This window comes from Lutra lutra, chromosome 6, assembly GCF_902655055.1.
Source record: "Lutra lutra chromosome 6, mLutLut1.2, whole genome shotgun sequence".
NCBI classification, from domain to species: Eukaryota; Metazoa; Chordata; class Mammalia; order Carnivora; family Mustelidae; genus Lutra; species Lutra lutra.
In genome coordinates this window covers 69,729,915-69,874,093 of record NC_062283.1, presented here as the reverse complement: position 1 = coordinate 69,874,093, position 144,179 = coordinate 69,729,915, and the positions used below count along the sequence as shown (strand labels likewise).

The 144,179-nt window shown below is 37.9% G+C and overlaps 1 protein-coding gene across 1 annotated transcript; it reads right to left on the bottom strand.

The window, feature by feature from the left end:
- Positions 1-33,838: 33,838 nt before the first annotated feature.
- RFX6 (regulatory factor X6) lies at positions 33,839-92,175 on the bottom strand. The gene is made up of 19 exons (XM_047734168.1): positions 91,935-92,175; positions 91,470-91,626; positions 88,586-88,709; positions 86,718-86,779; positions 74,563-74,640; positions 73,181-73,208; positions 55,802-55,909; positions 52,147-52,224; positions 51,930-52,043; positions 50,376-50,425; positions 47,689-47,848; positions 46,451-46,595; positions 44,930-45,039; positions 43,843-43,960; positions 41,722-41,844; positions 40,847-41,053; positions 39,166-39,678; positions 38,115-38,327; positions 33,839-34,789 (listed from the first exon to the last, which is right to left on the bottom strand). Exons 1-19 carry the CDS (start codon positions 92,155-92,157, stop codon positions 34,614-34,616), a joined length of 2,787 nt encoding a protein of 928 aa, XP_047590124.1. The 5' UTR covers positions 92,158-92,175; the 3' UTR covers positions 33,839-34,613.
- Between the last annotated feature and the right edge of the window lie 52,004 nt (positions 92,176-144,179).

Sequence of the window (144,179 nt, the reverse complement as noted above, 5' to 3'; positions counted from 1 at the left end):
TATGGTATTAATGTCTCCACATGGAGCAGCAACTCAAAAGAGTTTAGGCAGCCCTCCTCTCCACCATTGGTCAGCCTCTTCAGGAGAAATGTCACTGAGACAAAGTTCAATCCAGAATCCTTTTACTTCAAACTTGAGACGAGATCAACCAACTGGTACCTGCAGAAACCAAAAGATATTTTCACATTCTTCAGTTATTCCCCCACAGAATCTCAAAGTGTTTACACCTCTGTTTTCTCAAGAGAGGGGGGCAGGTTTCACAGCAACCCTGTGGGCTGTGATTCCTCCAGGACCCATGGGGGGTAGTGAGAGTGCAGTGAGGACACCGTGGTCCCCACACCTGGAACATAGCCCAGTGGAGAAGTACTATGGTCAGGATTTCCATTACACATTCTCTCTGCTCTTGGATTCAATGAAGCACAAGCCAGCAGAAAGAACTTGAGCTCACCTCTTTCAGAGGTGAACATAGCTCTGTTCTTTCCTCCCAGTGACTTTTTGATCCTCTGTCCAAACTCAGTTTCCTTTGCTGTGTCCTAGCCAACCCTGTGAGCTTCCGTGTGATTACTCTCTCCTCTTGGGGACCATAACAGTTTTTTATTGCTACCCCTTAGAAGTTGAAATTACTGTCCTGCCAATGCTGTTATAATTTCCTTACCATGTGGAGACATTATTCCTATCCAGACTCAGCCTCAGCCCAACTTCTGAGATTTCTAAGAGGAGGTACGCCCTCTGACTTCTTCTGAGACACTTTTCTACCCTAAGTCTGGCTTTTTAGTTATTTTGTCAGTGTCCTCTCAGGTTTATGCTTCAATAACAATCCTGAGTTCCTGCTCGCAGCTCAGACCAGTGTGTGGCTTCTAATGAGGTACACTGGGTTAGGACCAGGTTTTCCTGTTGACACCATGGCTCCTGTTCAGTTTTACAGGTAGTGCAAGGCAGTGGACAGAACACCCCATGGAAAGCCCTGCGTCTACAGTTGTAGCCCCAGTTCTGTTGCTGATACTGACAAGGGGACCTTCTTAGGCCCCATTTCTCATCTGTCAATGAGGAGAACTTGAGCAGGCCGAGGTCAAGGGTTCTCCTCCCTCAGCACATGCAAAAATCATCCCAGCAGTTGGTAAAAATTGCAAATTTACCAGATCCAGATCGCCATGTTTTTAAGTAAGCACAAAAAAATCAGGTTAAAAATTGGCCATTGAACTTCACCTTGATAAATACTGGATCTGTAAGATTATATCTGTGGCTGTATTGGCACTCTCACCCTCTGGTCCAAGTTCAAGTACTCTCAGGTTCCCCATCTGAGCACCTCAATGTTTCTGCGCACCCCCCCCGCCCCCGCCACCCACCACCATGTTCCTTCCACCTAGGGAAAATTTTTCCAGACGCTTTCTGAAATGTGATTACCCTTTCAGTTCTGGTGATTTTCTTAGCTGACCTAAGTCAAGAATTATATTAAGAAGGTCAGCTTAATAATTATATTAAGAATTAGGGCACCTGGGTGGTTCAGTGGTTAAGCCTCTGCCTTCAGCTCAGGTCATGATCTCAGGGTCCTGGGATTGAGCCCCACATCGGGCTCTCTGCTCTGCAGGGAGCCTGCTTCCTCCTCTCTCTCTCTCACTCTCTCTCTGCCTGCCTCTCCGCCCACTTGTGATCTCTCTCTGTCAAATAAATAATAAAATCTTAAAAAAAAGAATTATATTAAGAAGGTAAATTATATTAATTTACAGGTGGGGATGGCTACTCCACAGTAATTAGTGCTTGACAGAGTATATTTTCCACATATTTTTTGTTAAATGAATTGCCAATTTAATGAATTGAACCACGATGAGAGGGAGAGCTGGTTTAAAAAAAAAAGAAGAAGGAAAAAAATTTAATCAGTGTTGATCTCTATCTAGGGATATTTTGGAAATTAAAATTAAATAAAGATCTTCAGACATAGGGTAGAAGACAATTTGAAGTTGAGGATTCTCTCATGGTCCCTACCAAGAAGTAGGAAATCAGAGCACCTGAGTCTACCCTGGGTATCTGGGACATTTTTGGCAGGTTTCTGCATGGCCACTTCCTCTTCCTCACTTGTTGGATCACAGAAGTGTTCACACATGGTTTTCTGTACAAGTTCCTCTGTTCTTGCAATAAACATAGCCCTTGTCCTGATTGTTATTCTCCACAAATCCCTTTATGAGCTCCAGGCTCAGAATCCCTTGATGGCTCTTGTTCTTGTGATGAATTCTGAGCTCCTCCATGTGGTACACAAGACCCTTCAACATCTAGTTTTCTGCCCATCTCTCTAGATTATGTCTTGTTCCACACCCTTCCCACACATAATGATGTCCCAGTATTCCAGCTATCTGGAATGAATGGCAAGAATTGTAATTCTCTAACTGGTTTTCTTTTCTCCCATTGCCAGCAATGTCCTTCACCCTTTGTCTAATAAACTCCCAATTAATCTGAAAGACAAGGTTAGGCACCTCCACCACAATAGGACCAGGAGGTGCCTAACCTGTTCCCTCAAAGATGTCCATGCCCTAAATCCTGGTACCTGTGAATATGTAACTTTGCAGATATAATTTACATTACAGACTGTATAATAGGGGTATTAACCAGCAATGTGCCCCCAGGAAGGGGGCACATTGTAATCACAAGGACACTTAAAAGCAGATAACTTCCTCTGACTGGAGGCAGAAGAGAGACGCAGCGGAGGGGGAGTTGCGGGGACTCCAAGTATGTGAGAGACTTGAGCCCCCAATATTGCAGGCAGGCTACAGGAAAGCCTGAGAAGAAATGGGAGTACTGTCTAGAAACAAAGACCAGATCCTGGTTGCCATCCAGCAAAAAAGGGCTGGCTTCAGTCTGATAACCACAAGAAACTGAATTTGGCAAACAATCAGATTGAATTTAAAAGTGATTTATCCCCAAAGCTTCCAGAAAGAAACACTGCCCTGCTGACACCTTGATTTTGGCCTGTGAGACTCTAAGATGAGAACCAGCTGAGCCCAGGGGGACTTTCGAGCTACAGAACTGGGAGATAATAAAAGGATATTGTTTTAAGACATTAAATTTGAGAGTGCCTAGGTGGCTCAGTTGGTTAAGCAACTGCCTTCAGCTCAGGTCATGATCCTGGAGTCCTAGGATCGAGTCCCACATCGGGCTCTCTACTTGGCAGGGGGTCTGCTGTCCCTCTGAGCTCTCCACTCTCACACTCTGTCTCTCAAATAAATACAAATGTTAAAAAAAGACATTAAATTTGAGGTAATCTGTGATGGCAGCAACAAAAACATAATAAATTCTCTTGTAGAAAGTCTTTCCCCAAATCTTCTATAACCACCCAAGTCTATGTTACATGTCTCACCTAGATTTCCGTGGTTTCCATCTATTCCTCATCAAGAACTTAACCCACTCTGCTGCATTTTTCTGTTTACTTGGTTGTCTCTTCCATTACATTTTTGAGTGGCCTGAAAATAGGGGCCATATTTTTCAGATTTTTATCATTAGCACATATACAATGGCTGCTCAATGAGTGTTTGCCAAGTGAATAAATAAAGTAGGTGTTCAATTCATTCAATAGATATTTATTGAACACCTACTATGGGCCACGGATTATTCTAAATCTAATCAATTCTAGATTATTATAAAAAGAACAAACAAGAAAAAAAATCAAAGAAGGGTTAGAAGAGGCAAACAATAAATGTGAAAATGAAGAAATGAATAATTCCTGATAGTGATCATTTCTAAGAAGAATATAAAATAAAATAATGGGATAGAGTTATACGGTGGGAGACAGGCTACCTTAGCTAGAATGTGAAGTTCTCTCTTAGGGGACATTGTTCTGAGGCATGAGTGACAAAGAAGCAGCATGTGATGATACGATACTTTGACACCGGTATGAAGATTGTGGGGAAAGGGTGGGAGCTAGAAGATCACTCCATCCAAGCAAGAGCTGGAGGAGGCTTGGGCTAGCATTGTAGCCATGACGATGGAGAGAAGAGGTCAGACAGGAAGTATGTTTTGTAGGTAGAAGTGACTGGTCTTCCTGATGGATTAAATGAGGATATGAAGATTGAAAGGTTCAAAAGATGACCTCTGTATTTTTGGCTTAATCAACCAGGGGTGGGGAGTAGGGACCGGGAGACTAACCAGATTTGGGAAGGAATGTAAAAGAATCAAGAATTTTCCACTGGACATGTTCGAGAATGACAATTGGTCAACCTAGTGGAAATCTCAAAGACAAATGGATATATTAGTCCAGAATTCATTGGTGAGAATTAGCTTTGAGCTGAAGATATAAACATGGGATTAATGGCATATCTAGGGTGTTTAATGCCATCAGATAGGATGATATCATCTAGACAATGTTAGTCGAGAGGGCGGGAGTTAAGGACCAAGGTCTGGGATGTTCTAGCATTTAGAATAGAAGAAGGGGAGAAATATAGAAATAAGATGGAGAAATAGTAAAATGGAAGGAAAGAGAGAATGTGATGCCAAAAACCTAGAGGAAAAAAGTGCTTCACAAAGGAAAGTGATCAGTTGTATCATATACTGTACCATCAAGAATTCCTAAACATGAAAAATTAAAAAGAATCAGCCACAGAATTTGGCAAGAGATCAAAAATTATATTTTGATTTTAATGTAATAATGTTCTAATCCAGGTCTCCTCACTAGCCCCATTCAATCAATTCAATTCAATTCAATTCAATTCAATTCAATTCAATTCAGTTAAACGAACTTTAGTTTTTTTAAATACTGTGGTAGGTGGGGGGGGGAATATAAAGGTGACCAAAACAGAACTTTTCCTCAAAGAACTTAGAGATTAATTGAAGATATGGACTTATCAGAAGCTAACAGTGTGATATAAATCATGGTAATTAAGCAATTAATTCTGAAAACGAGGAACAGAGAATTGGGAAGTCTTTAGGGAGAAAAAACATTTTGGCTGAGTCTTAATTAGTAGTAGTATTTCAGCCAGCTGAAAGAAAGGAGAGGGTTTTGTTGTTATTTTATTTTATTTTTTTTTTGTTTTTGCTTGTTTGTTTTGTGTTTTCTAATTGACAAAATAGAGATAATGCAGATAAGGCATAAACGCTTCTAAGTTAAAGTGGTGACGTTGGGAATAGGAAGGAGGAAGAACAGGAGAGATGATGCCATCACGGGCTGTTATTTATATCCACATTTCAATGGGGCATCATCTTTCCCATTTTACAGAGAAGGAAACTGAAGCACAAATTATCCAAGAAAAACAGTCTGAAAATGGACACAGTAACTAAGTTGAATTGTCAAAGAATGTCAAAGACTTCAACATTACCACAACACACACCATCAATGCACATTAAGAATGGAAAGTAGATGCCTCTGATAATGATTGCAACTGGGAAACTCTTCCAACTACCTCAAACTGAGGTCCAAGACACATATTTGAGTCATATTATTGAGACTGATGTTCAACCATAGCATTCTACAGTAGCTAATGGATAATATTGAGGACCTACATAAGGAACAGGTAAAAGACTTTTTTTTTTTTTTTTGAGTTGCGAAGAACAACTTCAAGGCACATTACATATTTGTGGTGTGTGGAATTACAGAAGTAGTTGCACAAAACACTTGAACATGAGTGAGGATGGCCCAGAGTGGTCTCTTTTAAAACTCAAGTACCTCATTGACCGTCCATTCTGTAACCATGACTAGACTGAGGCCTTGAATCTCAAATGGCCATGCTGGGAGCAGAGGCACTTAATGGAGGAGCTAGAAAATGAAAGTCTGGTCTCTTATGTCCCTGGAGTCACCTCTGCAAAGGTAAATCTCTTTGGTAGAGAACAACATGGTAATATGGAAGGCGTTGAGATACCAGAACAGGAAGCCTGGTTCAGCCTCACAGGGGGCTTGTAGACCTTATTTTATAGAAGATTAGAGGTGAGTGGTCATGAGTCAGGCAAGTCAATGTTCCTTTCAGTAGAGAACTTTTTATGCTATTATTTGGACTCCATAAATCCGATGAGACTTCAGAACAAGCCCTTGTTCACATGCTTTACCAAATAAGAATAATCAGTTTAGGCTTAACATTCAGGGAAGATGGAGGCCTTTCCTGTTTTATTTAACTCTCTGTCTGTGATAAATCCAACACTGCACTTGAAGATAACCCATAGAAGTGATAGAGGAAGAAGCTGAAATTCTCCTATCTGACTAATGTGATTATACAGCGCTATCTCCTTCACCTCCATGTGCTATTTTAAAGACTTCCTCTTGTGCAGACAGTAACACAGCCAGCTTGAGATGCTAAGTGATATTTAACCCTTGGCATTTTCTTCTTGCCATTTGATTTTTGTGATAAGTAGGTCTTTTTTCTCTCGATGAGAACTGATTGACACTTATGTTCCCCCTAATGCAGTAGTAAAAGATTTAATAGAAGTGGAACATGGTTGCTACAGTATATTTTCAGGCACTAAAGTTCGAGCAAAATGGAATAAGGGCCAGGTGGCGGTATCTACAAACTGTGCTAATAGCTCCATCAACAGATGTTTAATGTACTTAGAGTTATTCTCCACATCCTACTGTTGCTAATACATTTCCTCCCATACCTCCTCTCAACACAAAAATTTTGAGAGGAAAGGAAACATTAATAACCCCAAAGTGTTTAATTTTAAAGGATATTTAAATCTAAATCCTGGTCATAAGGTGACCTATTTGACCCCTGGATGACTTATTGCAGGCTCCAATAATTATGTTGCCATCATTAGTGCAAGTTGTTAACCAAGGGAAAGCTTAAAAATGTATAGGTCTTCTCCTTTATTTACCCTTGGATTGCACACTGCTTTGAAGTTATTTTTTGATGGATCAGAAATCTAGAGGCGCTACACCATGATGTTTTAGCCTTGGGTGCAGGCGAGGCCAGCCAGCTGCCTCACCATGTACGAGGAGGGTGCTGGCCTTCTAGGGAGAACCCCTGCTTTCTGTCCAGCGTTTTCAGTTCTATGATCAGTCCATCAAGTCAGGAATCCAAGATGGAGGAGACAATTTAGAGAGTCACAAGTCAACTATTGGAGCATGCATTTACTTTTTTTACTACAGTGGGAAAAAAAGAATGAAGAGTGACTCCCACCTGGTGCAGTACCATCTGTGAATACCTTGGGAAGTTTTCTTATGTGATTTTCTGGGCTCCAGGTTGCTAGTTACAGATAATAAGGGCCTGGGAGTGGGGGGAGGTGATGAGCTAAAGGACAGAAGAGGTACTGTGAAAGGAAGATAAGCAGGCATGATAGTTTGGGAGCACATGGTGGTGGCCTTCTAAGAGCTTCTTAGAGCAATTTGAAGAGAATGTGGCAAGGGAGGGAGGAGACAAAAGTGGGCCAGTTCATAGGGGAGTCCTCTATCCAGGCAGCTGCGTGGACAGATCCTCGTCATCATGTACCCCCTCCTTGTTTCTCTGTTTTATCTCCTTTACTTCTTTTCCTCACCTGATCAGATTGTCAAGCTTTTCCATTTTTAGTATTTTTATATGGAGGAAGAGGCTTACACATAATGCATCAGGCTCATGAAAGTCATGGTGCAGCCATGGTTGACCATTCCCATTTGACAAATTTTAATCTGTTTATAATTTAAAGTATTCTCAAAGTGGGTTAGATATAATGTGTTTCATTGGTAAATGAGCATAAGAAGAGAAAAGGCATCTTAAAACAAAATCACAGCATGTGGGTTTTCTATAACGTTATATACGTTTCTATAACTTTTTAAGTTAGCTGTCAACAACAATGGAAAGAATAACTTCTTCTCTAAAATTAGACTGAAATGAAAGCACCAGAGGGTGGTTGAAAGAGCTTTTAGAAAGGAAACCAAGATGCAGTCTCTGGTTTGTTCCTGATGAGCTCTAAACAGTTATGAAAGTTTGGGAAGGTCTCCCAACCTGTGTGGTCATCAGTGCAATTCAATGACCATCACTGTCCTTTCTAAACTGGGAAATGTCTCCTGATCCTAATCATCAGGTTTTGTTTCTGCTTGAGGGAATGCCCACTAACAGCTCTGCTTATAACCAAGAACAAAAGGCAGGTTAAAGTAGAAGCAAAATTGAGTAACATGAATCCTTGTTCTAATGCAGATTAAAATTGTAGAAGGGCTCATTTTATGTGAGATTCTATTTCTACTTAATAACATTAGCAATTATAATTAAAAGTATTTTCAGTGTAGTGTAGACATGATGATTTGCCTCATTAAGGCATGAACTTGAGAAGAGAAGAGAAGAGGAGAGGAGAGAAGAGAAGAGAAGAGACATCTTAAAATGAAGCAACAGGATGTGGTCTTTCCATAATAATTGAGTTCCACAATATGAAAAATATCAATAGTTAGGCAGAAGAGCCTGTTCCCTTGAGAAGTAAGGGATGTGGTGACTCCGAGTAATGAATTTTTCTAATGAAGAAAGGCACAGAGTAGAAGTTGAAGACCAAACAGAGAGGAAGACATAGATATTAAAACAAAAATATTTGAAGATATTACAGTATGACTTAGTCAAACCATAAATGATAATTATAAAAACAATGATGTGAAATATAATGGGAAAGCATGATTGAGATATAAAAAAAGAATCTTTTCTAACACTTTTAATTCATGTCAATGAGACAGAATTCATAGGTTACATATTCTGTTTTTCCACTTACCTTTTTCTGATTATAATGTTCTTGAAAAATACAGAAAATATAAAGAAAAAAGCACCATAAACCCTATATCATAGTAATATTGTTTACATCTGGTGTATTTCTTTTCAGATATATAAGTTTAAAAATAAAATTTGGATCATACTTTATAAATGGTTTTATATACTTCTTTTCCTACTATTGACTTTCATGAATATTTCCCCACAAAATCAAATAGTATTTAAAAACCTGGTTTTAAATGGGCCTATAGCATTTGTTGTCTGGATGAAATCATTCCCCTATTGTTACAAAAAGGTCACTTTTGGGGGCACCTGGGTGGCTAGGTCAAGGTCACAGTCTCGGAGTTATGAGATCAAGCTCTGCATTAGGCACCATGCTCAGCATGGAGTCTATTTGAGATTCTCTCCCTCTCTCTCTGCCCCTCCTCCCTCCAGCTTGTGTGCTCCCCCTCTCTAAAATAAATCTTTAAAAAATAGAAGTCACTATTCATCATCACATGGTAATGGGCAGTTAGGAGCAATAGACTCAATGTTCACATAGTAGCATGCACAGATCTTAATTCTAAGTGGGAAAAAAAGTAGGAAACAAGTAAGATACATAACATAAAAATCATTCATTTAAGTAAAAACATGTGCATTCAAAACAATAGTTCACAGTGTACAAGATCAGAGCTCAGCACACATACTCATTCTGTAACACAGCCTCAGCAGCATTGACTAACGGTGAACATATTGTACCTGCTGTGACTTACAGTTCCATTCCTGGGCAAAGACCTGACAGAACTATGGATATATGTTCACCAAAAGATGAACCGGAAGGTTCTCAGCAACACTATCAGCAAGAGAAAAACCAGAACATACACAAATGTCAATAACAGAATGGAAATGAACAGCGAATAGTCACAACCTGGAATGTTATACAGCAGTAAGAATAAACAACCTTCACTTGCACACAAAAACATGAATGAATCTTAAAAACAACATCGAGTTGAAGAAGCCAGATATGCAGGAGAGCAAATGGTATAGTCCTGTTTCTAGAATGTACAAAGCAAGCAAAAGTAATCTCTCCTGCTCAGTCAGGAGAGTGGCTCCCCTTGGCCAACAGTGACTAGAAGGTGCCCAAGAAAGGCTTGTGGGGTGCCAGCCACATCTGCTCCTTGATCCTGGGGCTGATGGCACAGGTGTGTTCAGCCAAGCTGCACACTTCGGATAGACGGAACTATTTTTTATGATATTGCAGTACAGAACGTTTTTTTTAAGTTATACATTAAACACATTAGAGTGGTTGTCTATCAAGGAGGAAATGAAAAAATGAATGAATCAAATTTTTTTGAATCAACTTTAAATGTATGGCTTTCAAGAACCTATTGCTGAGGAATAACAAAGAATTTCTTAATTTAATTATGGGTTTTAGAAGAGTAGGTTGTTCACTTTTTGCTTCAGGGATTTTTAGAAAATGTATGGCAAAGGATGAAATGACATAAGCCACTAGATATAAGTCTTATTACTAAGAATTGGGGTAATTAAATCTTCATACTTCTCCAAAAGTGAAATGAAGTGTGGTAATTATGATTCAGAAAGCAACTTCCTTTGCCTTAATGTAATGTTTTTAAAATGATACCTTTTGAGTAATTTTCATTTTTAGAACATGGTATTTCTTTCTTTTTGCTTTTTCTTTTCTTCACATTTTAACCTCAACACCGACCTTTTCAAGTGTTGTTTAACATCATCACAGGCACTTCCTGCTGGAATGGGCGATTTTTCCTTCCAGAACAACCTAAACAGATTAGAAACCACAAAATGCTTCTGATTTTAATTCCCAGCAAAGACTTGTTAGAAGAGTTGTTTTAGGGGGCGCCTGGGTGGCTCAGTGGGTTAAGCCGCTGCCTTCGGCTCAGGTCATGATCTCAGGGTCCTGGGATCGAGTCCCGCATCGGGCTCTCTGCTTAGTGGGGAGCCTGTTTCCCTTTCTCTCTCTCTCTCTGCCTGCCTCTCGGTCTACTTGTGACCTCTCTCTGTCGAATAAATAAATAAAATCTTAAAAAAAAAGAGTTGTTTTAGGTTATCCTGGTGACATTTATTAAGATCAGAAGGTGCAGAGATAAGACCATCAGAAATGTTTATCTTATTTAACTATTTAGATCCTCCCACACCTGCTTAGTTCAGTGACCCTAACTATCCTATAACTGCCTATACTAAATGCTTAGTGGGTATGAGGCAAGAACATACCAGCTGAAGCAAAATGCATGTGGTTTTCTTTTACCTCTGTTTTTGTGGATGGTTCTAATTCCATTTCATGGATAAGATGAAAAAAAATTTCACTAATTGAGTCACTTATGATATGAGCCTATTGTTAGGCATGTAGGAAAGCTTTCACCAGGCACTCTAATTTTATTTTTCAGTAGTATAAATGTAATTGAAATGAAAATTTAATCTACAAGTAATTTTTTGTCTCCTCCAATTCTTTTTGTTTTGGAAAAAAGAGGCTAATTTTTATAAAGAAGTTCAGCTTAAGTTTTGGCCTCTGGTGTGACTTTTTTAAAAAGCAATTTTATAAAACATCTAGCAATTGAATCGTTTCTTAGTATGTCATTGCTTTTTCTTTGACAGTTTAATGTTGGACGTGAGACTTATGAACATATAATTTCAGAATGACGTCCTCTTTTTTTTTTTCTAATGACGTCCTTTTTTAATGAACTGCAAACTCATCCCTGCAGCAAACTCCTTCTCTGCATCCTTATTTTTTCTAATTGCTCATTTTCGCTAAAATTGCACACTGTGTCATAATATTGGGTTCCAGCAGACCTCCTCACAACTTGTGTATGTACATCTATCACATAGGGAAATAGGTGTGAATGTATAGAACTCTTCGTTCTTGAGGACATGCAAGGAGTAGGAACACAGAATCATGTGCTCTGTAGTTTACTGAAGCCTCATGGAAAACCCTACTGCAGTAGCTATGCAAAGTTCTGGTTAAACATTGTCCTAGCGTTTGCTCTGCTCCGTCTGTTGTTTTTACGCTAGACTCAGCTCAGGTTGGAGGCAGTATTGACTTTGTAATTAAACCATTTTACCTTCAGAATTTTGTAATCACTGCATTTAAAGCCATCTGTTGTGGTAAGAGGGTAAACTCTTTTTCCTTTCTACCTTGAAAGAAAAAAAAATCTACAGTTGACCTTTTTTTTTTTTTTTAACTTTCAGAGTCCTGATTTTAGGGCCTTAATCTGGTAACATATCCATGGCGGGGGGGGGAGGGGAGGAGGAAATTCTCTCTGAGTGATAGAAAAGGAAGCCTGTCATAGAACTCACAGGAAAGGGGTGCCTGGGTGGCTCAGTGGGTTAAAGCCTCTGCCTTCGGCTCAGGTCATGATCCCAGGGTCCTGGGATCAAGCCCCACATCGGGCTCTCTGCTCAGCAGGGAGCCCGCTTCCTCCTCTCTCCCTGCCTGACTCTCTGCCTCCTTGTGATCTCTCTCTGTCAAATAAATAAATAATTAAAAAAAAAAAAAAACTCACAGGAAATACAGAGAAAATCCTTGCTGTTCTTTTCCAAGAGTCTCTTGTTTCCTCTTGCACAGGCAGAGCTATTATTAATTTATTAGAGTGATATTAGTGATATTAGTGATATATTAGTGATATTAAAGACAGGTTTCGACACATTTTAAAGTGTTAGAAATTTTCCTTGCCAACTTGCCATGATATTGTCAAGATTCTAAAAGTGTGCCTTTTTTAAAAAAATATTTTATTTATCCATTTGAGACAGATACAGAGAGAGAGAGCATGAGCAGGGGGAGAGGCAGAGGAAGAGGGAGAAGCAGATTCCCTGTTGAGCATGGAACCTGAAGTGGGGCTCGATCCCAGAACCCGGAGATCATGACCCGAGCAGAAGGCAGACACTTAACCATCTGAGCCACCCAGGTGCCCCTAAGAGTGTGCCTTTGACGTGGGTAGCCTGGTTCTTATTGCAGTGAGTAAGGAGGGCTCATTACTCAAACAGAATGTTCAGAGAAGGGGAAAATACTTTTTACATAAGTGGCTTAGGAAATGTATTGGCTTTGTAGTGATAAAGAAGCTCTAGGCCTTGCCTTCTCTTCCCGGAAAGAAGAGGAAGAAGAGTGGCCTCTTCTTGCACCTCTGTTAAACCTTTTTTAAAGAGCCTGAAATGAATTCCATCCCTCATGCCCAAACGGTCCATACTGTCTGAAGTACCAGTAAATTGCACATTTTGCATTGAGGAAATGTAGCAAAAAGGGTTTGAAAGTACGAACTTTAGAGTCGGAACAGGACCCAAGTCATGGCCATATCACTTTTTAGTTTGTGGTTGTGGGGAAGTCAATTAACTTCCCTAACCTGAGGTCCTAGCATCTATAAAACAGTGAAAATAGAGGTATTTCTGACACAGGGTTTCTGTGGGGTCTTTATAAGATAATGTGGCCTAATGCCTTGCACAGTGCCAGAAATGTGGGAAGCACAGAGGAAATCTGTTTGTCTCAATCCATTACATTGCTTAATTGCATGTAGCTCATCAATCAAAATACTTGGAGATACGGTTTAATAGTGGACTCTTAAAGCAACTTTGTAGTTCTCTTTGGCTGACATCTTATTATGTACGTCCATCTAGGGAGAGAAGCAAAATAGAGAAGTAACTGCCAAGTATCATAAAACTCATTATTAGTTGAATCATTCTCCCCCCCTCCCCCAATAACTTGGAGACTGAGCAAAAAGTCCAATTCAGAGATTCCTCGTAAATGGCCTATGGCAAGCCAGCAATAGCTGACTATCCCTTGGGACTGGGGTGCGATCGGGGCGGGGGTGGAGGGTGGCGAGGAACAGTGCGCAGTGTCAATCCTAGGCAGAACAGTATTGTCTTAGAATGGAAATTTTAACTTCATGATGCCTGGATTTAACTCAATCCTGCTGCTTCCTAGATATTTGACTTTGGGGAGCCCACATAATGTCTCCAGTGTCTAGTTTCCTTATCTGTAAAATGGAGAGAACAGAAGTACCTACTTCGTAGGGCTGATGTGTGGAGTTACTAAGGTAATGGCTATAATCTGTTTAGCACCATGCCTGGCCCACAGCATACACTCAGTAGATTTATTTTTTATTGACTTTTATTATAAGAGAGCCATAATGAATATGTGATGACTGCCTATTGAACAACTGTTACCACCAATGTCATGAAGGTTCACGAATAGTTAAGAATATCCTATTTCTCTTACACATTTACTCATTCTCTGCCAAACTCAGAACTTTATTCTTTTATAGCATTATTGTGACCATATTAATAGAAGCTATTATTAAAACCATGCTTATGTCAGACAACCAATAGGTCAATGGTCCTTTTTACCCTGAAATGGAAGATGAGTAATTTACCTTTAGCAACACCCCAAAATTACTAGGCACATAAAAATTACTTAGAGTGTTCATTCAGTTGAGTGTATCAATAACATAGTTGACCCTTGAAACCACGGATGTGAAAAATGTTTATAGGATGGTTCTGATTACAAATGATATAAAATACAAGCGAAAACTTCATGAAAATATATCCTATCTGTGTTTAGAAAAATAAGAGATGCATAATTTTACTTGTCGTCTGTTATGATGAGCTTGTAACTATTCATAATATTCCAAAACAGTTCTGATACCTATAAAAAGCATTGTAAACTCATAATCCAGCAGCACATTACGATATGTAACTGTTCTAAATGGAAGAAAACTTTAGAAAATCTGTGAAAAAAAATAAAAATATGTAAGCTTCAAAAGAAACTAAAGCTAAGATAAGGAAAAGAATTTCTAAGAAATAGAAATTATTTCGGCAACTCCTGGGATTTCTAACTGCTTGAACATTCCATGGATTTAAAAAAACCTCTATCTCACATGCCACAATCAGTTCATAAAGCAATACCTTCTAGAACCCTGAACATCAAAGAATTTCTATCTTCCTTAAAAAGTCAGTCTGGTTTACAATCCCCGTGGAGTCGGGAATTTCTCCTGGTTGAGAGATAGGTGCTTTCATGAACCAGCTATAGCTTAGCAACAGATCAATGGTGCCCCCTTGGGCTGTGGACAAACTCCTTCCCTCTGAGCATGGAGGTTAGGGAGAGGTGGGATAGAAAACCTTGAAGTCTCTCTGGAGGGAAAACTGTGTGTCCAGCAGAAATCACAGCTGAAGGAGCAATTTGGCTCTGCTTGGTCAGTTACAAGTATTCCTTCAGGCATTTGTGTGAATATTATTAATAACATGCTATCATTAACCTTTGTCCAGTCCAAATACTTTTCTTATTCTTATCAGCACAGATAAAATGAGGTAAACCAGATGTGAGAGAAAGCTCGGGAACCCATCAGCTGTGCATCAGCCACCCGATTGTTCTTCCGTGGCTGTTCTCCTCTTGCCAGTCAACCAGTCACAAAGTCCACTGCTTTGATCTCAATCTGACTCTATTTGACAAAGCCCGTTGCCGATGCTCTTCGTGGAGACAGCAGATTACAGACAATGCCGTGTGAAAGAAAAGCTATCTTCTAGCCGTGGATACACTGACAGCTATCTATTTAATCTGGGATATGCTTGTTTCGAGGAGTCGGGGTAACGAGGCGGCCGTGGAATGGAAGGCATCTATTTAACCCAATGACAAAATCTCTCCGAGAAAGACCAAATTCCGCAGCAGCAACCAAGTAAAAATTGTTTAAGCCGTAAAATCATGGAGATTCATTTTCAAAAAGTGGCTAGAAACACTGGTGATTCCCTGCAGGCAGCCACTTATGCCCCACTTGGGCCCAGAACCATCCATTTTCAGCTATTGCACGTAAGCAACAGTAATAGAAGCAGATGATGGGGACTTAACTTGCAGGCATGGGGTACAACTCGTAAAAATACATTTTGCCCTTTGCTATCCCCATGACTTTGGAAAGGGATCTTGATTTCACTTTGGTCAGCAACTATGGAAGGAAGAATGTCATTTTAACAATTCAGTTCAAAGTAATCTTTACTGCAGTATGTAAGGCTTCAAGTTGTCAGAAAGTGCAAAGCCCTTTTCTCTGTAATTTGAAATTTATCAGAATTGAGCAAATGACTTTGTGGATGTCAAAAGAATGACCTTTGAGTTTGAGCCTCCTGTTGAGGTGAGCATGTTGCACACTGCTCAATTCCCTCCCTGCCTCATCAGCCCTAGAATGTCAGATAAAATGGCATTGTGTTCATGCTAGACTTCAAAATCTTAGTCATTTTTTTTTAAAGATTTTATTTATTTATTTGCCAGAGAGACAGAGAGAGAGCATGAGCGGCAGGCAGAGGGAGAGGGAGAAGCAAACTCCCCACTGAGCAGGGATGGAAATATGGAGCTCTATCCAAAGACCCTGGGATCATGACCTGAGCCAAAGGCAGATGTTTAACCCACTGAGCCACCCAGGTGCCCCCCAAAATATTAGTCTTTAATCTTTTAAAGTTAATGAATAAAACCGAAGCCCTTTCTCAGTTTCACTTCCCTTTAAAAATTGAAAGAAGATACACTTATCTTCAAGTCAAGCCATCTCATGCTCAGAGTGATGTCATTCTGGAGCTGACTTGATGCTTCTACCCCACTCTTATCATTCCAGCCACTCCTCTTGTCATTCACATTTGAGAACTTCTCACATTCTAAGCTTCCTATTTATTTACCTCCACTAAACACATTCTCCAAAAACTTTTACTTGTCTAAATGAAGCAGTTATTGTTTTAGTTCTGGTTTCAGCTGGAAGGCTACAAATAGTCTGCTCTATTTCAGTTTTCATCTTGCTTGCCTTGGGCAATTGCAACAATATCTTTAAATTTATTTTGTGCAAATTTGTCATCAACCAATCATTCCCCTTGACTTGGGGCCAATACAAAGAGATAATACAAAGAATTTCCTTGAGAACATGGCAAGTATTCAAGGTTGTTCTAATTAGATATTTGGTTCATCAGGCTCAAACAGGGCTGCTCAGAGGCAGAATTCTCAAGAAAACACACTTTAGTCTCAGGTCACTAATAAAATATTCAACATTGCTGGTATAGCCACTGTAACTACCCTTTATTTACCAACTCCTAAATCTTGATAGCGTACACATTACAATACAAAATGTTTTATATTTCTTCTAATTACAAACTAATCAACAAAATTTAATAATTGTAAGAAATTGTGAAACAGAAGGTCTCCTATAATTTCCTCTATCCTGGAAATTCATTAGCAACAAAATGAGGCCAAATTCCCTCCCCAACATTTTCTTATTATGGTTATACCTCCCTGCAAAATGTATGTTTTCAAGAAAAGTGTGATATTATGTAAACTAGTTTGTTATCCACTTTCCCACCCCCTATCACATGGAAATGTTTTCATGTTTCCATGTGTTTCAGAAGAGCACCAGGTTTTAAAACTCGTTTGGGGGTGAGTGGGGGAAGATCTCATTTTGTAAAGTGTTTGCTTTCAGAAATAGCTAATGTTGCTCCAAATATCTACTGAATGTGTTAAGCTCAAATGGACAGCAAGAAGGTATTGCTCAATGAACCTATTATCCTCCTTAAATGCTAGCACTTCCAAAGTCTCAAAGAATATGGAGGATTCTAAGCATGACTTCTCATTCTTACTGCAGGCGGGCAGACCGCTGAGGTAGCTCCATGGATCCCAGGAAATCCATACCCTACTAGGGATCCCTGTGAAGTCAGGAGCAGTAACTGTTCTCTGGCTTTTTCACCCCTTACCCTTTTCTTCTCTTTTTTCTATGCATATATTAGATGATGTTTCTAATTTGAATATGTTGCAAGAGATTATCACTTCCATGACAGCAAGAGTAAAGGATTTATTGGGAGCCACTTTCATCCCATTTTTCATGTTCTTTTTAAAAGTGAAGAATTTGAACGCATGAGAGGAGCTAGGACTCAGAGACAATATGCAAATTCATATAAGAGTATCTATCTTGTCTTGAGTCTTCTTTCTGTTTCTCTTTTTTTCTTCCTTTTCTTTCTCTCACTGTGGTAACCAGGGCATAAGGGCAGCTGGAACATGTGGCTTCTTATTTGATCAAGGGTAATGATCAACCAAGCCCAGAGGAAGGTAGGCCAGCTTTCCTAGCTCACCTGTGAAATAGAATCTCTTTACGTGGTCTCCAATTGTGAGTCCATCTGTGCCACCGTTAAGGAGGAAATAATGGACAGAAATAAAGGCCTTCCCTCAGCACAACAAGAATGAATATTTAAAGTTCATTTGAATATGCATATGGAAGGGCTGCCACTGGATGAATGGAAATGTGTCCTTTCCTCCTTTCTGTGAATCTAAAGAGCCTGCAGATGGGTTGCTTTTGTAGTTTGCTTGTTTATTTTCATTTTCTTCTCCTGCATCATCATTTTTGTCTTTGCATTTCTCTTTTTTTCTTTTTCAGATTTTAGGCAGAGGGCACAATTCTCAGGATTATACCAAGAAACATGAAAACAAGAAATTCTATATTCGCTAATCATAGTTTCCAGAACAAATGGTCTTCGTTTGTGAAGAAAGACAAAGTAAGGGAATTCATTCCTGGGCTTTCACAATATTTGCTACCCTAATATGTTTCTTCCAGCACCTGAGGAAAATTTATACGGTATCTTGGAGTTCGTATGAATCCTGACTTTTTTTCAAATACAAGTCATTCCAAATGATGTTAATAGGTTCGAGATTTCCCAAGTTTCTGATGGAACAGCTCATTAAACACCACTGGGCTTCCGGGCCATTCTGATGCTACAAGCTCCTTTCTTGTCCATGTCTGGTTCTAGATGCTATTTCTGGGGTGTAAGACAGATTTTAATTACTAGTGCTGCTCTCCATGAAGACAAGCACCAGAAAATAAAATGAAGTACCCTTGGTTATGGCCATTGGCTCTGGAGAACTCATGTTACACCTCAGCGCCATAGTGCTTGGTGCTCAAAAAGACTTGTTGAGGTAGGGGTGGGGCAGCAGGGTGATGGACACTGGGGAGGGTATGGGCTATGAAGAGTGCTGTGAAAAGTGTAAGCCTGATGATTCACAGACCTGTACCCCTGGGACAAATAATACATTATATGTTAATAAAAATAATTTTAAATTTTTAAAAAATAAAGGGAAAAGAGAAAAAAAAGATTTGTTGACTGACATACCAATTATTTCAGAAAAGGCTTCTAGAATTGCTAGTGGAAGGAATTGATAGTTGGCTGTGGGATGAGGGCAGTGAACAAAGAATTGTCTTGACAGCTATGAACTTCAGAAGGGAAAGATAGGGAAACACAAACAGGAGAGGGTCATTGTGGGAAAGTGAGATGATTAGGAATGAGAAGAAGATAGGACAAAGACACCAAGAAAAGTCACATGTTATCCTAAAAGATTGTTTTGATGTTACTATTTTCACACTATGACTATTTTGAATTTTATATGCATTCATGATATCAAAAAGACAAAGCATTAAATTTCCAGGTTAGAAGAACAACCACATTACAAGCACAGTAGGACACTTTCACTGCACTTCTAACCCTTACTCTGTCCTCCAGGTCACACATGGAGATGGAAGAGTGAGTCTGAGGGCTGAGCTGGGGGTCAGGAATGGCATAAGGATATCTACTGTGTGCTTTATAAAAAGCTAGAAGTTTAATATCCACCTCTAGATTAGCCTAAATATATCTATGGCATTTTATTCCTATATCAAAACTTCCTACTCCACTTAGGGACCAGGAGAATAATATATCTTTGTGTGTTCTCCATACATGTGTGTATAATGCATTGGCTTAAAACCTACTCTAATTCAATTCAAGAAGTCAGAGAATCCTATGAGATGTGCCCATTAACTTGGATTTTGCAGAAATCTCCACCTCATCATAAAGCTTTGTGGGTGTATTGCTTTGATAATTGATCTTGTCTTTTGGATGATGAAAACCAGATCATGTGGTCATTTTATTACCAATGTAGCAATTAAGAAAGAAGAACAGACTTGAGTAGAGAAGTCTTTCTGGCTAGATTCTGCTTTCACTCACCAATCACCAGGTCCATCCCATTTTTCTTCTGTCAGGATTTTACAGGAGAGCTTGGAAGAACAAGACTTACAAATGGATGGGTCCTGTTGCAGGTACTGACAATGTGTGTGAAGAGATAAGGAACAGCATGTGAATAGAGAATGTTATGGCAGGGTAGTGAGAAGACATATGACAATCAATGCATCCAAGTGATGCAGCTAAGCCCAGATGACAACATCTCTTCCACTATGTCACTCCTTAAAACCTCCACCTCTCCTATACCTTCAATGACTTCTACTATGCCAGTTACTTCCCTCTAATCCATATGCTTGCTTAAACTTTTTCCACTCAGAAAGAAAAAAAGCAAACTCTATAGGAAATTTTATAGAATGTTCCATACTCACTGTCTTCCTTTTCTCACTTCCCACTTATAACTCAGTCCAAACCCATACAAGCTGACTTTTGCTCAGAATCCTCCACTAGAACTGTCCTCAAACAGCACAGATATCCACCTTCCCAAACCCAATAGATATTTTCCAAACATTTTCTTATGGAGCACCTACACTACATTTGTTCCTGCTGACCATCACATATTCTTGAAATTCTCCCACTTTTTTGACCTCAGGTCACAGCTTTCCCCTATCTCTGCTCCCAGCTCTGACCATCAGTCTCCTTCATGAACATTCTCAGTATCTTCTCTTTAAACACAAGACATTTCTCTTGGCCCACTGTTCTGCCTAACCTATGATTCTCTCTGGGCAATAAGTTTGTCACTTACAGTTTTAATTAACACCTTACCTTAATGACCAATAAGTGCAAATTTCCAACCTTTGTCGTTCCCCCCAAGTTTTAGAGCAGAAACAGGCCCATCCAGGTATACCTCAAAAATATCTCAAAAAATAGAATTAATTTGCATAAAATGATTACATTTCTTGTGACCCTTCACCCATATATCTTTCACGGAAACCAACATGCTCCTACTTCCTAATCCCTTATTGGCATCACCACAGACCAAGTCTCAGATTAGCTCTTCTCTTTCCCATCACACTGTCCACCAGGTCCATCCCCCATGGCCAATTAATCAAGTCTGTCTTCTCTTGTTTTGAAACCTGTTGAATTCATCGCTAGAGTTGAGGCCTAAACCACCTTTTACGTGGAATGTTGTAGTATCTTCCTCACTGATTATACAGATTGTAGAAACCCAAAAAATTCCAAGCACAGCTTTTATATAGCACACAGGGCTTCGTCCTGTAAGTTATTTGTACTCCAATAGAAGAACAAGCACGTAGACCTGCCTCAGAAAAACCATTCCCAGCACGAGTTGGTCTCCTCAGCATAACTTAGAAAAGTTCTTGATTGTTGGATGCTACTGTTTGGACTGACCTTGGGTGGAAAACTGGATTTTATTCCTTCATGGGGATGTGAGGAAGATTTGTCCGAATCATTCCTTTTATCTAAGGGAATGTGTGATACATCTAGCCTTGAAAGCAGAAGGCAGATGAGTTGCTAGGCTATTGAGAGGTGTGTTTGCATGGATAAATACTTTCAAGGGAGGGAGCCATGTGTTTATAATCTCATCAATATTAACTGAACTTGAAAGAATGAATTGTGACATTGACATTGACAGGGGATCAAATCATGACCTCCACAGTGCCTGAATTTCACTCAGCATGGTTGCTCTATTTACCCTACTTCACTCTACTTGTGTTCTCCATTGGTCAATTCGTTCATCATCTCTCACCTAGACCACTGGCATATCCTCAGGGACACGCGAACATGGATATTCATGTGTCAGAAGGTCTTTTTTGACAATGAGACCAACAAGACTATTTTGTGATTGCTATTCTAGAGGAATCAAAAGAGTTTCTCTTTACCTTCAGGATAAATGTTAATGGAATTTGTTTAAAAAATGATTAGAGAAGACAATTTCAGTAGTACCAACAAGTTTTATTTAACACTTCATGAAATGACAGTTTCCATTCAGAGAACTGCAAAATGGGATGGAAAGCAGGGAGCTTTTATAGGATAAAGGAAAAAGAACAAGGAAGGAAGCAATAAAGGCCAGAGCCAGCCTGGTATTTAGGGATTGGCTGACAGGTTATACCACGTTATTTGTCAAGTGCGGCATTTACAGAAACACTTAGTGATCTAAGTTTCTGTTTGCTGACATGGCACCCTGGACAAGAGCAGCTCCATCTGGGCCTAGAAATTTATTTCAACAAATATATTACATAAGGTTTTTGTGAGGTTGAATGTTCATATCCAGTATCAATATGGAAATAATTCCCATTTAAGAATATTTAAATAATGTAGTCATTCCCTAAGAATTTTATTTTAAACACTTTCAGTGTGACATCCCTTTTTCCCACTCCCAAAGTAGGCAGGTAAAAATCACTGTGGGGATATATTCATAGTCTAAGCGTGCCAACTTTCAGACATGCTAAAAACTGACTGAGATGTCACAGAGGTTTTGTCTCCTGGACATCAGACATGCCAAAAGCACCTGGAAAATTTAGCTCATGGATGACTTTGTACATTTAAAACAAAAATCAAGTGTATGAATTTTCATGTTGGGATTCAGTGAAAATAATGCTAGATTAGAAAATATTCTACACTGTAGTATTTCCAATGAATCAGAAAATTACTTTTACTTTTCTTAAGTCTAGATTTTTTTTTTGTCTAAATTTTCATCTGTAGAAAATAGGTTAAGCAAATTAGAATATATCCATCTGAGGAAATTCTAACAGCTACTAAGAATCTTCTGGCAAAGGAAACTAAAGGACAGAAAAAAAGGTTCATCATCTACTACTAAGTGTAAACCGAGTATGCACAGAGAGATGCTCTTGGGTTGTATATGCATAGAGGCATGTGTATGTGTATAAAAATAGCGTTTATAGATTCTATTTGTAAGAGTGAGTTTATACGTGGATTTTCCCCGTTATTTGGCATTTCTGAACATCTTTTGCTTTTGGAATTAGGAAAAGCATTTAAATTTCTGCAAGGGAAAAACCTGCTCCCCATCTTATCTAACAAAACCATTTATTACTACCTAACTGCCTTCCCAGAGTTAGGAACACTGACTAATGAGACTTAAACTACCAAAAATATACAGTTTATATCACTCGCTGCTGCATTGCTGAACTAACATCTATGGGTAAAATTCTAATTTTTTAAATCTTTTTTAAGATTTTATTTATTTACTTATTAGTAAATAAATTTTTATTTTAGAGAGAGAGAGAGAGAGAGCGCACATAGGGGGTTGGGTCAGAGGGAGAAGCAGACTCTCTGCTGAGGAGGGAGCCCCCAGGACCCTGGGATCATGACCTGAATCAAAGGCTGACGCTTAACCAACTGAGCCTCCCAAGCACCCTAAAATTGTAATTTTTTAAACCGAATAGGTTCTCCCAATTTAGGGTTCACTTTTCTCCATTGTAATTTAAGAAATAATTATGAGATTTTTAAATCTATTAAAAAGTACAGCGAACCCTTGAACAACACGGGGATTAGAGGTAACAACACCTACCTCAATATAGTCAAAAATCCACATGTAAAAAAAGAAAGTAACCCACAAATAACTTTTGACTTCCTCCAAACTTAACCAGCCTACTATTGAAGAGTATACTGTTGACCTTACTGAGAACATAAACAGTCATTTAATACTATTTTGTATATGTATTATGGGGCCCCTGGGTGGCTCAGAGGGTTAAGCCTCTGCCTTCAGCTCAGGTCACAGTCTCAGGGTCCTGGGATCAAGCCCCTCATCAGGCTCTCTGCTCAGCAGGGAGCTTGCTTCCTCCTCCTCTCTCTCTCTCTCCGCTACCTCTCTGCCTACTTGTGATCTCTGTCAAATAAATAAATAAATAAAATCTTAAAAAAAAGACTATTTTGTATATGTATTAGATACCATATTCTTATAATAAAGTGAGCTGGAGAATAGGAAATACTAAGAAAATCATAAGGAAGAGAAAATACATATATAATATCATGCTGTATTTATAGGAAAAAGTCTGCACATATGTGACCTAGGTAGTTCAAACCTATGTTGTTCAAGGATTAACCATACACACCTCCCCACAACATATTTATATTTCTACCACATATGTATTTCCATAAACAAGAAATACTTTATGTTTTCTTAATTGATATAAATCTTGGATTTTACCTATTTTCTCAAACTTGCTTTTTCCACTCAACATGATTATGTAATGACTTATTCTTATTAATATGTGTAGATTTAATTCATTAATTTTGCCTAAAGTATAGTATTATGTTGCATGAATTTTTTTTTCTTATCCATCTATTGATGGTCATCTAAGTTCATTCTAATTTTTTTTCTCTGTTACAAATAATGTTAACACCCTACCATCTGTCTTGTTAAGCAAAAGTGCAAGCATTTATTTAGGATGTGTATGTGGAACCCATGACTTACAAAGGCATTTTCTAGGCAACCAGTCAATCAATCAGTGAGTTAATCAATATTTACTGAGGGCCTAGACTACTAAAAGAAGTAACTAGATCTTAGTTTTAGAATAGAATGTGTTTCAGCATTACGATTCAAAATAAAATCAAATCTAAACACAAAAATAATAGCATGACTCTCCTTTCCAAGGAATGTTTCAGATTGGTGACTATACCAGGGCAAGCCCAGTCTGGGTCAGTGTTCCTACTTTGTGCAGGTCTGGGACCTTGTGAGATGACAGTGATTGTTGATTCACCTGGGTCTGGCTTCATTTTGTTGTTTGGTACACAGCATCTCGAGCAATGGACCTAAAGGTGATTATTCGTTCTATATTCAAAAGTGTTCCTTAACATGCAATTTTAATCAACGCGTGTTTTCTGGAGAAATACATCAGTAAACCTAACAATCATCTCAGCCACCCCAGAATTTATAGTCAAGTTCAAAAGACAAAAAAATAGCATGTTATGTGTCATGCTGAAAAAATAGGTCTAGGATCTAAAGGGAGTTTATAGGAGGGACACTAACCTGGACTTTGGGGTTTCCAGGGAAACTTCTCAGACAATGCAACATCTATACCAGGAGGTTGAGTAGGAATCATCCCAACACAGGAGAAGCAGATGAAGAGGAAGAGAGTTTATTGTGTTTATTGAATTCCTGTGTATTAACTTGTTTTAAATCTCAACCTTGGCCTCAATTAAGCCTCTATCTGCCTATACATCATTGAGGTCTATCAAGGTCTATTTCCTCAACCTTTCAATATCATTTTGTCACACATTAGAAAGACCGAGGATGGAGCCAAAATTTTCCATTAAATGAGGTTGCCTTCAGTGTTGTTTGTGTCAAATGCTAATGTCCTAAAATATTTTAAACCCATTAAAGCTATTGATTTTTATAAGCATTTTTTCTCTATTGACCATTTATCATTCACATTCCTACACTTTCTACTCTGACCATAAAACATAAAGGAAATCCCTGTACCTACAGAGTGATTACTTTAGACATCTAAAAATCACATGAACCTTCCATCTGCAGACAAAGTTCCAAAGAGCATATGCATTATATTGATTAATATTAGGTCCAAGCAGGAAGAATGAAAAAGCCCTAGGCCCGTGCTAATGAGTTTGGGCCTTGTCCCGAGATCAAAGAAAAGCTGGAGAATGGTCTTGAGCAGTGCAGTATGGTCTGTTTAAGAGAGATCTGTCTGGAAGTGATGGAGAAATGGACTGAGTTGGGCTAATACCAGCATCCCAATAAGAGATGAGAGTTTGCTTTGGGACGTTGTCCATGAGTACAAGGAGGATGAGAACTCAGAAAGATAATCAGAAGGAACAAAGTGACCAGAAAAGGGGTCAAGGAGGGAAAGGTGAAGATAACTTCCTGATTTCTGGCTTCCAGAGCACTATAATGACAAGAGGGAAAACAGGGTGAGAACACAATCTGAGAATGAAGCGAATGGCTCCCACTCTGTGCATGCTGAGCCTTGGGTTCCTGCACAGCATCTTGGAGAAGACGCCCAGTACTCGACTGTTCAGCTTAGTGGCTTGGGAGAGTGCTTTTGGCTAAGCTAAAGGTTTTCCTGATAATAAAAATAAAAAGAACAGAAAACACCTTGTCCCCAGCCTTGCAGTTATGAAGACATTAGAAATGTCCAACACTTAACAATTTTTTATTATAAATGTAACCATGTATATTTTTTGAAATACTAATTTAATTGACTTTTAAGGGGGAATAAAAATTAATCAATGAAAAGTATTTTCTTCCTAATATAAATTTTCACAGAAAAAATCACGTATTTTTTTAAAGATTTTATTTATTTGAGAGAGAGAGAGTGAGAAAGAGAGAGAAGACGTGTGGGAGGAGGGGCAGAGGGACAAGTGGACTTCCTGCTGTACAGCAGAGCCTGAGCATGGAGCCTGACAGGGGGCTCGGTTAGGGGCTTGTCCCCAGGACCCTGAGATCATGACCTGAGCCAGTCAGATGCTCAACTGACTGAGCCACCAGGTGCCCCCAAATATCACATATTTTTATAGCTGTTTATTACAGTTCTGTGAAAACAAATCAGACTGAAATAAACATTGACAGCTCACTCCCAGAATTATTGATTAATCAAGGAAGAATTTACATCATTGTTTGAAACCGGTAAAATATGTATAGACACAAATTATTTTTAAATATTGCTTGTAATAATGTTTTCATATCTAACAATCAGACCATATTGTATCCTGTGAGAGTCACTTCTATGTAATCATATTGGGATAGTTAATGATTTACTACATTTTGCTTTTTTCCTTTACTTTTACATAATAGATTCTTATTTAATTACACCAGCTTAGGTTATCTTGATACACGACTTTAGCAATATAGCAGTCTACGTTACACATAAGGGCACACAAGAACAGTTGGCATTGCATTCAGTAACATTACTGATTTCACTGGGATTTGAAGGATAATGATAACTAAGAACAGTTACTGTTCGTTTAGCCTGTGCCATATGACAGAAACTATCTTGCCAAGTATTTTATAAGCAGTAGCTCAGTTAGCCCTCATAAAAACATTTTGTGGTAGATAGTATTATTAAACCCATTTTACAGATGAGAAAAATGAGGCTCAGGAAAGTTATTTGTCACATAACTCTTGTGGTTTCAAACACAGATTTGTCTGTTCCATGGAAAGCATTTTCCATGATTCTCTACAATTTTGTTTCTACTTTAAAATCATAGTTTATGTTAACCCTGTCTTCATGTTTTAATAAAAATTTGAAAAACCAGTTCAACTCTGCTGTGTAAGGCAAATAGGTGGTTCTTGGGGCAGTGTCTTTCCTAGAACTCAAGACTAGGATACTTCTTAGTCCTTACTGCACCCCTATCTCAATCTTTAATGGTCTTATCTTTTTAAATGCAGGGAACCCTGGGAAAAGCCATCCAAGCCACTTAGTATTGAAGTCTGTGATAAAGTCAAGCTATTCTCCCTGGTTTCCCCAAGTCACTTGTCCATTCTTCCCTTATATTCCTTGGGGAGAATTATTTGAGAGAACTGCTAATATGCCAAGGGGCTATCTTTCATCAAAGGATTAATGAACTCTCGGAGGGTTTTCTTTTCCTTTTTTTAAAGTTTTATATTTTATTTTATTAAGTTATTTGTTATTATTATTTTATTTTATTATTTGTTAAGAAAGAGAGATAGCATGCAAGACAGCCGCAGATAGAGGGAGAAGTAGGCTCCCTCAGCGGGGAGCCCAATGTGGGGCTCCATCCCAGGACCCTGGTATCATGACCTGAGCCGAAGGCAGATGCTTTATCAACAGTGCCACTCAGGTGTCCCACTTTGTCAGTTTGTCGTCCAAATGCCCCAACCCCTCCCCCAGGCAATTAAAAACTCAGCTTCCTGTGAAAATACATCTAGTACCATCTTCAGGCACACTTTCCAGCTGAAGTTTCTTTGGGTAGCAGAGTGTTGAAATGAATATCATAAATTGTAGAAGTATCTGGACAATGAGTAATAAGTGAAAAACAGTAATGTGTGGGTAGAGGGGATGGCAAATAGTACAAATATATAACTCCAAAAATTCAAAGGCAAGAAATCTTGCCATTTTGCAATATAAAATATGGAAACAATTTTATTTTCCACAGGGATCATGCGTAAAGCATTAATAAGCTAAAGCACACAAGCTAAATGACAAATCTTGATTAATAAACTGCCCACGAAGCTCATATTTGCCTCCGTGTGTTTAAAGATGCTTGAAGGCTGTAAACCATGACCCTCATTCTATTGATTGGTAAGAACACCACCCTTGTTTTTAACTAATAAAAACAATGGTTTCTCTTTACTTTAGAGCAGGTATCATATTGAGTAGTTAATTTTTCACTTTTGTAAACGCGTCCCTCACCCAATTCTCACTTAAAGACTCTATGACATCTATTTTAAGAGGTAAAGTCACCACATCACACTGAGAAATTTTGGTTTTGACCTGCTTTTCACCTTTAGTTCCCTTAAACTTTAGGGTCAAAATTAATCACATGGGCAATATAGAAAAATGCCATTTAAAAGCAATAAAATATTTTTTTTTCTTACCTGGTATTTAAATACATTTTTCAAGGGAGGAAGTCTGGGGTTGAATTTGTGGAAAACAAATAGAGAATTCTATTAAACCTAGTTTTATTGGCTGAAATACTCATTTTTGAAAAGAGGACCAAATTAAGACCTTCATGAAGAAAAGCAACACCTAACACTAATATCATGTTGATGTCAATTTTATCTCAATAAAAAAAGAAAATGATGATATTGATTTCCTTAATTATCTGTTGTCACAGAACACACAAAAGGGACTTAAAGGCTATTTTTAGTAGGAGGTTCTAGGAAAATAGTGGTGTTCATTGAAAATATTTTAGCATTTCAGAATTCATAAAAAATCTCATCTTGAAATTCTTACCAGACTTATCTAATATACTTTTATATATATTCACAGTTGTATTTCTTATGCTTCATCAATAAGTCATTAGGATCATCATTAAAATCTGAAAGCCTAGGGAGTATCCCTTTAGATTTATTCAGGATGCTCTTCCAAACTCTCTGGGGTCTGCTACATCTCTCTCTCTCTTTTTAAGGCTTTATTTATTTATTTGTGATAGGAAGAGAGTGAGCAAGAGAGCAGGAACAGGGGAAGAGAGGGAGAGGGAGAAGTAGGCACCCCACTGAGCAAGAAGCCCCATACAGAACTCGATCCCAGGACCCCAGGGTCCTGACCTGAGCTGAAGGCAGGCACTTAACAGATTGAGCCACCCAGGTGTCCTCTGCCACATCTTTTCATCTTTTACTTCCCCTCATAGGTTGCGTTCCTGTCCTGAACACTCATCCTGCCTGCTCAACACTTCCCCCACCACCACCTCCTCCCCAGCATCACCAGCTTCCCATTTACCCTTCCAGTCTCAATATGTCACTTGCAAAAAATTTCCCTGACCAGCTCTCCCCACCCCATCCCTGCCCTGAAAATATCTTCATGGGCTCAGCTCTCATTATTTCCCTGAGCAGCCTTTACTTCTTTTCACAATGTCAATAAATTGTTTCTTGGTTGTAACCAGTTGTGTAAATGCTTAGCTTAATGTCTGCCTTACCTCATAAAGTGTAAGGGAGGGGACCTTGTCCTTGTTATCAGTGTGATCATACTTGTTATTTGTTAAAATGTGGTATAAAACTGAGTATCTCTTGGAACCTTCAACATATTAACTCCTTGACAAAACTTAGCCGAGCCTAAGAAGATGACCGAGACATTTCATTAAAATATTCAAGCTATAAATAAATTTTAAGTCTTGACATTCAATGAAATATTTATAAATAATGAGACAAAGTTCTTAATAGGAATAGGAATCTAGAAGTATTCTATATTTGTATGTATGTCCGAAGCTTCCTGTGCTATTGAGTGGACAGAGAGAACTAGAACCTTCTAGTTATGACAGAATTTCTAGATATGACAAATAAAATGGTCAAATGGTTGAGTGGTCACTTTTATTCCCATAAACACCTGCATGAATATGATTTAAATTATAGACATTAGAAGAGAATTTGAGGAAAAAATCAGAGATCTCTCCAACTGGATTAGATTCTACAAAAAAAAGGGGAAAAAATCCCAAATATATTAATTTGCTTATTCTGGAAATAGACTATTTTTATGAGAAACATGTCTACCATATTATTATATGCCCAAGATCAATAAAAATTAACACTATTTATAAGATTTTGATATTAGAAAATTGAAAGCCCTTTTACCAGTCAGAACAGAGATAGGACCTTATTTTGTAATGAAATATCTCAAAATTAATGAATAGATTACTCATTGCAGCTACCAATCTTTCCCAGCCATTGCTAACACCTATAATCAAGAGTAACTGAAATTTATTTTCTTTTCATTTAATCTGTGTGCTTTTGGAACAGACAAGTTGTGTTCTCTGCCATTTACAAACTTGAGCATTTAATTTAGAATTCAATAATTGAATGAGATAGTAAAATAACCTTTTATATAAACTCATCATTTCTTATCTTTCTCAAAGTACAAAATGTGCTGTATGCCATAATCACTATTGTTTACTCTTCTGGAAGGTTTATGTTTAAATTTCTATAACTCACCTGCGATTATAAATCTGCCTTCAAAATATAGTATAACCAGTTTGCTACTCCAGGCCTCAGAAGAGCTCATAGCTGTTAATGGGAGACTTGTATAACAATTAATTTTGCTCGTTGTTATAAAGAAATCTGAGTGCCTATAATATCCCTTTTCAGGCAGTTCCAATATCATACTCATTTGTCTCCTGCTTTTTTTGAAAAGTTGAAACTTTGGTATGGGTTTCAGAATTCATTTATTTCAAAGAGTTTTCCCTTATTTCTTTCTTTTCTTTTTCTTTCCTTTCTTTTTTATTGGGAGGGGGGAGTGTGGATGGGTGGGTGGGGGAGAATGCACCACTTGAGCTCACTTTCAAGAATTGGCAGTATTTTTTGTCTTGTTTTTGTGGACTGCATTTGTATGAGCATAAATTCAGTGGTTGAAAAACATCACCAGTGAGCCTCTAATTTACTATTTATCAAGTTTTTCTGAAGAAGAGGAAACCCATAGTGCTGTGGACCTGTGGTGTAGGCAGAGCAGGTGTACACTGAATAGTTAAATGGAGATCCTGTCACTAAGGGCTCCAAGGGTAAATCTGGGAGGACAGAGGACAGACAAATAGGCATTGTGTCTCACTGCTCAGGATGGCACAGTGTCAACTCTGGAGTTCTAGAGATCTAGCTCTGGGTACCTGTCGTCTCAGTGTCCTGTTAGAGGGACCCACCCATAGCTGCCTGCTGGACCCTTCTCACAACCTGGTTTCTCTCTAGCTCTCCTTCTCTCTCTTTCTCCCTGCTTCTAGTCATATTCTACTGCTTGTTTGCTTCTCTAGGCTGTATGCATGAGGTTCATAGTCACAGTTCCTGGAGAAATCATATGACTGGGTTAGGTAGATACCATTTAATATAGAACACTACTACAGGGCAAAGTTTGAGGAACCTTTTCTCACAGCCTACTGGTCTACCTACAATGTTATTGGTTTTTTGAAGTGGGACAGTTCTTCATTGTGCAAATCTGTTCCATACATTGCAGGATACTCACATCCCAGGTCCTGACACTAAATGCCAGTGCACCTGCTCTCTTTAGACATCATGGCAATAAAAATATTCCCCTTCCCATTTCTAAAATGGGCTCTTGATCTGGGCGAACTTGAGGGTCTCATGGAATTTTCTCTTTCAAAGCAGAAACAAAGAGAAAGGTTTTATGTCACAACTGTAACTGGAATTTAGCTTAATTTTTTAAAAACTCATTTCTAAGCTGAAACCATACTTGGGAGCATATAACTGAGGAGAGCTCTAACTTTTACGAGTATAGTACTACCTAGAGAGAGGAAAATAAACTAGATCGCTCCTGACCTTTAATTCTATAGTAACAATATACCTGGGTTTTCATTTTTCTTCAAGCTATTATAAAATAGGCTCTTGGTACCTAAATTTTATTAATTTATTAATTATTTGAAACATTCATTTTTCATTATGCAATTTCTATTATAACTGCTATAACACAAGATTTGAAAGGTAGTACCCCAAGAATTGAATTTATAAACCTCTAACTTTTTTATTTCCAACCTTAATTTTGGACTTCCCATAAGCATGAGCTGAACAGGTCACTTCTTTATAACTGATACTCCACAACTTCTAAAAATTAATTGAAGAATCATTTATTTACTTTTAAAAACAGAAACAATGGGGTGCCTGGGTGGCTCAGTGGGTTGAGGCCTCTGCCTTCGGCTCGGGTCATGATCCCAGGATCCTGGGATCGAGTCCCATGTCAGGGTCTCTGCTCAGCGGGGAGCCCACTTCCCTTCCTCTCTCTGTCTGCCTCTCTGCCTACTTGTGATCTCTGTCTGTCAAATAAATAAATAAAAATCTTTAAAAAAAAAACCAGAAACACTAAAAAGTTAGGCAAGATTCTTTAACTATATTAAAATTAACCTAAAGAGTAGCCGACAATGCCTTGAGCATCCAAACTTTAGATTCATGAAAGAAACAATTCTCAAATTCTTCTAATTCATGCATGACTGGTACTGCTTCTCCAGCGGCATTTGGAAATATGGAAGATGTTGTTAATGGTCACAAGGCTGGGTGAGGAGACTGCTTTGGTATTTAGTGTTTGAGGGATGGAGATACTCAATCTTGTCCAGTATACAGAACAGTCCTGTAAAACAGAGAACTGTTCTGCCCTAAAGCCAATAGTGCCCACTCTGAGAAAATTATTATACATCTAATAGAAATAAACTCAAGTACCGCTGCATGGGGAAAATAGCAAGTTAGTCTTCCTGATGTCATAATTTAGCACCTTATCATCAGCCAGGAGCACACGAAGCCCAGAGACAATGTTCACATGTCTTCTGCACACTCTCTGCTCCAGATCATTTTTCATCATCTACAAAGAGGCTATCAATCTATAGTCAGCTATTTACACTGTAATGCTCTGCAAGTAGGGTTAAGGAAAACTTTAGAGCCACTACTAACATACTGCTTTTTAATCCCTTCTATCTAGTCAGTCGCCAGTCTTTGATTGTACTAAATGATGTTCATGCCTCTTTGGAATGATGCTTGGCCTTCTTTCTCCTGCTCCTTTCACTAGCTTCCATGTAGTCTCGGCGCTTCTCTGTGGGACATCTGGATGAGAGAAACAGCCTCCAAAATAGCCATTGGGCTAGTTCCTCTTCTTTCTGGTCTATTTCCCTTTCCAGCTGCTGCTGGCTGTTTCTTAAACATCGCTTTCTCCATACTGCTTTTTACTCAAAAATCTTCTGTGAGTTTCCATTTCCTATCATCTCAGCCTTCATCATTACATCAGAATTTAGTAAAGGTATTGGCAGAGGTGTTTTTTTTTTTACTGTCTTTGTATTTTAATTTTCATCATTTTCAATTTGCATTTTCCAGTGTGTCTCCACAAAACAGATGCTGAATATATATTTAATTACTATACAATGGAAATTTTGTTCTTAATTTTCAAGACTTCTGTCCAAACATTTCTTAAAGCTGTTTCGTTCTTTCCTTCAGTCCAAGCCCTTATTCATTTCACTCCCTTTTGTACTCTAACGATTTTACTACAGCAAATAATATAACATTTATGGCTATTTCTCATGATTTGTTACTGTTGCAAAATTTTTCTGCTCAATTAATTAGCTCATAAACTACACGCTACTAAGCACGCTACTGAGCAAAGGGCAGCAACACTCTGGCAAGTCCACAATTCATTGTTTATTGCTTGCTAAAAACAATTCCACAGTTTGTCTTCACCAAATTACATCATGATGTATAATGGGTATTTGGGGCTTACAAATCCTTTAAAAATGTACCCAGAGATCACAGTACAACCCAGTCCCTGACACAAATAATCTAAGGCCTGTCGTGAGAGTATAGGAAAAGGCTGTGAAGTTAACAGAGGTTTGCCATTACAGGCCATGATCTTACAACAGATTTCTCAGCTGAGACATATAATAAAGAAAAAGAAATAAAGCTAGATAGATGGTGTATCAAATTCTATTAACTCATATGGAATGAATTCCTCACTTCTGAATTTCCCTTTGTATTCAAATGACCCCTGAACACTCATTCACTCTCAGTTTCTAAGCCAAGTACTTGATGAAAGACTGCTTCCAAATCTGTAGAAGTTCAAATAGTTTCCTTATATTTATATGCATGGATATGATTTGTAAATATTCTTGAATTCTGATGTTTTGACCAACCAACTATAGTCTTAAATTTAATAGCCAAAGGAGCTTTGCCAGCAAATCCTAAGCATTCTTCAGAAACAGTAACAGCTCTGAGAGAGATCAAGCCTTTAAAAATATTTTCATACTTTATTTCTTTCATTTCTTCTTATCTCTCTTAAATAAAGAGGGAAAGCATTTATAATCTCCAGTCAGTTATATAGAATTGACATATTGCTATGTAACAGAAATCATCACTCTAATGCCCAGGATTGAAAGTCAAGCAACTTTGGTCTAGAATGAACTTAATTAAGTCTTGACCCTGTAAACATTTCCATAGGAGGTAGAACATACACATTTGACTTTTGGTCAAATAAGGGATAGTAAACAGTGATTCTGAGACCCTAATAAATTAAATTTATTTTAAGGCATTAAATATATTCCCCTTATAGACCAAAGATGAAAGAGCACATAGATTTTCAATAAATTAGGAAGCAAAATATTAAATCTTCATAGCTGAAATGTTTGCATCTTCAAAGCACTACTGGTTCCAATGATAATGTTTGAAACTATAATTAATAATGAGATCACATTTTAAACCATTTGTGTGCAAGGCAAAGTCTGCAAATATCTCCACTCATTAAGGAGTTCTCCACAGTTTTGTATCAGTGACTTGAAAAACAATGTCCTGTCACTGTATATTCCATTTTCTTTACCATGATGGCAATCTGAGTGAATAATATTTGAGCAGTAGAGATTTTTGGTTTCATTCCCCACCCAACATTGTTGGTTTTAAGTGCCTCCAGCTGCTGTTCCCATGAACACAGTATTGATGGGTGGTAAAGAAGACACCATTTCTCTACCATTCGTTCCATGGGAATCCAGGGTCTCTTGAGCTGGATACTGATTGGAAGTTCCATACATACACTGAGATGAGGAGGAAGGAATTGGTGTTTGCAAGCTGGATGCTGTAAGGGAAAATATAATCACCAATTGAATACTGACTACAAAACATTTTTGATATTGTTTCTTTGCAAGTGCCACTCACTCTAAGCATCTGTATTTATTTTTGCATTTATCACACATATCTATGATATCTTCCCAGAAATTGTTTTTTTCTTCTGCACAGTTCACAAAGGAAACTCAATTTCAAACTTAAATTGAGACAACCTTATCACCCAAATAGATCCCAAATCTACCTCCTCTTTCCATCCACACTTCTTCTATTGTTCAAACCACCATCTTCACCGATTTCTCACACCATACACAAAAATAGACTCAAAATTGATGAAAGACCTAATGTGAGAAAGGAATCCATCAAAATCCCAGAGAACAGAGGCAGCAACCTCTGTGACCTTGGAAGCAGTAACTTATTGCTAGACATGTCTCCAAAGACAAGGGAAACAAAAGCAAAAACGAACTATTGGGACTTTATCAAGATGAAAAACTTTTCAACAGCAAAGGAAACAGTCCACAAAGCTAAAAGACAATCTACAGAATGGGAGAAGATATTTGTAAATGTCTTATCAGATGAAGGGCTAATATCCAAAATCTATAAATAACTCATCAAACTCAACACCCAGATAATCCAGTCAAGAAATGGGCAGAAAGGGTCGCCTGGGTGGCTCAGTGAGTTAAAGCCTCTGCCTTCAGATCAGGTCATGGTCTCAGGGTCCTGGGATCGAGCCCTGAATCAGGCTCTCTGCTCAGCAGGGAGCCTGCTTCCTCCTTCTCTCTCTGCCTACCTCTCTGCTTACTTGTGATCTCTCTCTTTCTCTGTCAAATAAATAAATAAAATATTAATTTTTTTAAAGAAATGGGCAGAAGACATGAACAGACATTCCTCCAAAAAAGACATACAAATGGCCAACAGACACATGAAACAATGCTTAACATCGCTTGGCATCAGGGAAATACAAATCAAAGCCACAATGAGATACCACTTCACACCAGTCAGAATTAACTGCTAAAATTAACAACTTGGGAAAAAAATAGATGTTGACAAGGATGTGAAGAAAGAGGATCTTTCTTACACTGTTGGTGGAATGCAAGCTTGTACAGCCACTTTGGAAACAGAATGGAAGTTCCTCAAAAAGTTAAAAATAGGGCTACCCTATGACCCAGCAATTGCACTATTAGGTATTTATCCAAAGGATAAAAACATAGTGATTTGAAGGGGCACCTGCACCCCAATGTTAATAGCAGCATTGTCCACAATAACCAAAATATGGAAAGAGCCCAGATGTCCATTGACAGATGAATGAATAAAGAGTATGTGGTCTACCCATGACTCAGCAATTGCACTACTCGTCTCTGTCCGCTGATTTATTTTACTCTGCTGTTTTCATTCACTATGCTCAAAACACACTGGCCTTCTTTCTGCACACTGAATTTTCCTCATTCTCCTTCCGGAGACTATGCACTTATTACTTCTTCTGCCTAGAACTCCACCATCAGGTCTTCATGTCAATGCTTCCTCATTACTCAGCTTTCAACTCCAATGTCTCTGCTTCAGGATTCTTTTCCCAACTATGTTACCACAAGCAGTTTCTCCATAACTATTTGCCATTTTACCCTACTTAACTGACTTCAGAGTATCCATCATTATCTTTTTTAATGCATTTTTCTATGTATCTACTGTCTTATCTCTCCTTACTAGAATGTAAACTTCTTATAGAAAGAACTCCATCCCAATCACCGCTATAAACTCATGTCTATAATGAAGTTTGGTACATAGTAGTAGATTCTCAAGAATTTGACCAACTTGCTCCCTGACACTACATTTCCTTCATGTATGGTTGCTGGCTTCTCGTTGCTGTTTATCTCATTTTTCTAACTACCTGTTCTGTCCCTGAAAACCAGTCTTTATAACTAAGGAAACAGACAGTGGGTCCTAACTTCCCTTGCACTCCTTACCTCTTACTCTAGTCCCTCTTTTCACTCAGAAGCCCTCTTTGCTATTTACCTGTAAGCCATCTCTGACAACTAAAGCTTAGAATCCATCCTACACCCAAGCTATGTTCCAGCAAAGCTTCCACTATCTCTACGAGTAAACAGAACTAATAGTAACAATAGCAACACGGTACGTTTTAGTCTCATGGTGAGGAAACTTCCTGAAGTGGAATTTTCTGCTTCATTAGAGTAACCTAGAAGCAATGACCATCTGCAGATAGCATTAGATGAGCTGCTAAACTCTGCTCAGGGAGCATCTGTGATGGTCACGGAAAAGGAAGAAGTGCTTCCTATTGAGTTATTGGAAAAGCACACTGAAAGGAGAGAGATGGAATTTATCTCATCTTCCCTTATGCTTCAGTTGGGTGTCAATGCTCTTGACTTATGCTAGCTTGAAATCTATTCCACTGGAAGATTTCAACCATTGCATATAAGCATTAACACTCTGCCTCGATACTTACATGCAACTATACTTGTGCTATGGGAAACTAAATCTATCCATATATATATTTATATATATAATATATATATTATATATAAGTAAATATATATAAATATATTTATAAATATATATTATATATTTATATTATAACTAAATCTATCCATATATATATATATCCACATATATATTTTACCCCTTTTTTTCAACGCACTGATGTATGGAGTTCCTACTCTGTGGCAGACACTTGGCGGGTACTGCTGACGCATCTAGTATGTCACAGAGTTTTCACAGGGGGAGCAACCTGGTTGCAAGAAGATGCTAGGGGACTTCATTGCAAACACACAGTTTTGCTCATTTTTACTTAAACTGTATGTAGCAGAACAATAAAAATAACATTTTTTCTACAGAGCTGTCTAATCCCATTTTACGTTTAATTGAGAAAATGACAGTAACCTTTATCACAAATCACCACTGTTTTAAACCTGGAGTGGCTTTTGGGGTACTGCTGGTGATTATGGGGTCCAAAGACACCTCTTGGCACTGCCCTTGGGTCCAACAGTGAACAAGAGAGAGTGAGAAAAAGACATCATTCCTGCCCTTGTAAAACTTAAAGTCTTTCAAACTGCATCTGATGGATTAGATTTATTTTTTGCAAACATAAGAGGTGTCAGCTTTTGAAAGAATAACAGATTTAGCACTAGGTTGTGCAGTGACATATATACTGGGAACTGGGAAGACTGTTACTAATACAAAAATAAGACTTCAGATCCAAAGTGATAGGTCACCCGTGGGAACATGAGGGCCCGGTTCACCCCAACAGTCACCCTCCAAAGTAAAACTACATACCTGAGGTTCACAGCTTTTTAAAAATGTTTTCAGGAACTACTAAAATAATTTACCTACTACTGGAGTTCGACAGGCAATTGAAGGTGATGTGTCTGCATAAAATGAGCTGGTCTGCTTTCTACTACTGTCATCTAAAATGTTAAGTGGATCGTGGATGTCACTGTAGGGAGGCAGTGAGCGAACACTGCTGATGACGGAAACATGCTGATTCACCATTGATCCAAGTCTATGAGGCTCTGGGTAGTTTATGTTGCTTCCATAGTATCCTATAACAGAAAATGTCAAGAATGTACTCTTCACTTACTACAGAGAATATTCCAGGAAGGAAAAAAGGGACAAGATAATAGAATAGAACCCTAAAGATACCATGGTATTACATTCACATCTCCATTTACTAAAGAGTTGGATCCTTGCTTGTATATGGATATGGTTCACTATGCTGGTTTTTTTTTTAAAATACAAAGGAGTTATCCTATTGCTAATTTTCAGATATAAGACTACACCTCTTTCATATATTTTCCTCTTCTAAATTAACAGGATCTTCCTATAAACAAAGAAAGCACGACTAACCTCTCACAAAGACTACACTACTTGTCGAATACCAATTTTATCCACAGATTTAGGTTTCTGGAAGAAGGACTGGCCTACACTTAGAGAGGACACTGAGCCTTCTTTGGGGGCTGAGGAAGTCTACAGATCTTTCCAACTCCCTAAACTTTTAAGTGTTTCATCAGATTAACAGGGGCATTGTTTGGGTCCTAAGTTGTAAGATCTGCTGCTAATTCTCCAGAAGAAACATTATTCACTAGAAATATTTTCAAGGGACAAAACATTCTTCTCTTGGACTTATTAAGGGAGATCTCAAATAGTTTGACATAGTTCTTTTTCATCATTTGTGGCATTTAGAAGGGCAACTTTAAGAAACCACAGGAATTAGGGACATGTTTATATGTGGAAGAAATGAGCTCCACATGTCTAAAATTCCATGAGCTTTAGAAACTTCACATGGGATGACATGCTGCTCAGCAGATGTAGAGCTCAATGTCTGATTTTTGCCTTCTTGCCATCTCAAAACCCAGAAAGATTCTTTAAAAATTTCAATACCGTTAGGTGAACTAGGAGGCAATGTTGTTCCTTGACAGCTGGCAGCCCCTGTGTTGCCTAGGAAATTGAAGCTTCCTGTGTTTAAAAACTGCATATTGTGTGTATCTTGGCTGTGTGAGGATGGTCCATAGCTGGAAGGTGGTCGAGAATTATATGGAGACCCAGCATAGCTGCCACTGAAGAAGTCTCTAGAAAGCTGCTGTTCACTCCAGGCCATGCATCGACCATGCTCAGGACGATGAGGGTAGAGTGCTGATGGGGGGTGAGGCTGTGCCCTAAACACAGTCTGATAGTTAGAGTTGGTCCCATAAAAGTCATGGTTGGCTTGAGGGTGGGTAGAATAAATGGACTCTGGGAATGTTGAGCAGTGTGATGTGGCTGACAGGACGGGGCCCACACTTGGAGGTCTCCCCACCATTGGCCCCTGGTTAATGACACTTCCTCGGCTTGCCATGGCTGGAGAAATGGGTGGTGTCATCAGATGACCGGTACTCTGGGAAAGCTCCATTTGACCTAGAAACAAATTCACAGAGCATTCACCATGGCATATTAAAATAAATGGGCACACATCTTTAAAAATTATCCGAAAGATGTATTAATATATATATTTTTTCCAATTTGGTTCATTCCCACTCTCTAAAAATAACAGAACTGGGGAACACTAAAAACCTGGGTTTAAAAGATACCATCATAAACAATGAATTTTGGAACACTGAAAAAAAATAAAATAAAAGATACCATCACAATAAATAAATAAATAAATAACACCATTGCAATATATGTATATTTCACAACATGAAGACGTTTAGTGTTAGTAACTGTGGAAAAAAGTCCAGGATGGCTTCGTGCTTCCATGTGTACGAAGATAGTTACAGCTCAAGCTTGGGAAGGTCAAGGGATCTTCACATTTCTTCATAATTAAAAACCAAGCTGAATGCCAAATGGTTGATTTTTAGGGTAAAAGGAAAAGGCAGTAATGTCAAAACAACCACAGCTTCAAAGCAGACGATTCAAAACATCATGCAAACACTACTGACAACAATGAGTTATGAATGCCACCTACTCCTTGGGTGTCTGATTTTCCACTGGTGGAATTGGGCCCCTGAACTAAAAGGCCCTTCCAGGTTTAAAATTCTGTGTGTCCAATGAAGTTATACCTATGAATTTCAGAAAAGATGTCAGGCAAGAAACAGACTTAAAATAGTATCTAGTGATGAGTTCAAGCCAAGCCACTAAGCATTCAGATGTACACAAAGGGAGCTCTAGACCAAAGAGGAAAATTATTGTAATGGTTATCCTAAAATGGCCATATCTACTTTTTAGTGGAGGAGACATAAACTCAAAAATAAATAGGAAGACCATTTTTTTGACCTTCAAAGCATCTTCAAGATTTTATATATAACAAATCTAATTTTTTCTTCTACTAAATGAAAATAACTAATTATTTGTATTTCCAGCATAGCTAAGTGAGCACATCACAGTGTGGTATCTATGTTCATAATGGTATTGATAAAAGTGTGAATGACAAATGCTGAAAAAGTCACAAAAATATAAAGCTTTAAGAAAAGTTAAGACAAGCCTTTTTTTAATCCTTGGAATGGCTGGATGTTACCAAGTTTGAAGAAAACAAAGGAACAGCCTCATGAGAGATGGCGTACAGCTTGAGTGTCCCATAGTGTACCTGGGAGTGGCATGGTGTCTGTAGTCCCAGCAGGGAATGGAGGCAGAGCAGAGGGTAAGCCTCCAGGATGGCTGGATGACAGAGGAAGATAGGCTGTTTCTACATGGCTTTCATTCTTCACGGTGTCACTGGAAACAGTGCTCCCTTTATTCCGGTTGGCCAGAAAGCATGAACTTGGAGAAGCAGTGAAGGCAGCTTTACTTGCATCTGGAAAGATTTTTTTTAATGGAAAATCTAACATCATTCCCATATTCCTAATAAAGGAGCCCAAGAAAAGGGAACTGAAAAGGTTTTAGGGTTATGTCATAAATCTGGAAACTCCAGAGGTATCTTCCATGGGAACCAAGGCTGGCAGATCTTGGGTTGTGGCAGTGGTGCTGGGGTTTTGTGGTCATTGTAATCTGTACCTTTGTGACTGTGAGGTGTGTTCTGAGGGGACACTAAGGAATCCACTCTGGAGTGGACAGTCTTCAAAGTGCAAGTCATCACATCCCAAATAGACATGTTCTCTTCCTTCTCCAAATTCCTATAGAACTTATATCTATGCCATTTATAAGGTGGTATACCACAGGTGTTGTCTCAAATTACAGTTATTTTTTATTATAATCACCTCACCACCTTCATTTAAATTCTCACAAGAATATCCATTTTCTATCCTCCAGAACTTCCAGTAAAATCCCTTGACTACTCTATGTGTAAATAGTGGAGAGAAAAAAATAGTGTTTCAATTAGTGTTACCATCCTGTGTTAGTTGTGACATGCTTGGGAAAAGAAACCTCTGAGATGTTTACAGACCCACAACACATGTACTTATAAACTCTTGAATTTAGGTTTAAAGAAAGAAACATGCAAAGCAAGATATACTTTTAAATTACCTGAATTCTTCATATACTTGTCCAGTAAATTCTGTAACTCCTGCTCTTTGTCGTTATTGAACTGGGTTTCCATGGCAAGGAGAATGTATTCATCAAGAAGCATTCGGATCAAATGGAAAGAACCTTGTTTGTGGATGGAAATGGGGAGAGGGCAATGTCAGATGAAAAGAGGGAGAGAAGGAGAAGAAAAGAGAGAGAGAGAGAGGTCGAGTTATCTTTGTGACCATCTCACAACACTTTACAAGGAGCAACTGAAATCAACAAATACTTGTTGGACTTTAAATGACCTGCTAAGACTAACATGCTTAACTTGAGTCTCTAATCTTTCTGTGTACTGCCTGCCCAGCTTACTGTGTGTACTGTCCTGCCAGCTCTTTGGCCACTAATTACATCAAAGGAAAATACGGATGAAAGTGAGACATGCTTTATGCTTTAAGAGGGCACACACTGGAGGGTGATAAGCTTTAGCCTGGGGAGAATGAGCTCTACTCTGCTCTATTTCTGTTTACTTTGTACTAAATAATTAGACAATGACCACTAGGGTCTGAAAAAAAGTACCAAGTAAGATGTCTTTCTAGCCTGAAACAAAGTTCTCATTCGTTTGGACAAAAGCAAAAGAGTCATTTTCATTTGGAAGTTGTCCTGGAAAACGTTAAACTTCTTTGAACTATTCCACAGGCTTCCCAGCAAAAGGCTGGTTTCATCATAAAGTCATGCTTTAATGTTGTATATTTTAAGAAACCTTACATATAAGCAAGAGATTTCAAATAAAAGGCTCAAGACATTTTGTTCATCCCTCAGTGCAAGTTCACTGATTTTATCTAATTCCACTTAGAATTAAATAAAAACAACCTAGTTAATTATAACCTATTTATAATATGAAGATTTCTCAAAAAGCAACTACTCAATGCAGAAGTGCTGCCCACGAGCTAGCATTATGGCTGCAAAACTCCGAGTCCCAGAAATTTTAGGAAAACGAAGGTTTTCAGTTTTTGAAATAGCTAACTTGACTCAATTTGTTTCATAAGTCAAATTGATCAGGAAAGATGTTTCAGAAACATAGGAGAGCATGTCTTCTCAGCTGCTCTTTGATTCTTGGAGTGCACCTATGGGGTTCCTGGAAAAGATGAAAAGTTTGCCATACTGCAATGAGTAGTGTCTTTGGAAAATAATGTACTAATTATTGTTTACTTGCTTGTTTAACAACAAAAAGGTACTGATGGAATGTAATGATAATAGCTGCTATTCATTAAGTGTTCAACAGGTACTAGACTCTGCTTTTTTCATGAATATCATCTCACTAAAATGCCCATACAGCCCAATAAGAGGAATATTCATCCTCCCTTTTTTAAAGGGCTTCAAGTTCTTATTTAAAATCTAGTTAGTTAGGATACAGTGTAATATTGGTTTTCAGAGTAGAATTCAGTGATTCATCACTTACATAAAACACCTAATATTCAACACATAGTGCCCTCCATAGTACCCATCCCCCGTATAGCCCATCCTCACCCACCTCACTCCCCCCAGCAACCCTCAGTTGCTTTATAGTTAAGAACACTCCATAGTTAAGAGTCTCTTATGGTTTGCTTCACTCTCTCTCTTTGTTTTTCTTCTTTCCCCTATGTTCACCTGTTTTAGTTCTTAAATTCCACATATGAGTGAAATCATGATATTTGTCTTTCTCTGACTGACATTTCACTTAGCATAATACACTCTAGCTCCATCCACATTGTAGCAAATGGCAAAATTTCATTCTTTTTTTATGGCTGAGCAATATTCCATTGTATACAGACCACGTCTTCTCCACCCATGCATCAGTCAATAGACATTCAGCCTCTTTCCATAGTTTGGCTCTTGTTGGTAATGCTGCTATAAATATTCATCCCCTTTACAGTGAGCAGAGGCAGCTTGGGTTAAAAGCAAGCCAGAGAGAAGCAGTGTTAGGATTTAACTGCTCATGGTCTGACTCCACAAGCCAGGGTCGTTACTACCATTGTCTATTGGCTCAATAATCAGATCTGAGAAGTGACAGTGCCCCATGTTTAAAAACCAACAGGAACTATGACTGGAGAGTGAATGATGTGTTCAGGGAGGAAGAGCTTTATAAAGGACATGAGATACCAAAACTGGATGCATTGTTCAAGGTGAGGTTATGCATTACTCGAGCACCAAAAAAGCTCCACTTAAGCAGGAAGTCTTGAGCCCTCTTCTTTAATGATCTTCCATTTTGTTTGCTGGTCTACAAGTAAAGGAACAAAACGAAACTGTAAAATCTGCCATCTCGTTACTATATGCATCCTACGTAAAATCAAGAGGTTGAGAAGCTGTCTGACATATGGACAGATGGCATGACATGCAATTTATTTTATCAGATATAATGACCTGCCCAGGGATTTTAATGTTTGTCTGCCTTTGTTGTCATTTTTAAGGCTAATAGATCTTTATTCCATATGGTTTTTTTACCTAAAAGAATTGGACAACAAAATAAAATAATTCACAAGTTATTTTTGTGAATAAAAAATATTTTGTCTCATTTTCCTTTGACAGAACTTCAAAAAAGAACAGAAGGTGAAGTGTCAAAGAAAGGTTATATATTTCTGTGAATGATTAACTCTAACTTCTCTGCTCCTGAATGATAATCTGTTTTCTTCCAGGAGAGAAAAAAAAAAAAGTCCCTACTCTACAACTAGTTTCCTTGACAGGACATGGCTAACACCAACTAGTGATGAATCTATTTGCTCTTACTGCCTTGCTTCATGATGGATGACTTGCACGTTCTCAGAAAGAGTTGAAAAAACATAGAAAACACAAAATACTGTGCTCCCAGAATTAAAAAATGGAAACACTTCAAACCACACTTTCTGTCAGCATTTATGAAAATTTACTTTTTCGAAAAGGGCCAATTCTTCCCAGTGTTTGTCTTTCACTATTGATGTTACTCTGCTGTTAATTTTATGGACTGACAGTCCATAAAATGCCTTGTAGTCCTTTGTCAAGAAATGGTAAATAGAACTGAATCTATGCCTGACACTCTCAAATCTGGCCTGTTCCTAATTTTGATATTTGAGCCACCTTATTTGCAAGTCTTCAAATGCGATTCAAAGCATTTTTACACCCAATCACCCCTCCCCCATAATGCAAGAAATTACAGCCAGTTTAGCATTTACTACTAAAAATTCTGTTTTGTGAATCTGTCATTGAAATATACCTTAATAACTCTCTGCTCTACCACAGTATCCAACCATTCAATAAAAGCCTCCACAGTGGCATTCTTCTTAAGAAGATCTTTCAGTTCTTGGAACACTGTGATAGAGTCATCTACCATATTAAAAAAAAAAACACACAATATTATTCTATTTTGAACCCAAGAGAAAACCTGAAGCTAGAAATCATTAAGAATTCTATAGCATAAAAGGAAAAGACAGATGAAATTAAATATGTTAAAAGAATTATTTCATATCCTGAGAGTAAGTGACAAAAACATCCTTAGCTATTTACTCTTCAAAATTTGAATAATAATTTTAGGTCTCTTGGTACAAATTGGAATAAAAGCTTGTGTATTATATAAGTATGTATATACTAGGGAAGAGTAAGTTGTCATTTATAGCTGATTATTGATTCTGAATCCGAAGATTTCATTAAATGCAACAGCTTCATTGAAAACTGATGAATGAGCTAAGCTAAACTAGTTGATCTCCTGCTTTCTGACCTATCCTTTACTTTTAGTGAAAATTAAATTTTTCACTGTAAAACTGAGCTGCTTACATGAAGAATCTTTTATCTTGTAAAAGTTAAAGGGGCCATTTAGGACTATCATTTATTAAAGAGTTTGAAGCTTACTGAATCCCCAAGGGTAATATAATTTTTGCTAGGAAACAGAAAACAAAGCTGAAGTTGGACCACCCCAGAGAGCAGCCGATCATTTGTACAACAGCCTATTGGAGGCTGCACATGTCTTTTCAGAGAAAGACAAGGGGAAGGAGTGGTTTGCTATCCCTGGGAGACAGAGCCTAGTTGTCTAGTCACACATATTGCCTTTGTAAATTTTGTCGGATTGTCCAAAACTGGGCAGGGAATTTCTGCTTTGAAAAACAGTATTATGTTGAAATATCATTTTGATATGCATCATATACCATATGAGGCTAAGAGTGTAAAACACAGGGAAGTGTGTATGCATGTAATGTAGAACTGAAAGAAAACCGGGATGCCTGGGTTGCCCAGTGGGCTAAGCATCTGCCTTTGGCTCAAGTCATGATCCCAGAGTTCTGGGATCAAGTCCCACATCAGTCTCCCTGCTCAGTGTGGAGTCTGCTTCTCCCTCTGCCTGCCGCTCCCCCTGCTTGTACTTATTCTCTGTCTCTGAAAAATAAATAAATAAAATCTTAAATAAACGTAAACAAACAAACAAAAAATCTGGAAGAAAACTCACAGCACTCAAAAACATTTCCACTATTTCCAGGTTATTTCTTGGCAATGAGATTATGAGTGGCCTTTATTTTCCTTTTAATATTTTCTATATTTTCCAGGTTTTCCACAATCTGTACCTACAATTGTTTTCAAGTAGAGGACAATTTCTTTTAATTAAAAAAGTTTCTAAAAACCAAGTTTTCTCAGTTATTTTTTGGTCTAAGGGGATTCCCACTCCCACCTCCATCAAAGAGTTATCCAGCCCAATATGTCAATGGAACCAAAGCTGGGAGACCCAGCTCTAAACAGAGGGAAAACTTACATTCCGTGTAGATATCAGATTCAGTGTCTGTGCTGCCAGAAATGGTGAGAAGGGCCTGTGATCCAATACTATTCAAATCAACCTTTTCAATATCAGATACCATGGAATTCACGACATGCTGGTCAAAGAGAGCTGGTCTGGCAATCTGCGTGAAGAAAGTATAAAGACACTAAATCATATTATCGATGGTCTATCTAAAGGAAAGTTTTGGCTACTGGAGAAATAGTTCCTTGAGAAAAGAGTATCAGGAATGTTTTCTTATTTTAAAACTAAAAACAATAGCTGAGACTCGTGATCATCTCTGTTAAAGCTTTGAAAACTATTTTTGAAACTAGGAAATTATTTTTTTAGAAGATTTTATTTATTTATTTGACAGACAGAGATCACAAGTAGGCAGAGAGGCAGGCAGAGAGAGAGGAGGAAGCAGGCTCCCTGCTGAGCAGAGAGCCCGATGTGGGGCTCAACCCCAGGACCCTGGGATCATGACCTTAGCCGAAGGCAGAGGCTTTAATCCACTGAGCCACCCAGGTGCCCCTAGAAAATGAATTTTTTAATCCATGGTTACATAATAAGTATTTCACAGGGTTACATTTCTTATCTGGAACTATCACAACCAGGTCTTTTAAAATTTAGGGGACTAGAAACTTTGACAAAGCAAACAATTATCTGGGTGGAGGGGAAATACATTTTAACAATATACAAACAGTAATTTAAGAATTACTTTTTTCTCCCTATTTAAGAGACCCAAATTAGTTGGTAGCTTAACTTGTATTGTTTGTGGATTTCACAATATCAAATATCACATGGGCGCAGTCCCCACAACCTTAATTTTTATTAACTGGATTCATGTAGCAAATAACAGTTTTTCATTTTATACTGCATTCAGAAGTTTTGTGTCTTTTTTACTTTTTATTCTGAAATAATATTAAATTTATAAAAAAGCTGCAAAGGTAGTGCAGAATATTTCCATATACTCTCTATTCAGCTTCTTCTAATATTATCCTCTTACCTAAGCATTGTTTATTGCCCAAATCAGGAAATTAACACTGCTACAACACTGATAGTAATTCAAATTTCCATCCATTTTTCCACTAATGTCCTTCTTCTGTTCTAGCATACACTCTGGTATCTCATCTTGCATTTAACTGTTGCCTACTTGATCTCCAATCTCTGAAAATTTCTTACTCTGCTATCAGATAATTCATTTTTTTAAATTTGGTGACCAAATACCAGCATACCTGAGCAAGGTGTAAGAAAGATGTTTGTCGTTTCAGGGACGATACAAATCTTCGCACAATAGGTATCTTCTTATCGGTTAGAGCTTCTGGCAAGTTTTCCAAGGATGAAACAACCCACTGTTCCCAATTTTTAGCAAAATTCCTTATATCTGCTAATAAGCTACACACACACAAACACACACACACACACACACAAAAAAAGCCTATGTATTAAATGCTAAATTGTTCAAAATGCATTACATAAATGTAGTTTAATGGAGGTATACTGCTATTCTATGATTTCAAGAACATGACTTCAAACTCGGATAGATTAAGCCTAGGTCTGCCATTATCTCCTTGGTCAAAATAGTCAGTCTCCTCAAGCTCTGGTTTCATCTATTAAATAGGAATAAGATTAGTATTTTTGTCACAGGATTGTTATGAGGATTTTTATAAAATAATTCATGGAAATTTCTCTGGTCAAACCTTGTATGCAGAGGGTAATCAATAAATAATACCTTATTAACATTAGCTCACAGTTCAGTCATTTTCTATAAAATATTTCTGGGGAAATATAAGTATGCATCTTGATTTCAACAACTTCCTGAGAGACATCACAAAGGGATCATAGTGCCATTTCAAATATTTACTATTAGTTTCTAGTAACCGATTCTGATAGTCCAAATATAATTGTGAGATACATCATTGAAAATCTACTATAGGACCCTATTTAGAAAATTGCAAATGTTGGTTGTGCATATACACAAACATTTGTATATAAACACAAAAAGTTAAAAACCAGTAACCATCTATACACTATATCCCAATAAAGGAGAGCTAAATTTACATTTGGGATGGCACACATACTGGTAAGCAGTAACATCATACAGGAGAAAGAACAGAAGTGGAGTTCAAGAGCTCTCAATTAAAATCGTGGCTCTCCTTCTTATAAATTCATCGATTCTGGGCAAATAAATTAATTCCTTCTGCTGCCAGTTTCCTCATTTGGGAATATGGGATCATAATAGCTACCGGGGAATAGTCTGACAAGTTGTGTTTTTAAAAAAATCCAAGTGTTCAATGATAAGGAATAGGTTAAATTAAGTATAATATTTTTCAGGTGCTAGAAATCTATGCAACCATTTAAAAAGATAATGCTGATCTGTATTTGACATGAAAGATTTTCACAGCATACCACACTAGTATGTATACCATGGTTCCTTTCTTTAAAATGTGTCTATTTACAGATACTCTTAGAAAAAAGTCTACGAAATAATAACCTAATACATTAAGAATGTGGAGAGATTGTGAGAGCTTTTTAAATGCATTTGTGCATGTTTTTCATTTTCTACAAAGAACCAGTTGCATAGTTAAGAGATAAATACATAAATAATCATTTTCAGGTGGTTGGAGGAGTTAAGTGAAATAATTTAGGTAGTCTCAAATCGATGACGTGTTTAATAAACGCCAGCAATTATTTATTAGATCAGCTTCATGGCCGGATGTCTGCCATTAGGTGCAGCCATTCTGCTGTGACGTAGAAGTGTTGTTTTTGTTTTTTTTTTTTAAGATTTGATTTATTTATTCGAGAGAGAGAGATACTGAACATGAGCAGGGCAGAGTCGGAGCAGGGAGTCCAATGTGGGACTCGATCCCAGGACCCTGAGATCATGACCTGAACAGAAGGCAGATGCTTAACTGGCTGAGCCACCAGGTGCCTCTGGGACATAGAGAGGTTAAGAGTACTTAATTCAAAGCTCAGACTAGATGTTTAAAGGTTACACATTGATAATTAAAAGAAACTATTGATTAGAACAATACCAGCTACTATATAAATAAATAAAACTATCTAGAGGAAAAAGTAAATAAAAAATTTGTTTTATCAATCATCATGCATTTATTGAGAATCAACTATGTTCATCTGACATGTATTTGTGCTCCAAAATACTAAAATAAATTTCACTTTTTCATTAGACATTGTTTACAAAAAAAAATTTGACTTTTTATTTTCAAGTTTTTATTATTCACACATCAGAAAGATTTTATGAAAAAATTCAGGTGTCATTTCAATTTGAGATGTTTTTATTGACGTATAATTGACAACATTATATTAGTTTCATGTGTACAACATAGTGATTTGACATTTGTATACATGTGAACTGGTCACCACAATAGTCTAGTTACCATCTGTCATCAGGTGCCAGAGTGATGGGGGTCTTCAGGGGTGGGGGCAAAATGGGTGAAAGGGATCAAAAGGCACATGAAGACACATCTTCATTAAAAGAAGGTAGTAGTTCTGTTATGCTACCTTACGATTTTGTAATTAAGACCGAAGTTAATAATAAAGATAAAATAGTTATTTAATTTTTATCATTGTGGTTATTTTCCACCAGTTACCCCCACTTACATTCCTTTAGCCAGTTTCCATTGAAAAACTTTCTCACTATTTCAAGGTCAATGACACCTAAATATTTATTTTTCACTTGGGTATCACTCTATTAAAAGGATTTCAGGATGGTTCCATCAATTTTGTTCACTGAGGTTTCAATATAAGGATTGAGGCACATGTCCTAGCTACTACAAAGGGACAGGAACAGGCAAGTAATCTTGATAAACAAATGAATTTCTACTTAATGTTTTCCTTTAATATGATGGATAGGGTTAAACCCTACACTAAGAAATTACCATGTTTTATTGACTGAACCTACCTTTCAGGCATTTCTTGCATTGTTGCAGGAATGAGAACATCTGTAAGAACCTTAATCACAGCAAAAGAGAGTTAACATAAATCCTTACTTAGTATTTTCATAGAAAGACACTTATTTGTCAATTACTTTGTATTCCTAGTTTTCTAGAAAATGATATATTAACTCATTTCTGGAAGTTATATTTTCATCTCTGATATGAACGTGTGTGTGTGTGAGGTGTGTGTGTGTGAGAGAGAGAGAGAGAGAGAGAGAGAAAGGCAGGGTGGGGATCTAGAAACATTACAATACTAGGTTAAGTAAGTAACACCGTTATACTGGGTCCAGAAAGTTAATTATCAGAACAGAAAGGGTATTGAAAGGAAGGGCTAGACTAAGCCCTAAACATGGACAAGATGGATAGGACCTAAATTAGAACTCGTAGAAAGAAGAAGTTAGATAGAGATGACTGATCCCAGCTCAGGAAAAATTAGACTAAGGAAGTGGGGACCAAATAGGATACGGACAAAGCAGATCCACAGAGCTGGCTGATAAACTGAGTGGTCCAGCCTGACAAAGACGACCAAGAGGTCTAGAGGAAACGTATTTTAAAATTCGGGCAGACGCTAATCTATAAAGGCCTGTGTGTCCTAGCAGCAAAATGCACATGTATTCCATGTGTATGAGACAGTAATGTATATGCGCAGTAAGTTAGTTACCAATGAACTGACCTTGGTAATCATGTGCTGTTTTATAGACTGAAAGCTGACCCCTCCTTAGAGATGGAATGAAGGTGCTGCAGAAACTCGTTCTACTCTGCCTCCCTAGGAACCCCATGAGGAGGGAAACTTAGTACATTTAAAGGTCCTTAAACTTAGGACTTTTGTGTTGGATGAAAAAAAAAAAGACCATTTGGAAAGGAAAATAAAGAATATGCTTTAAGGATATTTCTTGGAGGTACTGAATGACAGTCCAAACAACTTTACCCAGGTTGAAATGCAGTTTTCTCCCTCAGCTTGGACCTTACTGTTGCTCTAACTAGGGGACACACTACCAGGGAATTAGTGTCTCCATCTTCCCAGATAAATGTTTGGCTAAAAGGCCAACCAGCTCATCTTGGTTCATGATGTCTTCATGACCCTTCTGCAGACTTTTATTTGGTCTGAGAACAGAAATCAATGCTAATACATTAAAGCTAGAGATTTCCAGTATTTTTAGGGTGTTAATCCCACAAGGGTGCTTCAATCTGCTTTTCCCCCAGAACACCAATAGTGAAAAAGCCATTATGCTATTCATTCTGAGAACACCTTAAACAGTTATTAAAAATTAACTAAGTTTTCATGTATTATTAGCAACTATAGGACATTTAGAATCATTCTTAAATGTAAACAGAAATTTTGTTTTCATGTAAATGTACATTAAAACACATACTTATTAAATATTGCTTTCTCATCAGAAAAAAAATATTGTATCTCCAGCCAGAAATAACAAATTTGTTGTAAATAAAATGGAAAAATGTAGACACAATGCTCATTAAAACATACACTGTTTGTGTTTAAGAAATCCTAAAGAGCTTACCTTATAAAGAATTGAGTCACAAACACAGAAAATGTCAATGATAACAGGGTTTTCAAGCAGGGGAAGAAGATGATCAGGCATTCCTTGCCAAAAGTGTAATAAGAAATGCTGGATCTAGTTATAAAGCAAAAAGTATATACATTAAAATTCTTTCTTAATGTGAACTCATAAAAAGCAGGACAATAATGATCAGCGAAGCATTCTTTGTCACCCTTACCTCTTCAAAGTTTCCATTAATTGCATTGTCCAGGATGCACTGGCAGTGAGTTTTATACATCATTATGAGGGTATCAACCTATTTCAAGGAAGACAATGCTTAACCAAAGAGTCCTTTCAACCCCACCTTCATTTGTTTATGCATTCATTGGTTCATTCATTTATTCAGCATGCATTTTTTTAAGCTCCTGTTATGTACCAGGCATTGTGCTCAATGTCGAGGAATCAAAACCAAAGGCATGGTTCTTATTTCCAGGAGCTTACAGCCTTGTGAAGGGAGAAAGGCAAGCAAACCAACACTTACAGCATAGCATAATGTGAACAATGAAAAGGGTGACTGTGCAGGGACCTGTGAGTCAAGGCAACCTTGTGTTTTTCTACCTAGTAAAAAGATTATCTTTGGTTGCAGGAATAAACATAAAATGGTGAAATATATCACCTCTTCATACAGTTGTAATAAGTAGGTGCTTGGGCAGTGTGGCCTAGTGGTTTCCAGTGTGGGTGGTGGGGTCAGCTAAAATTGAGTGCCCAGTTCCCCCGCCCTACTGTGCACAGGATGCTCTCTGAACTCTGAGTTTTTTGTCTTAAATAGGACAAATAATATATTACCCAGATTCAAAAAGATATGGTGCACATAGAGCAGTGCCTGGTACACAGTAAGATCTTACTAAATATTATCTGAAATTAGTAAGAGCAAATGACTCAAAAATGTACCCGAGAAAGATCTGAATGGTGAGTGTCTATTAGGAAGAGTCTCTGTTTCCATGTTACCACAGACATTTGGATAGCATAGCTAAAAGTTGTAAATATATTCTAAAATCCACAATGGGTTATTACTAAATAATACTTCAACAAACAAAGCTAAGCTTAGAAGTGTGCCCACGGACTACCTGGGTTTGAGTACCAGCTCTGATCTCTCACTCACTAGCTATAGGATGTCAAGGGAGCCACATAACATTTGTGTGTTCTAAATTCCTCATCTGGAAAACGGAGATGATAATAACAGTAAATTTCTACTAGGGCTGTTATGAGGACTAAACAAATTAACACAAACAAAGTGGTTGGAATAATTCATAACACATGTTGAGAGATTGACTGCTGGAGCTATTTTTATCCCAACATGGTGACGGTGACGGCAGTGTCTTACTCTAACCTGCTCTCCAGCCTTTATCCCTACAGCCTAGTGACAGCACACATCCCTGTGGTGTAGCTCAAGGCTCTATCACAGCGATGTGCAAATTGTTAATCTCCCTGCAAGGAGATTAACTGTATGATGACTACAGGATGCCTCTAGCAGAATATGTCACCATTGATGCAACTGAGACAAGCTCTATACTTTAGGCAATGATATTACATTTTTATATAGGTTGCCAAGACTCATGTTTAAAAGTAAGGATAAAGACAGTGAGGTTTGTCTCGAGAGAAGTTAGTGAGTATATGGTTGGGGGGGGGGCAACTGCCTCGAATGACACCATGATGAGGCAGAAAGTGGCCTCTCAGCTTCAGCCAACCCCCACCTCACTGGGATCAACTTCTCCCCGGGAAGTCCCATCCTTTCTGCTTCAAGAAAGCAGGGGCATAAAGTGCTTCACTTCAGTCCCACCCCTCTTGCTAGAAACTGACAAGTTACCTGGGGAACTTGGCTACTGGCTAAGAGGGTAAAAATGAGGGTCCAGCTGTCTTCAAGGGACAAAGAGAAGTGTTAGTCCCTGGTGCCATGATGAGGACCACTGGGAATGTCCTTGAAACCAGGGGTTCTTTAAGCATCCTGATACTTGAGTGAGAAATGATTTACCAGTTTTTTTAAGTTGACAGGAAGGAATTCCTTGGAGACTAGCAGAGAAACTGAAAGAAACTACTTGAAGATGTCCTCACTTCTCTTTTTTCTTTGTTCCTCTCCCCATCCCCATCTGTCTCATCAGGAATATTTACACAGCAAACATCTTCATGATATGTTTGCACGTAAGCAATTCTCTCCACACGGGGGATCCAACAATACCCTCCCCAAAGAACCATGTTCCCTGAAACGTCACTGATTTCCACAGGTTTCCCCACAGACAGCCATATGTTAGCATTTACTGAAGTCATAATATCAAATAACATCTATAAAAAAAGCAGGGGCATAAAGTGATAACCTTGAGAAAATGATGTGACAACCTTGAGAAACGTGATGGGAGAGAATGATACAAAGTAGACACACTTCAGGAGACTTGCTTGGAATCAGCATGTGAGAATTATCTTCAATATTTTGCCTGTTCTTAATAAGAAGAGTAGGTCATCAGAATGAACCCCGGAAGTTATTGTGCATCTCTACTTATCTGTCAATAGATCTTTTTATCAATACGTTATTTTATTGCCAGTTTCCACAGAAAGCCCACTACTAATGTAATCCAGTTGGACATTGGTTACTCATACTCCTCTTGAGGTGCTATCTTTGTACTTCAAGAATATGAACTGACTTAACATATATATATAAGATGTTTTCCTTAAGGGGCACCTGAGTGGCACAGTCGGTTAAATGTCTGACTTTTGGATTCTTCTCAGGTCATGATCTCAGGATTGTGAGATCAGCCCCAGGACTGGCCCCACCCCCGGATCGCCCCTCAGCGCAGAATCTGCTTAAGATTTTTTCTCCCTCACCCTCTGCCCCTCCCGCCCTGCTTGTGCACTTTCTCTCTCTATAAAATAAGTAAATAAATGTTTTTTAAAAAGATATTTTTCGGGCGCCTGGGTGGCTCAGTGGGTTAAGCCGCTGCCTTCGGCTCAGGTCATGATCTCAGGGTCCTGGGATCGAGTCCCGCATCGGGCTCTCTGCTCGGCGGAGAACCTGCTTCCTCCTCTCTCTCTCTCTCTGCCTGCCTCTCTGCCTACTTGTGATCTCTCTCTGTGAAATAAATAAATAAAATCTTAAGAAAAAAAGATATTTTTCTTAAGTACTAACGACAAATTAACTTGGGTTGAAAGAAGAATGCAAAAATCATTTGCCCTGGTTTAATACTAATAGCAGGAGCTGTTAGTCATTCAGTAGATACTTAGAAAATGACTTTAGAAGTCCAGAAATAGAGGAGGATTTATCCTTAGATTTTACTATTTAAGCACTGAAAAGTCACAGTGAGGATTATTTATGAACTGAATCCTATGAAACTGTTTCTTCCTTAACTTTCAAAAAAATTGGAAATATATAGGGAGCACAGAATTTTCTAATGGAAAGGAATCTTTGCCCACTTCTAGTATAGTGCTTGCATTCATCCAGGTATCTCCCCCTCAATGCTTGGAATAAATTCTGTCCCAGGGAAGTGTCTGATGACTGTTTACTGAAATGATATGAGGCTAATTAAAACATAAAGCTTATAATTAAAAATATTGTATGTGATATTTTCTTCCTTGATACTGAGTTTTAAATAAAAAATACATTTTAGTCTTTTGAGGTTTATTTTACCAACTTCTGATTACATATTTTCATGGAGATGGTAAATAATTAATTGGAAAGTGTTTAATCAATGTTAGTAAACATTTGTCCCTCCTATAAATCAGTCAATTATGTTTGATTATGCAGATTTCTGGCTGCTTCCTGCCAGTGCCATGAGATTCCCAGCAAATTGAGATATGGAGCCAACATATCAGAAAATCAATAGAGAAGTATCTTTAATTGATACCTTGTCTTTAGAAATGCATCCTTGGTACACAAGGTGTTGAGCACTAGGGAATTCTGGAAGAAGTGTTCCAGTTTTTGAACTTAGTGAATATTTACGAGTGAAGCCACCCTATAATAGGAAAAATGGAAAGACATAAATCATTATCAACTATTTGGATCCAAAATACAATTCTAATAAAATAGAAACCCATACAATTTCATTCTTCTTCATCCTGCAAACCACGACGACAGCTAAGGAGATTCTGATAAACTGTTTAGATCATTCAACTGAATAAACAAGACATGTCGGCAGAGTTATTGTTCCTAAACCATAAGTAATTTCATAGTCAGGATATTTTTCTTACTTTGGACTTTAGTTTTGAATATTTGTCAGTTTGCACAACTTTTAGAAATTTAATTTTTTTTTAATTTTTTTTATTTTTTCTGCATAACAGTATTCATTATTTTTGCACCACACCCAGTGCTCCACGCAATCCGTGCCCTCTCCAATACACACCACCTGGATCCCCTAACGTCCCACCCCCTGCCCCTTCAAAACCCTCAGATTGTTTTTCAGAGTCCATAGTCTCTCAGAAATTTAATTTTTTAAAAATATTTTATTTAGGGCGCCTGGGTGGCTCAGTGGGTTAAGCCACTGCCTTCGGCTCAGGTCATGATCTCAGGGTCCTGGGATCGAGGCCCGCATCGGGCTCTCTGCTCAGCAGGGAGCCTGCTTCCCTCTCTCTCTCTCTCTGCCTGCCTCTCCGTCTACTTGTGATCTCTCTCTGTCAAATAAATAAATAAAATCTTTTAAAAAATATTTTATTTATTTATTTGACAGAGATTACAGGTAGGCAGAGAGGCAGGCAGAAAGAGAGAGGAGGAAGCAGGCTCCCTGCTGAGCAGAGAGCCCGATGCGGGGCTCGATCCCAGGACCCTGGGATCATGACCTGAGCCGAAGGCAGAGGCTTTAACCCACTGAACCACCCAGGCGCCCCTAAAAATTTAATTTTAATTCACACTTGTTAATGGCATAAGTTTTGAAAGATCCACTTTTAGAACTATTGAAATTATGTTAGCTATAAGAGGATCAAGAATTGCCAAATCCATTATGGATTACCAAATCATTTGTGGACTAAGTAAATAAGATGATAAGAAGTTAATTTAAGTAGTCTCAGAAATAATTAGTGGTAGAATTGTGAGTGGACTCTAAGTCTTCTGATTCCCAAATTAGTACCCTGAACTTTCTCACCTCAACCTTCCCCTACCCATATTTAGATATGTGTTCTCCTTCCAAATCCCTTGAGGGGAAAGTACACCTCTGGTAGTTTTCAGAAAATTAGAAAAAGTGGCAAACGACAAATAATATGCAATGCTGCAAGGTTGACATAGTTACAAAAAATCCACACAGAAAGGGAGAATGCATATTTGTGACAGAACCAGAGCCTCAGTAAATCAGTCTCCCCAGGTCATAACTGATTGTTCTTGCCCCTCAAATAATGATTTAACAAACAGGTTTGTAATAAAAAATTTGGGCAAAGAATGAAATTGTGATTATGGTAAAGGAAGCAAGGTATTCCTGTAAGGGCAAATTTTCATTCTTTCTCATAGTTTTCCTATATTTTCTTCTGGAGTTTTTGTGTTTCTTCATTTGTCTTTGCCATATTGAAGAATTAATACTTACATAAGTTGGGTTCTTACCCTGTCTTATCATTCACAACCTTTGTAGACTTACAGACTTATGTGCTAAATCAGGAAGAAGTTAGGAAGACTTTTCAGTCTTTAACGCAGATATTTTAGATATTTTGATTTCTTATTGACTGATTTGATATAAACTTTCCAAAAATTGTATATTAAAAGTGCAGTGCTTTCAGATTAGGTTTTAGTTTTCATCCTTGTACCCTCTATTTTCAAGTATGGATAGAGAAGAATTATTCTGATTAAATAATTTTTAGGAAATTAATAAAGGGGGGCACCTGGGTGACTCAGTTGTTAAGCATCTTTCTTTGGCTCAGGTCATTATCCCAGGGTCCTGGGATCAAGCCCCACATTGGGATCCCTGCTCAGTGCGGAACCTGCTTCTGCTTCTCCCTCTCCCTCTTCCCTGGCTTGTGTTACCTCTCTCACTGTCTCTCTCTCTGTGTCAAATAAATAAATAACTCTTTAAAAAAATTTTTAAGTAAAAAATAAATTTAATAAATACTATATATATATAGTATATAATACTATATATAGTATATAACACTATATATATAGTATTAAATACTATATACATAGTATAAATATTATATATATAGTATATAAATACTATATACATGATTAACTATCATGAACTGATATATTAGCACAGTTAATCCCAATCTACTCTATTTAATCAGTCTTAATAATTCAAGATATGTACTCAAATTCTAATTTCAGGAAAGTTAACACTTGTTTCTTATATCTTTTCTCATGGGTGGAAAATCATGTTTATTTGTCCCAAGAAGTAATTTAGTGAAATTAGAAGAGAGAGAGAAACAGAAACCAAAAAAAATGTCAATACATAGTGTTGTATAAAAATCTAAGTTATGAATAAGAGAATAGTCTCATTTCCATTAGCAAATATAATTAATAATCAAAAAATTTTCCCCAAAGAGGGGGAAAAACAGGTTCAGAGATATTTAATAGGTGAGTTTTATCAAGCATTCAGGAAACAGATATTTTCAAACTTAGATTTTTTTAGACAGTGGAAAAGAAGAACCTTGTTCCAGTTCATTTGAAAACTTCTTTGCCAAAGGCAGACAAGGACAGAAAAAGAAAGAAAAAGGACAGGCCAGTCCTTTTTTATCATACTTGAAACAGTACCAAACAAAATATTAGCTAACCAAACCCAGAAGTCTATAAGAATGGTTATAACCAAGCTAGGCTTAAATTCACCACATTGACAGAAGAAAAGAAAGGGGAGTGGAGAATACCATTTATAATCATCTCAATTGATACAGAAAAAGCATTTGTTAAAAATGCAGCTACCATTCATTTCTCTCTCTCTCTCTGCCTATCTAAGCTAGAAAAATAAGAAATTTTCCTTAATCATTCAATAATCAAAATATTAAAAAAATCAAAATAATTATCAAAAATCCATAGCAAATATACTCAACAGTAAAATACTATAAATGTTCTTTTAAAAATCACAAATAAGATAAATTGCCTACTCTAGCATCTTTTGTTCAACACTGTACTAAAGTTAATGACCAGAGCAGTAAGGCCAAAAAAAGTAATGAAAGAGTAGATATTGAAAGGGAAGAAACAAAACTAGCATTATTTGCAACTGATGTGGTTGATTACATTAAAAACTAAAACAAACTGCACAAAAATTGTTACAATTAACAACAAATTTTTTAGCAACACTGCTGGATACAAGATAAATGAAAAAGTCAGCTGAATTTCTAAAACCAAGGAACAAACATTAAGAACCTGCAATAAAAACGACACTGTATAAAATAACAACAAATATTAGAAGATGCCTAGGAATAAGTCTAACAAAAGAAGTACAAAATGTCTTTAAGAAAATGATCAAACTGGGGCATCTGGGGTGGCTCAGTCAGGTGAGTGTCTAACTCTTGATTTCATCTTGGGTCATGATCTCAGGGTTGTGAGATCGAGCCCCATGTTGGGCTCCATGCTGAGCAGAGAGTCTGCTTGAGATTCTCTCTCTCCCTCTTCTTCTGTCCCTCCCCCCACACACCCTCACTCCCTCCCCAAGAAGAGAAGAAAAGAAACTTTATCAAAGGATATTAAATTATGAATAAGAAGGTTCAGTGTTGTGGAAATATCACAGATTGATCTATTTCTTCAATGCAATTCCAATCAAATCCCATCAGGGTTTTCTGTGAAAATTAATAAGCTGATTCTAAAATGTGTGTAGAAATGTAGAAATGCAAAAAACCAAGAATAGACACAACACTCATGATAAAGATGAACCAGCAAAAAGAAAACAGAAAAATTCACAAATTTGTGGAAATTAAATATACTCTTAAACAACCAACAGATCAAAGGAGAAATCACAAGGGAAAATAGAAAATACTTAGAGATGAATGAAAGTAGAAATATGACACATCAAAACTAGAGGATGGAGTAAAACTGGTGCTAGAGGGGAAATTTTTAGCTATAAATGCTTACATTAAAAAACAAGAAAGAAGAAGAAGAAAAACAAGAAAGAGGGGTGCCTGGGTGGCTCAGTAGACTAAGCCTCTGTCTTTGGCTCAGGTCATGGTCTCAGGGTCCTGAGATCAAGCCCCACATCGGGCTCTCTGCTCAGTGGGAGCCTGCTTCCCCCTCTCTCCCTGCCTGCCTCTGCCTATTTGTGATATCTGTCTGTCAAATCAATGAATAAAATCTTAAAAAAAAAATAAGAAAGATATCAAGTCATTTAGATTATAAATGAACAACTTAAGGAACTAGGAAAATAACAACCTAAACCAAAAGTGAGCAGAAGAAAGGAAATAATAAAGATCAGAACAGAGATAAATGAAATAGAGAATATACAAACAATAAAAAAAAATCAATGAAACTTAAGGTTAGTTCTTTAAGGTCAAAATTGACAAACTCATAGGTAAAGTGACTTCAAAAAAGAATAGAGAAGACTCAAATAACTAAAATAAAAAATAAAGAACTGATTCCACTAAGCAAGAACTGTAAGAATGTACATGAAAACTGTACATCAACAAGTTGGATAACCTAGATGAAATGGATTAATTCCTAGAAACACAAATTCTACCAAGGTGGAATCACAAAGAAAGAGAATATCTGGATCAGTCTATAACAAGTAAGGAGATTGAATCAGTAATCAAAAATCTGACAAAGAAAGGTTCTGATCCTAATGACTTAACTAGTAAATTATACCAAACATATAAAGAAATAGCATCAGTCTTTCTTGAAGTATTCCCAAAAACTGAGGAAGAGGGAACACTTTCTAACTCATTCTATGAGGCCAAAATTATCTTGATACCAAAGTCAAAGACACCATAAGAAAACCAAACAAAACAAAACAATAAATCTCATGAACATTCATGCGTAAATCCTCAACAAAATACTAAGTGAACTCAGCAACATATTTAAAAGATTATACACTATGACCAAGTGAGATTTATTCCTTGAATGCAAGGATGGTTTGACACATAAAAATCAATCTGTGTCATATGCCACCTTAACAGATTAAAGGGGAAAAAACACAGGATTATTTCCAATGATGAATTTGACAAGGTTTGACACACTTCTATAATAATAATTATCAAAACACTTGGAATACAAATAAAGTCCCTCAATGTAAAAAAAGCCATATGAAAAATCCACAACAAACATCATATTCAATGGTGAAAGACTGAAAATATTTCCTTTAATATCAGAAACAAGACAAGAATGCTCATTTTCAACACTTCTACTCAACGTAGTCCTGGAAGTCCTAGCCAGAACAGTTAGGTAAGAAAAAGAAATAAAATGCATCCAAATTAGAAAGAAGTAAGTAAAATTATTTGTTTGTAGATGAAACGATCTTATATGTAGGAAATCATAAGGATTCTACCAAAAAAACCCTATTAGAAATAATAAGTGAATTTAGCAAAGTAACAGGATCCAGTCAACATGAAAAATTCTGAAAAGAACTAAGAAAACAATTTTATTTATAATAGCATCAAAAAGAATGAAATGCATGGTAATTCACATAACAAAGAAGGTGAAAGACTTGTTAATGGAAATTAAAAAACAATGCTCAAAGAAATTAAAACATAAGTGGAAAGACATCTTATGTTCATAAATTGGAAAATTTATTGTTAAGATGTCAATAGTACCCAAAGCAACCCAAGGATTCAATGCAAAATCCCAATGACGGTTTTTTGTCAAAATAGAAAAACAGATCCTAAAATTCACATGGAATCCAGGAGATGCTAAATGTAAAAATAATCCCCCCAAAAAAGAACTAAGTTGGAGAATTAACACTTTCTGATTTCAAAATTTACTACAAAGCTACAATAATCAAAAGAAACTAGAGGTGACACAAAGACTGACATATAGATCAGTGAAACAAAATAGAACACCCAGAAATAAACCCTCACAAAAACTGCCAAATGATTTTTGACAAGGGTGCCAACAATATTCAATAAGGAAAGGACAGTCTTTTCAACAAATGGTGCTAGAAAAACTGGATATTTGCATGTAAAAGAATGGAGATAGGCCTTTACTTAATACCACGTAAAAAATTAACTCAAAATGAATCAAATACCTAAAATATCAGACCTAAACTATACAACTCTTAGAAGAAAAGACAGGGCAGGGTGCCTGGGTGACTCAGTTGGTTAAGCATCTGCCTTCTGCTCAGGTCATAATCTCAGGGTCCTGGAATCGAGTCCCACATTGGGCTCCTTGCTTGGCAGGGAGTCTGTTTCTCCCTCTTCCTCTGTCCCTTCCTCTGCTTGTACTCTCTCTCTCAAATAAATAAATAAAATATTTTTAAAAAGAAGGAAAGACAGGATAAAATCTTCATAACCTTAGATTTGGCAATGATTTCTTAGATATGACAACAAAAACAAAAATAGACAAATTGGACTTCACAAAAATGAAAAACTTCTGTGCATCAAAGAACACTGCAAATGGAGTAAAAAACAATCAATGCAATAGAAGAAGGTATTCTCCAATCATATATCTGATATGGGATTAATATGCAGGACATATAAAGAACTTGTAAAACTTAACAATAAAACAAACAACCCACTTCAAAAATGGACAAAAGACTTGAACTGACATTTCTTTAAAGAAGATATATGTTAATCAACAAGCTCATTTCATAATGATATTCAACATTACTAATCATTAGGGAAACTTAAATCAAAGCCACAGGATATACCACTTCACCTTCATTAGGATGACCAGTATTAAAACAAAACAAAACAAAACAAAACAAACAAATAACAACAAATATTGATGAGGACATGTATGATTATGTACTGTTGATAGGAATATAAAATGGTATAGTTGTGTAAAACAGTATGGTGATTCCTCAGAAAATTAAATAAGAAAATACTATATAATGTCGTCATTCTTCTTTTGGGTATATATCCAAAGTATTTGAAAGCAGGGTTTCAAAGAGACATTTGCACACCTATGTTCATAGCAGCATTATTCAATCCAAGTGTCCACTGACAGGTGAATAAATAAGCAAAATGTTGTATATACATGCAATGGAATATTATTCAGCCTTTAAAAAGAAGGAGATTCTGACATATGCTATATCATGAATGAACCTTGAGGACATGATGCTAAGTTAAATAAGTCAGTCACAAGAAGACAATCTATGTGATTCCACATATATGAGCTACCTAGAGTAGTTACAATCATAGAGACAGAATGTAGAATGGCAGTTTTCAGGGGCTGGGGGGAGGGGAAGGAGGGGTTATTGTTTAATGAGTTTAGAGTTTCAGTTTTGCAAGATTAAAAGAATTCTGGAGATAGATGGTGGTGATGATTGCACAGCAATATGAATGTATTAATACCACTGAACTGTGTACTTAAAAATGATTAAGAATTCAATTTTGCTATGTGTAGTTTACTACCACCACAACAAAAAAACCTCAAAAAAAGTGCAGATGAAATAAGGACTTAAGTGCTAAAAGCAACTTTCTACTTTTCAAAGAATATATAGGAAAATATTTTAGGATCTACAAATTTTTAAAAACAAGATACAAAAAAACACTAACCATAAAATTTAAAAATATCTTCATTGAAAGACACTATAGGATGTTGAGCCACGCCACCAACAGGGTGAAGTTATTTACAACACATAACCTATGGGATATTAGTAACTAGAATATAAAAAAACTCCTAAGAATCAAATTTTTAAAATAGAAAAATTATGTGATCTGAGCAAATATTTCATAGAAGAAAATTGGCCAATAAAAATCCCAAAAAATGTAAGCTTATATTTTTGATATAGTTATTAAAAATAATTTTCAAATGAAAATCACAGGTACCATTTTACATCCATCAGACTAGAAAGAACTAAAATATCATTCAAGGCCAAGTATCAGTGAGAATGCGGAACAAAAGGAATGCTCACACACAGTTGGACAGACATAAATTAATATAACCATTTTGGAAAACAACTTAATTGTAACCAGTAAATACACATTAAGCATATCCTAGAACCTAGAATTCCATTTCTGTACCTGTTTATAGAATGTTCATAGCAATATTGTTTTTCAGCCAAAAAAAAATTCCACCAACAATGGAATAAATAAATGCATTGTGATATTTTCCTATAGTGGAATATTATACAGCAGTACAAATAAAGGTATTAAAACTATATGTAGGGGCGCCTGGGTGGCTCAGTGGGTTAAAGCCTCTGCCTTCAGTTCAGGTCATGATCCCAGGGTCCTGGGATCGAGCCCCACATTGGGCTCTCTGGCTCAGCAGGGAGCCTGCTTCCCCCTCTCTCTGTCTCTGCCTGCCTCTCTGCCTACTTGTGATCTCTGTCTGTCAAACAAATAAATAAAATCTTAAAAAAAAAAAAATTATATGTACATCAACATCAATGAATCACAAAATTTAATGCTGAATGAAACCAGAAAGTCACCGAAAAATGAATCTATTCTATGTGGGACAAATAAATACACGCAATAATAAACTGAGCAATGATAAATAATACATAGAACTATCCACCACTTTAAAGTGTACAGTTCAGTGGGGGCGCCTGGGTGGCTCAGTGGGTTGAAGCCTCTGCCTTCCGCTCTGGTCATGATCTCAGGGTCCTGGGATCGAGCCCCGCATCGGGCTCTCTGCTCAGCAAGGAGCCTGCTTCCTCCCTCTCTTTCTCTGCCTGCCTCTCTGCCTACTTGTGATCTCTGTCTGTCAAATAAATAAATAAAATCTTTAAAAAAAAAGTGTACAGTTCAGTGTATTAAGGACATTCATATTGTTGTATAACCATAACCACATTGTTTAGATATATATTCGTAACTGATCAAATTTGAGGAAAAATAAAGGAGTGATTAGCACCAAATTGTGGAGAACAGTAACTTTTTGTAGGTAGGGAGGGGAAAGTGATTGGAGTAGGAGCACACAGAGGACTTCTTTCTGTTAGTCTATGCGGTAGGTCTTGAGTTTTTATCTTATGGTTATTTTTAAAATGTGTGTGTGTGTGTGTGTGTGTGTGTGTGTGTGTGTGTGATGAACAAAAAAATTCTCAATAAAAAAATGTTTGCATGCTAAGGAAACACATATTAAAGAACAAAGTATATTATATGTCTTTTATATAAATATCTATTTAAAACTCTCATCTAGATAAATAGTAGTTTTGTGTCCTAGCAGCTAGCAACATGTGGAACATCAACAGGAGGCAAAAGTGCCCAAGAAAAATTTTAAAAATTAAATATGTTGGGTTAGCAATGGTGTGCAAAGTTGGCATAAATCAAATAATAATATGCTGTCTAGAACAAAAAGAAAGGGACAATTGACAAGCAGGGAAAAAAAGTAAAACATGATCATTTTAATCACACTAATATGTTTGCTATTTTAATTGCACTACAATTGGTGCCAGGTCATAGGCCGGGGTGTGTGTTGGGTGGGGGAGAGTTCCCCTCATCTGATGACTTCAGTACTCTTGGGTAAACTATTAAAAATCTTATGTCCCAAAGAAAACAAGAAGAAACCTACAGAAAAGAAACAATATGATTAGAAGGCAAGAGGGTCTGATTTATGAGGAAAGATTAAAGGCTTTAAGCAGCACAGTTTGGCTAAGTGATGACTAAAAGAGAGCATGATAACACTCCGCAAATATTTGCAAAGCATATACCAAGGAGGGAGGATTTGTTATTTATCTCGGTGCAAAGTTGTTAAACTGGCCATGAATGGTCGATGTTAAGGAGAAGGAAATTCAGGCTATCAGGGAAACTTCCTGGTTGAAAGGTACGAAGTCAAGAGGCTGACTCCCTAAGAAATAATGGCAACTTCACTACTGGAGCTTAGTTAAAACAAAATTTGGCTCATGCTAGAGATTCACAGGAAAAGAAAGGCTTCCTTTGATCAGGACAAAGTATTGAGACTAGGTTTTCTTAGTGTTATTCCCGAGGATTAAACGATTCTGAAACATTCTCTAAGACATTCCTGAAATTTGAACCACTACATTTATGAGTAAAAATTTAAAATAATCGAAATTCATATCACTAACTGATAATTACTCTTACCATCCTCTTCTTGTCCTTTTGTTTTACTTTTCTTGTTTTTCCATTTGTTTGCTTTTATATCATGAACTATTTAAAACTTTAAAAAGATACAGATAAAATGTAATAAATAGCCATGTATTAACCAACCTGATTGAGACATTACACATATGAAATATGAAAGCGTCCTCTGTAGCCTTCCCTAATCTTATTCCCTTCCTTCCCCACAAGAAATAATGTTCTTTCTTTAGTTCACACCGCTCCCATTTAAACCTCTAAAACTTAATCTCATATGTAAATACTTTAAAGTAATATATGCTATTGCTTTAAAACTGGTACCATACAGTATGTATCCTATACTCAATGAGTTTTCTCACTCAATTGTATGTTTCTGAGATGAATCTAATTTGATTCTTATAGCTTTAATGCATTCACTTCCAAAGCACTGTAGTATCACCTTGTATAGATATATTAAAATTTATTCTCTCACTATATCATAATGGACATTGATTTTCCAGCATTCTGGGATCACCAACCACACTCCAGTGTGCCTGTGTGTGCACAGTGTGAAGCTTTCTCCAGGAATGCAGTCATAAGTTGTGTGCACCTTTGTCTTTACTAGTGACTGTCCCTCGTATGGTTCCTTGGAGTTCCTTTGCTCCATACTTGTAACAATGCTTATTTTCAGACTTTTTAACTGCTGTTATTCCAATAATAGTGGAATGATTATTCATCATGGTTTTAATTTGCATTTTCCTGATTAAAATTTCCCTGATTGAGTTGAGCCCTTTTCATATGTTTATGGAGAGGAATGGTATTCAATATATTTGTTGGCCATATGTTATGAAACCTGGTCAGTTAGAAGGGGCGCCATGAACACCAATACATTTCTAATTATTTTTTTCATCTTGTGTGAATTGCACGTTCATATAGAATGCTATATTTCTATTGGGTTGTCTTTTTATCATGGAGTTGAATATTTTAGATATTCTAAAGCAGTGTTATCTGACAGAACTTTCTGTGATGATGAAATTGATCTATGCCTGCACTCTCCAATACCATATGTGGTTATTATGGACTTGAAATGTAGCTAATATGACAGAGAAGCTGAATATTTTATATAATTAATGTTACATGGGACTAGTAGCTACTATATTGCACAGCATAGTTATGAATATTAATCCTGTCACTCATCTATGACATATGGATATCCAATTTTATTTACATATTTGAAGCCATATATGCATATATTTGCTCTTGTGTCCTTTTTTCTTCCTATTTAACATTTTCCATGTCATTAAAAGAGACCCTAAATAAATGAAATAATATTCAGTCCCATAAAAGTCCTATAAATGATGTAACCATTTCTTTATTAGTAGTAATTTAGGGGCACACAGTTTTTTACAGTAGCCAATCACAATTTTTGCATGATATTTTATAAGCGTTTTCTGTTACTTCTTTATGTGAGATTCATGCAAAAGTGAAGCTGTGGGAGAAAGAGTATGAACACTTTAAAGACCTGATACAGACCTTGCAACTGTTTTCCAGGGTGTTTGTTCAGTGTTCACCAGAAGGATATGAAAGAGCTTATCTCACCAGACCATCTCCATTATAGTAATTCCTTAATATTTGACAATTATATAATTTAAAAAAATTTTTTTGCTTATTGGCAGTCCATCTTTTCATGCATTTATTAACCTTTCCTTCTTTATGTGTATTTTCTATTCACGTCTTTTACTCTGTTGTGTTGTCCTCATATTTTTCTATAAATTGATAGGATTTCCTTATTAGTAGAAGTATTATCCCATTGTCATATTTGCTAAAAATATTTTCTCCAGTCTTTGTTTTGACTACAAATTTTATATATGATGCTTTTGATACAGAGTAGTTTTTAATTTCTCCCTTCTTTATTTTTCCTTTGAAATTTCTTAAGTTGGTTTCATCTTAGAAAATGAAATCATTCAAAAATGAGGTAGATATAAATGTTCCCTTCTAAGTATTTTTTATATTCAATAATTTATATGAAATTCATACAAGGCAGGAGATATACTTTTTTTTCCAAAATAGTTCATTTTTCTAACTTTATATGAGGAAGGATTTTATTTATTTATTTGATACTACATCTTCCTCTGAAAAGGACGTAAGACAATTCACTGAAGAAAAATTTTTTTCTCCTTCATTGGTTGTAATGTCTCTTTGATTGTACAGTAAATTCTTATGTATACTAGGGTCTTTTTTCTAATCTTTGCTGTAGATTTGTTCCATCTACAGTTGAGTCCGTATCATAGTGTCATAATATTTTGATATCTCGCAGACAGGTCCCTTTTGACTATTCTTGTTTACCTTTCTCTTAACTATTACTTTCCGCATATTGTTCTAGGTCAAGTGTACAGTCATTTTAATCACTTCCAAAAATTAGCTACCCACTCAAAATTGTATTGGGGTATTATATGTCTAAATTAATTTAGGAAGAATTGGTACATTTATAATATCTAGCATAACTATCCAGGAATGGGATATGTGTTTTCACTTAAAATTTCCATTTAAAGTAAAAAGTTTCTGCACAGTGAAGGAAACAATCAACCAAACTAAAAGTTAATCTACTGAATAGGGGAAGATATTTGCAAATAACGTATCTGATAAAGGGTTAATATCCAAAATATATAAAGAACTGATACAACTGAATATCCAAAAATAAATAATCCAAATTAAAAATAACAGAAAACATGAAAAGTCATTTCTCCAAAGAAGACATACAGATGGCCAACAGACACATGCAAAGATGTTTGACATCAGGGAAATGCAAAGCAAAACTACAATGAGATATCTCCTCACACATGTCAGAGTGGCTAAAATCAACAAAACAAGAAACAACAAGTATTGGTGAGGATCTGTAGAGGAAAAAAAAAAAAGCCCTTGACCTGTTGGTAGCAATGCAAACTGGTGCTCCCACTAGAAAACGGTATAAAGGTTCCTCAAAAATTGAAAATGGAATTATCTTATTATCCGGGAATTGCACTACTGAGCATTTACCCCCAAAATACAAAAACACATGCAACTTTATTTACAATAGCCAAACTATAAAAACAGCCCGTGTCCATCAACAGATGAATAGATAAAGAAGATGTGATGTGTGTGTGTGTGTGTATACACACACACACAGATATACACATATACATAGATATATGTATATACATTATATATAAAATAGATTATTCAGCTATTAAAAAGAATCAAGTCTTGTCATTTACAACAGCATGAATAGAGCTAAAGACCATAATGCTGAGCGAAATAAGTCAGTCAGAGAAAGACAAATACCATATGATTTCACTCTTCTGTGGAATTTAAGAAATAAAACAAATGAGCAAAGGATCAAAAAGGAGAGAGAGAGAGACAAACCAAGAAACAGAATCTTAACTATAGAGAACAAATTGATGGTTACCAGCTGGGAGATAGGTGGGAGGATGAGGGAGCTAGGGGATAGGGATTAAAGAATATACTTACCATTATTTTAAAAAAATAGTTTTAAAAATAAATAAAAAAAATTATGCCTATTTTTTTTCAAATAGGTAATATGCTTCTCTTATTATGGTTGCTCCTAAATATTTTGCATTTCTTCTGGTTCCTGCAATTTAATTTTATAATGCCCTACATTTCTTGTTTTTCATAGAGATTGTTCCCACCTCTCTTAGTAGGGTATCTGTGAGAAAATTAAGTCCTATAGAAAAAGATTTGAATGACCCCTTTCAGAATTTTCCAAAGGATGGTATTTGGCCAGTACCATTCTATATGCCTAACTTGTTCCTTACATACCTACAGTCCTTACATACAACGAGTCCCGAGGGCTACAACTCTGTGGCATCCTGATTGAGAACTGGGACTTTCTTTAAGCTCTTCGAACTCTTCTTACCCCATGACTTTTACTCACTACAGATGACCTAACTGACTAATAATACCTCAGAGAGAAATATAAAACCACCAAACTACCTCAATTTCCTGCCACAAAATCTACAAATCTACTTGCAACTGAACTTAAATTTTTCCTCTTCCTGTTCTAACGAGAGCAGTGTTCCTTCCCTCTAGAGCCACTTCCTCCACTCTGAAGCTCTTCCCTGGGCTCTCAGCTTTCCCCCTCTCTTTTATATCTCCAGTCTCTACTCTTTACTGGATCTGTCTTATCAACATTAGAATGATAGTCTAATCATCTTTCAAAACTAAATTTCAAGTCCTCCTCCAACTACCACCCTCGACTTGGCTAAATCTTCTACATTCACTGACACTTCCCACTTATTTCACAAACCAATCAAACCCCAGCTTCCACTGAAGTTTTTTCCCAAAGTCATTAATTCTCTCCAGTTAACTAATATCATAGACCTTTTTCAGCCATTGTCTTGATGAGCTTTTAGCGCCATTTTATGGCAGTAACCATTCCCTTCTGTTGAAAGCGTTCTTTTCTCTTGCCTCTGTGCCACTAAATTCCCCCTTTTACTTTTCTTACCTCTTTGGGTTCTCCTCAATTATCTTACCAACCCTTATCTCTTTTTCCCTGCTTTTCACAACTCTTTTCTCATGGCCTCTTCCGTTATTATTTGGGTTTTTCCCTAGACACTTTTATCCATTACCATGGCTTCAAACCCCATCAAAGTAAATGTCTAGCTAAGTCCTCTGTTCCAGTCACATATATTCAGCTGCTCACTTCAAGTCTATACGGGATATTTCATAGGAACTTCAAATACGATGAGTCCCAAACTGAACCCATTATCTTTCTATTCTTTCTGCCTGCTTCTTTTCCCCTGTTTCCTAGCTAAAATCACCCACTTTTCTCCATCCCTGAGCTATTATCCTAGTCCAGATATTTTCATCCAGACTTATGCATATATCTATGACACGATGCTCCTCTTGTCTGCCTTCCCATACAGCCCTCGTTGACGTTTGGTAAGATCTGAGGCATTTTTGGTTGTCACAAGGGGGAGGGTGTCGAATTTGGTGAATAAAAACCAGAGACACTGTGATATGGCTAAACATCCTTCAGTGCACAGGACATCCCCCACAGCACAGAATTATGTCACCCAAAATGTCAGTAATACTAAGTCTGAGAAACATTAACCTATGCTGTTACCTCTATTCCATCCACCGTTCCTCTCCTCCCCAACTCCACTCCTCCAAACTGTCACTTATTCTCGGTTCTTTCCTTAAATGTCACTTCTTATGGGGAATGTCCTTAACCACTTTAACTAGGTTAACACCCATGATACCCTTTGTAATTATGTATAATTACTTTTTTTAAAGATTTTATTTATTTATTTGACAGACAGAGATCACAAGTAGGCAGAGAGGCAGGCAGAGAGAGAGGAGGAAGCAGGCTCCCTGCTGAGCAGAGAGCCTGATGCAGGGCTCCATCCCAGGACCCTGAGACCATGACCTGAGCCAAAGGCAGAGGCTTAACCCACTGAGACACCCAGGGGCCCCACGTATAATTACTTTTAAAGACATGTTTTCCTGCTACACTGGAAAAGAGCAAATCTGTCCATTCACTATTTGCCCCCTAGTACCTGTAACTCCATATACCTATACATTAATATCTTGCCCATAAGTTTTTAAAAATAGAACTTTATTCAGAATATTTTAAAAAGCAAATAGAACTGTTGTAAATTAGCAATGCTAACACCTATTTTCCCTACCTCACAGTTATCAGTGTTCAAATGAGCTGAAGTACATGTAGGTTTATACTGAAAGTCTCACGTCCTGAGCAAACTATGATGGTTGATCACCTCAGGTACAAAATAATTTTTTAAAATTTTGACTTTGTTAAACAAATATTCTATTATCATTTTTAAAAGTATTTGGGGCAGTTCTGAGTCTTTAGGATGCCCTCGTGTTCATTTCTATAATCATCACAATAACGATACTCTATTATTATTTCAGGTGTCTTTGGAAATATAGGCTGTGTAGCCTAATGAAAGTGTTATATTTTAAATTTATTAACAAAATCTATATCTGAATTTGTAGTGGATTCCTCTGAGGAGGAAACAATACACCCGAGAAGCACTTTTTCCTTTATTCTGTAAAGTGAGCTTTGCCGTACACATGTTGTAACAGCTGATGGCTCACTGGCACCAGCAGCCTCATCAAAGTGGTAGAAAGAACACCTGAGAGAAATTACTTAAATTCCCTATTGACATAAACTTCAGTCAACTGAAGTGTATTTCTAAGTCAATATTTTTGCACTTTCACAATTGTTTATCTAATAAAGAGCTATTATTTCATTGATAAAAAGGGCAATCTAGAGGATTTTATTATGTAATTAGCCATTAACTGTATTAAAAGCATTGGTGGGAAGAAATTGGTCATTTCAAAGGGTTGGGGGTTTTATATTATTTCTTAAGGTAATATGCTTGCATCATTTCACCAAACTAATGGGGTTACAATTTACCTCAGGTCCAGATTTACCACACAACACATTGTCATGTGCCCTTAGTTCTGTGGCACCTCTTTTTAATGATTAGATAACTTGAGGATAATGAAGGCCTTATCGTGTGCCTAATTAGCCATGCAGTCCCTAATGGTAGTCTAACTCATTTAGATAAAAGCAGTTTGCTGATCTGTTCCTTGGCTGGGGGAGGGAGAGGGAGGGGAGTCTAGGGAGAAAGTGTCTGAGTGTGTGCGTGCTAGAGACACGTACCCTTTCTCCCTGGCTCCCACACCATCTCCACATTGTAAAAGAGATCAGCAAACTGCCTACACACACACACACACACACACACACACACACACACACACACACGAGGTTCAAACAAACCACAGCATAAAATTTGGGCTTCTTGATAACTATTAAAGGTTTTGTCTAAATGGGTATATTCCGAATACCAATTCCTTCCATATCCCCAGTTTTAGTCTTTCTGTTTATATTTAATAGAAATTTCTTAGATCAGGAATGGTCTTTTTTTGCAATCGCTTAAGTATCTGATATTAGGCAAGAATAATTGAAAAATTACCCTTCCTAGGCTAACTGGAAATTGTTCAGTAGGTCCATGTAAAGAAACATCAATTGCCCCAAATTGAACTTAGCTCTGTCTGAAGTTCTCAATCATTCAACAGGCTCCTCGGAAACTAACATTTTTTGGTATATTTGCCAGCAAGGATGGTTAGCACTTATTGTTCAGTTTGCAGTATATGTTATGGCAGACACAAATAGAAATGAAAATAATTCTTACCTCATTCTTCAGCTTGCTTCCAGAAAACCTTAAAAATCAGTATATCGTCCATTAGTTAAAATAGAAATATAAAATTACAACAATCAAAGAAATGCAGAGGGCCCACTAAAGTGGTGACTTCGATCATGATTAGTGAAATAAACCTAGAGAAATCAGTTTGATTTTCAAAGAGACCCACACATTCTTCTCAACTTATTTAAAAAATAAACTATTAAGGGAAAGTAAAATGAAGAATATTTAAGGAAATCAGATAAGATCTGAGGCAAGCAAAGCACACTTGACACGAAATATTCATTTTTGTCCAGGCTATACGTTCATTTTCCAGTAAATATAGCCAGTAAGCCACCATTATGTTCTTTACCACATCTGAATTCATCTTGGTATGACTTAGGTGACCCAAATGATTTTTTTATACAAGTTACTTTATTTTTCAAATTAATTTATTCCTTTGCAAGCTAAGAGCAGATTACCATAAGTCAACATCAGATGCAGATTTAATTATTCAGAGCTCCAATATTTAAAAAATAATAATTGTATAGTATCACTGGTTTTGTTGGATGTCACCCCACTTATTCATGACCTCCTTTTGATAACTAAGGATAGATTAGAGAAGTGTGTTCTTTATATTCATTTGTGTTTTTTCTTTCATACAGATTCAACAGGTCAGTAGCTTTAACTCACTTAAGGTAAGCTGGTATTCAAAGAATGTATTATTAGAGATGACTTATAATAAACTTTTCATCTCTGTAAGGTGTTGATCGAGCACATAGATTTTTATTTTATTTTATTTTTAGTGGGCTCCACACCCAGTGTGGGGCTTGAACTCAGGATCCTGAGATTGAGTCAAACGCCCTATCGAGTGAACCAGCCTGGCAACCCAACCACACAGATTTTTAAAACAGTTTATCCCTTGGGGGAAAAATACATTTTTCTGCCTATATTTTATAGAAACCAGCCTGAAAACAAACCTAGTCTTATGAGTAAATACTAATTTTTTTAAAGATTTTATTTATTTATTTGACAGAGAGAAATCACAAGTAGGCAGAGAGGCAGGCAGAGGGAGAGGACGAAGCAGGCTCCCTGCTGAGCAGAAAGCCCGATGCGGGGCTCGAACCCAGGACCTGGGATCATGACCTGAGCCGAAGGCAGCGGCTTAACCCACTGAGCCACCCAGGCGCCCCAGTAAATACTAATTTAAGGGCAATTCTGCTTCCTTGATTTCTCCTTTTCATCTCTCTGGGAGATTTTGTTCACTATTAATTTCTCATTAATGATGCTTTAAAGAAAACATTTCAATAAACAAAATGAGAGTCTTATTCAATTGCTATTATGCATCGGTAAAGAAATGCGGAGAACTTGTCTTGAAAAAAGTAGAACTCTACCTTGTCAGGCCCTTTCCAGAATAAACGGAGTGGTAATATGCACTGGTCTCTTTGATGCCAATCCCATAATAATGATACCTAGAGCAAGGACAGGAACCGGCTCTGTGTTAATGAAAGCATTTTTTGAAGGGGAAAAGGAAACTAAAGTATAGTTGAGGGAAAGCACAAGTAAGAACTGCAACCCCTTGATCACTTCCTTTCCTGATTTTTTTTCAAATAGCACCTTAATGTGCTAAATCCCCTTGATGGTCATTAGTCCTACTTATGGTCATATTTCTGGCTCTGGGATTAAAAAAGGAGATGTCTATAGCCAATCCCCTATGGACCCCTAAAATATTGGGTTTCAAAAACCAAAACATTTGTCAATGTAGACATTTAAATGTAGTCACCTAAATTTGTAAATGTCAGCACAGGCTCCAAGTATACCAAGTATCTATCTGCAAACTGCTATTCAATTTGAACATAGTCAGTTGAACAAGAAAATGATAGGTTTCCTTTTTAGTGTATTTAATGGATGGAGAAAATAGTATGACATTGCATGGAGAAAGACATCAATGTCATGTACAGAGATATGTATGGAGCACATGATCTTCCAAGTTATTTTCCTCATGAGGAATGAGAAGTCCAATTCCTTGTCATTTTCACTTCAAACTTTTGAGCAACAATGAGGGCAAAACTATGTCATGAGTCAATGGAAACATGAAACATGGAAAGTAACAGTGTTACAAATAATTTGTTATAGATGTGTCTCTGGATACTGAGCCACAGGCAAGTGGAATTTCATCAATTCTCAAGTTGCAGCTCATTCTTCTCAACTGCAGAATTCTGACTGATGATATACCCAAGTACAAACACTGCAACTATTATACAAAAGCTCATCAAATAGTGGGGATTGAGGAAGTGTGGCCAAGACCAGCTAACTTCCACCTCCCCTCTCCTTCCCCTCCCCTAACCCATGCAGCAGCAGCACCTGCTTCCTTATCTATTGTTTCCATTTGCATTCATCTAAAACCAGGCAAGGAATGAAATAAATGTGAGTAAGGGGGTTTCCACAGGACTTCAGTGTGACCATATTTAAAATTTTATTACTTAGCATCACCACCTGGGCTTGAAGGGGCCAGAAAGGGGCCCCTTTTCTGATCTAAAAAAAAAAAAAAAAAAAAAAAAAGACTTGGCAGAGCAAATTCACCCCTAAACATTTTCAAGGCCCAGCACAAGAGTACAAATGAAAGCCCAATACCATATTTTTAAGTATTTAAATATAAGTCAAGCTAACAAACCACTCAATAAAATACCCCGTTCTTCTATCTTGACAATATACCTCCATGATGATCTGGTAGGTGGATTTGAATTTAGAACTCTTCATGTGTGAACATGGTGGTGGGAGAAGAGCCAGCCTCAACCCTTCTCTTCCCAGGCCCTGCTCTTCTGTTCACTGTGAGGAACCTCTTGTGAACACACAGCCTCCATGTCCAAGACCAATCCAATCCTCCAACTACCACCACCAAAGAGCTACTACCTGTAGTCACCTCTCAGATCTATGTATAGTGGTGGAGCACAGCACTCTTCTCAGGATGGGCGGGGGAAGAGTCCCACATAGGAGGGAGAAGGCAGGCCTGGGGCTGTTTGGACAGAGAATTCTGGGGCCCCAGGGACCTGCAATGTGGGCTAGAAAGAGAATGTGGTCTTGCAGTGGACATATTTACTCAAGCTATGGACTCCTAGTCTCCTGAGAAAAAGAACAGTGGGAGGAGGGCCAGCGGAGAGCCTTTTAGACTGTGAGGTCCAGAGATGGCTTCTCTCCCAATAAGTTCTAAGGGCAAAGAAGTCACTTTTAATGACCCTACACTACTTGAGATGGAGAAGAAAGAATTTTTAAATATGAAAACAAAAATTACATTTATTATAATAAACATATTTGAGAAATGGTAGGAGGGATGATCAAGGTAAATGGAGATATTATCTGATTGCTGTGAACTGGGAACAAGTTTTCAATACAAGGACAATAAGGAGTCTGTTAACCTGAGCAGAGGAGGTTTAAAATTGTTCCTGTTTTACAGTATTGAAAATAAGAAAATCTTATAGTAGATGAGGAAAAAAAGAACCCCTAAGGTATATTGGAACAAAGAGGGAGATGAAGGAAAGATGAGAGCGATGGAAACTCCAAAATATGGACCTGACTTAATTCTCCAATGAGAAATTAAAAGAAGGAAGTTTATTTAAGTCACAAAGACCTTACCCAAAACAGCTATATTAAGAGAAATAGATAAGGAGAAATACCTAAAAACCACAAAAAATGAGCAGATTTAGATGTTATTGGGCCAAGTATATTAGAATTAGTTAATGAACCTAAGAGTCTGAAATAAGTATTAATATTTTCTTGATTAAATTTTGGAACAAAGATAGCAGAGGGACTGTCTTTGTATTAGAAGAGATAAAGCAAGGGATGTTTGAGAAAGGGGGATCAATTATAATGGAAATATATTGTAATTTCATGTTCTCTGGCACAGTTCTCTATTTATTCTATAGATGTTAGAGTTTAAATAACTATATTTTAGCCACTTGCTAAAGTAATATATGGTAAGCATTGTTTTAAAAGTCGATCATTTTCTTTTATTAGAACTTTGATCTTCTTGTTTCTTATCTATGATCCTTTTTTCAACATGCACGTACTATCATACTATGGTAAGGTGGTTCTTCACAAAGATTTGAGAATAAATTACATTGCCCGGAGGTAGACAAAAAGCGTAGGACAAGTGGAAAGGATAAGCAGGAGTTGAACAAGTATTAGAAGACATACCGTGTCCTGACGACTATGCTAGATGTCAATACAATGACAAAACAGACATGGAAAATCAGGTCAGGAATGTGCTTCTCTACACCCTTGTTCATGGCATCCTGAGCCATACCATTTGCCAGTCATGGAACACTGACCACACTGACCAATACTGGGCATATTTTACTTCCATTTTTTAAAATCACCTTATGGTCACTTAAAAAAAAAAAAAAGCTGCAACATCCTTTAGGACTCGATAATACTGACTAATATGAATTTGTAATTTTTTTGTACTTATGACTTTTTAGAAAAGGGTATTCTCATGACACAATTCATTGGTTCCTTATTTTTCTAACAGGACTGTATTATTTTGCCCCCTCTTTTCCAGTCATTAGGGAAAAACATCTTTAAAAACAGAAGTATGGGGGCGCCTGGGTGGCTCAGTGGGTTAAGCCTCTGCCTTTGGTTCAGGTCATGAGCCCAGCGTCCTGGGATTGAGCCCCATATCGGGCTTCCTGCTTAGCGGGAAGCCTGCTTCTCCCTCTCCCACTCCGCCTGCTTGTATTTCCTCTCTCGCTGTCTCTGTCAAATAATTAAGTAAAATCTTAAAAAAAAAAAAAACAAAAACGGAAGTACGTAATGCTTCCAACTACATTCAGAGTCAAGATTTTATATCTTACCATACCCCTGCTCCAACCCCAGCAAAAGAAAATCCTTTTAAAATACTGTATTTTAAAGATTTCATTTGTTTTTGCTAGACAAAGAGAGAGACAGAGCAGGAGTAGAGGGGAGGGGCAGAGGGAAAAGCAGACTCTCCAGTGAGCAGGGAGCCCAACCTGGGACTTGATCCCAGGACCCTGGGATCATGACCTGAACTGAAGGCAGACGTTTAACTGACTGACTAACTGAGCCACCCAGGCACCCTAAAATGCTCTATTTTATTCACAGGCCAAATGTAAATGATACTATCAACCCAGACACAACTGAGCACCCTGTTTCAACTGGCTATGTTGCCTTCATACTTGGGAAGCAAAAGATAGACACACACACACATACATATAAGCAAAAGATATATAGATATATATACATATATATATATATATATAAAATTTTGTATTTCAATTTTGTTTGTAATTAGAAATCTTTAAGTGAAGATGTTTTGAATATGTTTGCACTCAGTGTAAACACTCCTAGCTCAGCATGCATCATATTAAGCAAGCATTGATATCTAACAGGAATCACCAAGACTTATAACACTGATCTGGATTTTTCATATTTGATAATCCATATGTAAACAAAGACCCTTTCTATAATGTAAGCTCCCTATAATAGAAATCAATAAACATTTGCTGAATAAATAAATAACATGAAAAAAGTTAGAAATAACAATGCATTATAAGGAAAACTTTACAAACAGGAATTTTTCAATTAAGGCCATGCATCTTGTATCAGATACTTAAATATATTAGCACAATTTTAAATTTGGTAGAGATCAAAGAATTTCTTGTCTAACATGGTATAAGAAATATACTAATTTCTTTAGCCTTTTTATAGGTTAAATATAAGAAATAGACTAACTCCTTTAACCCTACCATGAGCACTGTATAAACTATTATTGTCACAATTACTTGCTCTCCATAAATAATGTGTTTTCTCACCTCGGCACCCTTACTTGATTGAATTCTTCATTGGGAATGTCCTTTTTCCTTTCTGTCATGGTTTCTTAACTTACACCCCAAGGCATAGCTTCAATGCATGAAGCTTGCCTGGTTTCTCAGACAAATCTAATCTCTCTATCCTTTAAGCTCCTCTCCTCTCTTGGTCATTTATCCTATGTAGCTTTATACCTCATACAACTGGTGTGTTTCTACATGGCTTAGCTGTCCCACTAAACTATAAGGTTTAAAGGAAAGGAACTGGATCTTTTCCTTCATTGATATTCTCCTTAGAAATTACTGTATAGAAAAATCCTCGCTTATTGGAGGATGAATCAATGTCTCCTGCTAGAAATTTAGACACTTATAAAACACAGAGTCCCTTATAGCCAACAGTTTCAATAACGGCCTCATTGTACCATGTATTACTACATCACCAGTAAAATACTGGGGTCAAATAAGGATGGTATGGCTAAACAATATGTACAAGGGACATGATATCAGTGTATTTAAGCAGAAAGACTATGGCCAGGAATATAAATCTTAATATTTTGCAATGACCACTGTAATGCTTTAGCACTTTCATATCTAGTTTCTTCTGGAACCTATAAAATAAATAATCTTTCTCCCTTAACCTTCCTTTTAGTCTACTAGATACATGTTGTCACTTGAGTGATGATTTAATGTCTTTGAGAACAGAGAAGAGATAATAAATGAGCAGCTCTGTCTTCCTAACAGCTAAAGGTAAACCTCATAAAACCAGGGAGAGTAATTTCATGCAAAGCATACATGGATTTTTCATCTCAAGCCCAACATTTTACAACATAATTTTACTGTTAATATATTCCCCTAAAATAAATCTTGCTAGGAAATATTTGCCAGAAATATTCCAGTACAACAAAGACATATGGTTGGTGCATGTCAAATAAAAGGTAAGGGCTGCACAAGTGTGCGCTAGCAGGTTATTTTAATTTATATACCGCTACCCAATGCTGATTCTGTGGGTTACTCTGAATAAAAATTTCCAAACATTTCAGTTTTTTCTCTATATATGATTCTTATCCATTTTTGTTTAAAAAGATATGTGATAAATGTTTAAAAATCCTGGGTATGACTAGCTAATTTCTCTCAGAAAATTGTTTGCATAATACAAGGATCTTTGTGGGGCACCTGGATGGCTCAGTCAGTTAAGGGGCAGCCTTTGGCTCAAGTCATGATCCTGGGATCCTGCGCCCCTTGCTCAGGGGGAGCCTGCTTCTCCCCTGCAGGCCATTCCCCCTGCTTGGGCTTGCTCTCTGTCTTTCTCTCTCCTTCACTCTCCCTGTGTCAAATAAATAAAATCTTTTTTAAAAATGCAAAGATCTTTGTGATTATCTAATAAATTGTGTTCATTCATTTGTGTCAATTGCCCTTAGCCCTATTTCAAATGACAGATCTCATTTACATTTGAGCAATAAAGATTTATTAATTAGTTTTTAATGTCCGCATTTTTAGGTGAACGTGTTATAAAATATAAAAGATTTTTAATAGGACAAATGAAATTATTGCCACTCTTACTACTAAAGTATTTACATTGTGTCTAACACTTTTCTTCATTTGCTGATAAATTTCTACTTGCCCCTATAGTTCTTCTTTTCTAGTTCAGTCATTATATAGAATTCCTGAAACATATGTTTCCACTGAGCTAGTAGCCCCAATGTTAGTTTACACTACACAAATGATCACTGATAAGGAAATGATGGGATTAAGCTGTTCTGGGACTTGCAATAACTTACTATGATAAGAGCAGCTGCCGTATCAGTTTTATTAACCCACTAAATCACTACTAATAAATAAGATAATGGCTTTTGTCCATCATGTCTGAAAACCAAGATTCAACTGATCAAAGTCTACAAGAAATTAAAATGTAACTTCAAATCAAACAGTCTACTGTGTACATGAAATCTACATGGTGGTCTCCACTGTGTTCTCCCTTATTCTTCTGAGCTTTTCTGAGCAAGGGTGAGAAACGGGTCTTTTTTCTTCATCACTATGTCCCTGGGGCCTAGTCAGCACCGATAGTGAACAAAATGCTCATTAAATAAATGAATATTAATAGTGAAAATTTTTTGATCCCACTGTTTGCATCTTAAAAACTTTAGCACCATGCTTTATACACTGATAAAAATATGAATGGATTGATGATTGATATAATCCATTCATGACATGATAGGCAAAAATTACTTTTCATTAGCTACTCTTTAGTGCCTATGTGATTTTGTTTCAGTTACTTTTTCAAAACCCAGATTTCGAAAATACTGCACAGAAAAAAAAATAAGGTGTATATTTTGGCGTTGTTAGTAAATCAAAGAGAAAACAACAAAAAACTCAAAAAACTCAAAAGCAAAGTGAGTTTTTATCTTGGTATTGAGAATGTGTGGAGTCTGCCACTGGGGCTTCTTGGCAGGGAGGGGATGGTGACAGTGAAGGAAGGGACAGAGAGCAGAGCTTTGTCCCTGTAAACTCACTGACCTTGTCCCCAAGGTTCACTCAGGTGTTAACTTTTAAAGACCTTCTCTGCCCAACCCTCTCCCCCCATAACCAAAGGCATCAATGGCTTCTTATGTAGAATATGAAACAGGCCCCTGGAAACAATTATTCAATTTTTAATTGTTTCTAATTTTGACATTGCGTAATACCTGGTGATCTGTGGTATCTACCTAGTGATTCTGTCCATTTGGATTTTTTGTTTGTTTTTATTTTATTTCTATTTTTTTAAAAGATTTTATTTACTTATGACAGAGAGCAATATCAAGAGAGGGAACACCAGCACAGGAGAGCTGGAGAGGGAGAGCAGGGAGCCGATATGGGGCTCCATCCCAAGACCCTGGGATCATGACCTGAGCCCAAGGCAGATACCTAATGACTGAGCCACCCAGGTTCCCCAAGGTTTTTTGTTTGTTTTTAATGTATGTTTATATATTTTATCTCTTCCTTTGGTTCAGTAAATTTTTGCTTCATTTTATTTAAACTTTTTCATCTTTCACTTTCATGAGGGGAAGTAGCAGCACGTGCAGAAAGGTGGGGAGTGAGGACCAATCATTTTAATACCCAGTTATGTCAGAACTTAGAGAAACAGAACCTGAAAATAGATACAAAATTCACTCCTATTTTTTAGATCCTACTAATCAATCTCTTCCTCACAAAGATCAGTGTTTCCCCAACTATCAGATTTTATACAGGGAATAAAATTTGAAGAGGTTTGATGAACCCTAAAGGTATCCAATGACAGTTTTAGAAACAGAGATGCTATCTTTCGCCCAGAATACAGAAGAATCTTTTGAGTTAATCATGATCTAAAATAAATTCTGTTTGAAGGACTCAAATGAAATGACTGGACATAGTCTAGTTATTCTATGACATTTGGGCAAAAATTGAGAGCTTATGTTTTTAAATAACAATCATTAGGCAGTTATATATTATTATATTTTAATATATGATCCACAGAAGTCAAAATAAATCAATACTAAATTTATTTATTTTTAAAAATAATTCAATAAACATCTAGTGATAGTATAAACACCACTGCAATAAAATAAGTTTTGCAAAATAATGGTAAAATTTGGAGAAATTATAAATTCCTCTTTCTCCAAAATATTCTTACTTCTTCATTCATATTTCTGTGTTTCACCAATTCATATTTCTATAGACATAAAAATATGTTTTATATTTTTTATATTTTTATATATTTTTATATTTCTATAGACACAAAAATATTAAATTTTTGAGATATTAACTAGCCATTAGAAATGATGATTATAAAGATAATATACCAACATAGAGAAATGTTCAGGACAAAAATTAAAAGCAAAAAGCAAATGTGTGGTTGTGTCACACATTTGTTTTTATATAAAACATAAATATCTCTAAATAAATATAAAATAATTTAAAGTGCCTTATGATTAAGGCTTCAGAAAATATTAGCTGTTTAGGAGTGCCTGGGTGGCTCAGTCGGTTGAGCGAATGCCTTCTGCTCAGGTCAGGGTCCAGGTTCCCGGGGTCCTGGGGTTGGCCCTGTATAGGGCTTCCTGCTCACAGGGGAATTGGCATCCCCCTCTCCCCCTGCCCTATATTTATACTCTTTCTCTCTCTTTCTTTCAAACAAATAAATAAAATCTTTAAAAATGAATCTGAAAGATTCTGAAAGAATCAGAAGAATCTGATACATTAATAAGTTTTTAAAACAGATTAGGCAAAAAATGAAATTTATACCTCAAAAAATCAAAAATTCAATTAAATAATTATTTTCTTGATATGGCTGATATGAGGGGGGAAGTAGGATCTACTAGTTGACAAAGCACAAACTTTAGAGTCAGATAAACTTTGATTTAAATGCCAACATTGTTATTTTACAGCATGTGTGTGGCTTCGGGCAAGTCAATCATCTTTCAACTAGTCTTCTCATTTGTAAAATACAGTAATTCCATCTTGTATTGTCACTGTAAGGATCTGAGAGTGTGTGGTTGTGAGTGTGCTTGTGTGTGTGTGTGTGCAGTGCTCAATAAATAGTAGCTTTTAATTGCATTGCTGATTTTGGGATAATTTCATATTATCAAGGACAGTCAGGTTGAAAGCATATTCATTTCTCCATCCATTCCTATAATTTACTCATTTAATTCTCACAACAAACCTGTAAGATGGATACTGTATACCATTTTTACCGATGAAAAACTGAACAATTCATCTAGTGTCACACAGGGACTACATATGGGAGTAATAGAATTAAAGTTCAGAATTGCCCAACTCTAAACTTCATGCTCCTAACTCTAGGCAACTCTTAGAAATAAATGAAGATGGGAAAACTATCTGGCTAAGAATAATTACATCAAAACATTGCCAATTGCAAGATACACAAACTCTCCATCTCACTCTATCATTCAACATCCTCAGTTTCCCTATGAAAATGCCTTTCCCCAGGATATAAAAATACCATGAATATAATAAGCAAGTTATAAAAAGAAAATGGCATATCAGGAAGGTAGGAAAAAATTCAAATTATTAATGCTTCCCTCTTGGGCACATCTGCTCTTAGATGTCAGACAAATTGCCTGAAGTTACCACATGTTGTTACATAAACCTAAACGCTGGTGCCTCACAGTGTCACAATGGACACGGTTAATGATTCATCCCTAATCCTGAAGGCTCCTTCTGCAGAGAATTGGCTTTCTCTGCAGCCTGCCTGCCTGTCCTCCTGCAGACCCATGAAGAGGATTTCTCTGCATTGCTTTGGCTCTTTTCCTACTACCTACCTACATCAAACACTATCTGATCTTTCCTCCACCTATACAAGTCAGTAAGAGTCAAATTCATTAGAAATCAGCCAGTTAAACTGATGCAACTTTGAAAGACAAGTCCTGACTTGGTTAGAAGGGAAGAACTTACTTAGTGGTTTTCAATCTGGCATTTCATCCCTCCTTCTCAGACCACAGGTTGTTAACTTTAATAAGAATCAGTTAAATAAATATTCATCGATCATCTGTTATGTAGCCAACCACAGGAAGGATATGAAAGTGAATGAAACAAAGTCTCTATCCACAAAATAGTATCTTTTGAGGGGGAAGAGATAAGTTAATTTCACATTAAGATAGGTACTAATGAACTGCTCTGAGGGCACAGAGAGGGAGCCTACAGTTGAGGGAAATTGGAAGGGGAGATGAACCATGAGAGACTATGGACTTTGAAAAACAATCTGAGGGTTTTGAAGGGGCGGGGGGTGGGAGGTTGGGGGGAACCAGGTGGTGGGTATTATGGAGGGCATGTATGGCATGGAGCACTGGGTGTAGTGCATAAACAATGAATTCTGTTAATTCATTTAATTTTTGTTAATTCATTTAACTTATGAAAAGAAATTAAAAAATAAATTAATTAAAAAAAGAAATCAAGAGATAAGTAAAAATTCAAAAGAAGAGGGAGCTCATGAGGCATTCTTTTCAATGGGTAAGCTTTCAACATACCTGCAAGGGAAAGGGAATTTTCCATGGAGGAAGACAGCGTAAACAAACGAATGACATCTGAGGAAGAAGCAGAGGGTACTGGCTCTAATTTGATGGGAACACAGGTTCCATGCTGAGAAGTGAGAAGTAGGTGGTAAGGTAGGCAAATGGCTTGTAACTAAACCATAATGGACCTTGAATGTCAAGGTGAGAAAAATCTGCCATGAGCTACTAAAAGTTTCGGAGTATGACAGATGATGGAATGGAACTTTCAGAAGGTTGATTTGAAGAGTTGTATTGAGTGGACTGGAAAAACAGAGAGAAGGCCAGATTATGGAAGTGAGAATGGAGAGAGACCCGTTCAAGAGAATTATAAAGTGAGATTTATCCTTTCTGGCAAGTGACTAAGGCTGAGCTACCCACAGGGCGGCTCCTTGTCACACGTGAGTACTGACCCCCTGAAACGGGACTAATCTGAATGGAGATGCGCGCTGGGTATAAAATACAGCCTGGAGCTCAAACGCTTAGCAGAGAAAAAAAGAGCATAAAATATCTCAAATATTTTTCATTTTGATTATTTGGTGAAATGACGGCATTTCAGATATACTAGATTACATGAAACATTAAAATCAAATAAGATCTGTTCCTTTGTACTTCTTTCAATGTGGCTACTAGGAACGTTTGAAATAAATACGTGGCTGTGTTGTATTCCATCGGGCGATGCTGAACTAGGTGTTAGGACAGGAGAAGATGCTGCGTGAGCTAGCAAATGAATGACAGATGAAAGAGGAGTTACCAGTGTTGTGACAGGGAAACCCTGGGAGACACTTCATACACTGATTTACCTTGAGAGGGCTCTGTCAGCAGGTTCACACGCTAGATGGGTGCCACGGAAGATGACTAATGGTAAAAATGAGCCATGGAGTTTCTGTCCCGGTAAAGACAGGCACTAGGACACAGGCATGGGAACACTGGTAAGGAAAGTGAGCAGAGTTGCTCTTTCAAGGAACAGCAACGAGAAGCAAAATAACAGAGCAAGTGTGAAGAGTATAGCAGGTTTGAGATGATTTTATTTTTATTAATGGGAAGAGACCTGAATATGCTTGTAGGCAGAAGGAGAGGCAACACTGAAAACACAGAGGGCAGAGGCAATCATGGACGAATGAGAACCTAAAACTGGGGGTCCTACCGTGATGGCCACAAGAGAAAAGAAAAGCTGAAGGTATCAAGAGAGAGATCTTACTTTATGTTTCTATCTACATGAAGAGATGACCAAAGAAGTCATTTGTGCAGATCATTTGTCTTGAAGGGAAGAGAAGAGGATGTTAAGAAGTCATTACCTGGAAAAGAAACCCAGAGAAAGAACCTGAATCATACTTCAACCCCTGGCTTTGGCCTTGCCTTAGGGAGTGCTGTGGGTTCCATCTGACCACTTATTTAGCCATGGGCACTCTCCTTTCATGACACCGACGCCTTCAGTAGTGGCCTTAAGATTATGACAATGGTTCATTTACATTATTTCATCGGAAACAAGGATATATTACAATTTCCAGTATAAATTTTGTTTTTTAAACGTCATTCTAAAATCCACTTTTTTCTCTTCTTAGTTTTTACAATTGGTGAAAATCTGCTTCATCAAGAAGAGAATACCTGCTTCCACTCACTGATAAAGACAATCCTTAATTTTACATGTGTCAGTCCTCACGTACAGGTATCATATATCACTGATACATGCTCATCAGTGGGTCTTACTTTGAATGGCCTCTGGTTCCAAGTCGCCGAGTTGTCAAGAGGGGAAATTTCTGGCGAATTGTCTGAAAGGAAAGTCAATCACTTTAGTTTTTAGGAAGTATGTGGTTCTATTGCAAGCAACTTGTAACCAATTAATTGGAGAAAGTAAATGTTAAACTTTGAGTATATTTAGTCTGGAAGAAGTAACATCGTACATATACCATATTGATAAGCAATAATATATTATCAGAGGCAGGAAGATACTTTTCTGATGAGATTATTTCACTGCTCTTGTCTCAATTTCCAGGGTGAATCATGCCAGTATCTGATTTTGCTTAATGTGACTACCAAAGCAACTGTTACTTTATTTATGTACTTAAAGGAAAAATTTGAGTATCTTTATAATAATTTTATCCAGAGGTTTGCCACAATTATATCTCCATCTCCAACCCTGCCAGAACACAGGAAATGTTCTTTACCTTACCAGATCTCCACAACAGTGTTTTAAATGTTTTCTTCTTTATGTTCCTCTCTCTAAAATTTGCTAAAAATTGGCAATAGCAATTAAAAAATGAAATCTTTTCTATTGGAAACAGGAAATTGCAGGATATCCTAAGGGCTCCATGGCAAAGTTCTTATAAATGTTCACTTCTTGAGGACCGGTTTTCTGTGGTTCTAATCAGATTCTCAAGGTGCTCTATGACTCCCCAAACAGTTAAGAAGACCCCCATAAGTTGGACTCGTTAAACAGCTGTGCTAAAGTGGACATTAGAAATTGCCTTACACAACTTCCTCATTTTAGGCAGTGAGTGAACTGAGTTTCGAAAAGGTGAAGTGCTTTCAGAAGGTCTGACAACAAATTAGTCACTGTCTAGGCCAGAATCTAAATCATGAGATTACCATGCAGCATATCATCACATTGACTCCCATAAGCAGATAGGTTTTCATATTAAATTTATAAATTATTTTATTTTATTTTTATTATTTATTAATTATTATTATTAATTTATTTATTTATTATTTTATATTATTTTATTTTCAAAAACTGAGAAGCCAGACTATAGCATTCATTATTTCCTGGACAATGAGTCCCTCTACAGGTTAAAATTTGGATTTCAGTTTACATGAGATGCCATCTTTGAAGCTTAAGCTTCCTACAGTTTTTCTGCGCTATCCTCAGTTTCTTAAGACAGCCGAGCATGAGAAGAATCTCAAAGAACAAGGCTTTCCTAAGAGATTGATATTGTTTCCTGGTTCTCAAAATAAGACCAACATATATAAATAGAGTAATGCCAACTCTATAGATTCCCATCCTAACCATATAGGTTGGGCAGAAAGGAATGTGTTTAAATGAGCAATATTTAATCAATCTTCTCACAACATCTTGGAGTTTGGGGTATATTTGTACTCAGAGTGAAGTGGAGAATCAAGGGAACTCCTTATGAAAGAAAGTAAAAATCTATTAAAAACCCATATACTTGAACCAGCGAAACAAAAACCACAATCACCAATTGCATCCACAAGATACTTGTCACCTCTACTTAATTTCGCTTCTCAGTACAGGCCATTACCATACTTCTTAACACATTCCTCTTTGAAGGGAAATATCACTCCTCAAAAGGAGACGCCTTTAATGTCACATGAAGTCTTCTGATAACCAGGGTTCTAATATTCAAAGCATAAAGTAGTTCAAGGTAAAACCTATAGTAGGTAAAATCAAGATAAATCACATAGTAGTTTCAAATACACCCATAAGAAATTTCATTTATGCTCATGAGAGATATTTCTGAATGTTCTATATGAAAACTTGCTCAGATAAATATGTTTCTACACTGTCTACCTGACATAACTTTAGTTGTTAAGTAGTGTAGCCAGTATGTGTCATTTACCTTTCCAAAGGTGGCTGCACAGGCTGGCTCCAATTTCTCTTTCCTGCAGAAATCTAAATAGTGTGCATAAAGGATACACCGTGGAAGGCAGACTCCCTCACATACGATGTAATTCTCTTCAAGCCTAAAAAAAAGAAAAGGCAAAAAATTGGGTCCAACCTTTCCTTTATTTCTCCTTTCCTTTCCCCTTTTGCATTAGTCTAATGACTGCTTTGAATACAAGCTCTATATAAATGAGTTCATGAGTGGGTCCAGGTAGATTTGTTTTATTCTGGATATTATTAAAAGTCAGATCACAAGAACTAATGTTAGAGGAGCAACAGCCCTAGTGAACACCTGTTAGTGCAGTTAAAATACCGTGGTGAACATAATACCACTCCTCCCTGGTCTATATCCCAAAGAACAAGTCCTACTTCTATGGAAATCCTCCCTATTCATTATGGTTTGCCCTGGGAGGTAAAAACGGGAATGGTGAAATTGAAGGTGACTTTTTTTTAAGAGGATGTTCTAAAAGGCCGCCAGGTTTTAGGCCAGCAAATATCTACAATCTGACTTTCACTCACAAAGTAGTTCTGAACCGTAAATGGTTAGGGAAGCATGATGATACATTTATTTGCAAAATACTTCAGAACTTCAGAATAAACTCACATCACTTAAGTCTGAAATGGTACTGATCTACTTCTCCTCCGCCGCCTTTTGCTGTGATCAGTACTATAACAACCTAAACCATAGCATACACTTGAAACAACATGTATGTTTCTAAAGACATTTCCAAACTGACATATATAAATTCAACTCTGTTATAAATATAATTATGCAAATTTTGAAAATTTAGACATAATTCCATTTAACTTGAATGTCTACAATTGCAATTAAAAGTGATAATATAATAAATATAATATAATAAATATAATATAACAAATGTGATAATACATATTTGCTAGAAATATCTGCATAGCATTCAAGAACTCAGAACTTGTAGATTGTATTCCCAGTTTTTCTAATAATTTAGTAGGTGATTTTGACCAAAATTTGTGTATACCCATTTTATGTATAGTAAAAATATAATTATTCCTATATAGGAACAATGCAATAAAGAGTACGCTTTCAGATTAAAATTGAGTTAAACTATCCAAGATCTCTGATTTAACAAATTCCCAAGACACAGAAGATAAAAGCTAAAAGAGATGTTCATCAGATGTAAAGCATCAGATGTCCATTTTTCCATGGAGAAAGAAAAAAAGAACCAAACCCCAGTAAAATTTGCATGCATGAAACCAAACACCTGGCTGACGGTTGAAAACTGGAGTTACTCAACTAAGTTTTTCACTTTATTTTTCAGTTGTAATTTTTAACCTCCCTAATAATCTACACAATCTTAAGGGAAAATTCTCAAAATACAATTAATTCATTTTATTTAAAAAAAATATATACATTAGACTCTTTGACAGGAAAGGGTATGGAAAATTCAAACAAAAATTACAGAATTTTATAGTTTCAAAAAATATGAAAACACTAAGAAAACATTCAACTATTTAAAGATTGTATTTTAATGGCATGTATGAAATGTCAACTTTTCTGCCATTTTAATGTTTTTGTAGGCTTTGTCATTATCTTCAAAATAATCCTAGCCATGAGTACAATGTTAATTTGGGGTATGATATATTTCCCTTAATTAAAACCCAATTATATTTATAAAATTTAAAAAAAAAGTTTGTTTCCACTCAGTTGATTTGAACTGAAAAACTGGAAGTGATCACTCAACAGCTCTCCAAAATGTATCTTTAATCAACACTTCTCCAATTATCCTAATAAAAGAGTTGTATCCTAAATATTCCAGATAATTAACTCAAGTATTTACTGCTCCAGTGTATTTTTAAACAGTAAGTCTGACATCAACTTCAACAGTTAAGTCATAACCTTAGAAGAATATTCAGTTCATATTGCAAATATTTGAAAAGGTTTAAGTATACAGTACAAAAATTTAGTACATGTGAATTGTAACCCAAATAACTGAAAATAAAATTTAATAGTTTTTGTGGTAGTTTCTTAGATACTATTTTTTCTACTGTATTTTTCTAAGGTTTAGATCATACTTTACATATAAACATTGTATACAACCTATCAGTAAATAGACCTTTTTAATTATTTGCTTGTGATTTGTAATTCAGGAGGAAATTTTTACCTTATTTCTTCATAGTATGTGGGAAAGCTTAGAGTTTTTACTTTAGATCTCTCTTCCTTTTAGATAATATTACAAAATGCTTTCTGTACGTAGAAAACCAACTGGCAAACTCTTGGTTCTAAAAGATTTTCCACAAAATCCAATTCGCAGGTGTTATAAAAATAGTTGAACATTTATTTAAGTTACTAGTAACATTTTAACTGATTTTTCTATATCTTCTAATTCAAACATACTTCACCTAATGACCAATACACAATTGTTAATTTGCCCTCATATGGATAAAGAATATTAAGATCCTTCCTCCTCATAAGTCATTTTAAAGAATCATGTTTTATAAACACAAAACTACCATATAATAGATATCTAAAGGTCAAATTGATTGTATGTTATGCAAAAAAACATAAAAACATTCATTACTGCTGACATTTGACAAAATTATAGTTTGGGTCAATAATGAACAAAGTGATGGGGTTTTGTACTGCATATCATTTTTCATTAATACCAGAATACATCTCCACACCAAATATTCAGTGGGGGGGGGGAGGATAAATTTCCTATTGGCATTTTAAACTTTCCCTGAAAGGTTTGAGGGAAAAGCAAATTGAGAAAAGCGGATTCTGAAGATATATATATATATTTTTAAAGTACTGACTTTTAAGACTCAACAGGTGCTGAAAGGTACCCCCTTGGGAGTCTTACCACTGCAGGGTGAGCTGAGTCTGCTTCTTTTTATCCTTCATCATCTGCGTGATGGTTTTTTTCTGAGAGAGGTGTAGATCGGCTGCTTTGGTTTTGCTGTCGTGACTCTCTCCATCCTCTTCTTCAGAGGAAAAATTACCATTGCTCAAATGCATTTCTGATTGCAAGTTGAAAGGATGATAAAGAAAATCAGAATGTGAAAATCAATTAAGTAGTCTCTAAATGTACCCTGGCGTCAAACGGGGTGATTTAAGGGGGTGGGGGGAGGGTGAGAGGAGAACTACGCAAAATCCCTTAGAGTTAATTTTTAGTTGACAAACATTTTCCTGGGGAAAACACAAAAATCTGGACTTGAACGTTGTATATGCCTGTTATGTTTGCTGTGTGTTTACTTTTATTTTTGGATGCCCTTCTTAGAATTCACCCGCTTCCCAGCCACACGCCGCGCGGGGTCAGAGCACTCACCTGATTTAACTCCCTCCATCAGCTCCGGGTCTTCCCCTCTCTCCGCGCTGCCCAGGGCGTCCCCGGGCTGCGCTTCAGCCGCCAGGTACACCCTTTCCTCGGAGTAAATGAGCAAGCCCTTGCCCAGGAGCTGCACGCAGCACTCCTCCGGGGCCTCAGGGGAAACTTGGGGCGAAGACTGAGCCTGCAGGAAGGCGTCTTCCAGCACCGGGACCTTGGCCATCCTCCTGGCGGTGGGAGACCTGGGCACCCGCCGCTCGGCCAGCGCTCCGAGGAGCCCAGAGCCCAGGGCCGGGCGGGGCTGGGCGGGGCTGGGGACCTGCGGCCTCAGGGGCGGGGGCGGAGGCGGCAGGCTCCCCGGTCCCCTGGCGTCGCGGAGAAAGAAGCCAGTGCCCAGGTACAGCTCAGACCTGGGACCCGGGTGGGCCTAGGCGGGACTGCCTTTCTCCACCTGTCTAAGGTCCGGGCAGATGCTGAACTCGGAGCTCATTTCCCCAGCTGCGTCCGTCTCACCGGGAGGTCCCGTCCCCACCTCTCACCCCTCCTTTCATCCCTTTCTCACATCGTGCGCAGGGCCGGAGGACACTTTTCACACTCAAAACTCCCAGAAAGGTCCGAGAAATCCCCACTCTTTTGTCCGAGGGAAGCGTGGCTGCAGCTGTCCCCCATCCCTAGTCTCTTCAGACACAAATGACGCCCTGGCTGAGCAGCCTTGATTCTGCGAGCCAGGTAGAGGAGGACTGGAGAGCACGGCTCAGTCTTTGCAGCCCGGAGCCTGGTTTGCTTTTTCTCGGATTAATCTTAGGGATTGGTGAAGGCTCTTCTCAGAGACATGGAGACAGACGCCATCGCGTCCCGCTCCTGTCCAGACTACCGTGCTCCTAGGTGTACAAGGGCTCAGAATCCCAGACCTCACCTCTTTGGAGGATTCATTCGCTCCCTGCAGTATTTTGGGACTTAAAGCATCCCTGACAAGTCCTTATCTATTATACCTAAGGATAGTGCAATGGACATTTGTTGAGATGAAGGATGAAATCGCCCTACTTCATTTCCAAGCCAAAATGACAAGAGAGTCATGTGGAGTGCAAAAAAAAATGATGACTTGTGCTCTTTTTAAGGAGAAATCAGTAGAGAGTTGGGGTGTGTGTTGCCCTTCTGCCACAGAATCTTTCATTCCTTCCATCTTCTGCTCTTTTGACGTGTGTTCTGTGCCTATTGTATGCTTAGTGCTCCCCAGAAAGGCAAGGAATCTGCTTTGGCTCACCTTGCCTCACCACAGCCAACAACCTGCCATCTTCTTGTGGAGCATTAGAGAGAGAAATCACACCTGAACTTGAATTTAATATTAAACTACATCAAAATTTTACTTAGGAAAAACCAAAATGGGACTCAAGGTGGTAGATGGGTGACGGGTGAATTACAGAGAGGAGTAATATAATCTAAGAGCATTACCTGGCTTAAGCAGCTGAGATTACCTATATTTGAACATTATCCTATTTTTAGCATCACTTGGGAAAGGCATCACTTTGCTGTCAAAAGTTTTCAAAACTGGTGGCATCACGATACCTGACTTCAAGCTTTACTACAAAGCTGTGATCACCAAGACAGCATGGTACTGGCATAAAAATAGACACATAGACCAGTGGAACAGAGTAGAGAGCCCAAATATGAACCCTCAACTCTATGGTCAAATAATCTTTGACAAAACAGGAAAAAATATACAGTGGAAAAAAGACAGTCTCTTCAATTAATGGTGCTGGGAAAATTGGACAGCTATATGTAGAAGAATGAAACTCGACCATTCTCTTACACCGTACACAAAGATAAACTCAAAATGGATAAAAGACCTCAACGTGAGACAGGAATCCATCAGAATCCTAGAGGAGAACATAGGCAGTAACCTCTTCAATATCAGCCACAGCAACTTCTTTCAAGATATGTCTCCAAAGGCAAAGGAAACAAAAGCGAAAATGAACTTTTGGGACTTCATCAAAATCAACGATCTGAGAATTTTGAAGGGGTGGGGGGTGGGAGGTTGGGGGCACCAGGTGGTGGGTATTGTAGAGGGCACGGATTGCATAGAGCACTGGGTGTGGTGCAAAAATAATGAATATTGTTATGCTGAAAAAATAAAAATTAAAAAAAATGCAAAAAAAAAAAAAAAGAATATTACGCAGCCATTAAAAAGAAAAAAAAAAAAAAGCTTCTGCACAGCAAAGGAAAACAGTCAAGAAAACAAAGAGGCAACCCACGGAATGGGAGAAGATATTTGCAAATAACAGTATAGACCAAAGGTTGATATCCAGGATCTATAAAGAACTTCTCAAACTCAACACACACAAAACAGATAATCATGTCAAAAAATGGGCAGAAGACATGAACAGACACTTCTCCAATGAAGACATACAAATGGCTATCAGACACATGAAAAAATGTTCATCATCACTAGCCATCAGGGAGATTCAAATTAAAACCATTTTGAGATACCACCTTATACCAGTTAGAATGGCCAAAATTAGCAAGACAGGAAACAACGTGTGTTGGAGAGGATGTGGAGAAAGGGGAACCCTCTTACACTGTTGGTGGGAATGTAAGTTGGTGCAGCCATTTTGGAGAACAGTGTGGAGATTCCTTAAGAAATTCAAAATAGAGCTTCCCTATGGCCCTGCAATTGCACTACTGGGTATTTACCCCAAAGATACAGGTGTAGTGAAAAGAAGGGCCATCTGTACCCCAATGTTTATAGCAGCAATGGCCACGGTCGCCAAACTGTGGAAAGAACCAAGATGCCCTTCAACGGGCATAAGGATAAGGAAGATGTGGTCCATATACACTATGGAGTATTATGCCTCCATCAGAAAGGATGAATACCCAACTTTTGTAGCAACATGGACGGGGACTGGAAGAGATTATGCTGAGTGAAATAAGTCAAGCAGAGAGAGTCAATTATCATATGGTTTCACTTATTTGTGGAGCATAACAAATAACATGGAGGACATGGGGAGATGGAGAGGAGAAGGGAGTTGAGGGAAATTGGAAGGGGAGGTGAACCATGAGAGACTATGGACTCTGAAAAGCAAGGGTTTTGAAGGGGCGGTGGGTGGGAGGTTGGGGGAGCCAGGTGGTGGGTATTATAGAGGGCAGTATTGCATGGAGCACTGGGTATGGTTCATAAACAATGAATTCTGTTACGCTGAAAAGAAAAAAAAAAAAAAGTTTTCTCCCTACCTGATACCTCTAGCAGCTAGGTTCAGGCTGGTGCTACCCACCCATCCATGCACCCAAAGGTCAAAGGTCAGAGGCTATTACCTGCCCTGCCCCCCAGGGAAAATTTTTTTATCAGTCTCCTCCACTCAGTCCCCCAAAGCCCCAGAACTTTCTCAGTCCATGGAGCTTAGCTCTACAAATTTAGAATGTTTCCCCTTATAGAGACACCCTCAGACTCATTGTGTAAAAGTTCTAGGGATTATCTATGTGTATACAAAAAGACTCTCTACTTATATCACATAATCAGAAAAAAAATTTAGGGAAATTGTTGGGAATTCTTTTTGAACTTTTAAAAATACTGACCTCTTGTTATCCAGGCTAATTGTGTGTGTTTGGGTGTGGGTGTGTGTAAGTCATACAGACACTAAATGAATATCTGGCAATTATCTAGTTGAATTGAACAATGGAAACACAAATCAAACTCATTTAATGCCCTTAGTGCACTTTTTGCCTAATTTTAAGTAAACCATCTGCCAAACAGTATACATTTAAGTTCTGTGCTCCTAGTCAGAAATATAAATTAAATAGACCTATAACAAGTGAAGAAATTGAATCAGTAATCAAAAATGTCCACAGAGGGGCGCCTGGGTAAAGCAGTCTGTTAAGCAACTGCCTTCTGCTCAGGTTGTGATCCCAAGGTCCTAGGATCTAGCCCCTTAAGTCTGAGCCCCATGAGCCCCATGTTGGGTTTCCTGCTCAGTGGAGAGTCTGCTTCTCCCTCTGGATGCCCACCCTCACACTTGTGCTCTTTCTCTCTCTCTCAAACCAATAACCAAAATCTTTAAGAAAATAAAACAAAACACTACCACATAGAAAAAAAAACTTTCACATAGAAAACCCTAGGACAAAAGCCTTCACTGGTGAGTTACACTAAATCCTAAAAAAGAATTAATGCCAATTCTTCTCAAACTTATAAGAACAAGTGAAAACAGTGCTCAAGGCGGGGTGGGGAGGAATGTCATTACCCTAATTTTTAATTTTTAATTAGTTTAATTAACTTGAGTTCATGAGACCAATGTTTTAAAGATGTAATGATAAGTCATAAGATCTTAGGCAGGAAAATAGGTAAATATGGAGAATGATCTCTTAAATAGTGATTCTTTTTTTTAAGATTTTATTTATTTATTTGACAGAAAGACAGTGAGAGAGGGAACACAAGCAGGGGGAGTGGGAGAAGGAGAAACAGGCTTCCGCTGAGCAGGGAGCCTGACATGGAGTTCATCTCAGGAAATCATGTGATCATGACCTGAGCTGAAGGCAGATGCTTACTGAATGAACCACCCGGGCGCCTCTTAAGTAGTGATACTTAACACTTAGTTTTTTAAATTCCCTTTAAGAAATTTATGTAAACCATCAACTCTCTCCCCAGAGTAGGGGAGAAGGCTCATGAATATATTCACATATTATATATGCAAAATTCTGTATGCAAGTTGACAGATCCTGAGTTTTAAAAAAACTAAAAAAGTTTATTCAGTTTTTTAAAAAGGGCATAATGATATCTGAAACAGGAGATTCTTGGAAGTTCCAATGGCAGTGTCTTTGTGACTGGAAGCAACACATTAAAGGGGAAAGAAAAGGAATTTGGAGTCACACACATTTGTACTCATTCTCTTTGTGACTTTGGGTACTTAACCTTTGTTTCCTTCTCTCTAAAATTTCTGAGCACTCTTTCTCCAGCTTCCAACTCCATTTGTTTTCAGTCACCAGCTCCACCGCCACCACCTGAGAACGGGGACTGCCCTTGGTTACCAGACCACCATTGCCCACAGTCAGAGAGAGCCCAAGAGCCTCAGTGTCTGCACACTTCATGGGTATCCCTTAGCCAATAACTGGTGCTTAGGGAGAGTAAAAGCCTAGTTCTCTGACCTAACAGTAGATAAGTCAGAGTTGCAAGTTACAACTCAGAGCTCCTTTGTGGAATTACGCTGAAGCATCTTCGGCTGGACTATTCCTGAAATCCCATCCTTGTTTGGTTTCCTCCCCTTCACTGTCTTGCTACCTCTACTCCTTTACCTGGTTCTCCTGGAAATATTTCTTTAAGAATCACTTGTAGATGACTACTTCACTCAAGTTCTGCTGACAGAAACATCACATTATAGGGTTTATGTAGGAATTAAATATTATAAAGACTAACCTAATACAGTGCCTGAAACAGTAAGCTCTCATAAAAGGAATCTAATATTTCATTCTGCAACTTAGATCTCTTTTAGTGCTCATAGGCAAGGGAAGAAATTTTTTCTCTTTCATTGCAAAATGATTCTGAAAAACATCTTTCTCCTTTCCTAGACTATTCCTGGGCATAGTATAATCCGGAGGTGTCATCACTATGAAACATGTGAAATCACATGTCTCCTCTAATTTTTCTTCTTTTCACCAAGACTGCTTTTTAAATATAGAAAATATTTAGAAAATATTTTTTCTATTTCTATTTCTATTTTTCTAAAAATATAGAAAAGACTTCTTATTCTGTCTTCAGGTAATAAATTTCATGTAGTTGTTACTTTCAAATAAAAGTAAGGACAGTTATGAACTAACAATAGAGCCCCAAAATACATGAAGCAAATACTGATTTTGACAAAGACACCAAGGCCCTTCAATGGAGAAAGAATAAACTTCAACAAATGCTGCTCAAAAAATCAGATATCCACATGCAAGAGAAACGCTTTTCCACATGAATTGGAAACTCTCCCTCATGCTGCATACAAAAATGACAACAAAACAGATCAAAGACTTAAATATAAGAGCTAAAACTGTGCAACTATTAGAAGAAAATCTAGGTATAAATCTTCATTGCCCTGGATTAAACAAATATTTCTTAAATATGACACCCAAAACACAGGCAATAAATGAAAAAATAGACAAAATGAACTCCATTAAAATGTGTGCATCAAAGGACACTATCAAGAGAGTGAAAAGACAACAGATTGGCAGAATAGTTGAAAATCATCTACCTACTAAGAGTGTAGCACCCAGAACATACAAAGAATTCTTACAACTTGATAAACAAAAGATAATAGCCCAATTTAGAAATGGGTAAAAGATTTGAATAGACATTTCTCCAAAGAAGATATACAAACAACCAATAAGCACAGGAAAAGATGCTCAATATCCTCAGCCTTAGATAAATGCAAATCAAACTCACAGTAAGAAAGCCACTCGCTCCCACTAGGTTTAGAATAGCTATGACTTTTTTTAAGAAAGAAAATTAATGTTGGTGAGGATGTGGAAAGAAAAGAACCCTTGTGTACTGCTGGTGGGAATGTAAACTGGTGCAGCCACTGAGGAAAAGAGTTTAACAGTTCCTTAAAAAGTTAAACAGGGTGCCCAGATGACCCAGGAATTCCACTCTTAGGTTTATGCTCAAGAGAACTGAAAACATACATGTTCACACAAAAGCTTGTATGCAAATATTTGTAGAAGAGTTAAGCATCAGAGTCAAGGTAGATGCAAGCCAAATGCCCATCAGTTGTTGAACAAATCAATACAGTTTGACATACCCATAAGAAGGAATATTATTCAGCCATAAAAAACAATGAGGCACTGAGACATACCATAATATGGATGAAGCTTGAAAACATGCTACATAAATAAAGTCAAATATAAAAGGCCACATATTGTTTGATTCTATTTATGAGAAATGTCCAGAATAAGCAAATCTGTAGAGAGAAAGTGGATCAGGGATTTCCAGAGGCCGGAGGGAGAGGGTGATGGGGAATGACTGCTCGGTGATTATGGACTTTCTTCTTTGGGTAATGAAAATGTTCTGGAATGAGAGGTGACAGTTGCCTAACATTGTGAGGATGCTAAAAACCACTGAAGCATACACTTCAATGGTCAAAATGGTGCATTTTATCTCAATAAAAAAATTTTTTAATAAGCAAAGTCAGGTTTATAAAGAAACTACTTAAGAATCTGCTACATTCTTACCAGATAAAAGTCACTAGTTTGGACAAACTTCACAGGCTTATTCTTAAAATATGAGTCATTACTTTTGTAATTGTCCTGTAAATTTCAACGAATTATATCTTGATTCCTTCTTCAAGTCTCATTTCTTCATCCTTCAAACTTGGTTGTGCCGTGTTAATTTAATTTTCTCTTTCTCTCTTTTGTGTTTACTGCATGTAGGATGAGAAGGAAATAATAGGAAATAGGGAATGAAGAGGAGAAGGGAGAGGGATAGTTAAGAAGTGATTGAAAAGACTGAAGGAGTCAGTAAAATAAAAAAAGGAAAGATGAAATTCATCCAGTTAGAAGTTAGGAGATGGAGCTGATGGCTTTAGTCTCTGTATGGGCAGAACCATTTTTTCCAAAACTGCAGATCAACGCTATAGCCAGATTCATCTGGGCAGTGATCAGGACCAGGAAAGGGAGTGTCTGGCTGGAAATGCAGTGAGTGGTCGGCACTAAGGAGATTTAAAGGAAGAATCAGCATTTCCTGGTGACTAGTGGGCAGGTCTTGCATGAAACAGAAAAGTTATTTCCCAGATTGCTGTCTTCAGGAGATATCAAAGAAAATAAGAGGACTTTCCATGTAAAATAATTGCTCAGCTAATGGCTCTGACTCTGTCCCAGAACACACTACCGTCATTGCCAAACACAATGTTATCAGACAGGCAACTCATGAATAACAGCTACCCCTTTTACCAGCATCATTCCAAAAACAGACATGTGTCTCAAACTCAGAACAGGGACTTCAGCCTGCACTGGGGCCCAGAGCCAATAACTCAGCCCTGAATCACAAGTGTCTCGATTGAGAGCTGCTGAAACCCAGTCCAGTGTCCAGACATTTCATCAGATTTTCCTCAAGGCTGTGAGAAGATGCTCTTCTTGGTTTGTAACTCTCCATACTGTAAATTCTACTGAGTGACTGATGCAAGTCACTTATTTGTTGTTCTATGTGTTGTTTAGGGAAATAGAAATGGAAGAAGAGAGTACATGGGTGCTTTTTACATTACACTCATAACTTCTCTCTAGATTAAAATTGTTTCAAAATAAAATTTTAAAAGTGGAATAAGTTTTTTATCTTTAGTAAAAGTTGACTTATGCTTGTTTATAAAAAAAGATATTTACATAATTTTAGGGATGCATACACATACATAAGATATGTTAAGGCCAAGGAAAGATGTGTTTTTATTATAATGCTACTGTTAAAAATGGAAAGAATACATTTAAAATATTTCAATATTCACTTCTATAATTAAATTAAGTTACCCTATTTTTATGGAAAGTTACTTTGTTCAAACTTTATGTTCACTGTCTCCAGTAACTTTTATCCTTCACATATAAATAACCACTTAGCTCTCTCTTCATTTCCAATTAAAATATAGTCTAATGATCTTTTTTAGATTAATATAAAATGAATTATATGTTTGTAATAGTGAAGAAAGAAAATAGGTTAAGTTAGTCTGTATACAAAACTAAGTAATATGCTGCTTTATGTGTATTTGAGAACTTCTTACATTTGAGCATATATACTGTATATATTACAATAAGTATAATAAATAGCAAAAATATGGCCTGCTAATCAAATTAAATATTAGATGTGTATGTTAAATAACAACTGACACATAGTAGATGTCTACCAAATATTTGTTATAAAAATGAATGGAAAATAATGGCAACCCTCCATGTTCTCCTTCATTCTACCAAAAATGATTTATTATGACCTAGGGATTCAAAAATAAGTAAGACATGATTTTGCTCCATTCAGTACTCTCAGTCTAGTGGAAAAGGCAGATATGTTTTAATACGACATGATAAATATTAAAATGGTGGTAAGCACAAAGTGCTTAAAGAGCACAGAGGCAAGAATGACCAGCCCAGGCCAAGGGCAGCCTTGGTCCAAGAAGGTAGAAATTTTCATAGAGAGTATAGCATGTGAACTAGTCTTAAAGGTCTGGTATGCGATCACAGGTGGAAGACAGAAGAAACAGAATGTACACAGGCATGGAGGCAAGAAAGACATGACTGGTTGGAGGAATGGTGGCTGAGTGCAGCTGGAGGATAAGGAGCATCACGGAACATGAATGATCATGAGCTACAATCAGATCTTGAGGGCCTTGTTCAAGCTAACAGACACACATTGCCACTAATAATAACACATCACTGAGGGGTTTTTGGAAGAAAGTGTAAAGAATGAGTGGGGGGGGAGGAGTCAAGATGGTGGAGAAGTAGCAGGCTGAGACTACTTCAGGTAGCGGGAGATCAGCTAGGTAGCTTATCTAAAGATTACAAACACCTACAAATCCAACGGGAGATCGAAGAGAAGAAGAACAGCAACTCTAGAAACAGAAAATCAACCACTTTCTGAAAGGTAGGACTGGCGGAGAAGTGAATCCAAAGCGACGGGAAGATAGACCGCGGGGGTAGGGGCCGGCAACTGGCAAGCAGTGGAGCAACGGAGCACAAAATCAGGACTTTTAAAAGTCTGTTCCACAGAGGGACATCGCTCCAGAGGCTTAACCGGGGTGAAGCCCAGGCGGGGTCAGCTTGGCCTCAGGTCCCCCAGGGTCACAGAAGGATCAGGGTGTCTGAGTGTCGCAGAGCTCACAGGTATTAGAACGGGGAAGCCGGCTACAGAGACAGAGCCGAGGAGTGACTCTCAGCTCAGGGTTACCTTGAACCGGTAGCAGGCTCGGTCAGCTCGGAGCGCGGCCGGAGGCCAGGGTGGCGGGAGTCATTGGGCGCTGTTCTCTGGGGGCGCACTGAGGAGTGGGGCCCCAGGCTCTCGGCTGCTCCGGGCCGGACACCGGGAGGCCGCCATCTTCATTCCCGCCCTCCGGAACTCTACGGAAAGCGCTCAGGGAACAAAAGCTCGGAAAGCGAACCTGATCGGATTACTCAGCGCGGCCCCGGGTAAGGGCGGTGCAACTCCGCCTGGGGCAAAGATGCTTGAGAATCACTACAACAGGCCCCTCCCCCAGAAGATCAACGAGAAACCCAGCCAGGACCAAGTTAACCTACCAAGGAGTGTAGTTTCAATACCAAGGAGAGCAACAGAATTCCAGAGGAGGAGAAAGAGAAGCACGGAACTCAGGGCTTTCTCCCCATGATTCTTTAGCATTGCAGTTAATTTAATTTTTTTTTTCTTTTTCAATTTTTTTTCTTCTTCTGCTAAATTTTTTTAACTTTACCCTTTTCTTTTTTAACATTTTTAAACTAGTTTATCTAATATATATATATTTTTTCCGTTTAATACTTTTTCTTTATTGGTTTTCCTTTTTTAATTTTTTTTTCTTTCTTTCTGAACCTCTTTTTATCCCCTTTCTCCCCCCTCACGATTTGGGATCTCTTCTGATTTGGTTAAAGCATATTTTCCTGGGGTTGTTGCCTCCCTTTTAGTATTTTACTTGCTCCTTCATATACTCTTATCTGGACAAAATGACAAGGTGGAAAAATTCACCACAAAAAAAAAGAACAAGAGGCAGTACCAAAGGCTAGGGACCTAATCAATACAGACATTGGTAATATGTCAGATCCAGAGTTCAGAATGACGATTCTCAAGGTTCTAGCCGGGCTCGAAAAAGGCATGGAAGATATTAGAGAAACCCTCTCGGGAGACATAAAAGCCCTTTCTGGAGAAATAAAAGAACTAAAATCTAACCAAGTTGAAATCAAAAAAGCTATTAATGAGGTGCAATCAAAAATGGAGGCTCTCACGGCTAGGATAAATGAGGCAGAAGAAAGAATTAGCGATATAGAAGACCAAATGACACAGAATAAAGAAGCTGAGCAAAAGAGGGACAAACAGCTACTGGACCACGAGGGGAGAATTCGAGAGATAAGTGACACCATAAGACGAAACAACATTAGAATAATTGGGATTCCAGAAGAAGAGGAAACAGAGAGGGGAGCAGAAGGTATATTGGAGAGAATTATTGGAGAGAATTTCCCCAATATGGCAAAGGGAACAAGCATCAAAATCCAGGAGGTTCAGAGAACCCCCCTCAAAATCAATAAGAATAGGTCCACACGCGGTCACCTAATAGTAAAATTTACAAGTCTTAGTGACAAAGAGAATATCCTGAAAGCAGCCCAGAAAAAGAAGTCTGTAACGTACAATGGTAAAAATATTAGATTGGCAGCAGACTTATCCACAGAGACCTGGCAGGTCAGAAAGAGCTGGCATGATATATTCAGAGTACTAAACGAGAAAAACATGCAGCCAAGAATACTATATCCAGCTAGGCTATCATTGAAAATAGAAGGAGAGATTAAAAGCTTCCAGGACAAACAAAAACTGAAAGAATTTGCAAATACCAAACCAGCTCTACAGGAAATATTGAAAGGGGTCCTCTAAGCAAAGAGAGACCCTAAAAGAAGTAGATCAGAAAGGAACAGAGACAATATAAAATAACAGACACCTTACAGGCAATACAATGGCACTAAATTCATATCTCTCAATACTTACCCTGAATGTTAATGGGCTAAATGCCCCAATCAAAAGACACAAGGTATCAGAATGGATAAAAAAACAAAACCCATCTATATGTTGCCTACAAGAAACTCATCTTAAACCTGAAGACACCTCCAGATTTAAAGTGAGGGGGTGGAAAAGAATTTACCATGCTAATGGACATCAGAAGAAAGCAGGAGTGGCAATCCTTATATCACATCAATTAGATTTTAAGCCAAAGACTATAATAAGAGATGAGGAAGGACACTCTATCATACTCAAAGGAACTGTCCAACAAGAAGATCTAACAATTTTAAATATCTATGCCCCTAACGTGGGAGCAGCCAACTATATAAACCAATTAATAACAAAATCAAAGAAACATATTGACAATAATACAATATAGTAGGGGATTTTAACACTCCCCTCACTGAAATGGACAGATCATCCAAGCAAAAGATCAACAAGGAAATCAAGGCCTAAAATGACACACTGGACCAGATGGACATCACAGATATATTCAGAACATTTCATCCCAAAGCAACAGAATACACATTCTTCTCTAGTGCACATGGAACATTCTCCAGAATAGATCACATCCTCGGTCCTAAATCAGGTCTCAACCGGTATCAAAAGATTGGGATCATTCCCTGCATATTTTCAGACCACAATGCTCTGAAGCTAGAACTCAATCACAAGAGGAAATTTGGAAAGAACCCAAATACATGGAGACTAAACAGCATCCTTCTAAAGAATGAATGGGTCAACCAGGAAATTAAAGAAGAATTGAAAAAATTCATGGGAACAAATGATAATGAAAACACAACGGTTCAAAATCTGTGGGACACAACAAAGGCAGTCCTGAGAGGAAAATATATAGCGGTACAAGCCTTTCTCAAGAAACAAGAAAGGTCTCAGGTACACAACCTAACCCTACACCTAAAAGAGCTGGAGAAAGAACAAGAAAGAAACCCTAAACCCAGCAGGAGAAGAGAAATCATAAAGATCAGAGCAGAAATCAATGAAATAGAAACCAAAAAAACAATAGAACAAATCAACGAAACTAGGAGCTGGTTCTTCGAAAGAATTAATAAGATTGATAAACCCCTGGCCAGACTTATCAAAAAGAAAAGAGAAAGGACCCAAATAAATAAAATCGTGAATGAAAGAGGAGAGACCACAACTAACACCAAAGAAATACAGAGAATTATAAGAACATACTATGAGCAACTCTATGCCAACAAATTTGACAATCTGGAAGAAATGGATGCATTCCTAGAGACAAATAAACTACCACAACTGAACCAGGAAGAAATAGAAAGCCTGAACAGACCCATAACCAGTAAGGAGATTGAAACAGTCATCAAAAATCTCCAAACAAACAAAAGCCCAGGGCCAGAGGGCTTCCCGGGGGAATTCTACCAAACATTTAAAGAAGAACTAATCCCTATTCTCCTGAAACTGTTCCAAAAAATAGAAATGGAAGGAAAACTTCCAAACTCATTTTATGAGGCCAGCATCACCTTGATCCCCAAACCAGACAAGGATCCCATCAAAAAAGAGAACTACAGACCAATATCCTTGATGAACACAGATGCAAAAATTCTCACCAAAATACTAGCCAATAGGATTAAACAGTACATTAAAAGGATAACTCACCACGACCAAGTGGGATTTGTTCCAGGGCTGCAAGTTTGGTTCAACATCCGCAAATCAATCAATGTGATACAACACATTAATAAAAGAAAGAACAAGAACCATATGATACTCTCCATAGATGCTGAAAAAGCATTTGACAAAGTACAGCATCCCTTCCTGATCAAAACTCTTCAAAGTGCAGGGATAGACGGCACATACCTCAATATTATCAAAAAGCCATCTATGACAAACCCACCGCAAATATCATTCTCAATGGAGAAAAACTAAAAGCTTTTCCGCTAAGGTCAGGAACACGGCAGGGATGTCCGTTATCACCACTGCTATTCAACATAGTACTAGAAGTCCTAGCCTCAGCAATCAGACAACAAAAGGAAATTAAAGGCATCCAAATCGGCAAAGAAGAAGTCAAACTATCACTCTTCGCAGATGATATGATACTATATGTGGAAAACCCAAAAGACTCCACTCCAAAACTGCTAGAACTTGTACAGGAATTCAGTAAAGTGTCAGGATATAAAATCAATGCACAGAAATCAGTTGCATTTCTCTACACCAACAACAAGACAGAAGAAAGAGAAATTAAGGAGTCCATCCCATTTACAATTGCACCCAAAACTATAAGATACCTAGGAATAAACCTAACCAAAGAGACTAAGAATCTGTACTCAGAAAACTATAAAGTACTCATGAAAGAAATTGAGGAAGACACAAAGAAATGGAAAAATGTTCCATGCTCCTGGATTGGAAGAATAAATATTGTGAAAATGTCTATGCTACCTAAAGCAATCTACACATTTAATGCAATTCCTATCAAAGTACCATCCATTTTTTTCAAAGAAATGGAACAAATAATCCTAAAATTTATATGGAACCAGAAAAGACCTCGAATAGCCAAAGGAATATTGAAAAAGAAAGCCAAAGTTGGTGGCATCACAATTCCAGACTTCAAGCTCTATTACAAAGCTGTCATCATCAAGACAGCATGGTACTGGCACAAAAACAGACACATAGATCAATGGAACAGAATAGAGAGCCCAGAAATAGACCCTCAACTCTATGGGCAACTCATCTTTGACAAAGCAGGAAAGAATGTCCAATGGAAAAAAGACAGCCTCTTCAATAAATGGTGTTGGGAAAATTGGACAGCCACATGCAGAAAAATGAAATTGGATCATTTCCTTACACCACACACGAAAATAGACTCAAAATGGATGAAGGATCTCAATGTGGGAAAGGAATCCATCAAAATCCTTGAGGAGAACACAGGCAACCACCTCTTCGACCTCAGCCACAGCAACATCTTCCTAGGAACATCGCCAAAAGCAAGGGAAGCAAGGGCAAAAATGAACTATTGGGATTTTATCAAGATCAAAAGCTTTTGCACAGCAAAGGAAACAGTGAACAAAACCAAAAGACAACTGACAGAATGGGAGAAGATATTTGCCAATGACATATCAGATAAAGGGCTAGTGTCCAAAATCTATAAAGAACTTAGCAAACTCAACACCCAAAGAACAAATAATCCAATCAAGAAATGGGCAGAGGTTGAACAGACATTTCTGCAAAGAAGACATCCAGATGGCCAACAGACACATGAAAAAGTGCTCCATATCACTCGGCATCAGGGAAATACAAATCAAAACCACCATGAGATATCACCTCACAACAGTCAGAATGGCTAAAATTAACAAGTCAGGAAATGACAGATGCTGGCGAGGATGCGGAGAAAGGGGAACCCTCCTACACTGTTGGTGGGAATGCAAGCTGGTGCAACCACTCTGGAAAACAGCATGGAGGTTCCTCAAAATGTTGAAATAGAACTACCCTATGACCCAGCAATTGCACTGCTGGGTATTTACCCTAAAGATACAAACGTAGTGATCCGAAGGGGCACGTGCACCCGAATGTTTATAGCAGCAATGTCTACAATAGCCAAACTATGGAAAGAACCTAGATGTCCATCAACAGACGAATGGATAAAGAAGATGTGGTATATATACACAATGGAATACTATGCAGCCATCAAAAGAAATGAAATCTTGCCATTTGCGACGACGTGGATGGAACTAGAGGGTATCATGCTTAGCGAAATAAGTCAATCAGAGAAAGACAACTATCATATGATCTCCCTGATATGAGGGAGAGGAGATGTAACATGTGAGTTAAGGGGGTAGGAGAAGAGTAAATGAAACAAGGTGGAATTTGGAGGGAGACAAACCATAAGTGACTCTTAATCTCACAAAACAAACTGAGGGTTGATGGGGGGAGGGGGTTTAGGAGGGGGGTGGGACTATGGACACCTGGGAGGGTATGTGCTATGGTGAGTGCTGTGTAGTGTGTAAACCTGGCGATTCACAGACCTGTCCCCCTGGGGATAAAAATATATTATATATTTATAAAAAATAAAATTAAAAAAAAAAGAAAAAAAAAAGAATGAGTGGATTGTGAGGGAGGAGAGTTAGGAAGACCATGTGATAAAACAAATAAGGCTTGGCCTAGGACAATGGCAGTGAAGGCAGAAAAAAGGAGGCGATTCAAGAACATAATGAGGATTGATACATGGTGATTGTGACAAATTTTTACAGTACTGGTCCCTCCAGTGATTCATGGATCCTTCATTTATGCTACTGGGTAATCCCCTCTTATGTTGACTCTGAACTTGGCCATTAGCAGACATCAAGCAGAGGCTTGAAAAGCATTTATGTATTCTCTCACTGATGCTGAAAATTTTGAGACCATTACTAGGCGGCCAAGCCCAGACTAGCTTGCCAGAAACATGTCATACCCATTATTCTAGTTGCCAGCTAGAATTAGCCAATAACTAGAACAACCTCAAGACAGTGATGTAAATGAAGCCATTCTAAAATAACCAGCCTCTGGCTAACTTGCCAGCTGAGTGCAGTGTCATGAGTGAGGCTTAGGATTAAGCTCAGCGCAAATTTGCTGGTGCATAGAAATGTACACGAGAAAATAACTGTGGTTTCAAGCTACTAAAATTGGGGGTGGTTTGTTACACAGCAAAATCTAACTGATACAGTAATGGGTTAGCTGATAGTTTATCACCTGACTGCCACAAAAAGTTGGTCGAACATTAGAGACTTAGGAGTAGCAGTAGCTAGTGGGAAAAACAGTCTGAAAACTGAGTGTGCAGTGATTTTGTTTGGTTTTCATGGTTTTTGTTTGTTTATTTACATTTGTTTTGGATAAGGAAGAGTAGAACTCAAAGGTGAGGGAAGTTTTGAATAATCAAACTTACTTCAAAGGGTTTATATAAAGATCAAATGCAATAATTATACACCAAAACACCAAATGAAAAATAATTGTTACCTTATAGGTCTGTATGTATGGATTATATGTACTTATATTCTATTTGACTTTAGGAATTCACACAAGTGGCTATACACGTACAGAAAGAGAGAGATAGACATACACACATCCCATTTTGGGGAGAAACAACTTGGGGTGCCCCAGTACACTTTCAAATAGCTCTCTAAAGTTTCATACTATAGGAAGAATATAATTTTCACAGGCAAACTTCTTCTTCCAAACACAAAGAATTGTGCAGTTACTTCTTCAAAAAGAAGCGTCCACACAGAGACATACGTTATGGGTGTGTGAGCCCTAAACCCTCTCAATAAATGAATCATGTTTCAGGCTCAACAAACTCAACTTTATTTTTTAATTTTTTAGTTAGAGTAGTTACCACATATTTTCCTAGTGGCAGTTTCCTAGGGTTGGAGTGCCTACTATTCCAAATAATAAATTATATAATAAGATTTGCTAGTTTATAGAGCATTTAATTTCAAAATATAATGTGTTGTCTACAAGAGGAAGACAATAAACTGTTCCAGGTCATAGCAGCGTTTAGTTGGGAGAAATCACTGGGCAAGACCAGAATGCTTTTCAGCCTTACTATTCTTATCATAACAGGGCAAATAATTGAAATTAAAAGACTTATATTGTAAGCATAAAGTTTTAGAAATGTTTTACCTACTATCACGGATAATATAGAAGAAACTAGGTGATCTAAAGTTTAAGGCAGTATACATGACCTCTCATAAATTTGTTTTGAATGGTTTGTAATCAAACTGGTTCCAAACTTCTTTATCTTCTCAGTGGACTTCTGTAAATCACTCCTTAGTTGTGAAATACACTCTAAATGGTTCCTTTACTTAGAATCCCTGTTCCAAGAATATTAAAGATTGTGGCTTTCATTTTTTCCTCAGCCTTCCAATTCTTCGAATTTTATATAAAAGATGTGAAGATGCTGATTGTAATCATTTTTCTGTATATAATAATTTAAATTATTACTAATTTTGATGAATGCATTACTTTTTAAGTACAATATTGAAATCAATAATTCTTGAGAACTCATGTAATTTCCTCAAGCTACAGAAGATTAGTTTTGCTTAAGTCATGAATTCTGTAACTTGGCACTGAGCAGAATGGATAACTTTACCTACTAACTCCAGGCTGTGGTTCTAAGATTGTGTGTGCAATGCATCTATTCCTCATCCCTCACTCTGTCTGAAAGCTTCTGAGCTCAATACACCATCTTTACTGAACAATTTATCAACTGGAGTTGCTGAGTAACTGCTAATCTTTCCATAACTTACTGTTTTTGGGTGCCAGTAGAGGATAAATAATGAGAGAATGACATAGTAAAATTAGGTCAAGAGAAAAAGTAGTTGGTATATTTATCTACTTTTTTTTTTTTTGCAGATTTTTTTTTATTTTCAGCATAACAGTATTCCTTGTTTTTGGAACACACCCAGTGCTCCATGCAATCCGTGCCCTCTCTAATACCCACCACCTGGTTCCCCCAACCTCCCACCCACCGCCCCTTCAAAACCCTCAGATTGTGTTTCAGAGTCCATAGTCTCTCATGGTTCACCTCCCCTTCCAATTTCCCCCAACTCCCTTCTCCTCTCTAACTCCCCTGGTCCTCCATGCTATTTGTTATGCTCCACAAATAAGTGAAACCATATGATAATTGACTCTCTCTGCTTGACTTATTTCACTCAGCATAATCTCTTCCAGTCCCCGTCCATGTTGCTACAAAAGTTGGGTATTCATCCTTTCTGATGGAGGCATAATACTCCATAGTGTATATGGACCACATCTTCCCTATCCATTCGTCCATTGAAGGGCATCTTGGTTGCATGATTCTTTATATGGAAAACCCAAAAGACTCCACCCCCAAACTACTAGAACTCATACAGCAATTCAGTAATGTGGCAGGATACAAAGTCAATGTACAGAAATCAGTGGCTTTCTTATACACTAACAATGAAAATACAGAAAGGGAAATTGAGAATCGATTCCATTTACTATAGCACCAAGAACCATAAGATACCTGGGAATAAACCTAACCAAAGAGATAAAGCATCTGTACTCGAGGAACTACAGAACACTCATGAAAGAAATTGAAGACACAAAAAGATGGAAGACCATTCCATGCTCTTGGATCGGGAGAATAAACATTGTTAAAATGTCTATACTGCCTAGAGCAATCTATACTTTTAATGCCATTCTGATCAAAATTCCACCGGTATTTTGAGCAAATAATCCTAAAATTTGGAGCAAATAATCCTAAAGAGCTGGAGCAAATAATCCTAAAATTTGTATGGAACCAGAAGAGACCCCGAATCACTAAGGAAATGTTGAAAAACAAAAATAAAACTGGGGTCATCACGTTACCTGATTTCAAACTTTACTACAAAACTGTGATCACCAAGACAGCATGGTACTGGCATAAAAACAGACACATAGATCAGTGGAACAGAGTAGAGAGCCCAAATATGGACCCTCAACTATATGGTCAGTTAATCTTCGACAAAACAGGAAAAAATATACAGTGGAAAAAAGACAGTCTCTTCAATTAATGGTGCTGGGAAAATTGGACAGCTATATGTAGAAGAATGAAACTCAACCATTCTCTTACACTGTACACAAAGATAAACTCAAAATGGATAAAAGATCTCAACATGAGACAGGAATCCATCAGAATCCTAGAGGAAAACATAGGCAGTAACCTCTTCGATATCAGCCACAGCAACTTCTTTCAAGATATGTCTCCAAAGGCAAAGGAAACAAAAGCGAAAATAAACTTTTGGGACTTCATCAAAACCAAAAGCTTCTGCACAGCAAAGGAAACAGTCAAGAAAACAAAGAGGCAACCCACGGAATGGGAGAAGATATTTGCAAATGACAGTACAGACAAAAGTTGGTATATTTAACACAAGGATTGAGATGATCCTTCTTGAAATTGGACCATCTGCATCAGCATTACCCAAAGTAAATGTGAAATATGCAGATACACACTCAGAACCAGGGTATTACTGCATAAATGGATTTTATCCATACAGTATCACATATTATGAATTTCTCACATTAAGACAAGGAAAATTGGGGCGCCTGGGTGGCTCAGTGGGTTAAGCCGCTGCCTTCGGCTCAGGTCATGATCCCAGGTCCTGGGTTCAAGCCCCACATCGGGCTTTCTGCTCAGCAGGGAGCCTGCTTCCTCCTCTCTCTCTGCCTGCCTCTCTGCCTGCTTGTGATTTCTCTCTGTCAAATAAATAAATAAAATCTTTAAAAAAAAAAAAAAAAGACAAGGAAAATTGGGCTTCAGAAGACACAAGGAAGGATATTGTGTCCCAGCCTAAGTCATAGTCTAAGATCTTAGAGAGGAAATAGAGGATGCTTTCAGGCAGATTTTGGCTCATTCAGAAAGGCAGTGTGGAGGAGAGAGTGAAAAGAAGGAGGAGGGGAGAGTGAAGTGGGCAGGTTGAGGAATGAGAAGGTGATCACAATCTCCTAGTGGCCTCAGTGGTGCTTTCCTGGTTTTTCATACCATGGCTCATGTAGAAAATGGCCATGTTCTATACAGCACATTGGGGTAAACACATGAGTCTTCTCCTAGCAAGAGGGAAGCAGACCAGAGATTCTGAACACTGCAAGAGACAGGGGATCAATGCTATCCCCGTGAAGACATCCTGTTGGGAAAATGCTCTGGGAACATCCATCACTCTGTTAGTGTTCATCACTGCGTGCCCTCAGCAAAGCCTGGCACTGGCTTTATCTTTTCTACTTTGAAGAATAGGAAGGCTAATGCCAGGATGCTGCTGGGCCATTTTCCAGCTCATTGTAAAGAAGGACATGGGAGAGTTTCCCCATTTCCACAGTCAGTTATGGAATACTATTAAGTGGACATGGCATTACATGTAGAACATTTTTCTTGATAACTCTATGTTATTTACATTTGAATGAAATAATTTAATTGTTGTATTAGAAAGCATGTACAACTTACATATCTTGCCTTTTCAGTTAGCCATTTTGATGACATGAAGTAAAATTTCAAGAGAATTTTTATTACTTTACATAAAATATGAGGCTATAATATAAATACAAAATAATAAATAAGAAAGTACAAAATATATAGAAAGGCAATAGAACTTGTTTCCATGTCAGCATCTTTAAAAAAAATCATGTGTTCTAGGTTAAAAAAATGAATAAAGATGAGGAGAAGAAATCAATAAGAGATAAAGAAGTCAAAAAATAACTTTGATATTAACTTTTATAAAACCAAAAATAGCTAAAACATCAAACAATTAATATTTCGAATAAAAATGCTTATTGATCATTTTCCTAAATTCTGTAGTACTAAAAATTAGAGTTACCAACCTAAATGTGTCAACTAGGTTGAATTTTAGTTCAACCTTATATCTTTCAACATTAATTAGGTGTATCAAAATAAATCAGAATATGTAACTTTGAAAATAATGCATCAATTTAAGAATTAAATGGCACATAGTATAAAAGTAAACTATAGCAACAATTATGTTAACATGGAAAGCAAATAACGATCACACATTGTGGGTTGATCTACTTGTAATTTCTGTTTACTCATATCTCCAGAAACTTAACTCACTGACAAGTAGGGCAACTTAAAATCAGATGTAAATTCAAGTCGCATATTAAGCTTACTCAACAACTGACAGTATGGTGAACTAAGCTTCAGTTTTATGAACTGAATAAATAGCCACCTAATCCTTACAGCATAGCCATTATAATGACTAATTTGTAACCTAAATCACATCAAAAAGGTAGTTGATGATCTGTTTGTAACTATGAGTTAGTTTTGAAGGGAGACATGAGAGACATAAAAGTTAATTGATCCCTCCAGAGATAGTAGGGGCATTTATCAAGGTCATTATATGACTTGCTAGTGGACCACATAAGGAAAATTAGACTAATGGAAAATTCTCCCACAATGTTTCCATTAAATAATCTATGGATTCCTAGCTGCCTTCAGAATACACTTAGAGTAAGAAATAAGAAAATTGAAGATGACTATAAAGAAAAAATGAAACTACAATGGTTGAGACAGGAAGTGATTAAGGTAAAAAAGAAGAATTTTAGTTGAGTCAGGGTCATGGTAAGGATAATTTCTGTTTCAACCCTATCCAAGTGTATTGGTAATTACAAACCTCTGGAGAGAAAAAGTAATTCCACAGTGCCAACATATGGCATCTCTTAGACTTTCAATAGTTTCATCATCCACTTTAATGTGAATGAATCCAAATATTAAGCTATAAGAATTGGTACTCATGAAAATTGTGAAAATATGAATGCATGTTGTAGATAATGAAATTCTAGTTTTAATTATTTTTTTAATTTTTTAAAAGATTTTGTTTATTTATTTGAGAAAGAGCACAGAGGGAGAGTCAGAGGGAGAAGCAGAGTCCCCACCGAGCAGGGAGCCCAAGGTGGGGCTTGATTTCAGGACACTGAGATCATGACCTGAGACGAAGGAAATGCTTAACCAACTGAACCACTCAGGCACCCCTGGGTTTAACTTTAAAGTTAAGATTATAAAGTGATTTTTAAAAAAACTCATGATCTTCTAATGTTTTATTAAGAGTCAATGCATCGGGGCGCCTGGGTGGCTCAGTGGATTAAGCCGCTGCCTTCGGTTCAGGTCATGATCTCAGAGTCCTGGGATCGAGCCCCACATCGGGCTCTCTGCTCAGCGGGGAGCCTGCTTCCTCCTCTCTCTCTGCCTGCCTCTCTGCCTGCTTGTGATCTCTCTGTCAAATAAATAAATAAAATCTTTAAAAAAAAAAGTCAATGCATCACAGAATAGAAGATATGAATAATATCTTCACTACTTCATTCAGTGAGCAATAGTCATGATGTGCTCTCTGTAGTATTAACTGTGGAAAACCCTGCAGGAAATGGAGCTCCTTCCCTGTCAGGGATGCACCTCATTCTTGTAGAGAGAGAAGAATACATCCAGGCTTGCTGAGTAAGCAGGTTTCTTAGTTTCACCAAACAAACCAACTCTGCACAACAGATTAGTGACGTCCAAAGAGATCTGAACTCACATTCATCTGTGTACAGTCCTGAAGTCCAGCAAGGAAATAAGAAATGCTGATAAGAGGAGCTCCTGGGTGGCTCAGTTGGTTAAGCATCTGCCTTCAGTTCAGGTCATGATCCTGGGGTCTTAGGATTGAGCCCTGCCTTTCCCCTCTCACTCTCCCCCTGCTTGTGTTCCCTCTCTTGGTGTGTCTCTCTCTGTCAAAAAATTAAATAAACTCTTTAAAAAGAAAAGAAAATAAAAGAAATGCTGATAAGAGTATGGAGAACAAGACAAAGGGAAATGGAAAAAAAAAATAAGTGTTGATATATTTGAATGTAAATTCAAGACCCAAAGGAAATAACCAAGATAAACTGAAAGGAGTAGATTTTGGCACAACTGGGAAAAACACATGGTGGATTAATAGCACATTGACTCCTATGAGCAGAATAAAAGAACAAGTTCCTCAGGAATGACAGCATAAATGTGGAGCATTTATCAATATCTACATTATTAATAGTACATAACACTTTGCTCATAATTTTTATTATAGGAATTTATTAACTTGTTGAGTTTCATTAATAACACATCATATACCAAACACATTATACGCTCAGCAATATGTTAAGTACTTTATACTTCATGTCATTTTATCTTCACTGATTCTATGAGGTAGGTGTGAATATGGCTTTTTTATAGATGTAGAAACTAAGATTCAAAAATGGACATGATTTGCCCAACACCTCATGATTAGTAAGTGAGGAAAGATAAATGATCCCAGCACTGCTTGTTTAAAAGTTCATACCTTAATCATTACAATGCCAAGCTTCTTGACACCACCCCCCTCTCGCCCCACAAATACAAGGGCCAGGTCTGTCTCATACATGCTTGGACCAGTGGTTGTCAGTCTTACCAATCCACATCCCCACCCCAGCCCCCATTTTATAGCAAATGTTTTGCAATATTCTCTTTATTCTACCAAAATAAAGTTACAGTAAACCATATACAAGTATAGTCAATATAATGTACTAGCTCTAATATAAAGAGTAAACTAAAGAAAGATTGTTAATAATGAAGAATAGGCATTTCAATAGATACATGCTCAGGCATGACATAGCTAAAACACTTTATTAAGAAATTTGATGTTTGGGACGCCTGGGTGGCTCAGTTGGTTGGACGACTGTCTTCGGCTCAGGTCATGATCCCGGGGTTCCAGGATCGAGTCCCACATCGTGCTCCCAGCTCCATGGGGAGTCTGCTTCTCCCTCTGACCTTCTCCTCGCTCATGCTCTCTCTCACTGTCTCTCTCTCAAATAAATAAATAAAATCTTAAAAAAAAAAGAAATTTGATGTTTATGGAACACCTGGGTGGCTTAGTTGGTTTAAGCGGCTGCCTTCGGCTCAGGTCATGATCCCAGGGTCCTTGGATCAAGTCCCACATCAGGCTCCTTGCTCAGCGGAAGCCTGCTTCTCCCTCTGCCTGCTCTGCCTGCTGCTCCCCCTGCTTGTGTACTCGCTTGTTCTCTCTGACAAATAAATAAATAAAATCTTAAAAAAAAAATGGATGTTTGCATCTAAACATAGAGTTACCATAATGGAAGAGTAATACATGCAAAGAGCTTTTTTGGTCACTAAAATATATATGAGGCATTGCCATTGGTAATGCAATTTTCTGAAATAGTAAACAACTTTTGTGAAATTTCTATGCAAAATATGGCCATTACATTAGCATGAAACAAAGTAGAATTCAAGACAAAGAATATTATCAGAAATCAAGATCGTGCACATTGATGGGGGGGGGCAATTCTTTAAGACCTTAATATGTATGCATCTAAAAACAAAACTGCAAAACTTGTGAAGTAAAAATTGAGAGAACTAAAAGAAGAAACAGAAAGTCCACAACAATAGAGATTTTGGCTTTCATTTCTTAATAATTAGTAGAATTAAGTAGACAAAAAACTAGTAAGGATATAGAAGATCTGAACAAAACAATCAGGCAACTTGATCTAATTGATATTTACAAACCTCTGTACCCAACAGTTATACACACATTCTTTTCAAGAGTATGTGGGACATTTACCATATATAATAAACTATTATGAAACAAATATCAGTGTATTTCAAAAGGTTGAAATCTTACAGGGCTTGTTTCGAATAGAATTAAATTAAAAATTAGCAACGGAAAGATACCTAGAAAATCCTCACATATTTGGAAATAATATATTCCTAAGTAACACATCGGTCAAAGGGAAAAAAAATCACAAGAGAAAAAAAAATCCTTTAACTAAATGATAATAAAAATATAAGTTATCCAAATTTGATTTTGAACAAAAATTGGTGAGATTCAGATATTACAGTACTTACAGGAAAATGTGTAGCTTTAAATGAGTATACTAGTAAAGAAAAAAGGGCTTAAAATTAGTGATCTAAGTTTCCATCTCAAGAAGTCAGCAAAAGAGAAGCAAATTAAAACCAAGTAAGTAGAAGGAAAGGCATAATAAAAATATGAGGAAAAATCATTTCAATAAAAAACAAACATTAAAGAATACTCAAAAAGTTGAATATTTGAAAAGATTAGCAAAATTTATAAACCCCTACCAGGAATAATTTTTTAAAGAGTGAGATAAAACACAAATGACCACTCTCAAGTATAAAAGAGATATTACTATAGGTCTTGGATATAACAAAAGGCAATATTTATGAGCAAGGTTTGACCAATAAATTTTAAAATCTAGAAAAAATGGACAATTTTTTTCCAAATACAACTCATTAACAGTGATTCAACAAGCAGTGGAAAATCAGAATAGCTTTATTATATTTTTAAAAATTGAAATCACAATCCAAACCTTTTCCATAAATAAAACTACAGGTCTGAATGGTTTCATTAGAGTTTCCTATCAAATATTTAAGGAAACAATAATGTCACTCACACAAATTTTCACAAAAACAGAGGAGGGAATACTTTCTAAATCACTTGATAAGTTCAGCAAAACCCTGCTGCCAAAAGCTGACAAAGACATTACACAAAATTATCAGCGAAATTGAATCCAACAAGATATCATAAGGATGATCCATTTTGAAAAAGAGCTTTTATCCTGGGAATGCAAGTGTACTTTGACATTCTAAAATCAATCAATATAGTTCACTATCTTAATGGAATAAGGAAAAACAAACATCTTAACTACCTTAACAAAATAAAGAAAAACAAGCAACAGAAAAGGCATTTGACATAATTCAGCACCCGTTCAGGTCAAAACACTCAGCAAACAAGGAGAGATGGGATTTAACTGGGCTCACAAGGGGAAACCATTAGAGAAAAAATTTAAAAATTAAATAGTTGAGGCTCTGCTTTGCCCATTGTCTCACAAAAGGAATCACATTGGTAAAATTGTTTTGCAGTTTGGGTTTGCAAGCAGTCACAAAGCTGGTGAAGATGGTGATGACAATGATAGTGATTGTTTTCTAACTGGGAAAACTAACTGTTGTCAGGATTAAAGCCTTGTGTACTGTCTTTGGCTCAAGAAAATACAGTACAGAAGATGTCTGCATGTTCAGAAAATTCGGGCGAGCTAAGGTTTAACATACTTTTCTTTCTAAAACTAAACTAAACTTACTTCTGGATGTCCTATATCTGCTCGGCGATAGATAATGTAACCTTATTAATTCAAGATAAACTCATCTACTCCAATAATTAACAAACATTTACTGAGTATTTATATGTGCCAGGCACTTGGGATTCATCAGTGAAAAAAAAACAAAAAACAAAAAAAAAAAACAGAAAAAGATCTTGTCTTTAAGGAATTTCTATTCCAGCCAAGAAGATAGACAATTTAATAAAACCATGAATAAACAAGTTGTATAATAGGTTAAAAGCATGTAAATATGGGAAAAAGTCAAAATATTACCAGATAAGTGGGACCAAGAGTGCTAGGGGTGGTGGGAATATGGGGGCAGGGTAAGGATAGTTAATAACATTAAATAAGGCGAGCAGGATAGGCTTCATTGAGATGGTGACATTTGAGCAAATACTTAAGGGAGAAGAGGGAGTTAGCCAAGTGGCCATGTGGAGGGACAGTATTCTGGGCAGAGGAAATTGCTAAAGACATTAGCAGGAACGTGTGGAGTTGTTTTTCAGGAGAGCAGAAGGCCAGTGCAGCAGGAGATGGATGAGCAAGGGGAACAGAAGCAGGGAGAGAAGTTAGATAGGTAATAGGGACTGGATCATGTAATGCCTTGAAGATCACTGCAAGAACTTTGGGTTTTACCCATTGCTGAGTTCTGTACAGAGAAGGGACAGATCTGACTTATATTTCAGTGTTCCCTCTGGCTTCTGTGTTGAGGATGGGCTGCAGGGGAATGTTCTAGTTTATCTATTGCTGGCTAGTAATTTACCCCAAAAAGAGTCTTACAGAACAACCACCATTTCATTACACCTCTTGGTTTTATGAGTCAAAAATTCAGACAAGTCTCATCTGGGTAGTTCTTCTGTTCCATGTGGCATCAACTGAGGTCATTCAGTGGTATTTTGCTGATGGAAGGGCTGTTCTGGAGAGTTCAAGATGGCTTCTTCATGGGTCTAGCATTTTGGACAGTTGGGCTCAGATTGTCAACCTACATATAACCCCACCACCATGGAGGACTGGAACTACTGGATTTTTGCACAGAGCTGCGGCATTCCCTGACTATTCCAAGAATCAGGAAGTGGAAGCAGTCTATTTCTTCGGAGCTCGGCCTGAAAACTGGCATAGGGTCACTTCTGTGATATTGCATGGATCATGGAAGTTACAGAATCAGCCAAAATTCAAGGAGAGGAGACACAGATTACATATCACATGTCTCTAAGAAAGAAGTGTCAAAGGATTTATGACAATCTCTATAGTCTATTCTCTGACCACAAATAACTTATAATCCTCCACTTGTTAAAAAAAAAAAAAAAAAAAAACACACTCCTTCCTTCCCTAAATACTTGTAATACCAGCTTCAGGCTCAGGTTCAGGATCCCATTGTCTAGATCACAACCTTGCCCCATCTTTAGCTTCCCTCAGCCTACGAGAACTTTATCTAATCAGGGTAGGGAATCTGCTTTGACATCATCACACATTTTGTCAAATCAAATTTACAAGTCAAATACTTCCTGCCCCGTTGTCTCTGGGCTTCATCATTGCATCCTTTTCTCTCACAGGTCCAATCCCATCCATTGAAAGACTTCATTTTAAGACTATTGTCTCTGCTAATTTTTTTTTCAGACCTTTTTTTTTTGGGGGGGGGGAAGCTTATTCAAAACATAAATCCTTTCTTTGCATTTAATCATCATGAGAAAATTATGTCAAAGTGCAGAGTGGACTGGCCTGGGGGGAAACCCAGGGCAGAGGAGCAATTTAGGAGGCCATGGCAGCCTTCTGCACTTAAGACAGCGTGGACCCAAGATCCTGCTTTGGACTGGGGCAATGATTTGGTCTCTTGCCCGGTGATACTGCTGAAAATGATTTCTTCCTTAGGATAGACTGACTCGATCCAAAAACTATTTTATTATTCTGTGATTTATCATGTCATAAAGCTCTGAAAAGTTCTCCAACACCTAAGTGCTCAGTGCATGTTAATCATTGTCATTAGTAGTAGTAATGTATTTCTTGGAAAACTAGTGATTTTCAGTTCTTTCAGTAATTGTAATACATTATTCTGTAGAGTTCCAGTAGGTGGGGATGTTGAACAACATTTTTCTGTGTGGTTAAAAGACTTGTTCCTGACTTTAAAAAAAAAAAAAAAAAAAAAAGAGGCCTGTGAATAAACAGCTGCTTTATTATATTGCACAACCTATTTTTAATGAAACTTTCCCCCCCCAAAATTATAAATAACACTTAAGGTTTCAAATTGACTCAAAAAATGATTGGGTTCAGCCTAGAAGGTGAACTCTGGGACTCCTATAGCCAGACCCTCTCACTGCATCAAGTCAATGGTTCAGCCTCTTGCCTCTTGACAGCTTAGTGGACTCTAAATCAATACCTCATCTCAGTCTGGGACTCAGGGGTTCGAGAGTAGATTACAAAATACAAATAATGAATAAGGGCCTGTGTCTGACTCACTTACTGAAAATACTAGAGTAGAGCCTGACTTGACTTCCTCTCCTTTTATTAATAACAGCTATTAAGCAGCTACTGGTGTCAAGTGTTAAATTAGGTGCTCTCTATACTTGGTAACATTGTATCTGCAGAGCAGCCCTATGTGGGCAAGGTTATTAGCTCTATTTTACAAAGAAGGGAACCAAGAAATGAAGTTACGTTACTTACCTAAACTCTTTCAACTGCTAGGTGGTAAGAGAGAATTTTAACTCACCCTTGGTTGACTCCTGTTTTGTTTTTCATCTGCCTAATAAGACATCAAAATTCATTTATCGATTTTTATTTTTTTTTAAAGATTTTATTTATTTATTTGACAGAGAGATCACAAGCAGGCAGAGAGGCAAGCAGAGAGAGAGGAGGAAGCAGGCTCCCCGCTGAGCAGAGAGCCCGATGCGGGGCTCGATCCCAGGACTCTGAGATCATGACCTGAGCTGAAGGCAGCGGCTTAACCCACTGAGCCACCCAGGCGCCCCTCATTTATCGATTTTTAAAAGAGAGACTAAGTTAAGCCTGTATGTTGTAGGTCATACTTCAATGTAAATATCTAACCGAGGGTCTGTTTCGTCCTCGGAGCCCATTCTGACCGAAGAGCTTAAAGATTTAGTGAAACTAACAAAGATTATCTCTCCAGTGAGGAAACCACAGCACTCAACAGCAAATGTAGCTTCCTTCTCAGGATGGGGGGCTTTTGGCATCTACTTGGGAGCTGCTGGGTTAGTAACAAAAGAACAATGTTTTCCTGATTTACCAGGAGAGTTCTTTCCTTGAACTTGTCATCCTGACCTAAATAAGACATTATTTTTCTCTGAAACTTTAGGAAATAACAATATAGAGGGATTTGAGAAGACAGAGGACAGAATGCTAGAAAATATTTTAAATGCCTCTGCTTAGCAGAATTTATAAAGAACCCCTTAAACGGACAAACCTCATTTTCAAATGGACAAAACACTTAGATCATGCACCTCGTGGAAGATAGCTCCATGTGGTCCTATCTCTCTAGGGTGAATAAAGGCCAAGAAGTGGGAACCCTGGGAGCCTGGGAGGGAAAGGAGGGGTCGGACTACTTAGCTCTACCCAGTGTCTCCCATTTTATTTAGATAAAAAATCCTTTTATCAAAGGACAACTAATAACATCTTAAGGAAGCGTAGGAAACATTGATCTAGAGAATTTATTCTTTTTCTCTTTTTCTAGTAACTCACATAAAATTCTCCATTGGATTTTCGTAGCATCCATGCTAGGAAGTTATCAGACGCCTTCTCTTTGTAGGGATTCTCTCATTCACTGAAATTCTAACCCATTAACGTCTTGTTTTTTTGTGTGTGTCCCCTAAAAGATTTTTTTCTAAAGTGGAGTTAAATTTTTTTATTTTATAATTACAAGAAAATGCTTTCATCATTTCTTGTTTACTACAGTAAATTATAGTGATTTAAACTAACCAAGAAAGTGAGATGTGAAAATACACTAAGATATAGTAACAGAGTTCAAAACTTGAAAAGTATCAGCTTTTATTCCTTTCCTGTTTTCCTTTTTGAAGCCAAATGAGGAAACTCTTTGATCTTTTCATTTTCCAAGTTAGACTTATTCTGTTACTGTTAGGTAAACACAAAGACTGAACCATGAAGACCAAATTAAATGTTTCAGCCACACCTCATTAAAAATTATATTTACTACATACTTACTAAGAGAAAAAAAACAGTTTGCATTTTACCTTTTCTTCCATTTTATCTGAGTATTCTGGGAAAAATATAATAATAATACAACCATATTGAGAAATATATAGTTTTCTTGCGCTTTTATCTACCTCAAGATATAGTCTCTTTAACCAAATAACACGACATTCTGAATCTGTCTCAGCAGATTCATCCTTAGAGGATCTGCGGATAGAAACTAGGAAAGGAAAAAAATATGAATTTTAGAATTGGTAATTTTTCTAAGTAATGACGTCAGCAAATTCTGATGTCTCTACTTTTTAAATATATGCAGAATTTGACTACTTCTCACTTTCTCCACTATTACCAGATTTATCAGAACCAGCCTCATCTTGCCTAAATTATCGCAACAGCCATCAACTCACCTCCAATCTATTCTCAACAGACATAAAATGATCCTTTAAACATGTGAATCAAAATATATCACTCTCCTACTCAAAATCGTCCAGTAAGTTCCCATTTTAGAGTAAAAAGCAAAATCCTCACAATGATTTGTGCAGCCTTCATGATATGGTTCCCTGTCTTTTCTCTAATTCATTTCTTTCTACTTTACCCCTTGTTTTCTTTTCCTCCAAATACCCTGGTCTTCCTGCTCTTCTCCTTCTTCGGTCTTTTGCACTCACCTCTACCTAGATAACTCTTCCCTCCCACATCCACAAGGTTCCATCCCTCACCTTTAAAACTTTCTTTCTTTTTTTTTTAAAGGATTTTATTTATTTATTTGACAGAGAAAGCATAAGCAGAGGGAGCCATAGAAGGAGACGAGAAGCAGGGTCCCCACTGAGCTGCGAGCCTGATGCAGGTTCTATTCCAGGACCCTGGGTCATGACCAGAGCCTTTAAATCTTTCCCCAAATGTCATCTTCTCACCTTGCCTGACCAAAATTCCAACCCTACTTTGGAACTTCTATGTCCTTTTCTGCTTTACTGTTCTTCATAACCTTCTTAATACCTTCTAAAATATGATAAACATACATTTTATATAATTGTTGGCCTCCTTCATTAGAATGTAAATTTCATGAGAGATGTTTCCCTTTTTCCCATTTTGTTCACTTGTGTTTTCCCACACCCAGAACAGTACCAGAGACCTAGCAGACACTCAGTAAGTATATATGTATGTATGTATATACATATACACACATATACATACACATATACACACACACAATAGGCACAGTTTAATATGCCTCTCTCCCAAGAAAGGAAAGCACCTACAGCTAAATGAAAAGTAACTTGGATCAATTGCCAGCTAACTGTCTGAGGCTTATTTAGATAAAGCATGCCTCAGAATAGAATTGCAAGTATCAGTGATCCAAGTTCTTCCTATACTTCCCTAAAGCCCTGAATTCCTACATAATCAGTTTACCTTTGATAGTACCTCAGGAAATTTGGTAATGGTCTACCAGCACATGATTCAAAGGGTAACATGCACCCCAATGTTTATCGCAGCATTATCAACAATAGCCAAAATATGGAGTGAGTCTATGTCCATCGATGGATGAATGGATAAAGAAGATATGGTATATATATATACAATGGAATATCACTCAGCCATCAAAAAGAATGAAATCTTGCCATTTGCAACAACATGGATGGAACTAGAGAGTACTATGCTAAGGAAATAAGTCAGTCAAGGAAAATATCATATGATTTCATTCCTATGTGGAATTTAAGAAACAGAGCAGATGAATATAGGGGAAGGGAAGGAAGAATAACATAAGATCAAAGCAGAGAGGGAGGCAAACCATAAGAGACTCTACAGTTAAGAGAACAAACTGAGGGTTATTGGAGGGGAGGTGGGTGGGAGGGATGAGCTGAATGGGTGATGGGTATTAAAGAGGGCACTTGTTGGGATTAGCACTGAGTGTTGAACGTAAGTGATGAAATCACTCCTGAAACCAATACTACACTATACGTTAACTAACTTGAGTTTAAATAAAATTTTTTAAAAATAGTCTATCAGCACAAATTTATATATGACTCAACCTCATTTTTTATTTCCAACTCTCATTTTCTACTTCACAGATTCAAAGAATTGCATACACTTATTTCTGGAGTATTTGAGGACAATCAATGGATTCAAAGAGCTAAATTGAAACAGCTGGTCAGTTGACTAACCAACTAGGATTCTATAAAGCACTCATATGTAGAATCATCTTTCTAAATTAGTTATCATTTACACTATCTTTTTCAACCATAATAGAGAGGCTTCTATCTATTTGTTCCCAAGAGCTCTATTATCCCTTTGTACAAGAAGCTTTGAAAAAACTATCAGTGATTGCTTGCCAACCACAGCAGTCAGATCTGCAATAATTCACCAACCTAGTCTAACCAAAGTTGTCTGCCTTTGTTTGAGGGATTAAACCTGTTGATTGCCTGGAATCTCAAGGGAGAAGACCTGAGCTTGTCTCTAACACAATGTCCTATTTCCCTCCCCAAATCACCAACCTCTTCTTTTTGCTTAGATCCATGTGAAACCTATAGAGGCAAATATTTTTTGCTGAGCAAATTTGCATTATTTTCACTGGTAAGCTGTTCACATGCCAGTTTCTGATTTTGTTGTATATTACCCATCATTTACTTTGGCCTGTTCCTTGCTACTGAAATCAAACTAAGAGTTGCACAAAGACACATATAAAAGGTTGTTTATCCTTAAAACACAAACATGTGACAGTCACAACATGAACTGTGAGCCTAATGGAGTAGGTTGAAAACAAATAACAAGTTGGTAGTGTACGGTCTGTTGGGCCTACAATCAGCCAGGTGCTTACCATGCTGCCTAGAATTGGAGAGCAGAGCACTGGTGTCGATGATTCCCCAAACAAGTCATCATTCTGACATTACAAACTGGAGAAAACCAATGTGAACTTGGAGGTCCTGCTTTTAGCTTGTGAATGGTCTCCACCGATATTCAGCTTCGAGTTCTTCTGGAGGCTGCAGGTTCTCAAAGCGACATCCACCAGCTAAGAAAGGTGATCCAAGCTGTAATCATTCATTTCTAGGCTGTTCCGATGTATTCATTCATTTGTTCAACAACTAGTAAGTGAGTGTCTACCATGTGGCTAGGCACTCTATAAGATACTGGGTATAATCAAGTAAAAACATGAACATAATCTCTGTCCTTATGGAGCTTTAAAATATAATGGAAGAGATGCACTGTAAACAAATAATCAATAGCAGCAGATACTCATAAATGGCTGTGAAGAAGATGAATACATTATCTAAGGGAGTGGGATGTAAGCCAGAATCAAATACAAGGGGTGCCTGGATGGCTAAGATGGTTAAGTGTCTGCCTTCAGCTTCCAGCTCCTGGCTCAGCAGGGAATCTGCTTCTCTCTCTCCCTCTGCCTCTCCCCCCTCATTCTCTCTCTCTCTCTCTCTCTCTCTCTGTCTCGAACAAATAAATAAAGAAAATCCTTTTTAAAAATTGTTTAAAAAAATCAAATACAAGAAGGTTGAAAATCCTCCAGTATCAACATCTGCAAGGTAAAAGAATGTCTTTACACTTTTTCAACTTTGAGCCCAACACAGCAAACCGGGCAAGGAGGAACAGGTTTCTTGCCAATGCAAGCATCTATTGTGTGCAGAATGTTTCTTTGGGAATGTGGGGACATTGGGGCACAGTTTGTAAATGCCTGAAAAAAATACTTTTACAAATTAAGTAATATTTATTTATCATAGAGAAAAGAGATCCAAGTGGTTGACTTGCACTACGTCTAAACAAAGGGGAAAAAAAAAACAAAATGAATTGAACAGTAAGACATTCACTCAATCAACAAACTATATCAATAGCACTGAAGTGGTGATATGGCAGATTTGTTTTTCCACTGAATTTACAGTTTAGTTCGATATTAAAAATGGCTTTCAAGCACATGCAGCTTGTTATGCAAAGGACCAAATCCATTCAGTTTTTTAATAATGCCACTAAAAATAAAATATGGTTTGCAATATGAGAGATTCAATTAATACGCAAGAGAAAAGTGAGGCAGTGATTGGATACTGAAGTAGATCTGTCATAATTTTGATTTTCTTGCTGATTTTACAGTTAGATACAGGATAGGCAAAAGAAGTACTTTTGTAAGTGGAACACTAATACCAGAAGAGAAAAGATCATGACATGCTGCATTAACACACCATGTCAGACCATACAATGTCGATCTAAATGGTAACCTAGGGGGAGGAGTCAAGATGGCGGAGAAGTAGCAGGCTGAGACTACTTCGGGTAGCGGGAGATCAGCTAAATAGCTTATCTAAAGATTGCAAACACCTACAAATCCAACGGGAGATTGAAGAGAAGAAGAACAGCAATTCTAGAAACAGAAAATCAACCACTTTCTGAAAGGTAGGACTGGCAGAAAAGTGAATCCAAAGCGACTGGAAGATAGACCGCGGGGGGAGGGGCCGGCTCCCGGCGAGCGGCAGAGCAACGGAGCAAAATCAGGACTTTTAAAAGTCTGTTCCACTGAGGGACATCGCTCCAGAGGCTTAACTGGGGTGAAGCCCAGGCGGGGTCAGCGCGGCCTCAGGTCCCACAGGGTCGCAGAAGGATCGGGGGTGTCTGAGTGTCGCAGAGCTTACCGGTATTAGAACGGGGAAGCCGGCTACAGAGACAGAGCCGAGGAGTGACTCTCAGCTCGGGGTTGCCTTGAACCGGTCGCAAGCTCAGTCAGCTCGGAGCGCGGCCGGAGGCCAGGGTGACGGGAGTCATTGGGCGCTGTTCTCTGAGGCCGCACTGAGGAGTGGGGCCCCGGGCTCTCAGCTCCTCCGGGCCGGAGACCGGGAGGCCACCATCTTCATTCCCGTCCTCTGGACTCTATGGAAAGCACTCAGGGAACAAAAGCTCCCGAAAGCAAACCCGAGCGGATTACTCAGCGCGGCCCCGGGTAAGGGCGGTGCAACTCCGCCTGGGGCAAAGACGCTTGAGAATCACTACAACAGGCCACTCCTGCATAAGATCAACGGGAAACCCAGCCAGGACCAAGTTCACCTACCCAGGAGTACAGTTTCAATACCAAGGAGAGCGGCGGAATTCCAGAGGAGAAGAAAGCAAAGCACGGAACTCATGGCTTTCTCCCCATGATTTTTTAGCCTTGCAGTTAATTTAATTTTTTTTTCTTTTTCAATTTTTTTTTCTTTTTCTCTTCTTCTACTAAATATTTTTAACTTTTACCATTTCCTTTTTTAACGTTTTTTAAATAGTTTATCTAATATATATATATTTTTTCCTCTTTTTATATTTTTTCTTTATCGGCTTCCTTTTTTTTAATAGTTTCTTTTTTTTTTTCTTTTTGAACCCCTTTTTATCCCCTTTCTCCCCCCTCACAATTTCGGATCTCTTCTGATTAGGCTAAAGCATATTTTCCTGGGGTTGTTGCCACCCTTTTAGTATTTTACTTGCTCCTTCATAAACTCTTATCTGGACAAAATGACAAGGCGGAAAAATTCACAACAAAAAAAAGAACAAGAGGCAGTACCAAAGGCTAGGGACCTAATCAATACAGACATTGGTAATATGTCAGATATAGAGTTCAGAATGACGATTCTCAAGGTTCTAGCCGGGCTTGAAAAAGGCATGGAAGATATTAAAGCAAACCTCTCGGGAGATATAAAAGCCCTTTCTGGAGAAATAAAAGAACTAAAACCTAACCAAGTTGAAATCAAAAAAGCTATTAATGAGGTGCAATCAAAAATGGAGGCTCTCAGTGCTAGGATAAATGAGGCAGAAGAAAGAATTAGCAATATAGAAGACAAATGACACAGAATAAAGAAGCTGAGCAAAAGAGGGACAAACAGCTACTGGACCACGAGGGGAGAATTCGAGAGATAAGTGACACCATAAGACGAAACAACATTAGAATAATTGGGATTCCAGAAGAAGAGGAAACAGAGAGGGGAGCAGAAGGTATGTTGGAGAGAATTATTGGAGAGAATTTCCCCAATATGGCAAAGGGAACAAGCATCGAAATTCAAGAGGTTCAGAGAACCCCCCTCAAAATCAATAAGAATAGGTCCACACCCCGTCACCTAATAGTAAAATTTACAAGTCTTAGTGACAAAGAAAAGATCCTGAAAACAGCCCGGGAAAAGAAGTCTGTAACGTACAATGGTAAAAATATTAGATTGGCAGCAGACTTATCCACAGAGACCTGGCAGGCCAGAAAGAGCTGGCATGATATATTCAGAGTACTAAATGAGAAAAACATGCAGCCAAGAATACTATATCCAGCTAGGCTATCATTGAAAATAGAAGGAGAGATTAAAAGCTTCCAGGACAAACAAAAACTGAAAGAATTTGCAAATACCAAACCAGCTCTACAGGAAATATTGAAAGGGGTCCTCTAAGCAAAGAGAGACCCTCAAAGTAGTAGATCAGAAAGAAACAGAGACAATATACAATAACAGTCACCTTACAGGCAATACAATGGCACTAAATTCATATCTCTCAATACTTACCCTGAATGTTAATGGGCTAAATGCCCCAATCAAAAGACACAGGGTATCAGAATGGATAAAAAAACAAAACCCCTCTATATGTTGCCTACAAGAAACTCATCTTAAACCCGAAGACACCTCCAGGTTTAAAGTGAGGGGGTGGAAAAGAATTTACCATGCTAATGGACATCAGAAGAAAGCAGGAGTGGCAATCCTTATATCAGATCAATTAGATTTTAAGCCAAAGACTATAATAAGAGATGAGGAAGGACACTCTATCATACTCAAAGGAACTGTCCAACAAGAAGATCTAACAATTTTAAATATCTATGCCCCTAACGTGGGAGCAGCCAACTATATAAACCAATTAATAACAAAATCAAAGAAACACATCGACAATCATACAATCATAGTAGGGGATTTTAACACTCCCCTCACTGAAATGGACAGATCATCCAAGCAAAAGATCAACAAGGAAATCAAGGCCTAAAATGACACACTGGACCAGATGGACATCACAGATATATTCAGAACATTTCATCCCAAAGCAACAGAATACACATGCTTCTCTAGTGCACATGGAACATTCTCCAGAATAGATAACATTCTTGGTCCTAAATCAAGTCTCAACCGGTATCAAAAGATTGGGATCATTCCCTGCATATTTTCAGACCACAATGCTCTAAAGCTAGAATCAATAACAAGAGGAAATTTGGAAAGAACCCAAATACATGGAGACTAAACAGCATCCTTCTAAAGAATGAATGGGTCAACCAGGAAATCAAAGAAGAATTGAAAAAATTTATGGAAACAAATGATAATGAAAACACAATGGTTCAGAATCTGTGGGACACAACAAAGGCAGTCCTGAGAGGAAAATATATAGCGGTACAAGCCTTTCTCAAGAACCAAGAAAGGGCTCAGGTACGCAACCTAACCCTACACCTCAAGGAGCTGGAGAAAGAACAAGAAAGAAACCCTAAACCCAGCAGGAGAAGAGAAATCATAAAGATTAGAGCAGAAATCAATGAAATAGAAACCAAAAAAACAATAGAACAAATCAACGAAACTAGGAGCTGGTTCTTTGAAAGAATTAATAAGATTGATAAACCCCTGGCCAGACTTATCAAAAAGAAAAGAGAAAGGACCCAAATAAATAAAATCATGAATGAAAGAGGAGAGATCACAACGAACACCAAAGAAATACAGACAATTATAAGAACATACTATGAGCAACTCTACGCCAACAAATTTGACAATCTGGAAGAAATGGATGCATTCCTAGAGACATAAAAACTACCACAACTGAATCAGGAAGAAATAGAAAGCCTCAACAGACCCATAACCAGTAAGGAGATTGAAACAGTCATCAAAAATCTCCAAACAAACAGAAGCCCAGGGCCAGACGGCTTCCCGGGGGAATTCTACCAAACATTTAAAGAAGAACTAATTCCTATTCTCCTGAAACTGTTCCAAAAAATAGAAATAGAAGGAAAACTTCCAAACTCATTTTATGAGGCCAACATCACCTTGATCCCAAAACCAGACAAGGATCCCAACAAAAAAGAGAACTACAGACCAATATCCTTGATGAACACAGATGCAAAAATTCTCACCAAAATACTAGCCAATAGGATTCAACAGTACATTAAAAGGATTATTCACCACGACCAAGTGGGATTTATTCCAGGGCTGCAAGGTTGGTTCAACATCCGCAAATCAATGAATGTGATACAACACATTAATAAAAGAAAGAACAAGAACCATATGATACTCTCCATAGATGCTGAAAAAGCATTTGACAAAGTACAGCATCCCTTCCTGATTAAAACTCTTCAAAGTGTAGGGATAGACGGCACATACCTCAATATTATCAAAGCCATCTATGAAAAACCCACCGCAAATATCATTCTCAATGGAGAAAAACTGAAAGCTTTTCCGCTAAGGTCAGGAACACGGCAGGGATGTCCGTTATCACCCCTGCTATTCAACATAGTACTAGAAGTCCTAGCCTTAGCAATCAGACAACAAAAGGAAATTAAAGGCATCCAAATCGGCAAAGAAGAAGTCAAACTATCACTCTTTGCAGATGATATGATACTATATGTGGAAAACCCAAAAGACTCCACTCCAAAACTGCTAGAACTTGTACAGGAATTCAGTAAAGTGTCAGGATATAAAATCAATGCACAGAAATCAGTTGCATTTCTCTACACCAACAACAAGACAGAAGAAAGAGAAATTAAGGAGTCCATCCCATTTACAATTGCACCCAAAACTATAAGATACCTAGGAATAAACTTAACCAAAGAGACTAAGAATCTATACACAGAAAACTATAAAGTACTCATGAAAGAAATTGAGGAAGACACAAAGAAATGGAAAAATGTTCCATGCTCCTGGATTGGAAGAATAAATATTGTGAAAATGTCTATGCTACCTAAAGCAATCTACACATTTAATGCAATTCCTATCAAAGTACCATCCATTTTTTTCAAAGAAATGGAACAAATAATCCTAAAACTTATATGGAACCAGAAAAGACCTCGAATAGCCAAAGGAATATTGAAAAAGAAAGCCAAAGTTGGTGGCATCACAATTCCGGACTTCAAGCTCTATTACAAAGCTGTCATCATCAAAACTGCATGGTACTGGCACAAAAACAGACACATAGATCAATGGAACAGAATAGAGATCCCAGAAATGGACCCTCAACTCTATGGTCAACTCATCTTCGACAAAGCAGGAAAGAATGTCCAATGGAAAAAAGACAGCCTCTTCAATAAATGGTGTTGGGAAAATCGGACAGCCACATGCAGAAAAATGAAATTGGATCATTTCCTTACACCACACACGAAAATAGACTCAAAATGGATGAAGGATCTCAATGTGAGAAAGGAATACATCAAAATCCTTGAGGAGAACACAGGCAGCAACCTCTTCGACCTCAGCCGCAGCAACATCTTCCTAGGAACATCACCAAAGGCAAGGGAAGCAAGGGCAAAAATGAACTTTTGGGATTTTATCAAGATCAAAAGCTTTTGCACAGCAAAGGAAACAGTGAACAAAACCAAAAGACAACTGACAGAATGGGAGAAGATATTTGCAAATGACATATCAGATAAAGGACTAGTGTCCAAAATCTATAAAGAACTTAGCAAACTCTACACCCAAAGAACAAATAATCCAATCAAGAAATGGGCAGAGGACATGAACAGACATTTCTGCAAAGAAGACATCCAGATGGCCAACAGACACATGAAAAAGTGCTCCACATCACTCGGCATCAGGGAAATACAAATCAAAACCACAATGAGATATCACCTCACAACAGTCAGAATGGCTAAAATTAACAAGTCAGGAAATGACAGATGCTGGCGAGGATGCGGAGAAAGGGGAACCCTCCTACACTGTTGGTGGGAATGCAAGCTGGTGCAACCACTCTGGAAAACAGCATGGAGGTTCCTCAAAATGTTGAAAATAGAACTACCCTATGACCCAGCAATTGCACTGCTGGGTATTTACCCTAAAGATACAAACGTAGTGATCCGAAGGGGCACGTGCACCCGAATGTTTATAGCAGCAATGTCTACAATAGCCAAACTATGGAAAGAACCTAGATGTCCATCAACAGACGAATGGATAAAGAAGATGTGGTATATATACACAATGGAATACTATGCAGCCATCAAAAGAAGTGAAATCTTGCCATTTGCGACGACGTGGATGGAACTAGAGGGTATCATGCTTAGCGAAATAAGTCAATCAGAGAAAGACAACTATCATATGATCTCCCTGATATGAGGGAGAGGAGATGCAACATGGGGGGTTGAAGGGGTAGGAGAAGAGTAAATGAAACAAGATGGGATTGGGAGGGAGACAAACCATAAGTGACTCTTAATCTCACAAAACAAACTGAGGGTTGGTGGGGGGAGGGGGTTGGGAGAGGGGGGTGGGGTTATGGATATTGGGGAGGGTATGTACTACGGTGAGTAGTGTAGTAGTAGTAGTAGTAGTAGTAGTATGCTGTGAAGTGTGTAAACCTGGCGATTCGCAGACCTGTACCCCTGGGGATAAAAATATATGTTTATAAAGCTGTAAAAAAAAAAAAAAAAGAAAAAAAGAAAGGATGAATCCCCAAGTTTTGTAGCAACATGGACAGGACTGGAAGAGATTATGCTGAGTGAAATAAGTCAAACAGAGAGAGTCAATTATCATATGGTTTCACTTATTTGTGGAGCATAACAAATAGCATGGAGGACAAGGGGAGATGGAGAGGAGAAGGGAGTTGAGGGAAATTGGAAGGGGAGGTGAACCATGAGAGACTATGGACTCTGAAAAACGATCTGAGAATTTTGAAGGGGTGGGGGGTGGGAGGTTGGGGGCACCAGGTGGTGGGTATTGTAGAGTGCACGGATTGCATGGAGCACTGGGTGTGGTGCAAAAATAATGAATACTGTTATGCTGAAAAAATAAAAAATTAAAAAAAAATAAATAAAAATAAAAAAAAATAAATGGTAACCTAAAATAATCAAGTTCTTCCCTTCAGCGAGAGGGGAAAACACACACACCCACACCCACACGCACACACACACACTTTCGAGGGACAAGAAAACATTTTATTTTTAAAAAAATTTTTTAAAGATTTTATTTATTTATTTGACAGACAGAGATCACAAGTAGGCAGAGAAGCAGGCAGAGAGAGAGGAGGAGGAAGCAGGCTCCCTGCTGAGCAGAGAACCCAATGCAGGGCTTAATCCCAGGACCTGGGATCATGACCCGAGCCTAAGGCAGAGGCTTTAACCCACTGAGCCACCCTGGCGCCCCAAGAAAACATTTTAATAACAGTATCTTTTATATGATTTGTGGGAAAACTACGAAGGAAATAACTCTGAAAAATGAACACCTGGCCTGTTCTGTGGGAACTAATACAGTCTATTTCTCTTGCTTAGCTTCACCAGAAAATAACTATCCTTCACTTCCTTTTGTGGGAAGTAGGGGAAGTAGGTCCAGGGTCCTTAAGGTAGTAATCTAGTTGTCTTCTCTGAGATGGATGAGAAGTGACTTGTGGGTAATAACTGTTCACATAATCTTTTGGCTGGTGGTGTTAATTGCTGATGTGTATCAAGCAAACGATGAAGTTGTGCCTAGTGAGGATGGTTCGAGTTACAAATGGGTAGCAACAAAGGCTGGATCATTATCTCAGAAAACATTCCTGGGTTTCCTGGAAGAGAGGTTTAAATCGAAGACAGTGTTTTTAACTTTTCTTGGGGTAACAGCCCCATTGACGAACTGATAAAAGGACCGAATGCTCCCCCCAGAATAATCCACATATGCATGTTCACTCAAAATTTTTACACAATTTTAAGGGATTGACAGACTTCCATGAACTTCATCCACAGATTTCCAGGGATTCCTTAAGTAGGATAATATCTCTTATGTTGCATATTAAAGGAAGTTAATGACCTTATGTTAAAACCATATACGAAATGAAAAAAAAATGCTAGGAGAGAAATTTTAATTAACCAGAGAAGATGACGTAGGGTGGAGCAGAAGTGTTGCAGTGATAAATGAGAATTCAGTATGGAATAACACAGTGAGGAAATACTGAAACAAGATGGGTAAATGCAGGGAACCTGATAAGGGAAAGATTGCAAGAGGACCAAAATTTGACTGTTATTTTATATCCTTGCTAAGAACCATCTCTGATCTTATGGATCTATTTGAAATCCAACTAAATGCAATAAAATGCTTATCTACACAGTCAATGGGGCTCATTGGGAATTTAGGCCTTTGCCATGTCATTTTACTCTTTGCTGAAGTTTTACTGAACTTTGTGATTTACAGGACAATGGTATTCTTCCAGCACTCTCTGCTGCTTATGCAATATGAACTGATATTTGATTTTTGCAAGTGAATAATAATAATAGACTACAAAAATGCTGATCATATCTAACATGTCCTCTGGTTCACATTGGCTTACTGGGGCTTATCTGCTATGACCTCATTGAAGACTTGTTGAAAAGATCACACTGAGCAATACACTTGTAATGTTGCTCAATACATCACAAAACTGAATTTTTTCAGGAAGACAATAAATTATGAGATGTGCAAAGACCTATCAAACCCCATCAACCCTACAAAAAGTGTCCGTCTAATGGAAGAGATAATAGTTAAGCACACAAAAAATGAGGAAAGAGTAAGAAGAGTAAGTAAACATAGAAAACATCAGCACAATAGATGGCAGGTGAAAGCACCTAACCATGGGATTCTGGGCTCAGTCCTGAGCAGTTGTGTTCTTAAGGCTATGATCTCCTGTTACAACTACTTGATAAGGGATTCTTGCAAAAGAAACATAAGGAACATACAAAAGCACTCAAATTTCACATTGAACAAATAAAATGTCATTTTGGTATTGTGCTTTGAATACCTGCTTCTTGTAGCTAAATATATTTTTGTTTGTGCAGCCCTGAAAAAAAATAAATAACTACCAGCCACGGACAACACAGACAGATGGATCAGAACGAATTCTTAAACTCTGTCTTCTCCGCAGGCTGTAGATACTGGCTTCCCCCTGCCTAACGCTGGCTGGGGTGGGCTTCTTTCGTTTCAGGGTGAGCATGCTGAGCTGTTCCATCAGGCTGGCTGTGTGCAGGCAGAGTGGTCACTGCCCAGCTCGTGCCATCCAGAAGTCCCCTACGAACCCCAGACATGCTGGACCTCCCTGCAATTCCTCCTGCAGGTAACTGAAATCCATTGTTTACATTGATTCCTCTAGTTTTGAAGATAGTTCTGTTTTAAAAACCTCATTGCAGATGCAAATAGCACTGTGGTGTCATTATCAGTATGAAATGTAATGAAGCAGAAAAAAAGACTGTGGAGTTGGGAGTGGGCAGATGGACAGATATTGTAGCAGGAGAGGATGCCCACATGCTAAGAACTGACAGGTGTCCACCTTACTGACCAGAAGTTTCTTAGAGTGTTGATGCCATACTGTGAGCCTCAGGCCACAGAGGACCATTTCCAGTGCACCAGTCCACACTGCAGTCTTTCAGGTTTGGGGGTGTGGGTGGGGGTCAGTCCATCATCAGTGCTGTGATGACAGAACAGAGCGTCCCTACTCACTGAGTATATGTCCCTGCTGTACTTGTCTAAGCAGGGCAATGGTGTCTCTAGGAGAATTATGTGGGTGGTGCTCTCGCTTCCATACTATTCTCTTAAATAATATTAACCAGACCGCGCTTCACATCAAGATAGTTACAAAGAAATACAGAACCTTGAGATCAAAAGGAGGAAAGAACTATTGCCATCAGTAATTCATCTCTCAAACTTTTTTTCAAGAGTTTTTGTTCTTCAGAAACTGTGGTGTTTTTTTTAATATTTTATTTATTCGATAGAGAGAGAGCGAGCATGCACAAACAGGGGGAACAGCAGACAGAGGGAGAAGCAGACTGCCTGCTGAGTAGGGAGCTGACTTGGGACTTGATCCTGGGACCTGGGATCATAACCTGAGTCAAAGGCAGATGCTTAATGGACTGAGACACCCAGGCACCCCTAGAAACTGTTGTTTTAAAAAGATCTTTTGGGAGGAGTCAAGATGGCGGAGAAGTAGCAGGCTGAGACTACTTCGGGTAGCGGGAGATCAGCTAAATAGCTTATCTAAAGATTGCAAACACCTACAAATCCAACGGGAGATTGAAGACAAGAAGAACAGCAATTCTAGAAACAGAAAATCAACCACTATCTGAAAGGTAGGACTGGCGGAGAAGTGACTCCAAAGCGACGGGAAGATAGACCGCGGGGGGAGGGGCCGGCTCCCGGCGAGCGACAGAGCAACGGAGCACAAAATCGGGACTTTTAAAAGTCTGTTCCGCTGAGGGACATCGCTCAAGAGGCTTAACTGGGGTGAAGCCCAGGCGGGGTCAGCGCGGCCTCAGCTCCCGCAGGGTCGCAGAAGGATCGGGGGTGTCTGAGTGTCGCAGAGCTTACTGGTATTAGAACGGGGAAGCCGGCTACAGAGACAGAGCCGAGGAGTGACTCTCAGCTCGGGGTTGCCTTGAACCGGTCGCAGGCTCGGTCAACTCGGAGCACGGCCGGAGGCCAGGGTGACGGGAGTCATTGGGCGCTGTTCTCTGAGGGCGCACTGAGGAGTGGGGCCCCGGGCTCTCGGCTCCTCCGGGCCAGAGACTGGGAGGCCGCCATCTTCATTCCCGTCCTCCGGAACTCTATGGAAAGCACTCAGGGAACAAAAGCTCCCGAAAGCAAACCCAGCAAACCCGAGCGGATTACTCAGCCCACCCCGGGTAGGGCGGTGCAAACTCCGCCTGGGGCAAAGAAGCTGAGAATCACTACAACAGGCCCCTCCCGCAGAAGATCAACGAGAAAAACAGCCAGGACCAAGTTCACCTACCAAGGAGTCGCAGGTTTCTATACCAAGAGAGCGGCGGAATTCCAGAGGAGAAGAAAGCAAAGCACGGAACTCATGGCTTTCTCCCCATGATTTTTTAGCCTTGCAGTTAACTTAATTTTTTTTTCTTTTTCTTTTTTTTTCTTTTTCTCTACTTCTGCTAAATTTTTTTAACTTTTACCGTTTTCTTTTTAACGTTTTTTAAGAGTTTATCTAATATATATATATATTTTCCTCTTTTATATTTTTTCTTTATCGGCTTTCTTTTTTATTTTATTTTTTTTTTTAAAGATTTTATTTATTTGTCAGAGAGAGAGGAGAGCAAACGAGCACAGGCAGACAGAATGGCAGGCAGAGGCAGAGGGAGAAGCAGGCTCCCTGCCAAGCAAGGAGCCCGATGTGGGACTCGATCCCAGGACGCTGGGATCATGACCTGAGCCGAAGGCAGCTGCTTAACCAACTGAGCCACCCAGGCGTCCCATCGGCTTTCTTTTTTCAATAGTTTCTTTTTTTTTTTTTCTTTCTGAACCCCTTTTTATTCCCTTTCTCCCCCCTCACAATTTGGGATCTCTTCTGATTTGGCTAAAGCATATTTTCCTGGTGTTGTTGCCACCCTTGTAGTATTTTACTTGCTCCTTCATATACTCTTATCTGGACAAAATGACAAGGCGGAAAAATTCACAACAACAACAACAAAAAAAAAAAACAAGAAGCAGTACCAAAGGCTAGGGACCTAATCAATACAGACATTGGTAATATGTCAGATATAGAGTTCAGAATGACGATTCTCAAGGTTCTAGCCGGGCTTGAAAAAGGCATGGAAGATATTAAAGCAACCCTCTGGGGAGATATAAAAACTCTTTCTAGAGAAATAAAAGAACTAAAATCTAACCAAGTTGAAATCAAAAAAGCTATTAATGAGGTGCAATCAAAAATGGAGGCTCTCATGGCTAGGATAAATGAGGCAGAAGAAAGAATTAGCAATATAGAAGACCAAATGACAGAGAATAAAGAAGCTGAGCAAAAGAGGGACAAACAGTTGGGGCGCCTGGGTGGCTCAGTGGGTTAAGCCTCTGCCTTCAGCTCAGGTCATGATCTCAGGGTCCTGGGATCGAGCCCTGCATCGGGCTCTCTGCTCAGTGGAGAGCCTGATTTCCCCTCTCTCTCTGTCTGCCTCTCTGCCTACTTGTGATCTCTGTCTGTCAAATAATAAATAAAATCTTAAAAAAAAAAAAGAGGGACAAACAGCTACTGGACCACGAGGGGAGAATTCGAGAGATAAGTGACACCATAAGACGAAACAACATTAGAATAATTGGGATTCCAGAAGAAGAGGAAACAGAGAGGGGAGCAGAAGGTATGTTGGAGAGAATTATTGGAGAGAATTTCCCCAATATGGCAAAGAAAACAAGCATCAAAATCCAGGAGGTTCAGAGAACCCCCCTCAAAATCAATAAGAATAGGTCCACACCCCGTCACCTAATAGTAAAATTTACAAGTCTTAGTGACAAAGAAAAGATCCTGAAAGCAGCCCGGGAAAAGAAGTCTATAACGTACAATGGTAAAAATTTTAGATTGGCAGCAGACTTATCCACAAAGACCTGGCAGGCCAGAAAGAGCTGGCATGATATATTCAGAGTACTAAACGAGAAAAACATGCAGCCAAGAATACTATATCCAGCTAGGCTATCATTGAAAATAGAAGGAGAGATTAAAAGCTTCCAGGACAAACAAAAACTGAAAGAATTTGCAAATACCAAACCAGCTCTACAGGAAATATTGAAAGGGGTCCTCTAAGCAAAGAGACCCTAAAAGTAGTAGATCAGAAGAAACAGAGACAATATACAATAACAGTCACCTTACAGGCAATACAGTGGCACTAAATTCATATCTCTCAATACTTACCCTGAATGTTAATGGGCTAAATGCCCCAATCAAAAGACACAGGGTATCAGAATGGATAAAAAAACAAAACCCATCTATATGTTGCCTACAAGAAACTCATCTTAGTATATGTGCTGCCGAAGCGAGCACAAGAAACTCATCTTAAACACGAAGACACCTCCAGGTTTAAAGTGAGGGGGTGGAAAAGAATTTACCATGCTAATGGACATCAGAAGAAAGGAGGAGTGGCAATCCTTATATCACATCAATTAGATTTTAAGCCAAAGACTATAATAAGAGATGAGGAAGGACACTCTATCATACTCAAAGGAACTGTCCAACAAGAAGATCTAACAATTTTAAATATCTATGCCCCTAATGTGGGAGCAGCCAAATATATAAACCAATTAATAACAAAATCAAAGAAACACATCGACAAGAATACAATAATAGTAGGGGACTTTAACACTCCCCTCACTGAAATGGACAGATCATCCAAGCAAAAGATCAACAAGGAAATCAAGGCCTAAAATGACATACTGGATCAGATGGACATCAAAGATATATTCAGAACTTTTCATCCCAAGGAAACAGAATACACATTCTTCTCTAGTGCACATGGAACATTCTCCAGAATAGATCACATTCTTGGTCCTAAATCAAGTCTCAACCGGTATCAAAAGATTGGGATCATTCCCTGCATATTTTCAGACCACAATGCTCTAAAGCTAGAACTCAATAACAAGAGGAAATTTGGAAAGAACCCAAATACATGGAGACTAAACAGCATCCTTCTAAAGAATGAATGGGTCAACCAGGAAATTAAAGAAGAATTGAAAAAATTCATGGGAACAAATGATAATGAAAACACAACGGTTCAAAATCTGTGGGACACAACAAAGGCAGTCCTGAGAGGAAAATATATAGCGGTACAAGCCTTTCTCAAGAAACAAGAAAGGTCTCAGGTACACAACCTAACCCTACACCTAAAAGAGCTGGAGAAAGAAGAAGAAAGAAACCCTAAACCCAGCAGGAGAAGAGAAATCATAAAGATCAGAGCAGAAATCAATGAAATAGAAACCAAAAAAACAATAGAACAAATCAACGAAACTAGGAGCTGGTTCTTTGAAAGAATTAATAAGATTGATAAACCCCTGGCCAGACTTATCATAAAGAAAAGAGAAAGGACCCAAATAAATAAAATCATGAATGAAAGAGGAGAGATCACAACGAACACCAAAGAAATACAGACAATTATAAGAACATACTATGAGCAACTCTATGCCAACAAATTTGACAATCTGGAAGAAATGGATGCATTCCTAGAGACAAATAAACTACAACAACTGAACCAGGAAGAAATAGAAAGCCTCAACAGACCCATAACCAGTAAGGAGATTGAAACAGTCATCAAAAATCTCCAAACAAACAAAAGCCCAGGGCCAGACGGCTTCCCGGGGGAATTCTACCAAACATTTAAAGAAGAACTAATTCTTATTCTCCTGAAACTGTTCCAAAAAATAGAAACAGAAGGAAAACTTCCAAACTCATTTTATGAGGCCAGCATCACCTTGATCCCAAAACCAGACAAGGATCCCATCAAGAAAGAGAACTACAGACCAATATCCTTGATGAACACAGATGCAAAAATTCTCGCCAAAATACTAGCCAATAGGATTCAACAGTACATTAAAAGGATTATTCACCACGACCAAGTGGGATTTATTCCAGGGCTGCAAGGTTGGTTCAACATCCGCAAATCAATAAATGTGATACAACACATTAATAAAAGAAAGAACAAGAATCATATGATACTCTCCATAGATGCTGAAAAAGCATTTGACAAAGTACAGCATCCCTTCCTGATCAAAAGTCTTCAAAGTGTAGGGATAGACGGCACATACCTCAATATTATCAAAGCCATCTATGACAAACCCACCGCAAATATCATTCTCAATGGAGAAAACTGAAAGCTTTTCCGCTAAGGTCAGGAACACGGCAGGGATGTCCGTTATCACCCCTGCTATTCAACATAGTACTAGAAGTCCTAGCCTCAGCAATCAGACAACAAAAGGAAATTAAAGGCATCCAAATCAGCAAAGATGAAGTCAAACTATCACTCTTCGCAGATGATATGATACTATATGTGGAAAACCCAAAAGACTCCACTCCAAAACTGCTAGAACTTGTACAGGAATTCAGTAAAGTGTCAGGATATAAAATCAATGCACAGAAATCAGTTGCATTTCTCTACACCAACAACAAGACAGAAGAAAGAGAAATTAAGGAGTCCATCCCATTTACAATTGCACCCAAAACTATAAGATACCTAGGAATAAACCTAACCAAAGAGACTAAGAATCTATTCACAGAAAACTATAAAGTACTCATGAAAGAAATTGAGGAAGACACAAAGAAATGGAAAAATGTTCCATGCTCCTGGATTGGAAGAATAAATATTGTGAAAATGTCTATGCTACCTAAAGCAATCTACACATTTAATGCAATTCCTATCAAAGTACCATCCATTTTTTTCAAAGAAATGGAACAAATAATCCTAAAATTTATATGGAACCAGAAAAGACCTCGAATAGCCAAAGGAATATTGAAAAAGAAAGCCAAAGTTGGTGGCATCACAATTCCGGACTTCAAGCTCTATTACAAAGCTGTCATCATCAAAACTGCATGGTACTGGCACAAAAACAGACACATAGATCAATGGAACAGAATAGAGAGCCCAGAAATGGACCCTCAACTCTATGGTCAACTCATCTTCGACAAAGCAGGAAAGAATGTCCAATGGAAAAAAGACAGCCTCTTCAATAAATGGTGTTGGGAAAATTGGACAGCCACATGCAGAAAAATGAAATTGGATCATTTCCTTACACCACACACGAAAATAGACTCAAAATGGATGAAGGATCTCAATGTGAGAAAGGAATCCATCAAAATCCTTGAGGAGAACACAGGCAGCAACCTCTTCGACCTCAGCCGCAGCAACATCTTCCTAGGAACATCACCAAAGGCAAGGGAAGCAAGGGCAAAAATGAACTATTGGGATTTTATCAAGATCAAAAGCTTTTGCACAGCAAAGGAAACAGTGAACAAAACCAAAAGACAACTGACAGAATGGGAGAAGATATTTGCAAATGACATATCAGATAAAGGGCTAGTGTCCAAAATCTATAAAGAACTTAGCAAACTCAACACCCAAAGAACAAATAATCCAATCAAGAAATGGGCAGAGGACATGAACAGACATTTCTGCTAAGAAGACATCCAGATGGCCAACAGACACATGAAAAAGTGCTCCACATCACTCGGCATCAGGGAAATACAAATCAAAACCACAATGAGATATCACCTCACAACAGTCAGAATGGCTAAAATTAACAAGTCAGGAAATGACAGATGCTGGCGAGGATGTGGAGAAAGGGGAACCCTCCTACACTGTTGGTGGGAATGCAAGCTGGTGCAACCACTCTGGAAAACAGCATGGAGGTTCCTCAAAATGTTGAAAATAGAACTACCCTATGACCCAGCAATTGCACTGCTGGGTATTTACCCTAAAGATACAAACGTAGTGATCCGAAGGGGCACGTGCACCCGAATGTTTATAGCAGCAATGTCTACAATAGCCAAACTATGGAAAGAACCTAGATGTCCATCAACAGACGAATGGATAAAGAAGATGTGGTATATATACACAATGGAATACTATGCAGCCATCAAAAGAAATGAAATCTTGCCATTTGCGACGACGTGGATGGAACTAGAGGGTATCATGCTTAGTGAAATAAGTCAATCGGAGAAAGACAACTATCATATGATCTCCCTGATATGAGGGAGAGGAGATGCAACATGGGGGGTTGAGGGGGTAGGAGAAGAGTAAATGAAACAAGATGGGATTGGGAGGGAGACAAACCATAAGTGACTCTTAATCTCACAAAACAAACTGAGGGTTGATGGGGGGAGGGGGTTGGGAGGGGGGGGTGGTGTTATGGATATTGGGGAGGGTATGTGCTATGGTGAATGCTGTTAAGTGTGTAAACCTGGCGATTCTCAGACCTGTACCCCTGGGGATAAAAATATATGCTTATAAAAAATAAAATTAAAAAATAAATAAATAAATAAATAAAAATGAAAAGATCTTTTGCATTAGTAATAGTTATTCCTGTTTTTACATATCAAACATATGCAAGTATTTTGATTTTTTTTTAAAGATTCATTTATTTATTTGACAGAGAGAAAGTAGGAGCAAACACAAGCGGGGGGAGCAGCAGGAAGAGGGAGACGCAGACTCTCCGCTGAGCAGAGAGCCTGATATAGGACTTGATCCCAGGACCCTGGGATCATGACCTGAGCTGAAGGCAGACACATAACTGACTGAGCCATCCAGGTGCCCCTGCAAGTGTTTTTAATAGTAGAAAATATGTAGTAACGGTAGACTCAAAGTTATGGCTAAAAGTGCTGTCCGTAATTCAAAACAAACCTTGAAAATGACAGAAACTACAACAGTGGAGAGACTATGTCCAGTGGCATTCTGAAGTAATGGATAGATTGTATCTTTCTTCAAGTCTAACTCAATGATGATCTAACTTCTAGGGAGAGGATAACCAACCAATGGTACTGTTCCAAGTGTCGTCACTGCCACCAGGCACGCATTTTTGGTGTTTGAGAAAGAGCTCTGAGCAAGCCGACTGTAGAACTCCAAATTTAAGGATTAGTAACTTTCAGTTTGGTTTGGTACGGGGAGGGTGGGAGCTACTATGTTCCGAATATTTTATGTCTTCTTAAAATTTATATAATGAAACAGAACCCCAAAGACTTCGTTATTGGGAGGTGGGGGCTTTGGGAAGTGATTACATCATGAGGACAGAGCCCTCCTGACTGGGATTAACGCCCATCTAAAAACAGTCTTGAGAAAATCTCCCTGTCCTCTTCCACCACGTGAGATTTGTAGCAGGATCTCACCAGGGATTGAACCGCCAGTGCCATGATCTTGGACTTCCCAG

What these genes read in the sequence shown, in the direction of transcription:
- RFX6 (XM_047734168.1), bottom strand. Translation starts at nt 92,157, where the DNA reads ATGGCCAAGGTCCCGGTGCTGGAAGACGCCTTCCTGCAGGCTCAGTCT. An exon ending in TTAATGGAAACTTTGAAGAG is followed by an intron (nt 52,044 to 52,146) that starts GTAAGGGTGACA and finishes CTTTATAACTAG; the next exon opens with ATCCAGCATTTCTTATTACA. An exon ending in CTGTCGAACTCCAGTAGTAG is followed by an intron (nt 34,790 to 38,114) that starts GTAAATTATTTT and finishes TTTCCCTTACAG; the next exon opens with CATCCAGCTTGCAAACACCA.